Raw genomic sequence first — 133,212 nt, 5'->3', positions numbered from 1 at the left:
ACGAAATCGTAGTCGACTGCGCTATTCATTTCATCAAAACTACGGATCCCTTGCACAACGGGGACAAACGGAAACCATTTGCACCGGATCCGTCACCATTGAAATCAATGGTGATGCAAACGGAAACCTACGGTTTGCGTTCGTTTCAGTTTGGATTCCGTTCATGACGGAAAGCTCCGACGGAACCCATGAACGGAGTCCTGACGCAGATGTGAACGAAGCCTAACACAACTGCACAGCAAATACAGAGAAGACAGATTTTGGGTCTAATGCCCCTTTGAAGGGGTATTCACATCTTAGACGTTTATGGCATATCCAAGCATTGGAACTCACACCTATCTCAAGAACGGGAGTCCTCCAACCCTGCTTAGTGGGGCGGCCGCTGGTCACCGCATTCAGACGGAGACTCAGGCAAGGGAAAGTTGGTCAGAGTATGGGAACAGCAAAACGTGCTGTGTAACGCGGTCTCCGTAACGCTCATAGAAGTGAATGGGAGCTGCGCTTTTTACGTAACACAGTGGGCAACGCAGTTTCCGGAACTTGAGAGTTATGGAAACGGCATAGATCGCTATGGTTTCCATAACTTCTATGGGAGTTACAGAAAAAGAGTAGCACAGTGAGCTCTGCTTTTTCTGTACTCCCCGTCACCTCTACACGGAGTCTACGCCTCACCAGATAGGTGCGGGTCCTAAAGCTGGGACCTGAATCCATCAGACATTTATGGCATATCCTGTGAATATGCCATACATGTCTAAAATGGGAATAACCCCCTTAAATAATGTATGCTCTACAGAAGGAACAACCTACTAAAAATACATAATGTTTAACACCCAACTAATCTCACCTTTAAACTCTGCGTCACTTTCTTGCTCGTCACCGTGTTCTCCTATCGAATCCTTCAAGATGGGGCGATCATCATCCATTAAATCTACGGGACTTAAGTTTGAGGACTCATCTGGCAGCTCAAGGTCCATACTCTGTAATTCTTGCCAAAACTGTTTCATCTCCTCATTAATATTCAGTCCCTTATATTTAAGGGTTACAAAGGCAACAGGAATGCGGCACGAGTCCCTTTCTTGTATTTTACAAACCATTAACTCCAGCGTGTCTTCGGTAACTTTCTGGTAAAAATAATTTCTGCCTTCTGAAGTCCAGGTTCCTGCTTTCATATCATAATCCGCAAGGCAGCATGAAAACGCTTGGGGTGCAATTTTTACTAGGGGGTCAGGAAGTTGCTGAATTTGGTCTCGGCCAACAGAGTCTTCATTACCATAGTCAATAAACCTGACGGTCACCAGATCTGCCTCCATCTTGGTAACAATAGCCCTGTACCAGTTGTTATCCTCACTAAAGATGACATTGCAAGGGCTGCCGATCTTTAGGGAATCAAGAAATTCATCACTTTTGACGGACTGTTCTCCAGCCTCTTGGACTTGGATTGCTAAAGAGTCGATGTCCGCTGTCGACAGCTGACACCAGAAACATTCGGGGCTATCTGCGGAACTAGCATAGACTTGTACCGCTACTCCCGGTTGTGGAAAATTCCAGGTGAAGGACCCAACAGGAGAAGTGTCCTCCTCCTTCATCTTCATGACCATTTCACTTGCTTCCTTGAAGTTCTCTACTAAAGGTTCTTCAGATGCCGTCAGCAGGTCATTAATGCAGCCCAGCTTATCTTTAAGAATGACATCCCACTTAAGGCCGTCTTGTTTTAGAAACTCACAGTCTAGCTGAACGTCGCTTGTTCGTTTGGAAAACTCAGCCAACAACTGCTGCTGGTCGGGCGCGGACGATGAATTCTCAGGTCGATTTAACGAGCAATGAGCGCTCATTACCGGAACGGAGCGACACTTCTGTGGGAGACTGTAGTTCTTACAGTCAGAGATTACTGAAGTGTTCCCATAATCTATGTACTCCACACATAAACCTTGCTTGCTCTTCCCGGTCACTAGCCCCCGATAATGTTGTCCATCATCCGGAAAATAAGCACAAACAACGTTTCCCAACTGGATGTCTTCATCGGCAAGATACTCAAATGAACCCTTCTCTTTATTCAAAATGTCGGAGATCTCATCGAGTCTACTGTCCTCTGAGACCTGTACGTAAAAGTCAAAAACGGAGTTAGTGTGGGAAACGTACACAGGCTCTTTCATACCGGGAAGGATTTTTCTCTTGGGAATATCACTTATTGTCACGACTGGGCGTTTTGATGGAGACGGACGCTCAGCTGCCAATGTAGAGGATTGTCTTTGTGGCAAGGTCTTGCTTCCAGCTGGTTTGGGGTCTCGCCCACTAGGGTTACCTTGACATGAGCCATTGAGTGAAACTCTTTGGATAGTTTCCGTCTTTCTTTGGGAACTGAACTCTTGATACCGTGAATTGTAGACTTTGTTATCGGCTTTATGTTGAACGGTTGGAGTCTTTCGGTAACGCGGCTCTGGTGGTCCTTGACCCGTTTCTGAATGGCTGCGAGTATCAGAGTCTCTACTCTTAAAAGGTTTCGCTACAGAGACAGAGGTTTTTTTTTCTTGGTTGGTTGCGTTTTCGGGCAATTTCCTTGAATCATTTTGCTTGAGGCTCTTGGGCTGACCAGCTGCCAGATCTGATTTGTCTTTTGGAGTCCTCAAACCCAATTTTCGTTTAAGGGTTGCGTTAATTTGCCGGTTACCGTCGTACAGTTCTACTAATAACGTTCCATCTCCAGCTTTGGCAACAATCAGCGCCCTTAAGGCTTTATCTAGAACGGCATCTTCAAACCACGACACAACTTCACTTGGAATTTTAGACGGGATATCGGGCAAGGAACATTTTATTGCCTGCATCGGTAAAAGCAAAAGGTCATGTTCGCTAGACATAATGGGTAGAAGGTCATCTCTCGAAAGTTTTTCGGTATTGCCAAAATCGACAAAAAATACTTCGTTACTTCCGTTCTCAGACAGGATAAAGCCACGATACCACTGCCGGTCGCTGAATTTTGCCAGACACAGAGAACCAGAGTTGAGGGGCAATTTTACGTTTTGTTTTTTCGCTATAACTTTCGTGATCGTGGATGAAATCTTATCTAAGGTTTTAGCGCTTCTGGCCAGCTGTGCGTAAAACAATAAAGAAGAGTCAACGTGCATGACATAGATCTCCTCCTCACTCCCTATTTTAATGTCATGCATTGAATAGTAGTAGGAGTGAAGCTGCACAGATGGCGCCAGGGTTTTGTGACGCAGGTGTGTCGCGTAGCCTTTTTTTACCATGGTATTGCACACACTGGCAAATGGGGTATACAAATCCACGATATTAAATAGCTCTTTATCCACAAAGGCAGTTGCATAAACTATACAGTGGAATTCACTCCTTTTGGAGGCGTCCTGGACAAACTCCGAAAAAGCCTTGGTGGCGTTATTGTCCCAAAAAAATGGATTGGTCCCTGTTGGGGTAATGATGTTATAAAGACTACACTTAAAAGCCTGGGCCTTTAGGTGGAAGAATTCACCGTTTAAGACACGGAGATTTGCAACAGGGACAGTTTCTCGTTTCCCATAGTCCACATATAAGACTTCGACGGCAGATATTTTTGACAGGTTTACTGGCGCCTCGGTGATGAATGCTCTGTACCATATTCCTTTCCTGGGACTTTTTGCTAAGCAAGCAAGAGTACCACTAAGGTACGGACAATTGGTAGACGTGCAATGGCTCTGTATGGCATCCATCAAGGTGAAAAGAGCCGCTTTAGACCCGGCGTTTTGGCACCAAAAAACTCCAGGGTGGTCAACATGTGACACTGCTACTTCAATGGTTGTGCCGGGCTCAAATAACTGTTCTTCAAAGGGAGAGTACTGGAAGGTCTCTGTATCCTCTTCGCAGGGATACGCTGTTGGGGTCTCCGGTACTTTATCTGAAGCAGCCAGACTCAACGATGACTTGTCTAAATCTACACGTGCAATTTCTCCACCAGCGGATTCACTACTTACGGAAAAGAGTTCCTCAAACCTCGCATGTCCGGCCTTTGCCAGGATTTTTCCTACATTTTGATCTTCAATTCTCGATTGGTCCAGGACCTCTATGGTATACTCATCGTCATCTTTGGATACCACATGAATGACAAGCTTTTTATCAATCACGGCTACTTTAAAGGCAAGGATGGCTTCCTGACTCCAGGCGTCTTCTAAGGGGTACGTGTCGGCAATGTAGCATTTATTAGCCAACCCTGGAAGTTTCGTAAATTCCGCAGGCAGTTCCTTAATATTGTACCAGTCCACAGACTTCGATATGCCGCTATCCAGAAAGTATACCTGCACCTGCTTGTCGTGGACGGAGAGAACTTCAGCACGATAGTACAGATCTTGATACCTGGCACAGCAGAGTTGACCTGGTTTGGGCTTTGGAATGATACCCTCCAATTTTGAGCATTTGGAATACAGAGTTGTCATCCCGTCGATCATTTCTTTATGTTTTGCATCAAGCCTTTCTATCCGAACCCAAAAATTGAAAGGGTCGACGACAAATTCGACCACTGCGTCATAAAATTTGCCCGTCTTAAGCTCCACCGGAGGGAACTTGGAAATATAAGAACATTGCGGGGTCTGTTTTGAAGGAGACTTCGTCGCATCATCCTCTGTAACCGCAGGCAGGACTGACGGGATGGGCATTAAACCCTGGCACAACTTAGGGCTCTGTGACAGCATCCCAAAATATAAATTGAGGTTCGTGCTATCTTCAGCGAACAAGGTGATGACGTACAAATGTTCATATGAGTTGTAGTACTCGATCTTCACATTGACATGCCTTCCCAGCAAACTGCGGAGTTCGGCCACAGGTGTCGGGTCCCAGCCTAACCCTCCGTTGGAAACGCCGTACAAAGAGCAAGGGAACGTAATTACCGGCATGCGGAAGAAATCGTCAACCAGGTTTCGCAATCCGGTCAACGGAACGATATCTCTTCTTCCCCAGTCGACATGGACCACCATAGCCAGCTGTTTTTCTAGGAAGAAGTCCAGCAGCAACGAGCGGTACCACCGCCCATCCGAGCCGCAAGACGCACACGGCTGACCCAGAACTAAAGATGGCTGCAAGCCTTGCTCTCCGTAACCCTTCTGGACTTGGTAATAATGGTGCATGCTGTCCGAGAGCCTCTGAACTTCATGAGACAGGCTCCTTAGCTGGCAAAACAGGCGATTGGGGTCCGATACCTGGGTCACCACCACAGGCTCCATCACGCCAATCTGAAGACGAGGGTAGAAGTAGTCCATCTTCATAGCGCTATATGGCCGGCCAGGGTTAGCCATGTTGTTAGTAGGCGGTGGAGGAGCTGGGGAGCCTTCGGGGTGCCGCAACGGTTGTCCTATGCCGGCGGTCATATCGCATGTGGCGGCGGGGCAGGGAGGGGAGCTTCCGTTATATCTATAGGTCAGTCCCAGGTGGGCGGCCATGCTGTTTGCAGCTGGGGCGCTATTAGGGTGTCTGTAGGGCTGTATGCCGGCCATATTGTCAGCCAGGTCAGAAATAAAGTATTTGGACGAGATATCCACCAGGCTTTTGAACTATCTGCCGCTCCTACTCACAACCAGGAGGAGGTGCTGTCCTCTGCACGCCTCAGGGGAGAAAGGAAGAGCAAGAAGTTCCGCTGCTAATACGCAGCTGAGGAGAGGCAGCTGAAAGATGGCGCGCGGGACCTTCTCTTTATCGTCAGGGTCCTGGTATCCTCCCGCCCGCGCTCCCCCAGTCTTACCATACCGGAGACGCAGAGAACTACAAGACGCCGACGCTGACCATGAGGTATTCTGAAGCTCCGCCCTGACGTTAAGTTCCCAATGCGTGCGTTAAGCGAGGGAGGCTCAGTGAGATGACGTCACTGCGCGGCGACCGCACCCACAGTAGTGAGGGCAAAGTGTGGGCAAAACAGCGGCTATTGCCGGGATAGGGATCCAATGAGTGAGTGTGTTGGGTTGTGAGTGTGAGTGTGTGTGTGTGTGAGTAGTTTAGTTTTGTGGCTAGCTTTTATTTGCTTGCACTTATATATGAGAGGTACAGTGCAAACATGGGGGAAGCTGAGACCGACCATGCACTGCAGCGCCCCCTACAGGTGAAATCATGGCGGACCATGTAATGTATGGCCAAAGCAGGAACCCCTCTTTCGTAGGCTCTGTTCACATCTGCTCTCGTATTTCCGTCATAGGAACAGAGTACCGGAAGAAGCGGATCCGTCAAATGACAGATCCCAGCAGCGTCCGACGGAAACCATTGACTTTAATGAGTTCCGTCGATATTCAGTCATTCTGCCGGACAAAATAGCGCTCAATTTTGTTAAAGCTATGGCTACACGGCGACTTTGGCTGCGACACTCGTCACTGTGTCCTGCATCGCAGGTAATGAAAGTGGATATGGTCGCTTTGCAGCTCGCAAGCTGATGAGACTGCGACACGACCGTCACAAGCAGTCCAGCGGGTTTGGTTTCCTGCGACTCTGGTTTCGCGACCACATTGACTTTTGGGAAACAGTGGTCTTTGGTCGTGCGACCTGTATCGCGGTCAAAGTCGCCGTGTTGCCCTAGCCTTGCGGATCGTTCAATGTAGATGTGAACAAAGCTTAAACGACTATCTGCTCTGGCTATAAGAGGCGGGGCCTGAATGGGGTACCGCCCTCTATGGCGTTCATATATTAAGAAGAGCTGTCAATATGGGGAGTGGCCATTATATGTGGGCGGGGCGGTGCATTTTTTTTACTGCGCTCTTGACGTCTTACTGAGCACGATTCTTTACAGTAGTAAACTGTCCAATAACAGAGACATAAGGTCTCATGCGGACGGCCACGGAGTGTTATCCGCGGGCCGCCCGCAAATCACAGATCGTGCACACATTGATTTCAACGAGCCCGGAGCACAAATGTGGCCCGTAATAAGACATGTCCTTTTTGCGGTCTACCGGCCAGCGCACGGACCATGGAAACCACGGTTGTGTGCATGGGCCCATAGAAATCAATGGGTCCGCAATTCACTCGCAGATTTTCGATGAATTGCGGAAGCAAAATCACATTCGTGTGCAAGAGGCCTAAATGTGGTTAACAAAACACAAAATGTCCCAGCCGCTGCGTCTTCACAAATACCAGTCTTAGGGCTTATTCAGACGAACGCGATATACGTCCGTGCAACGAGCGTGATTTTCACGAGCCTCGCACGGACCTATATTAGTCTGTGGGGCCGTGCAGACTGTCCGTGAGTTTTACGCAGCGTGAGTCCGCTGCGTAAAAGTCACGACATGTCTGTTCTTTGTGCGTGTTTCGCGCATCACGCATCCATTGAAGTCAATGGGTGCGTGAAAACCACGCATGGCGCACGGAAGCACTTCCGTGGGACGCGCGTGATTCGCGCAACAACAGTGAAAAGGATGAATGAAAACAGAAAAGCACCACGTGCTTTTCGGTTTACAAACATCCAAACGGAGTGTCATTATGATGGCGGCTGCGCGAAAAGCACGCAGCCGCGCATCATATGGTGATGACACACGGAGCTGTTAAGTGACTTTTGTGCACGCAAAACGCAGCGTTTTTTGCGTGCGCAAAACGCACACGCTCGTGTGAATCCGGCCTTAAAGAAACACTCCAGAAAAAAGATACATCAGCCCACATTTACTAAGTATGGCATATTTTACGGCAGTCTAACGCTGGGTTCCTGTGGGTCGGATTTGCTGCGTAAAAGTATACGGCGTATCCAGCCTAGAACCAGCAGCGAATTCCACCTGAAAAACTGCACCATGCGGTGGTTGAGTATTTCAGGCGTAATGTCCGCAGCAGAAACCAGAGATTGAAAAAAGAAAAGTCTATACTGACCCGGGTCGTTGTCATGGTGACGCATCCCTCTGTTGTCCTTGCATTCATCCTCCCGGGATGACGCTGCAGTACATGTGACGGCTGCAGCCTGTGATTGATTGCAGTAGTCACATGGGATGAAACATCATCCCAGAAGGCCGCACTGCACGTTTTTTTGCAACGGAATTGCAGCGTTTTTGCAGTGTTTTTCACTCATGGCCATTGAGCGCCGCGGGCAAAAAACTGTGAGAAACGCTTTCTACCTCCTATTGATTTCAATGGGGGGTCAGAAGCGGAACCGCGACAAGAAGGAGCATGCCGCTTTTTTTTACTGCTAGTGGCTAAAAACCGCCACGGAAAAAAGACTCCGCCTCCCATTGAAATTAATAGGAGTCGGTTTCGGACGTATTTTGCTGCGGATTCCGAAGCAGTTTCCACGTTAAAGCGGCTCTGTCACCACATTATAAGTGGCCTATCTTTTACATAATGTGAACGGCGCTGTAATGTAGATTACAGCAGTGTTTTTATTTCGAAAAACGATCATTTTTTAGCAAGTTATGACCTATATTAGCTTTATGCTAATGACTTTCTTAATGGACAACTGGGCGTGTTTTACTATATGGCCAAGTGGGCGTTGCACAGAGGAGTCTATGACGCTGACCAATCAGTGACCAATCAGCGTCATACACTTCTCTCCATTCATTTACACAGCACATAGTGATATAGTTATATCGCTATGTGCAGCCTCATACACAAACACTAACGTTACTGACGTGTCCTGACAGTGAATATACATTACATCCAGCCAGGACGTGCTGTCTATTCAGAATCCTGACACTTCGCTAACGTTTGTGTGAGATTTACAGCAAGGCAAGCGTAATCTCGTTTTAAATTACAGTTGGAGACTACGCTTGCCTTGCTGTAAATCTCACACAAACGTAAACAAAGTGTCAGGGTATGTTCACACGACAGCGCAAAATACGTCTAAAATCACGGAGCTCTTTTCAGGAGAAAACAGCTCCTGAATTTCAGACGTTTTTGCATGTACTGGCGTTTTTCGCGGCGTCTATTACGGACTTAATTGGAGATGGTTTTCATTGGAGTCAATGAAAAACAGCTCCAAAAACGTCCCAAGAAGTGTCCTGCACTGTCTTTTGACAGCGACGCGTAAAATTACACCTCGTCTGCACAGAACATCGTAAGACCCATTGCAAGCAATGGGCAGATGTTTGCAGATGTATTGGAGCCGTCTTTCCAGGCGTAATTCGAGGCGTAAAACGCCTCCATTACGTCTGTAAATAGGTCGTGTGCACATACCCTCAGGATTGTGAATACACATCATGTCCTGGCTGGAGGTAATGTATATTCACGGTCAGGGCACTGCAGTAACGTTATAGTGTGTGTATGTGGCTGCACATAGTGATCTAGTAAGATCACTATGTGCTGTGTAAATGAATGGAGAGAAGTGTATGACGCTGATTGGTCACTGATTGGTCAGCGTCATACACTCCTCTGTACAACGCCCACTTGGCCAAAAAGTAAAACACGCCCAGTTGTCTATTAAGAAACTCATTAGCATAAATCTAAAATAGGTCATAACTCCGTCATAAATGATTGTTTTTCTAAATAAAAAACACTGCTGTAACCTACATTACAGCGCCGATCATATTATGTAGAAGATAGGCCACTTATAATGTGGTGACAGAGACTCTTTAAAATCAGCGTAAAAAAACTCTGTGTGAACTGGGCCTAAGCTTGGTTTTACACAAACAGATTCCTGCCACTAAACAATAAATAAGCATCGATCTGCATTTGTTTAGCTCCATTTACATGGAGCATTTATAGCACTGTATTCAACAATAATTTTTAATGCCGCATAAAAGACGTGACCAGCCGACAAACGAGTGTTTGCTCATTTGCCAGCTGATTGATGGGCCTTTTTACACGGGGTAATGATCGGGTACAAGCGTTCCTTTCCTCTGATCCACGACTTGTGTAATACGGCCTTAAAAGGGTTGTCCAGATTGGGGGCTGTTTTTTTTATACGGATGACGCGTTTTTTTTTTTAGCCATTCTTTTCATCAAATACAAAGACCACGGCAAAACACGCTTTTAACGAGCGCCACGTTTTTTTTTCTGCCTCCCACGTAATTCAACGGAAGGTCAGAGGCAGAAGCAGCTCCAAGATAGAGCATGCTGCTTGTTTTTCCCCTCAAGCGGTCAAAAGCCACAAAGAAAATGCCCCTTCCTCCTACTGAAATCAATGGGGAGCAGTTTGGAACGTTTTTTTTAGCGGATTTCAACGTAGTTTCTGAACTGACCCAAATTGTGTGCTACACTACCAAAAACCGCATCGCAACATTGCGATAAAAATGTGGCGTTTTTCAAAACTGCAATAAAAACACTGAAAAATAAAAAATTAATAAAAACTCCCTGTGAAAACCCAGCAAAAAAGACAGTTTGAACAAGAGCCCTGAACCTAAGGCCTCATTTACACGAGCGTGTGCGTTTTGCGCGCGCAAAAAACGCTGCGTTTTGCGCGCGCAAAAGGCACTTGGCAGCTCCGTGTGTCATCCGTGTATGATGCGCGGCTGCGTGATTTTCGCGCAGCCGCCATCATAGAGATGAGGCTAGTCGACGCCCGTCACTGTCCAAGGTGCTGAAAGAGCTAACTGATCGGCAGTAACTCTTTCAGCACCCTCGACAGTGAATGCCGAACACAATATACACCAACCTGTGAATAAAAAAAGACTTTCATACTTACCAAGAACTTCCTGCTTCCCCCAGTCCGGGCTCCCGGCCGTTGCCTTGGTGACGCGTCCCACTCTTGTCATCCGGCCCCACCTCCCAGGATGACGCCGCAGTCCATGAGACCGCTGCAGCCTGTGATTGGCTGCAGCCTGTGCTTGGCCTGTGATTGGCTGCAGCTGTCACTTGGACTTAACTGTCATCCCGGGAGGTCGGACCGGAGTTATCGGTAAGTCAGAAGTTTTTTTTTTTTTTACAGGTTCATGGATTTTCGGAGCGGAAGTCACTGTCCATGGTGCTGAACCAGTTTAACGCTTTCAGCACCGTGGACAGTGACTGTCTCCTGACGTCGCGTACCCGAACATTTTTTACCGGTTTCGGTCAAAACGAGTTTGGCCGAACCCGGTGAAGTTCGGTGCGCTCATCTCGAATTTGACACTCCGTTTGGATGTTTGTAACCAGAAAAGCACGTGGTGCTTTTCTGTTTACATTCAGGAGTTTGACAGCTCTTGCGTGATTTTCGCGCATGCAACGCAGGACCGTCAGTGTGGCATGCGTTGTTTTCACGCACCCATTGAAGTCAATGGGTGCGTGTTGCGTGAAAAACGCAAGAATATAGAACATGTCGTGAGTTTTACGCAACGCACTCACGCAGCGCAAAATTCACGCATCGTCTAAACAGCCCCATAGACTATTATAGGTGCGTACGACACGCGTGAAAAGCACGCGCGTCGCACGCGCGTATAATACGCTCGTGTAAATGAGGCCTAAGGCCTCATTTACACGAGCGTATGCATTTTGCGCGCGCAAAAAACGCTGCGTTTTGCGCGCGTATGCATGGCGTATGCACTGCGTATACGCAGCCTTGTTGCGTTTTAAACGCGCAAAAGGCATTTGACAGCTCCGTGTGTCATGATGCGCGGCTGCGTGATTTTCACGCAGCCGCCATCATAGAGATGAGGTAGTCGAGGCCCGTCACTGTCCAAGGTGCTGAAAGAGCTAACTGATCGGCAGTAACTCTTTCAGCACCCTCGACAGTGAATGCCAATCACAATATACACCAACCTGTGAAAATAAAAAGACTTTCATACTTACGAAGAACTTCCTGCTTCCCCCAGTCCGGGCTCCCGGCCGTTGCCTTGGTGACGCGTCCCTCTCTTGCCATCCGGCCCCACCTCCCAGGATGACGCCGCAGTCCATGAGACCGCTGCAGCCTGTGATTGGCTGCAGCCTGTGCTTGGCCTGTGATTGGCTGCAGCCTGTGCTTGGCCTGTGATTGGCTGCAGCCTGTGCTTGGCCTGTGATTGGCTGCAGCTGTCATTTGGACTGAACTGTCATCCCGGGAGGTCGGACCGGAGTTATCGGTAAGTCAGAACGTCTTTTTTTTTTTACAGGTTCATGGATTTTCGGAGCGGAAGTCACTGTCCATGGTGCTGAACCAGTTTAACGCTTTCAGCACCGTGGACAGTGACTGTCTCCTGACGTCGCGTACCCGAACATTTTTTACCGGTTTCGGTCAAAACGAGTTTGGCCGAACCCGGTGAAGTTCGGTGCGCTCATCTCGAATTTGACACTCCGTTTGGATGTTTGTAACCAGAAAAGCACGTGGTGCTTTTCTGTTTACATTCAGGAGTTTGACAGCTCTTGCATGATTTTCGCGCATGCAACGCAGGACCGTCAGTGTGGCATGCGTTGTTTTCACGCACCCATTGAAGTCAATGGGTGCGTGTTGCGTGAAAAACGCAAGAATATAGAACATGTCGTGAGTTTTACGCAACGCACTCACGCAGCGCAAAATTCACGCATCGTCTAAACAGCCCCATAGACTATTATAGGTGCGTACGACACGCGTGAAAAGCACGCGCGTCGCACGCGCGTATAATACGCTCGTGTAAATGAGGCCTAAATCTGGCTATAGACCGGACAATTTTCCCCCAGTCTGACTGGGTTTTCCAAAAATTCTTCAATAATGAGAATCTGGTTGTTAAAGGGCCATACACGGCAAAATACCTGCAATTATGGGAATGCGTTTCCAGGTGGAATATAATATTTGACACATTTTTAATCAATCAGAATCATTAACCATACACATAATAATCATCGGTAATGATCATATTTTAAAGGAGCAATCCGGTTTCCGCAAATTAAGGTTCTGCATTATATAATGAGAAGTTATAAAATTTTCCAATATAATTTCTGTATCAATTCATCACGCTTTTTAAGATCGTTGCTTACGGTCATTCAGTGGGAACCTTCATTTGTTTATTTTCCATGGAACTGTCCTGGTCATGAGCTGGACGCACAGCTGCACAGCTCGTTACAGTACAGTCATGAGAGCTGCGTCTTGTACCAAGCCGTGCACCTGTGTGTTCATCACATGACCAAGAGAGTTCTCTATGCACTGGAAGTAAACGATGAAGGGTCCCATTGAATGACAGCAAGCAGAGATCTTAAAACCGTGAGGAATTGATACAAAAAGTTTATAGGAAAATAAAGAATATCCTTTAGTTGTTGAAACCAGAATAACCCCTTTAACCCCTTAATGACCGGGCCATTTTGCACGTTAATGACCAAGGATTATTTTTTGTTTTTTCACGGTCGCATTCCAAGAGTCGTAACTGTTTTTGTATTCCGTCTATATAGCCGTATAAGGGCTTGTTTTTTGCGGGACGAGTTGTATTTTGTAATTGTACCATTTTTAGATGCTTATAATTTATTGATTAACTTTTATTAACTTTATTTTAGGAGTATTGAAAATAAGCAGCTATTCCAGCATTGATTTTCACGTTATAAATTTACGCCGTTTACTATGCAGCGTAAATAACATGTTAACTTTATTCTATGGGTTGGCACGATTACGGGGATACCAAACATGTAAAGGTTTTATATGTTTTTTCTACGTTTGCACAATAAAAAGCCTTTTAGAAAAAAAAATCTTGTTTTTGCATCGCCGCGTTCCAAGAGCCGTCATTTTTTTATTTTTCCGTCGATGTGGTCGTATGTGGGCTTGATTTTTGCGGGCCAATGTGTAGTTTTCATTAGTACTATTTTGGGGTACATAGGACTTATAGATTAATTTTTATTTCATTTTTTATGGGGGGGAATGGGAGAAAAGAGAGAATTTTGCCGTTGTTTTTTGCGGTTTTTTTGGACGCCGTTCATCCGGCGGTTTAATTAATGTGTTCATTTTATTGTTCAAGTTGTTACGATCGCGGGGATACCATATATGTGTATGTGTGATTTGTTTTGACACTTTTACTAAATAAAACCACATTTTATTTGATTTTCACTGTAATTATGTTTTTATTTTTTTTTCACCAACTTTATTTAACTGATTGACATTTTTTTTTTTAGTCCCACCAGAGGACTTCACTATGCGATGTGCTGATCGCATATATAATGCTTTGGTATACTTAGTATACCAAAGCATTATTGCCTGTCAGTGTAAAACTGACAGGCAACCTGTTAGGTCATGCCTCCGGCTTCGCCTAAGGCTGGGTTCACACGACCATGTTACGTCCGTAATGTACGGAACGTATTTCGGCCGGAAGATCCGGACCGAACACAGTGCAGGGAGCCGGGCTCCTAGCATCATAGTGATGTACGATGCTAGGAGTCCCTGCCTCTGCGTGGAACTACTGTCCTGTACTGAAAACATGATTACAGTACGGGACAGTTGTCCTGCAGCGAGGCAGGGACTCCTAGCATCGTACATCACTATGATGCTAGGAGCCCGGCTCCCTGCACTGTGTTCGGTCCGGGTCTTCCGGCCGAAATACGTTCCGTACTTTACGGACGTAACATGGTCGTGTGAACCCAGCCTAACAGGCAGATGCTGAAGGCAGACCTGGGGGTCTTTGTTGACCCCCCGCTGCCATGGAAACCCGACGGCGACCCGCGATTTCTTTGCGGGGGCGCTGATGAGGTGACAGAGGGAGCTCCATCCCTCTGTCAAACACATTAGATGCCGCTGTCACTATTGACAGTGGCATTTAATGGGTTAAACTGCCGGAATTGGAGCGCGCTTCGATTCCGGCAGTTGCAGCAGGAGCCAGGCTGTGTATAACAGCCGTGCTCCTGCCGCTGATCGCGTGGGTACAGTCTCAGTACCCGCACCATCACAGGACGGATATATCCGTCCTCCTGCGCGAACTAGCAGCTGCTGAGGACGGATATATCAGTCCTTCGGCGTTAAGAGGATCTTTCTCTAGTTTAGTAACGTCCTGTCTCCTAGCTAATCTAATAGGCGCTGTCACACTGATACCAGTGAAAATTGTGTCCCAAAAAGTTTTGAGCTTTTTTCAAAATATGCAAATGAGGCTATATTAGACAAGTGGGCGTCAACACCAGTGATTGTCCTGAGGTGGAGCCTCCTCACAGCCTCTGACGTTGTCCAATCAGCATGGAGCTGCTTCACACAATGTGAGAGACTGAGGCTGGAGGGAAGGGGGATCACTCCAAACAGCCATATCTCGGGCTGTGGACCACCTAGAACAGCGGTTCTGGTGGCATATGAAAGATGAGATTCTAATCTTTCACATGGCACCAGGAAAGCTGTGAAACAAGCGCAGATATCGCCAGTTAAAAACACATACGGGAATGGAAGCTGTATACTATAAGATCAAGCTGTGTTGCTGGGCAGGGGGAGAAGCTGTATTCTGATTGGACAGCGTCATACAGAAAACATTACACCACCCAGAGTGAAGAGTCACCTCCTATTTCGCTATTAGAGCCACATCAGCATATTTAGAAAGATGCTCATAACTTTGCAAATAATAAACGATTAAAACGATTTTGAAAAAAAAAAAAATCACACTGTAGTTATCAGCATCATAGCGCCTATTAGATTAGTTAGGAGATAGGAAATTAGTAAACTACTGACAGATCCTCTTTAAGGTGTACACTCATTCATCTCCAATAGACTACAATGGACAGTGCCTGCCCACGTACTGCCAACTTTCCTCGAGTCCTCTCAGGTATGTACGGTGGGAACCCTTCTCCCTATGATCACTACTTTATCTCACATCTCTCCAGTCCTGAGGCCTAAGGGCCCGTTCAGATGAGCGTGTCACCTCTGTGTGACAAGCGTTAAAACAACGGCCGTCACACACATGTATTTCAATGGAGCCGTTCACACAACCGTTATTTCAGCGGAGCATCTGAATGGTCCGTGAAAAAAATAGGACATGTCCTATTTTACTGCGTGTCTTGCATCTCTCCATAGACTGGTCCAGGGATCTCAAGCACGCGGGCCGCATGCAGCCCCTGGGGCTGTCATCTGTGGCCCGCGGGACACAGAGCCGCAAGTGCAGGCTCTGCTCCAGGACTCTGTAGAATCACCTGATATCGCTGTCCACATATGGACAGCGATGTCTGGGGCTTCCCCGGAGCCGGAGTCCCATGCAGAGCGCTAGTATAGGCTCTGCTCTGGGACTCTGTGGAATTCCCCGACATCACGGTCCATATATGGACAGTGTTGTCAGGGTCTTCCCCAGAGCGGAGTCCCGGGTAGATCGCTAGTGCACTCTGCTCCAGGACTCTGTGGAATCCCCGGACATTGCTGTCCATATATGAAAAAGTGTTGTCAGGGTCTTCCCCAGAGCGGAGTCCCGAGCAGAGTGCTAGTATATGCTCTGCTCCGGGACTCTGTGGAATCCCCTGACATCGCTGTCCACATATGAACAGTGATGTCAGGGGCTTCCCCAGAGCGGGAGTCCCAGTGATGGCAGGAGCAGATCTGGAATCCCAGGTAGAGTGCTAGAAGCGGCTCTGCTCCACGACTCCAGCTCTGGGCAAGCCCCTGACATCACTGTCCATATATGGACACTGATGTCAGTGGCTTCCCCAGAGTTCCGGCGCAGAGCCTATACTAGTGCTCTGCTCCGGGACACTGGCTCTAGGGTTGCCCGATATCACTTTCCTGTCCAGGAGCATCCCCTGATGTCACTGTGTATGGACAGTGACATCAGGGGCTCCAAAAGCAGAGGAATCCCCAGCCAAAGCGTCGGCAACAGTCTGGCTGGGGATTCTACTCCTAGAGGGAGCCCCAATGAAGCTATCCACTTGGGGTGTGTGTGGCAGCGTCTGCTGAGGGCACTGTGGCAGCATCTGCGGAGGGCACTGTGGCAGCGTCTGTAAGTGGGTGTGGCAGTATCTATAGGACGGCACTGTGGCATTATCTACAGACGGCACTGTGGCATTATCTACAGACGGCACTGTGGCAGTATCTACAGAGGGCTCTGTGGCACTATCTAAAAAGGGGCTGCCCAATCTTGACATGTGTGTCTGCCAACTGAGCCGTCGGACTGCATTTAGCGACGCATACTGGAAAACTGGATAGTTGAAATAAGCACGTGCAAATTTTAAGCCTAGCGGTATTATTATAGTAGTGTAGTATTATTATAATAATGTAATGTAGTATTATTATTATAGTAATATAGTGTTATAGTAGATCAAATAACTGATTAACAATAATTTTGTATTGTATCAAATTTGAAAGTAATGCGGCCCATCAACTTCCCATTTTTTCTGTATGTGGCCGAGTTATCCGGCCGAGTTTGAGACCCCTGCTCTAGTCTATGGGGGATCCGTGACAACCCATCCCCCACGGGTGAACCTCGGACTTGAAAAACGTCCGTTTTCCACGTCCGAGTTTGCCGGCGCTCGTCTGAATGTAGCCTAAGAGAGATGTTTACATACACATAGGTGTAAATGATACAAACAGCTATTCTTAGGCCCTGTTGTTCTTTTGGCCTCCGTCTGGCTGGTATACAAGTATGGAATAGTATAGTAGACTACGCTATACCATACAACGTGATCCTGCAGAAAAAGTATACCGTGCCATATACTATTTTTTAACACGGAAGCCTATGGGTAACGTATGCCACTGTATGGCATACGTCACAGGCATCCATTAAACGTATATGTCGGGAGCTTTTCATGACGTATTTGATAAACGGTTGCCATAATAGTCTATGGGTGACGGAAACCTGTGACGGATGCCTAACAGTGGCATCTGTTACCCATGGTATCGGCTTAACGTATACGTCATGTACAAGGTCATAAGAGTACAAAGATGTATCTGTTGAATGAATGCCATTATAGCCTATGGGTGACAGCATCCGTCAGTCTACAGTTAACGTATACGTCGGGAGCTTTTTGCAGTGTATACGTGAAACGCAGGCCAAAAAAGTTATGTGAACATAGCCTTATAACACAGCTGACCTTTTATAAACTGCGGACCTCAGGTTTATTGTCCCTTTTAAATTCCCATGTATATTTTTAGAAGGAAAAAAAACAAACACGAAAATCACACATGAGGTTTAAAGTAATATTTATGTCCAGATAAAACAATTGGAGATTTTTATATAAAAATAAATTTTAAATTGTGCAACAAATCAGAACTAGTACATTTTTGTATATTTTAGCTGTTTTTCGTGTGACCTGGTGCATGCTCGTACTCCAGCACGATTTCCGTCAGTGATTCACTCTTCATTCCTGCAATTAAAAACACAAACGTAGAAGTGAAAAATTATATAAAATGAAGTCATGTAACAATGTGAAAATCTTTAACTAGTATTCTAAATAACTTTACATTTCTGGATTTATTACCGAAGAAGGAGACCCTTTTACTGAACACTGTAAGAAGCATAAAAGCGGAGTAATTTTGCTTCGGTTTTTATTTTGATGTCCTTTTCTCCATTTATATACATAGCTCCTTTGAATATTCTTCTGGTTGCCCTTGGAAACAGACCACAACTTAGCTCCACCCCTGCTGTCATTTGTGTGACCTTACAACATAGTTCTAAGGCGTCATGCACACGGCAGAGCTGGGTACTAGAAGCGATGGCAAACAGCTTAGGCTCTGTTCACGTCACATTTGAGCCATGGAACACATTTAAATTTGGCGTTTGCGCCTGAAAAGCTCCAGGTGTATAACTCATATCCATAGGGCTCCATGGATAGGCTGAAAGTATGCCCTTTTAGACTCGGTCATGTAAGTCAGTATTTTTTTTTTCTGTAGTAGTAGTCTACGCTATTCTATGCATAGGCATGTTACAGACTATACCCCACTAGGTCATAGAAGTTGAACGGGTTAACTGACCTGAATAGCGTGGTCTTCCCGATTTCTGCACGGATTGTAATTTTTTTCATAGACCCCTCCCCATCACAGAGATATGGCCCACTGTTGTGTTGGCTCCCTCTATGCTAATTTGCGGTACTTCGCCAATTAGTTGGAGCTAGCTTCCCTGCCTCTGATGCTGACCAATCAGTGCGAGGCAGCTTGAGAGTAGTTCAGGCCCTGTTGGCTAACTACAGAAAATTATCATAGAGGGAGCCAACACAACAGTGGGCTATATTTCTGAAACGGGGTGGTCTAGAAAAAAACAGCACTGGAAATCAGCGAGACAGCGCCATTCAGGTCAGATAACTAGATTAACATATATGACAGTGACAGGTCCTCTTTAAGCCACCGGATGCCTATACAGTGGCATATGCCAGAGCCTTAATTCAGAGGCATACATCAGGCAATACTCCCGACGTGTACACCTGAAGGAAGGCTCAGACGCAATGTGAACAAAGCCATAGAGGATCCAAAATACACCAAAAGGGCACACATGCCATTTTTTCTATGGTTCTACAGAACTTCTGGGTTCCAAGCAATGGAAATCTGCACCAGCAGCGGGAAGACTTTGGGTACATGTGAATTTTTTTGCCGATTTTTCTGTAGCGAAAACTGCAGGTGTTACATTCACCCCTACTTGATTGTGAAGGGTAAAATCCGGTGTGAACATCAGTAATAGAATGGGTATGCTGTGGACTTTAATATAGGCAGCATGTTCTAAATTTTGTGTGGAAAATGTTCTGCAGCCTGTGGATTAGATTTGTTCAAACACGACTTCAAATTTTTCAGTAAACATCAGTCGGTCGTCAGCCATCACAAACGATCGTTCACTTAAAAGTTTTATATGATCATCCAAATTGTCGGAATCGGCCATTTCAGACTTTCATCTGAGGTCTATGGCCAGCTTTATTGGATAGAAGTGCCCAATTTCTTGTACTACCTTGACCACAAATTGGGCGAAAGAACTAGATGCGAAGAAGTAACCTGAGCTCGACAACGAACCTCGATTAGTCCTTCCTCCGAGCAAGATGGTGGCAGAGAACCATATACCCCTGTACGGCAGCTTAGATATTACAACTCCTTTTCCATTATACTCTACTACAGTTGTGATTTTTATGGCAAGTATCTTACTATGGATGTTATAGTGTAACCTTAGCCGTCTATTAAGATACGGAAAAATCGAAATATACATTTGTAGAAGATTTAGGACACTTCCAGCAGATTGACTTACCTCATAATGAATCTCAAAATGGACTCACTCCCACAAGTCTCCTGATCTGCTCATAAGTCAGCCAGAAAACCAGTGACCAGGGAGCCTGCAAAATGTACCAAGCAAAATACCAGGATATTAACGACAACGAAAGCGCAGGAACCTTTTACAGAATAAATCATCCAACTGCCTGAACAATCAAGGACATATTATGGGAATAGGTCATTGTATCAGAGTGCGAATGAAACACCCTCTGTTGTAATAAGTGGGGTGATGCCCGTTTAAGGCCCGCTTCACACGGCCTTGTCTGGTTCGTGAGATACGGACCACAGGTCAGTTGTATTTCCCGGAATGAATAGGGGCTATTAGCCTGTTTACAGCGTAGCCCCTCATGGTAACACGGCGCCCACCCCTTTTTTCCTCCTCTTTTCCTTAATTTCTTTTTTATGGTCATTGATTAAAGGTCATTTGGTTTAACCCTCTTTGTTCCCTATTTCTATTTGGTACTTACCTGTATAAGGTCAAGTTCAGGTCTGTGGCGGGAAAATCCGGTGTTTTCATTGGTTACCTTTGGTAAAACGGCGGGAATTTTGAATATATATTCCCAGGTTTTGGAGTGGTTTGCTGCCCGTCCGAGTTGGATGAAGAAGAGGATCATCAATCGCCTCGCCCCACTCCCTTTTATTGTCGCCCAGTTTATGGGTGGACAAGGTCATGAATTATTGGTATAATATTTATTGGTTTTTAATATTTATTAAAATATTTGGTATTTATTACAAGTTTAATATTTAGTTACTCTATTTATTATGTAACCCCTTAATAAATACCACGGCCATTCTAGTCCATCTGAATTGTCTCTTGGTCTTTAATTATTAGTTACGTTTTTAGTATGTGTGTTTTGAAGGTTGGGTGGCGCTTGAGTTACCATGAACACCATTCAGAGATCCGGATTCCTAGCATCATAGTCATCCATGATGCTGCGAGTCACTGCCTCCCTGAAGGAATACTGACCCTATTGAAAACAGGATTACAGTAGGGGACGGTAATGCCGTGTGGAGGCAGCGACTCCTAACATCATAGATAACGGACGCTAGGAGTCCAGCTCCCTGAACTGTGTTCGGTCCGGTAAAGTCTGTATCTCAGGGACCGCACACAGCCGTGTGTAGCAGGCCCAACCCATACTCTAAGCTGGCCATATATTAGGGATTTCAGATGGCAGTTTTCTGTACGACTTTTCGTTCATGTTTGGTCTTTGAAGGTTGTCATTCTGAACGTCAACTCAAATTAAAACGACAAATCGACGATTGATCGTTACACCTGACAACGAGCCAAAAAAATCCAACACGGCAGATCAAGTTTTCCACAGATATCGGTCTCCGGTCAGCATCTGCAATGTTTGTTTGTGTCACGAAAAGGCGTGGACAGTCGTCAGAAAATTGGTCGAAATTGACCTTTTCGGACATCCAAATTCCCTGATGTATGGCCAAATTAAAGAGGCTCTGTCACCAGATTATCAAATCCCTATCTCCTATTGAATGTGATCGGCGCTGCAATGTAGATAACAGCAAAGTTGTTTTTTTTGCCCAAGTGATGAGCAATTTTATATTTATGCAAATGAGCTTTTCAATGGACAACTGGGCATGTTTTCTCGCATTACCAACTGGGCATGTATTGTGTTTTTACCAACTGGGCGTTGTGAATAGAAGAGTATGACGCTGACAAATCAGCGTCATACACTTCTCATCGTTCCCACACAGCTTCTTTCACTAAAGACACGCAGCGTAACGTCACCCACAGGTCCTTCAACCTTGTCGTCGGACAAAGAAGATACATCGGCTGAAAGGCGTCCTAAAGGTTAATATGCTCGTCTCTAGGGAGTTTACTATGCTTACCTGCACATGGTGATGCTGCTGCAAATTCAACTGTACGCCTGGAGCTGATGTGTCTTCTCTCTTCCGACGCCAAGGTTGAAGGACCGGTGTGTGACGTCACGCTGTGTCTGCAGTGAAAGAAGCTGGCTGGGAATGATGACGTCACCCACAGGTCCTTCAACCTTGGCGTCGGAAGAGAGAAGACACCACAGCTCCAAGCGTACAGTTGAATTTGCAGCAGCATCACCATGTGCAGGTAAGCATAGTAAACTCCCTAGAGACGAGCATATTAACCTTTTGGACGCCTTTCAGCCAATGTATCTTCTTTGTCCGACGACAAGGTTAAAGGACCTGTGGGTGACGTCACACTGTGCGTCTTTAGTGAAAGAAACTGTGTGGGAACGATGAGAAGTGTATGATGCTGATTTGTCAGCGTCATTCACTTCTATTCACAACGCCCAGTTGGTAAAAACACAATACACGCCCAGTTGGTAATACGAGAAAACACGCCCAGTTGTCCATTGAAAAGCTCATTTGCATAAATATAAAATTGCTCATAACTTGGGCAAAAATTATCGTTTTAAAAAAAAACAAACAACTTTGCTGTTATCTACATTTCAGCGCCGATCACATTCAATAGGAGATAGGGATTTGATAATATGGTGACAGAGCCTCTTTAAAATACACTTCTGAACTATAGTCCCGCCCACAGTAAGCTGCTCAGCAGTGTAAACAATTGGGATGAGTGAGTAGTAGATAATAAGCATTGAATTTCTTAGGGTCCGATTAGACGGGCAGATATTCTTTCAAGAACGAGAGACGAGTGATGATTCAACGAGACGTTGGAGTTCGAAAGAGGATCTATTACACGCGACAATAATTGCTGACGATTTTCGCTGTTCAGTCGTTAATGCGATCGCTCCTCGCTCGCCCACACCTAGTCTCTGAACTGCTAACGAATGGAAGATTTCTGAGAAGACGAGGAGATGTGGTGTTGACAAACGTTAATCTTTCATTTAGGTAGATGTGGCCGATCCTTGGAAACCCAGCGATTTGTTGTTCGATCGTTGCACGCTATTACACGTGGAGATTATCACTTGCATTCGAACGATTATACAAAAATCTGCATGAAAATTGTTCAGTCTAATAGGGCCAAGTGCACAATTGATATGTACATCATAATAAAAAAATGTTTACATACATATATTCATGGAGAAACCTTTTTAATTCAGGTCCCTCAAGCAGCAGTTAGAACACACAGTGGTAATCTACATGCAATTACCATTCTCATCCATGTGGGAATGAAACCTTTATACAGGGACAGGAGGCCCTCGCCTCGCACAGCTTGTATAAAGCAATCGGTGGAAGAGTTGTACAATATCCCCCTGTAAAATATGGAGACAGCAGGTTACAGGGACACCGTATCCCAGCCACCCTCCCCACAAGCCTACTCAATAAAAAAATGCTTTTTAGGCCCCATTCATATAACGTTTTTGCCCTACGTTTAGCCTGTATGCCAGAAAAGCTCCCAGGTCCCAAAATGTATTCTATGGCAGAAAGAAGGTACTCACCGTCCATGCTTGTCTCTCGGCTGGTTCATTATCCTGGTCTTGATAACATCCGCCGGTGTCCCTAAAGTAGCAGCAACCAGTCCTGAACATATGCTGTTCAAAAGATGAACACTAGTGTCAGAGATTACACCTCCTACAATAGCCAATGTCTTCATAATACCTTTTTTAATTTATCGTTTTATTGCCAAATTTTTGACACACCAAGAAGAAATGGAAATTGAGCTTACGTAGTACTCCCATAATAAAATAAAAACTGCCTGCAATCCTCCTATATGGGTCATGTATAATGGTCATGTCATCCAGCCATAGACGTGTAACCAGAGGTGTCCTACCACTGGGACCTTCCCCAAACCTAAGAATGAGGGAGTCTAGTCTAGGTGGCCACGGTTCTTCCCCCAATGAGACAAATGGGAGAAACAAACAGCTAAACTGACTCAATTGGCCCATTTCTATATCTCCTGTCCATCTCAATTGAGACGGACCATGCCTCTGTTGCCATTTTTTGGCGGAGAACACAGACTGTGGTCCCGTCTATCTCAGAAGACCACTGGGGCTTACGTTGACACTATGTCTAATTGACATGACATAAAAAAACACTTATGTGGAAAAAGAGGACCCGTCACTAGGTCATATAAGTTGAACTGGTTAACTGACCTAAATAATGCTGCGTCCCTAAATCCAGTGCGGTTTTTGTTTTTTTCCTGGACCCCTCCATTCCACTGTTGTGTTGGCTCCCTATGTGCTAATTTGCTGTAGTGAGCCAACGGGGTGGAGCTAGCTTCCCTGTCTTTGATGCTGACCAATCAGTGCGAGGCAGCTTGAGGGTAGTCCACGGCCTGTTGGCTAACTATGGCAAATTCGCATATACAGAGCCAACAGAACAGTGGACCATATCTCAGGAAAGGAATACATGAATGATGACAAATACCAGATCGTGTTTATGCACTACAGGGATAGATTCAGTCCAGCATTTCTCGGCACAGTGAGAGCACTGTGGATGACCGCTAAGGAGTAGGGAGGGGGATGATCCAATGGGTAATCAGGTGACAGAATAAGCTACATGGGAACCAATATGGCTGCCAATGGTAGGTGTCAGATATCTTCTTCCTGTTTCAGAAACTGAAGCTAGAGACTGCACATAAACGGATTTAGAAGCACAGGTAAGTTTGCATTTGTGGCTGGGAGAACATTTTAATAATTGAAGGAGTTAATCCCATCAGAACAACCCCCTTGTATTTTGCCGCTTCCTCAGAGATAGGGTATGTTCACACCTAGTGTGAACACGGATTTCATTGCGGAAAATCTGCAGCCTGTTACAGTAGAAGCAGTGGATAAGATTTGAACAACGTTCATAAATTGACCTGAAGTGCATTTTCTTAATCCGCAGCATGTCAGTTTATGCTTCAGAACTGCTGCTTTTCTGTTGCGGGTTTTCCCTGTTGAATTCAATGGGAAGATAAACCCGCAACAAATAGCAAATGTTATTTTTGCAGCGGAAATCGCAACTCAGATAAAAGCAACCCTTTTTTGGGTAAAATTAATAAAAAAGTTAATACTTACAGCTCCAACGAGGCCGGCCTCCTGGGATGACATTTTATCCCATGTGACTGCTGCAGCCAATCACAGGCTGCAGCGTCATCCCAGGAGGCCAGCCTGGACAGAGAACACAAAAAAGCGTCAATTTGACAACGGTTACAGAGGCATATATAAACTTTTCCGCAGCGGAAATTCCGCCCGAAAAACTGCACCACAATTTGTTGCAATTCTTCGGACGGAATTCCCCATGGGTTCCTTTTATGCAGCGTATCCGCCCTGTGTGAACATGGCTATAAGCAGATTATAGGTTGCTGGGACCTCTGCTGATCAGGTATTTTAACTAAATCGTGCTGCTGGCACCTACAAAAATAGTACAGATGACCGAAATGAATGAGCGATGATGTCCTCCAGAGTGAAAGCCCCTTTTTGCAGCAGCCACCTGCTCTGGCTCATAGTGGAAGGGGGTCTATGCGAGGGACACCTCACTTTGATGTCCATATACCCTAATAAGACACCCTTTAATGTGGCTCGGCAGTATCGGTCATATTTGAATGTCGCTCATAAATAAGTTAGGACCCCTTCTGTACATAAAGCAGAGAAATTACCTAGAAATACTGTGACATAAACTGTTGTCCTTGAGGTTTGTGTTCCGAAGTAGAAAATGTTTGACAGTATCATAAGTGGTCAGATCTGAGGAAGAGGTAAAGAGGAAAACGTTATAATGACGGAATTCTTTTTCTACGGTTGATTAGAAAATTAAGCTTTTATAGGAGTTTTCCTACCATAGACATTGATGGGGACCCCTCCTTTTGGGAGGACAAGGGTCCTCCTTATCCTGGTCACCACATGAAGGCCGAAATTGGATGGAAAGGTGGCTGTAAACGTATGCGGCTCTCCCCATTCAAGTCTACGGGAGTTAGAGGTGATGGCTTCATCACGTGTGGAATGGGGGAACCCCCTGTTACCCATGGGTAGGGGCCCCAAGAGCAAACATGCCAAAAATATTTATGGTGAGAAAGCCATCCGAGGCGTTGCTTGTACACTCTAGAGCAGGGGTGGGCAAACTTTTTGACTCGCGGGCCACAATGGGTTCTAAAATTTGACAGAGGGGCCGGGCCAGGAGCATTTGGAGGGAGTGTTTGGGCCGGATATACTAAAGCATTAAATGTAGTGTGTGCAAACCTCATAGCACAGTAAGAACACTACAACCCAATTTATTAACTGTCTTTCAAATGTGAAAAATAGCCCTTATCAGTTAATAAATTTGTCTCAAGGAATATGCAAGATATGGCATTTACATACTATTTCGCAGATACTGGGAGGAGGAAATGTAAATAGATTAAAATAACATACGCACTGTGATTTATCAAGAAAAAAGTTCTGTTGACTCTGTAAATTAGCTGCCAACCTCTGAGCAGTAGCCGCCCGTTCTTGTGTTGACTGCTTGCTAGCATAGTTTGCATGCTTCGTGGCAAAGTGACGGCTGATATTGTACTCTTTGAAAACCGAAGGGCTTAATGGTGACGTGAAACGAAGTGAAAATTAAAGTGAAATAAAGAGAAATACGCGCCACATTAACCCCTTAATGACCGGGCCATTTTGCACGTTAATGACCAAGGATTATTTTTTGTTTTTTCATGGTCGCATTCCAAGAGTCGTAACTTTTTTTTTATTACGTCGACATCGCCGTATAAGGGCTTGTTTTTTGCGGGACGAGTTGTATTTTGTAATTGCACCATTTTTAGATGCTTACAATATATTGATTAACTTTTATTAACTTTATTTTAGGAGAGAATTGAAAATAAGCAGCTATTCCAGCATTAATTTTCACGTTATAAATTTATGCCCTTTACTATGCAGCATAAATAACATGTTACCTTTATTCTATGGGTCGGCACGATTACGAGGATACCAAATATGTAAAGGTTTTATATGTTTTCCTATGTTTGCACAATAAAAACCCTTTTAGAAAAAAATTACTTGTTTTTGCATCGCCGCGTTCCAAGAGCCGTCATTTTTTTATTTTTCCGTCGATGTGACCGTATGTGGGCTTGATTTTTGCGGGCCAATGCGTAGTTTTCATTAGTACTATTTTGGGGTACATAGGACTTATAGATTAACTTTTATTTTATTTTTTATGGGGGGAATGGGAGAAAAGAGAGAATTTTGCCGTTGTTTTTTGCGGGTTTTTTGGACGCCGTTCATCCAGCGGTTTCATTAATGTGTTCATTTTATTGGTCAAGTCGTTACGATCGCGGGGATACCATATATGTGTATGTGTTATTTGTTTTGACACTTTTACTGAATAAAACCACTTTTTGGGCAAAAAAAGTAGTTTTATTTGATTTTGACTAATTATTTTTTTTTTTTTCAACAAACTTTATTTAACTGATTGACATTTTTTTTTAAAGTCCCACCAGGGGACTTCACTATGCGATGTGCCGATCGCATATATAATGCTTTGGTATACTTAGTATACCAAAGCATTATTGCCTGTCAGTGTAAAACTGACAGGCAATCTATTAGGTCATGCCTCCGGCATCGCCAAACAGGCAGTTGCGGAAGACAGACCTGGGGGTCTTTGTTAGACCCCCGGCTGTCATGGAAACCCGACGGCGACCCGCGATTTGTTTGCGGGGGCGCCGATCGGGTGACAGAGGGAGCTCCCTCCCTCTGTCAAACACATTAGATGCCACTGTCACTATTGACAGCGGCATTTAATGGGTTAAACTGCCGGAATCGGAGCGCGCTTCGATTCCGGCAGTTGCAGCAGGAGCCAGGCTGTGTATAAGGCCTCATTTACACGAGCGTATTATACGCGCGTGCGACGCGCGTGCTTTTCACGCGTGTCGTACGCACCTATAATAGTCTATGGGGCTGTTTAGACGATGCGTGAATTTTGCGCTGCGTGAGTGCGTTGCGTAAAACTCACGACATGTTCTATATTCTTGCGTTTTTCACGCAACACGCACCCATTGACTTCAATGGGTGCGTGAAAACAACGCATGCCACACTGACGGTCCTGCGTTGCATGCGCGAAAATCACGCAAGAGCTGTCAAACTCCTGAATGTAAACAGAAAAGCACCACGTGCTTTTCTGGTTACAAACATCCAAACGGAGTGTCAAATTCGAGATGAGCGCACCGAACTTCACCGGGTTCGGCCAAACTCGTTTTGACCGAAACCGGTAAAAAATGTTCGGGTACGCGACGTCAGGAGACAGTCACTGTCCACGGTGCTGAAAGCGTTAAACTGGTTCAGCACCATGGACAGTGACTTCCGCTCCGAAAATCCATGAACCTGTAAAAAAAAAAAAAAGTTCTGACTTACCGATAACTCCGGTCCGACCTCCCGGGATGACAGTTAAGTCCAAGTGACAGCTGCAGCCAATCACAGGCCAAGCACAGGCTGCAGCCAATCACAGGCTGCAGCGGTCTCATGGACTGCGGCGTCATCCTGGGAGGTGGGGCCGGATGACAAGAGTGGGACGCGTCACCAAGGCAACGGCCGGGAGCCCGGACTGGGGGAAGCAGGAAGTTCTTGGTAAATATGAAAGTCTTTTTTTATTCACAGGTTGGTGTATATTGTGTTCGGCATTCACTGTCGAGGGTGCTGAAAGAGTTACTGCCGATCAGTTAGCTCTTTCAGCACCTTGGACAGTGACGGGCGTCGACTAGCCTCATCTCTATGATGGCGGCTGCGCGAAAATCACGCAGCCGCGCATCATACACGGATGACACACGGAGCTGCCAAGTGCCTTTTGCGCGCGCAAAACGCAGCGTTTTTTGCGCGCGCAAAACGCACACGCTCGTGTAAATGAGGCCTAACAGCCGTGCTCCTGCCGCTGATCGCGTGGGTACACTGGCAGTACCCGCGCCATCACAGGACGGATATATCCGTCCTCCTGCGCGAACTAGCAGCTGCTGAGGACGGATATATCCGTCCTTCGGCGTTAAGGACAACGGTCAATGTGTTTTGAGTGCGCCATCTATTGGGAAAACGTGGGCATTGCAGGGAAAGGGGAAAAAAAAAGGAGGTTTTTACTATGATTTGGACAAGTTCGGCGGGCCGGATTAAAAAGCCTAACGGGCCGTATGTGGCCCGCGGGCCGTAGTTTGCCCATGTCTGCTCTAGAGGATACTAATGTATATACATAAGTGCCCATGCTCAAAGTAGCCTGTATGAGCGAGCACAAAGGGACGGCATATGAACTAGCAATGCGACCTATGCAAAGCGCTTGTGGACTATTCGTGAGAACACTAGACCCATTGTTATTTCAGCACTACATACGTAAGTCTAGGGCACCCCTGTAACATAAGATGCAGATCTGCACTTATCAGTAGGTCAGTAGTAAATAATATTGGGTGCAGAACGTTCTTGCATTTGAAAACAATGTAGAGTACGCTGGGACTGAAGTCCTTGGTAGATCCTTGGGAAATGATAATGCTTATATTAGCAAAGTAGGTGAAGAAACCATCACGGTAATGGATATCCTGAAAAAAATGCGTATTACCTTTAAAATGATTGTATGGGATTGGAAACAGTGCCACTCTTGCCCTTAGGCTGTGTCTGGTATTGCAGCTTAGCCCCGTTTACAATCACATACAACTCCCGTTAAAGTAGTCCAAATATGCAGCCAGCCCTATAGTAACTTACGCCTATTTCTGGATTTCACATAGCAAACTTCCCCTACTCCACTCCACCACTAGAGAATACGCATCCAGGGTATAAAGTCATCATCATATATAAAGTTCTCCTCTACGTATATAATGATTTTCCTACAGATCCTTTGTGCTTTTATAGCATCTTTAGAATTTCCATTTACCTCCCATATTTACCAGTGCAGCTCTCTGAACATTTGGCACCCAACCTGCCCACAAGCCACGAATTCCTCCTTTGGACACAATGGTCACAAATGCGTGATAAACCCCTCGAACTCTGGAAATGGATATAAAATAAGATGGTCAGACAAAACAAACAGTTTAAGAGTCAAAATATTTATTTTATACCCATTAGCAGTTTGCTATGAAATTGTATACATCATCCCTAAAGAGCGGCTAAGAAACAACCACTATAAATATTCTGAAATCTATAGAATTGTACATAGGGGGCAGTATTATAGTAGTTATATTCTTGTATATAGGGGGCAGTATTATAGTAGTTATATTCTTGTGTATAGGGGGCAGTATTATAGTAGTTATATTCTTGTATATAGGGGGCAGTATTACAGTAGTTCTATTCTTGTACATAGGGGGCAGTATTATAGTAGTTCTATTGTTGTATATAGGGGTGTATTATAGTAGTTATATTCTTGTATATAGGGGCAGTATTATAGTAGTTATATTCTTGTATATAGGGAGCAGTATTATAGTAGTTATATTCTTGTACATAGGGCAGTATTATAGTAGTTATATTCTTGTATATAGGCGCAGTATTATAGTAGTTATATTCTTGTAAATAAGGGCCAGTATTATAGTAGTAATATTCTTGTATATAGGGGGCAGTATTATAGTAGTTATATTCTTGTATATAGAGGGCAGTATTATAGTAGTTATATTCTTGTATATAGGAGGCAGTATGATAGTAGTTATATTCTTGTATATAGGGGGCAGTATTATAGTAGTTATATTCTTGTATATAGAGGGCAGTATTATAGTAGTTATATTCTTGTATATAGGAGGCAGTATGATAGTAGTTATATTCTTGTATATAGGGGGCAGTATTATAGTAGTTATATTCTTGTATATAGAGGGCAGTATTATAGTAGTTATATTCTTGTATATAGGAGCAGTATTATGGTAGTTATATTCTTGTATATATGGGCAGTATTATAGTAGTTATATTCTTGTACATAGGGGTAGTATTATAGTAGTTATAGTCTTGTATATAGGGGCAGTATTATAGTAGTTATATTCTTGTATATAGGAGGCAGTATGATAGTAGTTATATTCTTGTATATAGGGGGCAGTATTATAGTAGTTATATTCTTGTATATAGAGGGCAGTATTATAGTAGTTATATTCTTGTATATAGGGGCAGTATTATAGTAGTTATATTCTTGTATATAGGGGCAGTATTATAGTAGTAATATTCTTGTATATAGAGGGCAGTATTATAGTAGTTATATTCTTGTATATAGAGGGCAGTATTATAGTAGTTATATTCTTGTATATAGGGACAGTATTATAGTGGTTATATTCTTGTATATAGGAGGCAGTATTATAGTAGTTATATTCTTGTATATAGGGGCAGTATTATAGTAGTTATATTCTTGTATGTAGGAGCAGTATTATAGTAGTTATATTCTTGTACATAGGAGGCAGTATTATAGTAGTTATATTCTTGTACATAGGAGGCAGTATTATAGTAGTTATATTCTTGTACATAGGAGGCAGTATTATAGTAGTTATATTCTTGTACATAGGGGGCAGTATTATAGTAGTTATATTCTTGTACATAGGAGGCAGTATTGTAGTAGTTATATTCTTGTACATAGGGGGCAGTATTATACAGCAACAGTTATATTCTTACTTATTGAGGCAAGCATTATATTATCTTGCCCATACGGCATCAGCAAAATGGGTTTGAATAATGACAAGCACTTCACTTCCCCCGCTCCAAGTAGACACTGTTTAAGTGGCTTCAGACAAAGCATTTAAAAACTTGTGTCCCTTTGGTCTATAAATAGCTCTATAGAAGAGAACTGAGGTGCAAAAACATAGCGGATGCCAATGTACATTCTGCAGGGAGGGATTCACTCAGCTGATCATGTGCATGTTACAAGCTAAATATTGTAATAAGCAAAACCGTACACTCCATGGGGAGAGACCATGCAGCAGCTATAGGGCTCTTGGATAGAGGGGTCCTGCCCTGCTTTCCCATTATATACAGGTTGGTAAGAACGTGTGCAGGGTTCCCCTTTCCAGAGGAACTACATTGTTAGTAAAAAGGTGTTCGGGTATTTGCCAGAGGGTCATAGACAGGACGTGGATCGGAAACAAATACTTGGCCCTTCTGTCCTAGATGGCAAAGATCGGCATCATCATGGAGGGACCCATTTTACTATGAGGCCTCCTCTCTTCTATGCATGTCCCTGGTAATAAAGTAGGGCTGCTTATCTGTCTTGTGATTGGCTATTAAGCTGCACATGACTAGTAGAGTGGACTCCTCTCTGTCTGGGACTCTTGAAAGCAGAAATTGCGTTGGCAGCAGAAAGAGGTCAGGACTCTTATCTCCCCTATTTAGCAACGTATAAACTGAAAATGCCATGGTCAGTAATCCAATAGGGGAAAAGCTAATACTAGTGAACGTCCGCACTCACCTGGGTGGTTTTCCTTCAAGTCTCCTCTTTCCCTCCATCTGCATCTGAACTTTTACCAGGTCTGTTGGACTAGCGAAAAACTGTCCGATAGCTCCGGCGCTCATTCCGCCCACCACAGCCTTCCTAAAATGCAAACCATTCAGAGTTCTAGGACAGATCTCTAGAAATCTTATAAATAAATCAGAAACTGAAGCGGTTGTCTCATGACGAAAACTCATTTTTAAAAAGAAGCCGCAACTATAGCTGATCTCACGACCATCGATCAGCGGTTATCACCCGAGGAAGCCACAGCGGTTATTGCAGGGTAAAAAGTCAAATTCTACATTCAAATAAAGAACTGTTCATATAATGCACAGACGCGCCAGGTCTACCAGAGCAGGAGCCACTTTTACAGAGTGGCCATCCGTTAGGGCACACAGAGGGGTGTCACAAGTGGGGGAGCCCCCTCTAGGACGTCCGTATGCCTAGTAGGGCATATGGACTGGGAAGGTGGTCCTGAGATACAGCTCTAGAATAGCATTGATAGACCAGAAAAAGTTGACCATGCTGATGGGCTTCTTTGGTAGAACAATATGGTCGTCTTTGCCGGTATGTAAGGGAGCTGCCCCAATCCATCCTGGCACTGATAGGCAAACACTGCAATTGCACGGAATACTCTTAAGAAAGTTTCCTTTTTAAAGTGATTACCGATCGTTGGACAAACCTTATCCATGTGAAAGGTCCCCGGACAGGAGTTAATTGTTGCAAGTTTTGCTGCCACTGGGGCCCCATGCACACGACAGCAAAAAACGGAGCCATTCACTTTCATTGAACACTGACACCTTTCCGTAGCACTACGGAAGGGTGTTAGTGCCGTGGAAATGTTCCGGGAATTATGGAAGATGTCCGTTCTTTCGCATTTTGCGGGCCGTGCTCCCATACTTTGTATGGGAGCACGGCCCGAAAATGCGGCTGTCAGTCAGCGGCCGGCCGTGCCCGCAATCGCGGGCCGCGATTGTGGCCACGGTCGTGTGCATGGGGCCTAACTCTTGCAATCAGCTGCTATGGGGGGGGGGGGCAGCTGGCTATTTTAGGATTACAACTAGACGGGCCCTACAGAGGGAGAGCTATTCCTTGCAGCAGCTTTCCGCTCTGGGAGGGGATGGAGGGGGTCTAGTGCAGGGGACACCCTTTACATCCATATGCCCTAATAGGATACAGCGCTGTGATTGGTAAACTGTAGAGGCCGCAGTTAGCTGATCAGTGGGGAGTCAGATTCCCACCGTTTTGATATGGATGGCCGATCCTAAGGATCGGCCATCAATAAAAAATGCCTGGATAACCCCTTTAATCGCCTGCTTGGTCTCCATAGTCCTGTTTCACTTTTGCAAAATGTTGTGGTTAACTAGCGGATCCGGACTGCAAACAGTCTCCTCTGTAGTCAGGTTCAGTAGTAGCTACCCTAAGGCTTCCACCACAGACTTAAAAGATATATTCAGAAATGTTTTTAGCGCTCCCTTTTTCAGATACCACAATTCCACTCATGTAAAGTAATATGACAACATTCAGTCTGCCTCAAGTCACCACTAGAGGGAGCCAACTGCATACTGTCTTATCAGAGCATGTAATACAGGGACGTCTGAATCTCTGTTCTGGTCCATAGAGGGTCTTGATAAGACTACCCCCTTATTGCCACCACACACAGTACGATTAATGCAGCTATTCAGTGGTTAATCAATGCTGCCACCCAACATTACAATTAATGCCGCCACCCACCTACAGTACAATTAATGTCAAAACCCACCCCAGAACAATTAAAACCGCCATACAATACAAATAAAGTATAAATAATCCACAGGAAATGTCATAAGTGTTTGAGCGGTCGGGGTATGACTGCGAACACCCCATTATTGTCTGAATGGGGGTCCATTCACACTTGTCAGGCATGTGCACAGCAATTCCCATTGAAGCCAATGAGTGGTGGAAACACAATGACTTCCCCATTAATACACGTGACAAAAGTGATGGCCTCTCCGTGAGGAGTAGAGAAATCCCGACTCAACACTGGGTGCCTGCCGTGCATCCCCTGGACCTGTGGCTCAAACTATGTACTGCAAACCTAGTACCACATTATGCAGTTAGCACCCCCTAGTGGTGTCTGCAGACAGCCAGAATTGTATCAGTAAACTCTCTTTGCATGAGATTTGAATCACCCCAACCGCTATAAAGATAGATTAACCCCTTCAGGAGCCTATTTTGGGCTTTTTACAAAGCTTTTTTTTCTTCTTTTTTTCGTCTTTCCACCGTCGCATTCCAAGAGCTACAACTTTTTTATTATTCTGACGTAGCTGTATATTATATTTGTGGGCAGAGATTTAAAAAAACAAAAACAAATAACAGATTCTATAACTATTAGGGTATGTGCACACACACTAATTACGTCCGTAATTGACGGACGTATTTCGGCCGCAAGTAGTGGACCGAACACAGTGCAGGGAGCCGGGCTCCTAGCATCATACTTATGTACGATGCTAGGAGTCCCTGCCTCTCCGTGGAACTACTGTCCCGTACTGAAAACACGATTACAGTACGGGACAGTTGTCCTGCAGCGAGGCAGGGACTCCTAGCATCGTACATAACTATAATGCTAGGAGCCCGGCCCCCTGCACTGTGTTCGGTCCGGGACTTGCGGCCGAAATACGTCCGTCAATTACGGACGTAATTAGTGTGTGTGCACATACCCTTATAGAAAAAAATATTTTGGGGGGGAGGTGGTAGCACTGTGTTCACACTGAGTTTTTTGCAGGAGGAAAATTCTGCCTCAAAATTCAGTTTGGGATTTTGAGGCAGATTTTGCCCTTCCTGCATTTCGTTTGCCGCAATTTTCGCCACATTTTTCGCCCGCGGCCATTGAGTGCTACGGGCAAAAAACTCAGCGAAATACGCTCTCTCTGCCTCCCATTGATGTCAATGGGAGGTCAGAGGCGTAAACGCGCGAAGATAGGGCATGTCGCTTCTTTCTCCCGCGAGGTGGCATTTACCGCTCGCGGGAGAAAACCGCCCCCGCCTCCCATTGAAATCAATGGGAGGCATTTTCGGCCGGTTTTTGCGGAGCGGTTTCCGCTCCAAAAAGCTCGTCAAAATACTCCGTGTGAACAGGGATTAGGAGAGCTTTTTTCTTTTGAGGGTTGAAGTTTTAATTGGCACCATTTTGAAGTACATACGATTTTTTGATCACTTTGTACTTTATTTTTTGGGTGGCGGGATGAATGAAAACCATCAATTCCACCATTTTTTGTGTTTTTTTTTTTTATAGCGTTCGCCGTGCAGTATAAATAAATAAATATTATTATACACATCAATACGAACACAGCGATACCCAGCCCCCTCCCAGATGTCGCAGTCGATATTGACAGCGACATTTAAGGATAAAACAGCTGGGATTGTAAGTCGCTCTGCAGGAGCGGTGCTGCGGTGGCGGTGGCCGCCATGCGGTGCTGCAACCGATAGAGTCGGGACCCACTTTAAAGAGGTCGCCGTGAAGTGGAAAGTGGGCTTATATACAATTTGATCAAAATGTTAACAAAGAACCTCCCGTTCATAAATTTTGACTAGCGGCTCAGATCAACGTATATATTGTGAATGTGCGTTCCATGTCTAGTCTCTCAATACTGGTAGTCGTAATATACGGTTGACACCCTCTTTGGATGGCGTGGGCACAGATGCAGAGCCTGCGCCATCCTCGTGATATAACTGTACGTCGAAGTGTGGGAAATTGCTTCAAAACTGCTCAGGGAAGATATATCAAAACTGGTGCAAGGAAAAATGAAGCCGTTGCCCATGGCAACCAATCAGATTGCTACTTTCATTTTCCAAAGGGTATCAGAAAAATGAGAGGTAGAATCTGATTAGTTGCCATGGGTAACTACTCGCCTCTTTCTTTGCACTAGTTTTGCTAGATCACCTACATTGGAGCTCATTTATCACAACGAACAGAAAAACTGGCCTTGTTGCCCATAGCAACCAATCATAGTGCAGCTTTCATTTTTCCTGAGAAGTGCAAGAAATTAAAGCAAGGTCCTGATTGGCTGTCATGGGAAACAAGGCCATTTTATATTGTTGGACAGTTGTGATAAATGAGGCCCATAATGTCCTCCCTTTTTTCCATTAGGTTTGCATATTTTTTGTGACTGGCGTAGAAACACAAGTGACCTGCCAACTAATATCTTATCAGGTGAAAATCAAATAAGCACATGAAAGTGAAAACGCAGACTCAGTGGAAATTTTTTATCCAACTCCGCACTTAATAAGTCTGCCGAAAAGCTGAACCTGGCCTGAAAATCCCCACAGCTAATTATTGACAGTTATAAAATTCTATACAAAGTCTAGAGAACCTTCAGGAAGAAAGAATAAAATAAAATGTTACCAAAACCTGCAGCCGTATCTTAGTTTTTTTGGTTTGTTTTTTAACCCCCTTAATGCTGCACGTGTTTTTAACCTGAAGGACCGAGCAATATTTTTAGTTACTATTCAGAATCCTGACCACTTCTGTAGCGACTACAGCACAGCGAGATCTCACTGTAAATGACTGTTTACAGCGTAATCTCGCGAGACTATGCCTGCTATAATTTATTACATCACTATGTGCAGCCTCATACACACACACTAACGTTACTGCAGTGTCCTGACAGTGAATATACATTACCTCCAGCCAGGATGGGATGTCTATTCAGAATCCTGACACTTCGCTAACGTTTGTGTGAGATTTACAGAAAGGCAAGCGTAATCTCGTTTTAAATGACAGTTTACAGCGTAATCTCACTAAATTACGCTTGCCTTGCTGTAAACCTCACACAAACGTAACTGAAGTGTCAGGATTCTGAATAGACATCCCGTCCTGGCTGGAGGTAATGTATATTCACTGTCAGGACACTGCAGTAACGTTAGTGTGTGTGTGTGTACATGGCTGCACATAGTGATCTAGCTAGATCACTATGTGCTGTGTAAATGAATGGAGAGAAGGGTATGACGCTGATTGGTCACTGATTGGTCAGCGTCATACACTCCTCTGTACAACGCCCACTTGGCCAAAAAGTAAAACACGCCCAGTTGTCCATTAACTCATTATCATAAAGCTAAAATAGGTCATAACTCCGTCAAAAATGATAGTTTTTCTAAATAAAAAAACAGTGCTGTAATCTACATTACAGCGCCGATCACATTATGTAAAAGATAGGCCACTTATAATGTGGTGACAGAGCCTCTTTAATGAAAGTTGTATAAATCTGTATGTAGTGAGCGCCCCCTAGTGGCAGCTGCATAGAACACTGTGACAGAAAGCAGATCAGTTCTGGGCCCCCCTCTCACCACAGGCCCTATAGCAGTCGTGTAGTCTATGGTAGGTACACCACTATATTCCTGCCAAATGAGCCTCACTAATAGTATACGTCATCATACAACATATCATATACAAATAAAAGAAACTGAAGAATAAGGGAAATATTTGCCCACTTACCATAGTGGAAAGGTTTCATTATCCCCTTTTCCAAGTGGCGAGTCTCGGAGCTGCTCATAAGCTACCATGCGGACTCCTGAGTACACTGTGTGATAGTCCAGATAAAAGCCACATTATTTACATAGCCTAAGAGAGTACCAGGGAGCAAGCATTTTTAAAAATAAAAGAAAGTATGTTGTCACGAGGACACACCATCACTTTCTGATCGGTGGGGTAAGGACCTCTGGGACCCCCACCGATCCCGAGAATGATGGGGCCGCAGCATTATTTTTTTTGCTCTGCGACTCCTTCAAGGTAGCGCTCCCAGGCCACCAACTGCGCAGGTAACTACAGCCGTCCTCATTTAAGGGAATGGGGCCGTGCTGCAGTTCCCTGCACAGCAAAGAACAGTGAAGTTTAGCGCTATGACCCCTTCATTCTCAAGATCGTGGGGTTTCCAGAGGTCGGATCCCACCAATCAGAAAGTCATGGCATATCCCTTTAAGAGATGGGAAATTTAATATTCGGTTATATGTATAAACTTAAAAAGCAAAGATATATACTTTTTTGGGTGTCCAGAAAACAAACACGAAATAATAAAAAACACCCACACCCCAAAAATAAGACAAATTACCATCCATACCAACCCATGGTCTTAGCACTGACCCCCAACACATTACAGAACTTCTACCCAAAAGAAACATATGAAGAGAATAGATCACCATCCACATCGATGTGCACACATATACACGTGACTGCCACTATTCAGGTCAGTTAGGATGTAGATATTGATGTGGATGGGGGTTTGGTCGTTTTTCACATTTTATATATTACTATGTTCCTTCCCTAGCAGCCGAGACGGGGGCATATGTATTTACCGTGTCATAAGACAAACAAGATATTTCATTTTACACAAACCCTGACAATGTACACATTAATATTATGCACATTTGTCGCAGAACCGCATTAAAAACGGAGCACGCCGCTTACACCATTCGTCTAACGCACCCGTCATCCTCCCCATACACTTCCTGTCCACCACTAACCATACAAGTAATGACGTATATTACCAATGTGGCGGTAGATGGCTGGCGTCGCTCCCTGCCAAAGCTTTAGCAGCCCTTCCTCCTGCACTATACCAAAGGCCGTGTGCACCATTCCCCTGTAGGGCCCCGCCGCTCCTTCTCCAAAACGCCCCAGTGCCGCTTCTCCTTGTATCTGTAGACGAGTTTTCGTGAGATCCAAAGGGAAAGTCACTGTTAATGAAGACAATATTACTGTAATAGGCGGAGACGGATCTAGTGTTTCCACTCAGAAACAGCGCCACTCTTGCCTATGGGTTGTATCTGGTATTGCAGTTCAGCCTTATTCCATACCGGACACAATTCAATATCAAACACAAACCAGGGGCAAAAATGTGGCACAGTTTTTTTTCATTCTAATCTCATACAACACTTCTAACAAGGTTACTATTTTTGGGTCACACTTCTCTGCTATTAACTCTCTCCGCCAGGGGTGTAAGGAGCCGGATCTGTAGCGATCAGCTGATCGCCGTGCAGGCCTCATTTGTAAGAGGGGTTGTCTTGATGAGACATCTCCTTTAATCATTGTATACAACTTTCTAATCTACTTTGTGTTTACTTTTCTCACCATTGTCAAGAATTCTGTCTGATGTCAGTGAATAGAAATGTTCATGTTTACATCCAGAGGCTAAAAACCCATACAGACCTAATTCTTGTCACAGCTGAGGTTTTGCTACGATTTCATCCAGTCTAGATAAACCTCTATGAGATAGATTTGCTGTCTGAATGTTTATCTCCTGTCCTGATAGTTTGTTAAAATGTATATCTGCTGTCCTGATAGTTTGTTACAATGTATCAGTGCAGGTAAAACATCAGTATGGTGCCCAGGAGATTTTGCTCGCTGAGAATTTTCTGGATTGGATAACATTGTAGAAATCACTGAGCCAATATTGTTTCCATTCATTGACAGCAAGCAGGAAAATGCTTATAGTAATCTGTATGGATATCTGAAGGTTCTCAGGACTGAAGATATGTAAGATAAAGTAGGGATCATGAAGGGGGTGGTAGAGATTTTTTTTGGGACAAGTGGAAAAAAATCGGACGTGGATTTGGCAGACAATCAGCGGCATAAATCCGAGGTCAACCCTCAGATTTCGGCCTCTGATTCGCCGATATTTTCACAAGGACCTGCGTCACAAAGTGACATAATCCACGTTCTTTTTCCGCAAAGCATTTTTTAATTCCTCCCTGTATAAACAATGGGGTGGTTTCCAATTAAAATCAATGGGACGCGGTTTGTAAATGATTTTCCCATGTATTTTGGCACGGAATATGCACCATTTCGGAGCCAAAATACGCTTAAAAAAAAAAAACTGACATGTGAACACGGCCCTAGGTTAAATATCGTAATGGCATTGAACCGCCGTGTAATGGAAATCGCTTGTGACTACCCTGGAAAAATTAAAATCATGTGACTCAAATTGCTGAGGCTCTCACATCATGTGACACACAGTATGCCCCGCCCCCTGCAAAAGACACAAGTAACATTCAAAACTTTACTAAAACTTTTACAGTTTACAAGTACTACAAATACCGGCATGCTCACTGAAAGGCGGCCATCGCAAATGCTGTGACCTGTAGTCCCACAAACTAGGAGTGTGAGTTACCAGTATCACTGTCACATACAAGGACACACACTGGATATACCTAGCTCGGCCACACTGGCTGCACAGGCGGACAGGACAAACTTGCTGAGCAGGGGCCATCTGTCCGGCAGAGCCCTGTCCTTAGGTGACATCCCCGAACACAGCCTGGTGCAAAGACCCTAAAACCACCCCTACATGGGGCCGTGACGTCACGTCTCCAGTAGTGAGCGCCGGGAAATGTAGTTTGGACCAGCTCCTCTGTGCATTGTACAAGATAGAAGACTCAGACTCTGCCCGGCTGTCAATTAATGTAACCCGCCCCAGAGCCGAGCCCCCACCTCTGATTGGCTGGTTGCAAGGAAAGCAGACGCTGGTTGGTTGTCATGGCTCTCACTGCGCTCTCCTGTCACTTTGTCGGTAATCACGCCTTCTCGGTGACGTCACTAGCTGCCAGCAGCTGGAATAGGTGCCAGTAAGGTGCCAGTAAGCTGCAGGATGCTGGAAGGGATTGTTGGGCTGTATCCAGTGTTCGGGCTTTTACTGGCCCTTCTGGCCGGACTGCTGGCTAGAAGCTTCCTCTCCAGAAGCAGGCAGAACCTTCCTGCACCCCCTTGTATCAGAGGGTGGATACCATGGTTGGGGGCTGCGCTACAGATGGGCAAATCCCCTCTGGAATTTATAGAACAAGCCAGAAAAAAGGTAAATGTCATTTCTGTTCAGTGCTTCTAAGGCTAGAGCATCAATCTACAACCTCTGCCTCTCCAGCTGTTGTGAAACTACAACTCCCAGCATGCTCTGATAACCTGCTGCTGTCTGTGAATGTTTGGAGTTGTAGTGTCACAGCAGCTGCAGGGACACAGGTTGCAGACCCCAGACCCATGCTGCACAACTTGAATAAGATGATGGAATTTCAATGAGATTACCCCCACTATTTAATGGAAATTACCCACAGCCATCGATTTAATTAATGGGGTGTAGTCACACACGGCAGATTTAGTTGCAGAAATTTTTGACGCTGAAAATCAGTTCTATTCACCTTAATGGGGTTGTTTCTGTAGCAGGTGTATGGATTTTCTGCACGTTCCAATGAATGCAACTGATTTTAGGGCGCAGAAATTTCTGCAAGGAATTCTGGCGCGTGTGACTGCAACAGTCGTACTCCAACAGAAGTGAATAGAAACCAAGTTGGTGAAGTGGCCAGTTTAATCTACATAGCAAATTGAGTAACATTGTACACATATTGCTGTGCTCACTTTGTTATAAGCCATAGCTGCATTAACAGTTCTGCATTCTTCAGAGCTGAAATCTCCAACAACCGCTGCTTGTTCAGTGTCTGTACCGAGCTTGCTCTTCTGATTTGTATTCTAGGAAGTATATTCTACTTTACTATACATTATTCTGAGTCCCATGTATTTTAGGGACCCATCTAAGTTATTAGGAGTGTATATAACTACAAGCTTGCTGACTGTTTCCAGCTACAATCAGCAGAATTGTGCATGCAGCGCTTAGCTATATTACAGGCTAAAACTAAGCATCAGAAAATATGTAGACTGTAATATGGTCTTCAAAGATGTCATATTTATTATAGGTGGGGGTCCCATGTGCCTCTAAATGCTCCTGTTCTCTTATTCTAATCAGTATTTCACTTGTTAGAGCAATAGTTTGATTCTTCCTTCTATAACTGAGAATTACATCACTGTCGGCCATATTGGAGGCTATGGAGAACGCTCTTTGGTCACCCACCTGCATACAACTATACACAGAAACTTTCCTGCTCTCCTCTTTTCTGTTTCCATTAGGGGGGATTCACACGAGCGTGTATTCGGTCCGTGCGGGGCGCGTGGTTTTCACGCGGCACGCATGGACCAATACAAGTCTATGGGGCAGTACAGACAGTCCGTGCTTTTTGCGCAGCGTTTGTCTGCTGCGCAAAAAGCGCGACAGGTTCAATAACTCTGCGTATTTCGCGCATCACGCACCCATTGAAGTCAATGGGTGCGTGAAAACCACGCATGCCGCACGGAAGCACTTCCGTGCGAACTGCGTGATTTGCGCACCAGCTGTCAAAAGGATGAATATAAACAGAAAAGCACCACGTGCTTTTCTGTTTCCGAACATCCAAACGGAGTGTCTTTGCGATGAGCAAAGCCGGACAAGCGAACCGAACTTCGCCGGGTTCGGCCGAACTCGTTTTGGCCGAACCCGCAAAAAAATTATCGGTACGCGACGTCAGGAGATAGTCACTGTCCATGGTGCTGAAAGAGTTAAACTGTTTCAGCACCATGGACAGTGACTTCCGATCCCAATATACATGAACCTGTAGAAAAAAAAACGACGTTCTGACTTACCGATAACTCCTGGCTTCTTCCTCCAGTCTGACCTCCCGGGATAACAATTCAGGCCAAGTGACAGCTCCAGCCAATCACAGGCCAAGCACAGGCTGCAGCGGTCACATGGACTGGCGCGTCATCCAGGGAGATGGGGCCCGATGTCAAGAGAGGCGCGTCACCAAGGACGCGTCACCAAGGACGCGTCACCAAGGCAACGGCCGGGAAGTTCTCGGTAAGTACGAACTTTTTCTTTTTTTCCAACAGGTTTTTCGATATTGTGTTCGGCATTCACTGTCGAGGGTGCTGAAAGAGTTACTGCCGATCAGTTAGCTCTTTCAGCACCTTGGACAGTGAAGGCCGTCGACTAGCCTCATCTCTATGATGGCGGCTGCGCGAAAATCACGCAGCCGCGCATCAGACACGGATGACACACGCAGCTGTCAAATGTTTTTTGCGCGCGCAAAACGCAGCGTTGTTTGCGCGCGCAAAAACGCAACGTCCGTCTGAATCTCCCCTTACTGTGAGTCTTGTGTATGTAACTCTAGTCACACCCCTGTGTCTACTCTATTTATTATACAAGAGGACAAGGATCAGATTCACCCACATTACAGCCCACTGACTGTATCTTATCTATAGATCTTTTATTGTGTACGTGTATTACAGGGTGATGAAACATCGGAGAGATTAAAAGGAATGTGTGGGGTTTGGGACCCCTGTTCTAGTGATCAGTGGGCCCCAGCGATCAGACGCTTATCACCTATCCTGTGGATAGGTGAGAATTGTCTATACTGGGAGTATCTCTTTAAACGGAATGCATTGCCTATATTTTTCTTTACTAATTAAAAGCAGATAGTAAAACATAATCTGTTTTTCTGATTGATTGTAGATTTTTTTTAAATTTTGTTTTCTGTACATAATGATGGGGCGCCATCTTGCCTTAGCAGCTGTTAACAGCATTAAGAAATATTCTTTACAGCAGCCACATGGACCATAGGAGGGGCCCATTGACTTCTATGGGAGAGTTTTCTATGTATTCTATGTCGCCTCTGCATGGGGGGGGGGGGGGGGGAGGGGGAGGGGGGGAGAGCTGTGTCCAGCACCTATTTTCTGAGTTATCTACCTCCAGCTTCATGATAGACCCGTTACCTGTCATTGTAATCCTGCCTGTGATGATACTGTGATGACTGCTGAGAAGTGATCTCTACAGAACAGGAATGGTCAGTCTATTATGAATGGTGGATCCTGTGTCATCTATATATAGGTGTTACCTGTCAGTGTAATCCTGCCTGTTATAATAATGAGGAGACTGCTAAGAAGTGATCTCTACAGAACAGGAAGGATCAGTCTATTATGAATAGTGGATCCTGTGTTCTCTGTATATAGAGGTGTTACCTGTCAGTGTAATCCTGCCTGTGATAATAATGAGATGACTGCTGAAAAGTGACTGCTAAGAAGTGATCTCTACAGGATAGGAAGGATCAGTTTATTATGAATGGTGGATCCTGTGTTAAATATATATATACAGTTAGGTCCAGAATTATTTGGACAGTGACACAATCTTCATGATTTGGGTTTTGCTGCCACCACATTGGATTTGTAATGAAACAACTGAGATACAATTGAAGTTTAGACTTTCAGGTTTGATTCAAGGGGTTGAACAAAAATATCCTGTGAAATGTTTAGAAATTGCCACAATTTTTCTACACAGCCGCCTCATTTCAGGGGCTCAAAAGTAATTGCACAATTAGCATTACCATAAATAAAATGTTAGTTTTTTTTAATACTTTGTAGAGAATCCTTTGCAGGCAATGACGGCCTGAAGTCTGGAACCCATGGACATCACCAGACGCTGGGTTTCCTCCTTGGTGATGCTTTGCTCGGACTTTTCTTTAGTGTCTTCAGTTGTTGTTTGTTTGTGGGTCTTTCTGCCTTAAGTTTTGTCTTAAGCAAGTGAAATCCAGCTCGATCGGGGTGAGATCTGGTGATTGACTCGGCCATTGCAGAATATTCCACTTCTTTGCCTTATAAACTCCTGGGTTGCTTACGCAGTATGTTTTGGGTCATTGTCCATCTGTTCTGTGAAGCGACGTCCAATCAACCTTGCTGTATTTTGTGGAATCTGAGCAGAAAGTAAATCCCTGAACACTTGAGAATTCATCCGGCTGCTTCTGTCTTCAGTCACATCATCAATAAGCACTAGTGACCCAGTGTCATTGGCAGCCATGCATGCCTATGCCATCACACTGCCCCCACCATGCCATCACACTGCCCCCACCATGCCATCACACTGCCTCCACCATGCCCTCACACTGCCTCCACCATGCCATCACACTGCCTCCACCATGCCATCACCCTGCCCCCACCATGCCATCACACTGCCTCCACCATGCCATCACACAGCCCCCACCATGCCATCACACTGCCTCCACCATGCCATCTCTCTGCCCCCACCATGCCATCACACTGCCTCCACCATGCCATCTCTCTGCCCCCACCATGCCATCACACTGCCTCCACCATGCCATCACACTGCCCCCACCATGCCATCACACTGCCTCCACCATGCCATCACACAGCCCCCACCATGCAATCACACTGCCTCCACCATGCCATCTCTCTGCCCCCACCATGCCATCACACTGCCTCCACCATGCCATCACACTGCCTCCACCATGCCATCACACTGCCTCCACCATGTTTTACAAAGGATGCAGCGTGCTTTGGATCATGAGCCGTTCCAAGCCTTCTCCATACTTTCTTCCTCCCATCATTCTGGTACAGGTTGATCTTAGTTTCATGCTGTTCCAGAACTGGGCGGCTTCTTTACATGTTGTTTGGCAAAGTGTAATCTGGCCTTTCTATTTTTGAGGCTGATTAATGGATCACAACTTGTGGTGGACCCACTGTATTTGCTCTCATGAAGTCTTCTCTTTATGGTAGACTTAGATACTGATGCACTTACTTCCAGGAGAGTGTTCTTCACTTGGGTAGATGTTGTGAAGGGGTTTTTCTTCACCATTGAAAGGATTCTTCGATCATCAACCACTGTTGTCTTCCGTGGACGTCCAGGCCTTTTGAAGTTGAGGAGATCACCAGTACGCTCTTTTTTTTTTTTTCAAGAATGTACCAAACTGTTGATTTGGCCATTCCTAACATTTGTGCTTCTCTCTGATGGGTTTCTTCTTTTTTTTCAGCCCAACGATGGTCTGTTTCACTTGCATTGAGAGCTCCTTTGACCTCATGTTGTGGGTTCACAGCAACAGCTTCCAAATGCAAATGTCACACCTGGAATCAACTCCAGACCTTTTACATGCTTAATTGATGATGGATTAACGAGGGAATAGCCCATGCAGCCCATTAAATAGCTTTTGTGATAATTATCCGATTACCTTTGGTCCCTTGAAAAAGAGGCAGCTACATATTAAAGAGCTGTAATTCCTAAACCCTTCCTCAAATTACGATGTGAGAGTCTGAGAGCTGAGAGACTGCACTTTATGCCCATATTCATTATATAACTGTATATTCGATATGTTTTGGTAAACAGCTAAAATGCCAAAACTTGTGTCACTGTCCAAATAATTCTGGACCTAACTGTATATAGGTGTTACCTGTCAGTGTAATCCTGCCTGTGATGATAATGAGATGACTGCTGAGAAGTGATCTCCACAGAACAGGAAGGATCAGTCTATTGTGAGGCTCAGTGGCCAGAGTGAAAGCAGCAAGATTTTAGGATTATTTTTTAATGTAGCTAATGACTTAGAAAATTAAAAATCAACAATTTTTTTCTAATTTAAATATGTTTGACCTAAAAATTTCAATAAGACAATAGGTTATTTTCTGCTTACACATTCTCTTTAATGGTGAATATTGGAGTTCTCTTAGATCTGTGGGACAAAACCACCTATAAAAGGTGCAATGCTATAAGGTCTCTAGGGAGTGGGTCCAGCTCAGGGTTTCCCCATTCTTCCTCCTCATGGGTGACTTCCTCTCTCCACTGACAGCACAACAATAGGATGAAACCAGCCTGATGGAGTTGCGACCCTTCGCTCCAACAAGGTCTGGGAACAGAGGGGTGAACAGTAATGGGGGATGATGACGTGGGGTGGTGGCATGAACTAACAAAATAATCCTGACCCCTGTCCTCTGTGTGCCCTTGGACCCATTGCTGCAGTTCTCCTTCTGTCACTAAAGTTTTATGAAGTTTTGTCCGAAGCTCCTAAAATAATGTGTATAATCTGATGTTCTTTGTCCAGCACGGTCCGGTCTTCACGGTGATGGCTGCTGGGAACAGACTTACCTTTGTGAGTGGAGATGAGGCAGTGTCTACGTTCTTCACGTCCAAACAGGTGGATTTCCAGCAAGCTGTACAGAAGCCGGTCCAGTACACAGGTAACCGCCGGAGTCATGGCACAGAAGGGAAATATTCTGAACGCGAAAGTCTAGTCGTGGAAATTCAAGGGGCTCCAGTTCCTTTTTCGTCAGATATTTGCACTTGACAGCAGCTTCTCCCAGCAATAGCAACTGATTTCCAGGGGGGCCAGGATGTGATTGGCGATTACTGTACCTCAATATCGGGGGAGTTGCTTTAGTAAAGGTGGTTATCCTGATGGGGCGGCTTTAAATCGACGTGAAATGTTGATTAACTCTGCAAAACGTAGCTTTTGGTATCTTGTTCTGATCTTTAATTACATCATGTCTCATTCACAATTCACATCTAAAGCTGCATTTAGAATTTCCAATGATGCACTGCAGCTGAGCAAACTTTTAAAGCAGTTGTCTCACCCAGGGCCGGCCTTAGGATAGATGGTGACCCGGGCGAAATTATATTTCGGCGCCCTACCCCCACCATAAAAAAAATGCCCCATAAAAAAGTATAATGCCATCCTCAGTATAATGCCCCTTTAGTGCCCCACACACAGTATATTGCCCCTTTAGTGACCCTCATACAGTATAATAACATTTAATAATATATTATAACCCCTTCAAGGACACAGTATTATGCCCCCTAAGTGCCACACACAGTATATTTCCCCCTGTAGTGCCCCTACACATTAGAATGTCCGCTTAGTGGCCTCCATACAGTATAATGCCCCCCACCCCTGGCTGCCACACACAGCCCCCCCCTGTAGATTGTGCCATACAGCCTCCCTGTAGACAGTGCCATAATCCCCCGCCTCTCCCTTGTAGACAGTGCCATAATCTCCCATCTCCTCCGTGTAGACAGTGCCATAATCCCCCACCTTCCCATGTAGACAGTGCCATACAGCCCCCCACCTCCCCCCATGTAGACAGTGCCCCCCAAACAAGTTTTTTTTTTTTTACTCACCTAGGCCCTGCTCCCACGACAAGCTGAGATGCTCCACAACGCCGACGACGGGATCCTTGCGTAGGCCAGCGTGATCCTGTAGCTTAGTACAGAGTTTCCCAACCTTTTCGGACTTGAGGCACCCCTGAAAAAAAAAAATTCCTCAGGGCACCCCTACCAAATATCGAGAAAGACAGAAAAAGACTAGAAACAAGCACTACACCCTTAGGGTATGTTCACACGCACTAATTACGGACGTAATTCGGGCGTTTTTGCCCCGAATTACGTCCGAAAAATGCGCCTCGATAGCGCTGACAAACATCTGCCCATTGAAAGCAATGGGCTGACATTTGTCTGTTCACACGAGGCGTATATTTACACATGCCGTTACGGCTGAAATTACGGGGATGTTTGCTCCTGAAAACATCCCCGTAATTTCAGCCGTTACGGACGCTGTCATGTGAACACCCGGCATGTGCAGGCGCTTGAACGCCGCGTCCATTACGGACGTAATTGGCGCTGCTTTTCATTGGAGTCAATGAATAACGGCTCCAATTACGCCCCAAGAAGTGAAAGGTCACTTCTTTGACGCAGGCGTCTATTTACGCGCCATCATTTGACAGCGGCGCGTAAATATACGCCTCGTGTGAACAGACAAACGTCAGCCCATTGCTTTCAATGGGCAGATGTTTGTCAGCGCTATCGAGGCGCTTTCTTCGGACGTAATTCGGGGCAAAAACGCCCGAATTACGTCCGTAATTAGTGCGTGTGAACATACCCTAAGGGTATGTTCACACAGCGTTTTTTGTAAGGCAGAAAAAATCTGCCTCAAAATTCCCTCAGGAATTTTGAGGCAGAATTTGAATTGAAAGCGTTATTTGACTTTTTTTTTGTGTTTTTTTTTTTAAGCCTTTGAAGCTATTTTCTGCCTCCTACTAATTTTAATTGGAGGTCAGGGGTGGAAACCACTTGAAGACCATCAGCCTCCCACTCACAGTAAAATGACCATCAGCCCCCAACTCACAGTAAAATGACCATCAACCCCTTAATCACAGTAAAATGATTATCAGCCCCCCACTCACAGTAAAATGACCATCAGCCCCCCACTCACAGTAAAATGACCATCAGCCCCCCAATCACAGTAAAATGACCATCAGCCCCCAACTCACAGTAAAATGACCATCAGCCCCCAACTCACAGTAAAATGACCATCAGCCCCCCAATCACAGTAAAATGATTATCAGCCCCCCACTCACAGTAATGACCATCAGCCCCCCCCCACTCACAATAAAATAAACATCAGCCCGCCACTCACGTAAAATAACCATCAGCCCCCAACTCACAGTAAAATGACCATCAGCCTCCCACTCACAGTAAAATGACCATCAGCCCCTTAATCACAGTAAAATGATTATCAGCCCCCCACTCACAGTAAAATGACCATCAGCCTCCCACTCACAGTAAAATGACCATCAACCCCTTAATCACAGTAAAATGATTATCAGCCCCCCACTCACAGTAAAATGACCATCAGCCCCCCACTCACAGTAAAATGACCATCAGCCCCCCAATCACAGTAAAATGACCATCAGCCCCCAACTCACAGTAAAATGACCATCAGCCCCCAACTCACAGTAAAATGACCATCAGCCCCCCAATCACAGTAAAATGATTATCAGCCCCCCACTCACAGTAATGACCATCAGCCCCCCCCACTCACAATAAAATAAACATCAGCCCGCCACTCACGTAAAATAACCATCAGCCCCCCACTCATAGTAAAATGACCATCAGCCCCCCACTCACAAAAAAATAATCATCAGCCTGCCACTCATAGTAAAATGACCATCAGCCCCCCACTCACACATGCCCACTGTAGATGGTGCCACACAGCCCCCTTGTAGATAGTGCCACACAGCCGCCTTGTAGATGGTGCCACACAGCCGCCTTGTAGATGGTGCCACACAGCCCCCTTGTAGATAGTGCCACACAGCCGCCTTGTAGGTAGTGCCACACAGCCCCCTTGTAGGTAGCACCCCCCCTTCCTGGAGATAGCACCATTGTAGCTCCCTGAAGGAGCAGAATCCGCCTGTGGCCGGGGATTCTGCTCCTGGACGGATCGCATGATGTCTCGGTCAATATATGGACAGGGGCTTCTCCTAGAGTGGAATCCCCGGTCACAGCGTCAGCAATGCTGTGGACGGGGATTCCGCTTCAGGAGTTGCCCCTGATGTCACTGTCCATATAGGGACTGGGACATCAAGCGCACCGTCCAGGAGCAGAGTCCCCGACCACAGGGGGATTCCGCTTCTTCAGGGAGCTACAGTGGCGCTAGTAGATAGTAGAGCAGGGAGATACCTCCCTGCTCTGCTATAGTGTTCAATAGTATCTGCGTCCTAAAGACGCAGATACTATTGAATGTGGCGTCGCTACCGCTGTAGCAGCCACAGCGGCTGCTAGAAGCGCCGCCGCCCTGTGCAAGGCGCAGGTCGCACACCCCTAAGGCCGGCCCTGGTCTCACCCTCAGCGAGCATCTGTTATCACTGGGGGAAGCTGCGGCCAACCACACATTTCCCCTGCAGCAGCTGGGGAATGGCTGTCCATGTAATACAAGGATTTACTATTACAGGTCAGCTCTCCATGGTACTTATTCAGGGTCTTAAGATGTGAGATTCTGCAGCCTAATAACTAACAGGGAACCTCTAGAAAGCTGCTTTGGATGTGACTGGAGTATAAGACATACTTTACCAGGAAAAAAAATAGTTTCTGTATTCAGCAGCACTGACAGATGTTCTCATGTTCTGGTTTAAAGCTTCTATTGAGAAGAAAAACTTTTTCAAGTCGCACAGTGCAATCCACGATATGTTGAAGTTGAGGCTATCACGGAACAGACTGAATCCGTACATCCCTCGTCTGTGCAAGGCGTTCAATTCACAACTGGGACAGCTGGAGTCACAGGGAACTGAGGATCTCTATGACCTGGTAAGGTAAGACATCCAACATAGGGATTATTAGGGTTAATATTGTTCAGAAGCTCCTCCCAGAAACAACATAACTTCGCCCTTATTAACAAAGCTCTGCCCCTTTAAGTGAAAACAGATGGGGACTATCCTGCCACTGTGGGTTTGTGCATCAAGCAATTTTAGTAAAATTGGCATGTGACGAGCTGCTATGTTAATATTATAGATTATAGATGATTCATATAATTTTTTCGAGATATAAAAGTTAACATTTTTGTAGTCACGGTATGAACTGTGCAGTCTGAAAAGCCATTCCATATAGAACTGTCCTTCAAACAGCTGGTCCAGGGATTGCTGCCACAAGAACTATAGCACTGATCCTGATCTTTTGTGAATAGAAGGCTAGAACTGCAGTAAAGACTGACACAAACATAGGCAGTCCAGGAGTAGGAGTCAGGGGGATGCACTGTATATCTGCATAACATGAGTAGATTTAAATGCCATTCGGGGTCTAAGAAAATCTGGATGACAACCACTATTCCAATGTAGTGGATGCCATTAGTGGTTGTGACCCAGTATGTGTTATCCATGTAGGACAATACAAAATGATCTTGTGCCTTACTGAATAGCGTCATGGTCCCAGATCAAAACCCAATCCAAGACCATATGTAAAGAGTTTTCTTTTGCCCCTAATGAAATATTCTATACTTTCCAAAATATACAGTAAAATTCCTTTAATCCGGCATTAATGGAACCTGATAGTTTGGATTATTGGAAGGTCATAGAAGCGGATGTATAAAAGTCACTGGCCAGGAAATCCGTCTGCTCAATCTTCTGGTCGTGTGAAACTTCACAATATGTTGTAATTCTGGACTGGAAACAAGTGCCGGATTATCAAACATTCTGGATGATCAGGTGCCAGATTAACCCTTTAAGCAATCTTTTTCGCTTTTTCATCATCTCATTCCTAGCCATATGAGGGCTTGTTTTTACAGGATGAGATTTAGTTTTTTAATTGGTACCATTATGGGGTACATGGGGCTTGTTAATTAAGTTTCAGATTTTTTTGGGCTGGGATGGAAAAAAAAAAACGATTCCGACACTGTTTCGGCATGCAAGTGCGTGATGGTGATGGCAAAAGACGACTGTATATGCTTCATCTAACAGGAAGAACTGACAGAAGGTACAGGCAGGACATTCATTAGAGCATGTTCACACTGGGCGGACGCGCTGCGTAAAAGCAAATTCCGGCCGAAAAAGCGCACCAAATTGTGGTGCAGTTTTTCGACAAGAAAGTCCACTGTGGAAAATTACACCTGAAAAGAAAAAAAGCTTCATATGTACGTAGCAATGGTGACGCCGCGTCCCTCCGCCGTCCTGCATCCCGGCCTCCTGGGATGACATTTCATCATATGTGACCACTGCAACCTGTGATTGGCTGCATCAGTCACATGGGATAAAGCGTCCTCCCAGGACAAAGAAGCAGAGAATTCTGGGTAAGTAATATTTTTTTTTTCTGAGTTGCGATTTTTGCAGCAAAATTGCAGCTTTTCCGTTGCAAAGAATGCAACAACGGCTATTTGTTTCGGGTTTTACCTCCCCATTGAATTAAATGGGGAAAACCGACCACAAAAAAGCAGCATTTACGCAAATACAATTGACTTAATGCGGATTAAAAAACGCACCGCAGGGCAATTTCTGAGCGTTTTTTCTGCTTATCATTTACGCGGCGGGTGGATCAGATTTGTTTTATCTCATCCACTCTGCTGCTACTGTATTATGCTGCCGATTTTTCGGCAACTAAATCCGTTGTGGAAAATCCACAGTATTTACGCTATGTGTGAACTTACTTTTATAGTAAGGGTATGTTCACACGCAGTGTTTTCAGGCGTTTTTCGGGGTATAAAAACATTGATAAACGCATGAAAAAAACGGAAGCTGTACCCCTCCAAACATCTTGCCATTGATTTCAATGGTGAAAAGGGCGTTTCGTTAAGACGGGGCATTTTTTTACGCGGCCGTTTGAAAAAGAGGCGCGTAAAAAATGCCCCATAAAAAGAAGGAGCATGTCACTTCTTGAGCCGTTTTTGGAGCCGTTTTTCATTGTGTAAATAGTAAAACAGTTTGAAAAACGGCTCCATGCCAACGTTTGATGCTTTAAAAACGGCTGAAAATCAGAGGCTGTTTTCCCTTGAAAGCAACTCCCTACTTTACAGCTGTTTTTACTTTGGCATGTGAACATAGTCTAAGCAGGGCAGTGTGGATTAAAGGGATTATCCATTCTTCTACGAATAAAGCATAATTATTGTATAACAAACATATACGTTTTGGGGGAGATTGAAAGGACTCTTGCAAAGGAAAAGTGGAGTAGTTGCCCATAGCAACCAATCAGATTGCTTCTTTCATTTTCAAAAGGGCCTCTGAAAAATGTGAGCTTGAACCTGATTGGTTGCTATGGGCAACTGCTCCACTTTTCCTTGAAACTCGTCTAGATAAATCTTGCGTTTTAATCCTCACCATTTTTAAGATTCCTGCTTGCTTTCAGTGGAAATGGTACATTCACTGGGGCAGATTTACTATTGTTGTTGCTCCAGAACTCTGGCCTATGTTGCCGCAATTTTTTGGGCAAAAATCAATTTAAACCGATTTATTATGGATTTGCACCAAAAAGAACAGATGTTTCCGCCTCATTAGACACTTCTACCAAAGTGTCTCAGAAAATGGGTGTGGCTCAGCTGAAAGGGGCGTGGTTTAAATGCACTGAAGTGCAACAAAAATTTGGCGCAAAAAAACTGAGTGAACTAAGCCAAGCAATAGCTGGTATAAGGAATAGAAAATTGTCTAACATGTCTAGAAAGATGCGCCAGATTGATCATACAGCTTGCGCCAATGTTTGCATTCAGAGATTGAAAGTCTATCATGACTTAGTCCAGGAGCGGCCGCACTGCCGCCCTGCAAGAATAAGGAGAGGCCGCCATGACAGGATAGGAGGGAGTGGGTAGGAAGGAGTTAAGAAAAATGCGTAGCAGTTGTTAGGGGAGTGGTTAGGAGGGGAGGAGGGAGTGTGTAGCGCGGCTTCCCGCTGTTTTCCTCAGTTCGAGGGAGACAGCGAGAGAAGCAACAGCAGCAGAAGTCTGCAGCGTCTTACCTGATCGCGATGACATCATTTGAGGGACTCGTGGAGCTGCTCCGGACGGCCGCTGAGTTCCAGGATGCAGGCTGGTTAGAGGCGGAGGTGACAAGATTAGTGGGGATGCCTGTGCCGCCGACAGCTGGGCTCACATCGCGCGGTGTCCGGGGTGGGGGGTGGGGCGGTTTCTTCCCTGTCGTCCCCTGTAGTGATGGATTTAGATCTGGGCAGCCCTCTGCTGCTCAGCCCCCCGGCTAGTGGAGGGATCATCCCTGATGCCGGTTCATCTGATGCCATGCCTGCTCGCAGGTCACGGCGTGCCCACCCTCCAGCGAGATTAAGCCCAGAAGAAGTCCCGCGGGCACGGCGCCGCAGGGGAAGCCCCTCCAGGGTCGCTGAAGGCCGGTCTCCAGGGAGAGCTGGATTCCTTCGGGGGCCCCGGCTTGGCAGAAATCCCCAGCCGCGGCAGTGCTTGGCGGTTAGGGGGGGTTGGCTCCTGGCTTCCTAAATAACCCCCCACCGTCTGGTGTGGTGCAGGAGACAGGGACGTCGGCAGCCCCGCCTGGTGATGCGCCAATCAGGGGGCTGGCTGCTTCTTGGCCTTCTTCAGGGGGGACGGTGAGTCCGGTGGGCCGTGGCGTACAGTCCGAAGTCTGGATTCCGCGGACCGGGCAGCAGGTGGCTGGCCCTCTCAGCATCAGGGCTTCCAGGGAGGTTGGCCCTTCGGGACAATCGGGTCAAGGATCTCCGTGCTCGCATTGTGTGTTTGGGCAGAGGTCGCAGATGGGGGTTGCGTTTCAAGAAGGAGCGGTTGAGGAGCCCCAGCGTGTTCAAGTTCGTCCGGCTGGCGGGATCACAGCGCCTGAGCAGCCAGGTAGGTGTTTCTCTTCTGCCTCTTTTCCTACTACTTACATGTTGGGGGTTGCGTCGGGCAATGCGGAAGTCGGCGTGTTTTCCGGGGTGAGTGGTAGTGGTTTCGCTGACCTAGTGGGTTGCTTGCGCGAGCTGGTCAACAAATTGGACGGGTCGCGGGCCCCGGTATCGGCGGGAGTGGCCCAGGTTGCGGTTTGGGGGGGTGGCGGCGCCGGCGGTGGTAGGGCAACCTCAAGATAGGGTGCCGGTAGGGAGATCCGTGGGGGCTGTGGCGGTGTCGGTGCAGACAGTTGGGGCTCAGGAGGGTGACAGGGTGCGGTTAGATGATAGAGCGCGGGGGGAGGTCTATGTGTGTTTTGACGGCCCGTTGGGGGCGCATTTGAAACAGGAGGTGCGCGAGCGCATTTGGAAGGATGAGTATGTGGAGATATGTTCTCTTCTTCCTTTGGCAAAATTAAATTTGGATAAAGGGAAAAGGGATGATAGTAAGAAAGAAGAGGAGGAACGTCGGCGGTATCGGCTCATTCCGCAAACGTTTGGGAACTGGCTGCAAGCTTTGGCGATATTGGCTAGCATTGTGGGGGAGAAGGCTCCGGAGCATTGTTCCGCTCTTTTTTGTTATATGGATGCAATCGGTGAGGCGCATCGGGTGTACGGCGGGGTGGCTTGGCTGCGGTATGATGAGCAATTTCGGCAGAGGAAGGCGGTGCGGCCCAGCATTAGATGGGACCAGAAAGACATCGCGTTGTGGTTAATGGTGACGGCTCTGGTTAAGCAGGTACAGTCCTTTCCAGGGAGCGGGGGGTCTGCAGGGCAGGTCGGCCTGTCCGGTCAGGGTTCTGGTCCCAAGCTCGGTTTTTGCTGGCAGTTTAACGACGGCCAATGTAAATTTGGGGCAACGTGCAAGTTCAAGCACATGTGTTCCCATTGCAGCGGGGCGTCCCATGGCCCGTCAAAATGTCTGCAAAAAGGGAAGTGGAACAGGGGGTACAGCTGGTCAAGGGGGTGATGCCGGTGAAGTTGGAAAAGATGGCCCCCTTTCTAAGTAGGTATTCCGGATAGGGCTGGGCGCAGTTGCTTGCAGATGGTTTTAGCATGGGTTTTGTGATTTCCCCCCCCCCTTATGTTGTTCCGGTCACTCGTCGGAATCTCCGGTCCGCTTATCAACACCCTAGGGTGGTGTCGGATAAGCTGCGTAAGGAAGTGACCTTGGGCCGCATGGCGGGACCTTTTGTGGAACCACCGGTGGTGGATCTTGTTGTTTCCCCGTTGGGTGGGGTGCCTAAGCGTGAGACAAACAAGTTTCCTTTGATACATGATCTTTCTTTTCCCCGGGGGGCTTCGGTGAATGATGGGATTGATCCGGTGTTGTGTTCAGTGGTGTACGCGTCGTTTGATAAGGCGGTAGTTTTGGTTCGGGAGGCGGGTGAAGGTGCCTTGTTAGCAAAAACAGATATTGAGGCAGCTTTGGGTTGTTTTTGGGAAGGGGAATTTTTTGTGGACCGTTGTTTGCCTATGGGTTGTTCCCTGTCATGCGCCTATTTTGAGGCTTTCAGTTCTTTTTTGGAATGGGTGATTCGGGAAGTCGCAGGTGTAAGGTCTGTCATTCATTACCTTGATGATTTTCTGTGTGTTGGCCCGGGTGGTTCAGGGTGTGCGTCAATGTTTTGTATGCTTTGCAAGGTGTCATGCCAGAGTTTGGAGTCCCGTTGGCTCCTGAAAAAACGGAGGGGCCGGTTACGGTTATTCATTTTTTAGGCATTGAAATTGACTCGGTTTTGATGGAATGCAGGCTCCCGGAGGACAAATTGACGGCTCTGCGGGTGGAGGTTCAGGCGTTGTCTCGACTTAAAAAGGTTACGTTACGCAGTTTACAGTCTGTCTTGGGGAAGTTGAACTTCGCGTGCCAGATACTGCCCATGGGCAGGGTTTTTAGTAGACGTTTGGCGGCGGCAACTGCGGGTGGGTTGGCACCGCATCATTTTGTGAGATTGTGCGGTGAGCATCGGGCCGACTTGGAAGTATGGCATCGGTTTTTGGCGCAATACAACGGTCGGTCTCTTTGGATGGCTGGGGCTTTTGATTCCGTGGACTTAGACTTGTTTACAGACGCCGCTGGAGGGGGGCGGTTATGGGGCCTATTGTGGGGGCCAGTGGTGTGCTGGGGGGTGGCCTGATAGTTGGGTTGAGCACGGTCTGACAAAAAACTTGGCCCTGCTCGAGCTATTTCCTATCGTGGTCGCTGTGACCATTTGGGGGGATAGGCTCAGGGACAAGAAGATCTTTTTTCACTGCGATAACATGGGGGTGGTTTCGGCTATTAATAATATCTCGGCGTCGTCTTCTCCGGTGGTTCAACTGTTTCGGCATTTAGTGCTAGTTTGTTTGTCATTGAATGCTTGGATGGTGGCGGTGCATGTGCCAGGGGTTGACAATTGTGTTGCTGATGCCCTTTCTTGCTTGCAGTGGGATCGTTTTTGTCAGCTGGTGCCGGCAGCAGATCGGATCGGCAAGTTGTGCCCGGATCATCTATGGGATTTGGTTTCTCTGCAGCAGAAGCGTTGATTGAGCGATCTTTGGCGAGTTCTACGTGGGCAGCTTATCGGGCTGGCTTGGCTCAATGGGAGTGTTAGTTGGGAGCACTAGGTGACGTCCGGTCTGACCGGGACAGATTAGTGGCCCTGTTTTATTGGCTGGGGGACGCGTATGAATCGGGTGTGTCAGTGTCCAAAGTGAACAAGTTTGTGTCTGCGGTGGCGTTCGGTCTGAAGTTGAATGGAGTCTCGGATGTGACTAAGGAATTTTTAGCGGTGCTAGCTTTGAAAGGGATTCGAAGGGGAAGAGTGTCGGTTGATAGGCGGAGGCCAGTTTCGTTCTGGATTCTTTGCTTGTTGGGTACGGTGGAGGGGGTGTGTAGTTCGGGCTTCGAAGTCCGATTGTTTTGCTTGGCTTTTTCGTTAGCCTTTTTTGGGGCTTTTAGAGTAGGTGAATTGGTCTCGCCGAGTGTGTCGCGTGCAGGAGGCATATGTAAGGATGATGTAGAGATGTTTGCTGATAGGGTGGAGATCGTGCTGCGCAGGTCAAAAACTGACCCGACAGGCAGGGGTAGGCAGATAGTGTTGTTTGCTATTGAGGGTTCGGTGATGTGTCCAGTACATTGCGTTTCTGCCTTGGGTGTACAGGTGGGGTTACCGAGGGTTCCGTTATTGCGACACGAGGATGGGTCCTTTTTATCTAGGTTCCAGTTTGGTGCGGTGTTTAAGCACTGTTTGCTGGCAATCGGGATACGGGCGACTGATTATTCTTCCCATTCTTTTCGGATTGGCGCGGCGACTGAAGCGGTGAGATGGGGGTTGGATGAGGCAGGGGTTAGGCGTATTGGGAGATGGGAGTCTAACCGTTTCCGCTCTTACGTTCGGCCTCAGCTGCTGTAAGTCTGTTCAAATATGGCTGGGGTGTACGTTATGCCTGTGTCTGATGGAGTGTGAATGGGATTGGTAAGCGGTGTGTGTTTTTTCTTTTTACAGGTTCACGCCCTTGTCTGGTTTGGATCTTGGGGCACTCCTTTATGTATTGGGGCGCACTGAGGGTGGACGTTCGCCCTGATGGCCGCCAACTGAGGATTCCGCGGGATGATGCTGTCCTGCATTGGTTATGTTTTAGAGGGATGGTTTGATCTAGGGTGTTGCAGGAATTTCAAGTTTATACACAGCTAGATCGGGTTCCCGAGATTTTAGTGTTACATGTTGGGGGGAACGATTTAGGTGTGCGCCCTTTTCGCGAGTTAGTTAGGGACATTAAGCACGATTTGTTGTGCTTATGGGCGTTACACCCGAGACTTATTATAGTTTGGTCGGATATTGTGCCCAGAAGGACATGGCGTTTGGCCCAATCTGTGGAGAGGCTGAATAAGGCCAGGATAAAGGTTAATAGGGCGGTGTCGGCATTTGTGGCGAAAAATGGAGGTGTGGTGGTCAGGCACAGGGACCTGGAATCGGGTGTGGAGTGTTACTGGAGACAGGATGGGGTGCATTTGAATGAGGTGGGGATGGATTTGTGGAGTTTGGCCCTGGCAGACGGGATTGAAAGAGGGATGTTGGTGTGGAGGAGCTCAAGGGCTTGAGGTGGTCAAGGCCCATTTCGCAGTGGCGGGGGGAGTCCTTGAGGTTGGTCAGTAAAACTGGTGGGGGGGGGGGTCGCATCAGGGGTATGCTTCTTAGGGTGTTACCCCTTTGAAGCGCTTTATGAGCAAAGCCATCTGCAGAAGTGAGCGGTGCCTTCGAGCTGGGTTACGGCTGGAGGTAAAAGCAAGTGGTGGTGGCAGATGGCTATTTTTTCTAATTGGCGGTAACCTCAAGGGCTTCCCCTGGTCATGTTATTGATGTTATTTATATTGACCCTGTTAAGGGTTTGTTATGTGTATTTCGGAAGAATTCCAATTTTGGGGAATTCTTGGTTATTTAATGTTTGGTTATAAAATTTTATTTTCATAAAATTTGTATTAATAAACGGCTGCTGTGGCCATTAAAATCCAACCTTGGTGTCATGTGTTTATTCCTAAAAGGGTAAGGAAGTTTTATGGATCACTCGACTCTACTTATCCAAGTCATGCTCTTACAGCTGAATGCTGGCCAGTATCAGCCTGGAGTCCAGGACAGAAGAGAAAGATATGTGAAGGTCATATAGGATTGGATGCCAGATGAAAGGAATTTCATGAGACCGGTTAAGGGTCCATTCAGACTCTGCAGTTGAGGTGCGGTTAAAACCGCATCGAAAACCTCATCTAAAAAACACCTGCATTTTTACAGCTATTTAGTGTTCAGTGCGTTTCTGATGCGGTTGCCATATTTACCACAACGACAGAGAAAAATGCACCAAATCGCTGTAAAGAAATTTCAGATGCAATTTTTCATGCGGTTTTAACCGCACCTCAACCGCAGTGTCTGAATGGACCCTAAGGGAGGATTTACACGAGCGTGTGCGTTTTGCTCGCGCAAAAGGTACTTGACAGCTCCATGTGTCATGATCATATGGTGCGCGGCTGCGTGATTTTCGCGCAGCCGCCATCATTATGACACTCTGCACGTGGTGCTTTTCTGTTTGCAATCATAGTTTGCCTGCTGTTGCGCGAATCACGCACGTCCCACGGAGGTGCCTCCGTGTGGCATGCGTGACTTTCACGCACCCATTGACTTCAATGGGTGCGTGATGCGTGAAAAACGCAGAAATATAGGACCTGTCGTGAGTTTTACGCAGCGGACTAACGCTGCGCAAAAATCACTGATAGTCTGCACGGCCCCATAGACTAACATAGGTCCGTGCAACCTGCGTGAAAAGCACGCGCGTTGCACGGACTTATTACACGTTCGTGTAAATCAGCCCTAAGGGAGATTCCATCTAAAGTTTATGGCACGGTGCAAGCTCTAAGCTGTAGAGAGGTGTAATATGGCACCTGTAGAAGTAATAAGGTGCCTCACGTTTCATTTGTGCGATGTTCCATCTGATGCTTTATTAGGTGAGTTCACAAGTCACGGATTTGTCGCATTGCAAAGGTTAAAACCCACTTTGAAAATCTGAACCAAATCCGCGATGTGTGAACTCAACCTTATGGTGCCACATGAAGCTACCATCATTATGGGATCTGCCATTGAAGTCCCCTTGGATTTTAATAGCGAGTGGGTCTCCGTCCTAATCTCACATATTGAGCGGGCGTGTATTATATTGAATGGTAGTTACAGAACAATGGAGAGGGATTGCGCATGTATGACCCCCCCCCCCTCTAAGGAAAAAGAGGAATATGTTATAATATCTCCAGACTTCTCCTTTATGGAGGCTTCTAATCTAATATGTTGGTTACCTAATAATCTTTTTCTCACCTGTGGTTTGTACAGTCCTCCTTACTGTAATGAAAATCAGGTGTTGGTGAAAACAAACTGCTGCAGTGTAAAGCATGGGGGGACTTGAGCTGCAGTCTGAGCCTCTGATATATAGAAGTGGAGTTCAGAGTCCAAAGACGTTACAAAAAGAACAGAGACCGGCACAGGAGACCAAGAACCAAAATGCGAGAAATGGGGAACATTTACCAATATGGGGGGCTGGAAGAACCTTGGTCTGGGATTTTGAGATAATGGGATACCCCTTTAAACTATTCCTTCAATACTTCACAGTGACTTACTGTATATAATTCTCTTGTCAGACATGTCATGTATCCAGTCGTGGTGGACAACTTTTTTGGAAAAGGGATGTGTCCTACTAGTAGAGATAAGATAAAAGAATTTGAGGAGCATTTCCGGAGGTTCGATGAAGGCTTTGAGTATGGATCACAGATACCAGAGTGGTTTCTAAGGTAAGTGATTCCACAACCCAAGACATATTATAACTGGTAACTGGCTTAATATACGTATAGAGGCATTGCGCAGAGTATATGATAATTGTAAGCTCCTGTGGTCAAGACTCTCTCAATGGGAACTACTTATAATTTATGTTTCTTAAAGATACACTTGGTTTATTCTGCCCTGTATGTAACAACGTTGCGCACGGACAGCCAAAGATGCAACAAAGAGGTGGGGACCTTTTAATAAATTTGTCACATCTTACTCCAACTTGTTTCCTATTAAGGCTGGCGTATGGAAGGCCAATCTTTATAAATTTCCGCTTTGCTGTAAAATACTAATGTCCTACCTGATGTTTTTAGCTTTTAATCTCTAAGTATAATAGATTAGGCATTGCATTGATTTTAGTATAAAAGAGGAGCCACAAAAAGGGGAGGAGACAACCGGGGCTATGCATCTCCATGAAGCCTGGGTGACTCTGTGACTAAATTACAATTTCATAGTGGCTAAAAATGGTTGCTGTAACTTAGCTGCTTCCAGGACTTGGCTATTAGAGGAAGAAGAGATCAGGAGCATAACTGGAAGACATAGGAATAAAATTGAGGTCTCAGAGACAGGACGAGAAGAGGGAGCAGCACAGCCAGGTTCTGATTTTGGAGCATAGATATGATTTTATGTTACTGTCAGCCCCTGACAGAGTCCAGAGTCCTCTGTGCTGTAATATTATGGATAGGAGCACAAAGGGCGATCACTTGTAGTGATACTTTGTACTTTTCTATTTAGATAGTGATAGCCTGGCTGATACAAGGCTTATTGTACAGATAATATTAGCACTCAGTGCTGATTGTCACCAAAGATGTAAATATGGCCGTATAATAATAAATCAGAAGTTCGAGCAATATCATGTTGTGTCAGACATTTTTCCAACATGATCTTCCACCACAGTCACCGATTGGTGTCGGGTATGCTGCAGAGGACGTAGGGCAGGGTCAAGGAGAAGAGTAGATGCAGAGGTCCGGATATCCAAGGGTCAATACCAGGATGGCAGACAGAAAGGGGCAGAGGTAACAAGAATGAGGCCTCGTGCACACGGCCGTCATTTTTACCCACTATTACGGATCCGTAATTGCGGATAAAATACTGACCCATTAATTTCTATTGACCACGGACACCTTCTCGTGTATATATATATATATATGCAGGTGTGTGTCCGGCCCGTAGAAATGACCCGCAAAAATAGGACATGTCCTATTTTTTGCATTTAGGCCTCATGCACACGAACGTGTAGTATTTATGGTCAGTAAATACTGCACGGACGGGCCACGGAGTGTCACCCGCATTTGCGGACCGTGCTCACAGTAATAAGTATAGGAGCACGGTCCATAAATGCAAAAAATAGGACATGTCCTTTGTTTTGTGGGCCATTTCTACGACCCAGACACACACCCATAAATATACGGGAAGGTGTCCGTGGCCGATAGAAATGAATGCGTCAGTATTTTATCCGCAATTATGGATCCGTAATTGCGGATAAAAATTACGGCCGTGTGCATGAGGCCTAAGTCCTAGTCCGGAAACTAGTCTATACACAGATAAGCATCAGGGAACCAGGAGTAAAGACAGAAGGGCATGGCAGGAGCGTGGTCATAACCGAGAACGCATAATACACGACAAAAACACACTAACCTGAGGTCCAGGCATTGTCCAGAAGGCAATGTCCCTGTATATATGTCAGTAGACAGGGACTTAAAGGGAATGTGTTGCCAGCAAAAAATTTTTTTTTTTTTTTTAGTTAAACAATTAGTGTGTAGGTGATTAAACATTGTTCTAATTTTTTTTATTTTTTTCACGAGTCAGGAAATATTATAAATTAGATTCTAATTTATAATATTTCCCAGTGCTGGTCACTAGATGGAGCAATTCCCAAAATTGCAGCATTGCATGTGGTAAAGCAACCACATTGCTTTATGCTGCAAAATTGGAAAAAATCCCTCGCTCTAGTGAGCTCTGAGAATCCCCCCCTCCTTTATCCTGGCTAGTGCCGGGAGAAACGAGGGGATTGAACGGTCAAACCTCCTACACTGTGTGTCGCCATTTTTTGAGCTAACACACAGTGTAGAAGGTTTACATACAGTAGTAAACACACACTGAAACACGAACATACATAGAAAACACTTACCTGCTCCTGCCGCCGCCGCTCCCTCCGGTCCGTCCGCTCCGTCTGCTGCCGCTGCTCCAAGTGCACAAGTCCAGAAGCCGCGACCGGAAGTAGTAATCTTACTGTCCGGCCGCGACTTCCGGTCTACAGGAAATTGGCGCCGGACGGCGCTCAGTTCAACTTGGACTGTGTGGGAGCGGCGCATGCGCCGTTCCCACACAGACGGCGAACACCATAGTGGATGGAACGGGCCCCGTTCGCATTCACTATGGGACTGTAGCTGCCGTATTCCATGTCTGTATGTGTCGTTAATCGACACATACAGAAATGGAAAAAAATTGGCAGCCCCCATAGGGAAGAAAAAGTACAAAAAAATAAAAAAAAGTAACACACAAACACACAAATAAATATAAACGTTTTTTTTATAAAACACTAACATCAAACTGATATAAAAGATTTTTTTTTGGCGACACTATTCCTTTAAGTGGGCTACTACTGTTGTCATCATGACCCGACATTGCCAAGTACAGAGTTCCTGAGATAGCTGCTGGAGGGCAACAGAGTGGCACCAAAACCCAATGGAAGGAGTCAGCCGGAAGTGGAGAGCAGGAGCGCAATGCTGGACCACAGGGTGGTAACATGACGGTACAAGGGTGACAAGGGCCCACACAAACACCCTCCTATCTAATAAATATACAACGACACAATTAAAATTGGAAGGTGCTTGTCACAGCTTTATTAGATGTTTTCTTTTACAGAACCTGAAAATATTTAAAAACAAGTATAAACATACCGTATATGTCGGCGTATAAGACGACTGGGCGTATAAGACGACCCCCAACTTTTACCCTTAAAATATAGAATTTAAGATATACTCACCATTTCGTGCAGGAGCGCTTCACTATGGCCATCGGCGGCAGGACCCAGGACTCTCTGTCTCTTTGAACTCGCGCATGCGCAGATAGGCTGCTTCATCGCGCGAGATCTGAGAGGCAGGGAATGTGCAAAAACATTGTTGTCCGCGCCATTACTGAATGTGTGTATTTTATGTATTGAGACTTATTTTAATGTTTATTGTAAAAAAGGTGAAGGTGTATTTTTTTTTACAATTTAACAATACTTTGTTTTTACTTTATTTTTAAACTTTAATGTACTGACATATATCAGATATGTGCCAGTACATTAACCTGTGGACGGATAATACACAGGCAGTTGTTAGGACATACTTGGGTATGTCCTAACAACATGAAATATGGTAAGACAGCCCTGGGGTCCGTCAATAGACCCTGGGCTGTCTGCCCATATATGGTATGGCCCTCGGTCGCGTCACAGGAATTCCCTGTGACGCGATCCAGGGGCATCCCCCCTTCTCACATTCCCCTGAATGCTGCAGTCAGCTGTGATCGCAGCATTCAGGGGAAGAACGGCGGAGATGAGCGGTTTCTCTGATCTCCGCCGTTATAGAGCGGGGCTGCGGCTGTGTAATACAGCCATTGCCCCGCTCCTGACAGGAAGTGCGCGCGCGGTCAGCATGAGGTGATGCGGCCGGCGCTGCACTAATGAGCGGCAGTTCAGGCACTGAAGACAGAACATGGGGGTGTTTTGTAGCGCGCCCGCCATGTTCTGTCTCCAGTGCCGCCGCTCATTAGTGCAGCGCTGGCCGCATTGCATCATCCTGACCCCGCGAACTTATGACTCAGGAGCGGGGCTGTGGCTGAATTACACAGCCGCAGCCGCGCTCCCATACATTCATGTGTATTATACTGAGCTGTGCGGCTGCAATGTGCATCCCTAATGTAGACAATATCCGGCATATAAGACGACCCCACACTTTTGAAATTTTTTTAAGGGTGTAAAAAGTCGTCTTGTACGCCGATATATACGGTAATTAACATATTAACATTATGTTGGCTAAGTCCTTGACAACCTCCAAAACATAAATAAAGCAATACCCTTAAACCACTAGCTGTGACCATATAAGCCACAGTGGCGTCACCACGGGTATGCTAAAGCACCACGCTTCCCAGGGTCTGCCCCTTAGAGAAGCCCAAATCCATCGCTTTAAAATAAAACCAATATATGGTGTCAAAGACAGCAATATATATAAAAACATAAATACCGTTGCAAGGACCCGCCTACACCAAGAAGCAAAGTAAGGGTATGTTCACACGAGGGCGTCCGTTACGGCTGAAATTACGGGGATGTTTCAGCCTGAAAACATCCCCGTAATTTCAGCCGTACCGGCATGTGCAGGCGCTTGAACGCCGCGTCCATTACGGCCGTAATTAGCGCTGCTATTCATTGGAGTCAATGAATAACGGCTCCAATTACGGCCAAAGAAGTGACAGGTCACTTCTTTGACGCGGGCATCTATTTACGCGCCGTCATTTGACAGCGGCGCGTAAATATACGCCTCGTGTGAACAGACAAACGTCTGCCCATTGCTTTCAATGGGCAGATGTTTGTCAGCGCTATTGAGGCGCTATTTTCGGACGTAATTCGGGGCAAAAACGCCCGAATTACGTCCGTAAATAGGCCGTGTGAACATACCCTTAGGCCTCATGCACATGACCGTAGCCATGTGCACGACCATGATTTTCGGGTCAGCCGGGGGCGGTGTGTCACCCGCAAGCCGCCCGCAAATCACGGGCCGTGCGCATGGCCGCGGCCATTATTTGCTTTGAGCCTGGACCGCAGAACACGGACGTAATAAGACATGCCCGTTTTTTCTGCGGTCCGGGCTCCTGGGCCATGCACGGACCGTGGAAAGCACGTTCGTGTGCATGGCTCCATAGGAATGAATGGGGCCGCAATTCTCCGGTGGATTTTTGGGGGAATTGCGGCCGCAAAAGCACTCTTTGGCTAATATGACAGATCAAAATATACACCGGACTCCTAGTTATACGTCCGGTGTAATCATAAGAAGAGCGCTCCCCCCAACTCTCTCCGCCCTCCTCACAGTGATTGGCGCCTGATGTTGCAGCCATACTCACATCTGTCTCCTCTTCCTATTAACCTACAGAACTTTGAAGATGAGCAGATAGAAGAGAGTAACCAGTGGCATACATAGAAAAGAGGGGGGTCCCATAGCAAAGATTAAAATGCTCCCCCCATTTAGGTGCCACTTTTTTCCCATTCAAAAGAGCCTCTAAGACCTTTTCATGACCCTTGGGACAATTTCCTACCCCCTCTGGTGAGGAGACTCCTGCACAGGTTCTTTCCACCCTGTAACAAATAGTATAGGACTAACCAGAACTAGGTCCCTCTCTCCAAGGGCCCCATAACAGTCGCATGGTCTGTTTCTATGGAATGTACGCCCCTTAGGCTGGATTCACACGAGCACATTAACGTCCGTAATGGACGGACGTATTTCGGCCGGAAGTCCCAGACCGAACTCTGTGCAGGGAGCCGGGCTCCTAGCATCATAGTTATGTACGATGCTAGGAGTACCTGCCTCTCCGTGGAACTACTGTCCCGTACTGAAAACATGATTACAGTACGGGACAGTTGTCCTGCAGCGAGGCAGGGACTCCTAGCGTCTTACATAACTATGATGCTAGGAGCCCGGCTCCCTGCACTGAGTTCGGTCCGGGACTTCCGGCCGAAATACGTCCGTCCATTACGGACGTTAATGTGCTCGTGTGAACCCAGCCTGAGAGTAACGCATAACTGCGGGATCAGACTACAGAGTTTGCATAGGAGCTGCATATACAAAACATTAGGACATTTTTATTCAAGGGTTTTCGCAAAGTTGCTTCCTTTAAAAAATGAATAAATAAATAGATGCATTAGAGCAATAGTAATACAAAAATGGTTGTAAAAGTATACAGATGTAGCCAAGTTGATCTTGATTCTGGTAACTTGCTGCAGCATGATATCACGCAACAAAAGCCATTGAAAAAGTCATTGAATAAGTCAAGTTAAAGTTTCTTGCCAATGTGTATTTAATGAGTTAAAAGTCAAGATAAAGATGGCTACATCTGTACATACCCCTTAAAGCGGCAACATGCCAGGGCTTGACTGTCAGCATAAGTACTTCAGTTTATTTAATCCCGCATGATTCTGTCCTTCTGCCTTGCTCGTCCTTATTATTCAGTGGTTTAATCAGTGTACGCTGGTCCCAGCACAGTACAATATACAGTAATCCTATATATATTATGAGCTTAAGAGGATTTTCTGTCTTGCAGAGATTGGTCCCAGTCCAAGCAGTGGCTGCTGAACTTATTGAAAGACGTTGTAGCTGAAGCCGAAAAAAATAAACCGTCTGATGACAGCAGTAAGGTAGGAAACCGGGCAGGTACGTTTACCTGCCCTGGGGTCAAAGGGGGCACCACCACCACTATGGGCATGTTTTATAGAGAAGCGCCATACTGCGTATTTCTACACAACACCATCTTGTTCAAAGATAAAGCATGGAGAAGATGAAACCAAGACATTGTGCCTGGCATTGAGGGACATTGTGGCTGACATGGGGGGCATTGTGGCTAATATGGGGGGCATTGTCACTGGCATTAAGGGACATTGTGACTGCAACTAGGAAGTGGGCTCTAAGCCTTGAATTAGTGGATATTATGTCTGGCATTGGCGGACATTGTGGTTGGAAGTGGGGGGCATTTTGAATGACTCTGGGGGCTTTGTGGCTGAGGCGGGCATTATGACTGGCATTGGGGAATATTGTGGCTGGTAATAGAGACCAATGTCATTATGCCTAGCATTGAAGGACACTGGCTGGTTATGGGCTACACTGTGGCTGGTAATGGGGAGGGGGCATTGTGGTTGGCAGTGCGGAGGATTATGGCTAATTTATGGGGGCAATTTTTTATCTGCCACTGTATGCGTGGGTGGGTGTACAACATTAAGCAGAATTATCAGAACTTTCTTGTGTATATGTACAGGATATACGGATAGACCACAATATCCTGATTGTTGTGGATTATGCAGAATCAGATTTACATGTCTAGTGGGGATCCTCGAATTCAGAAAATTAAAGGGCTTTTCCATGGATACGACACACTTTTAAATAAACCCAAAATGTTAATATAATAAACCTGTCAATATATAAACCTTTAGGATTCCCCACTGTTTCCCACCATCTCTTAGTGTCATGACGTGTCATCCGCAGAGATGTTACCATACGCTCACATGACATGTTGTGCCTATGGACAACACGTTATCACGTAGGCCTGTAAATATAGATGCATCGGGGGAACAGTAAGGAATCCTAATAATCCAAACTTACCTGACTATCAGAAAATTCTATACCTGACTATCAGACAATGTGTAATCCCAGATTTTTCTTTCATGAATAAGTTGTTGGTATGTTTTTCTTATTTTTGCAGACCTTATTGCATCATCTGTTGGATACTCTCAATGGCAATTCCACCTACAACAACAGCTTATTACTGCTGTGGGCATCACAGGCAAATGCCAACCCGGTAAGTAACCAGTACTCCGATTATTTTATTTTTAGTTTTTATTGAGATTTTTCACAAAATAAATAGTACAAGGAGTTCTCAATATAAAAGAAGGAAGCAGTGAAAGTCAAACATGGAAATAGACCCCTGACTAAAGGCGAGAGCCACAGCAGGTTGGTGGGAGAGATTCCCATATAATACAATAAACAGAAACGATTCATGAAGGAAGATGGCCAAAGTCCAACACTGAAATGGTTTACAAGTGTCCAAGGCAAGCGGCCTACTCAGCCTATGCCTTTATTGCTGCAGATTGACACTGGCCACTATTATTATCAGAGTTAACCCAGTAATTTTGCTTTTTTCAACATCTCTTTTTTTCGGAAATCTGCTCGCGGGAAAAAACGTCTCCGCCTCCCATTGAAATCAATGGAAGGCATTTTCGGACGTTTTTTCCGACGCGGTTTCCGCGTCAAAAAACGTTTTAAAAAACTCTGTGTGAACTGGGCCTTAGGCTCAATGCATATGATGCGTATTACGTGTGGTTTTTGCCACTCGGAATTGCGTGTGGCAAATCCACAGCGTAATACAGTACCAGCATAGTCAATGTGATTCCAGGAAATCTCATGTACACGCTGCGGTATTTTTCGGGACGGAAATTGATCTTCGGTGCGTCTTGAGGAATCTGCAGCATGTCAATTTATGTTGCGTTTCCGCTTGCGAATTGTATCTGCCTAGCGCTGTGGAAAATCTCACCAAAACCCGCAGCATGAAAGCGCACCGAAAAACACACATTTAGTGCGGTTTTTGCCTGCGAATTTCCTGCGTATGGCTGCGGATTTGGTGTGTATTTTCCGCAGGAAAAGACGCAACGTGTGCATGTAGCCTTTCCCTCCGAATAAAAATGCCCTTGCGTCAAAGCTTAGGGAGGCCATTCTGTGCCCTGGTGTCTGCCTAGGCATCAGCTCAAGCATCCCCCAGGGCTCCAAGCTAAGGTGTCTCCCCCAGAATGGTGCATCCGAGCCTCCTAGGACCATCACCACATAAGGACACTACACACATGAAAAGTGATGCAAAATTACGACCTGCCATTTGAATTATAAAAATTCTTCATATTCTACCAAGCCAGAAGGTCCGGGCAGAAGTGAGTGCATGCAAAAGTGAAGGTAAAGAGGACCTGTGACTAGGTCATATAAGTTGAACTGGTTTACGGACCTCAATTGCACTGTCTTCCTGATTCCAGGGCTGGTTTTCTTAGACCCCTCCGCTCCAGAGATATAACCCACTGTTGTGTTGGCTCCCTCTATAGTAATTTGCTGTAGTTAGCCAACAGGGCCTGAACTACTCTCAAGCTGCCTTGCGCTGATTGATCATCATCAGAGGCAGGGATGCTAGCTCCACCCCGTTGGCTAACTACAGAAAATTAGCATAGAAGGAGCCAACACAACAGTGGGCCATATCTCTGGAAAAGGTCCTCTGTAAGTACATGTAAACCCCCTGACATTTCAGATACCCCTTCTGAGGGAATTCAGCACCCTGGGCTTATAAAATACTTATAGAACCAAGAGAGAAAGAATGGGCGCTGGGAACCAAGGAAATATCGAAAATACAAAAATACTTTATTCACATAATTAATTTATACAATGATAAAAGAATCCATACACCAACAATAAAAACATGGATGCTCAGCTGAAAGATTAGTCTAAATATGCACAAATAGTGCATGGAAAATATAGGGGTCTAACAAGATAGAGATGGTACAGGATATGTATACTATGATATTAAGGTAGGGTCAGCCTAGATCCATAAGTAGGGTATCACAGAAGCAAAGAAATTTATGTAATAGGTGTCATAAACACAAAAATTAGCAGCTAACAATCATTTCAAATTATCACTAGTATAATAATCATGACATGAAGATCTGTGTGCCATATATCTAGTGTGCTGCGAAACCACCAAGGATAAAGGAATAGATTCCACAAAAAATTAGAATATAGTATAAAGATTTATACCCATTATCAAGAGACCGAGTGACTGCAACTGAGCTCCACCCCAACGCGCGTTTCGGCGTTAATGCCTTCGTCTGGGACCCCCTTATCCTTGGTGGTTTCGCAGCACACTAGATATATGGCACACAGATCTTCATGTCATGATTATTATACTAGTGATAATTTGAAATAATTGTTAGCTGCTAATTTTTGTGTTTATGACACCTATTACATAAATTTCTTTGCTTCTGTGATACCCTACTTATGGATCTAGGCTGACCCTACCTTAATATCATAGTATACATATCCTGTACCATCTCTATCTTGTTAGACCCCTATATTTTCCATGCACTATTTGTGCATATTTAGACTAATCTTTCAGCTGAGCATCCATGTTTTTATTGTTGGTGTATGGATTCTTTTATCATTGTATAAATTAATTATGTGAATAAAGTATTTTTGTATTTTCGATATTTCCTTGGTTCCCAGCGTCCATTCTTTCTCTCTTGGTTCTATATGTATTGTAGTGATGCTGTATGGGTTTTACACCCCTGAATCAGCCCATTTAAAGTTCAGATAAATTTTTCCTTTATACGGTCTTTAATGGGATATACTGATTCATGTTGCTATTTTCGATTATTGTTATAAAATACTTAGCCCAGGGCCTCCATTCTGTGGCTGCTGATCACCTACTAGGGCAAACTTTGAACCCCTGGTGTACACCAAGCACTACCTACCACTGTGTATAGATCAAGTCCGCACACATTTAGGTCATTTGATCTTCAGTGTTATTGTATTATATAGATTTTTTTTATTATTTTCTTTTTATGTTAAAGTATCTATCTTTTGTTTTTTTTTCCTTGGAAGACATTAGCGCTTGTATATGTCTAACATGCACCATGGTTGTCACCACTTCTCACCAACTACTTAGAACGACCAGGTCGTATGTGTGTGTGTGTGTGTATATATATATATATATATATATATATATAATTCTGTATATCCATTGACATAATGATTATTTTCACCTCTTTGTTGGGCAGATAACATTTTGGGCCCTTGCATTTATGATCTCGGAGCCGGATGTTTACCAGAAAGCCATGAGTGAGATCACGTCGGTGTTTGGTAAAGCAGGTGACTTGTTTTTACTAGTTTTTATTTGTTGCATTTAAAACTAATATCCCCTTCTTCTCAGCATTAGGTAGGTAGGAAATGTCCAGTAACCTCTACCAGATGGTGTAACATGCTCTTACCCCCAAACAGCAGAGCGCCCCATTCCACACCTATCTCGTCCATGTCCTATTCAGCAAAAGATAAAGACCGGCTGTCCTTCCAAATCACCTCTGTAGCGAAGAGGAGCATTTTCTGTAATGAAAGTCTCATTATTTTGTAAGCCTATCCCTCCCAAGGCCACCGCAGGGGAAATGTCTAGCTGGGTGAAGCAATAAAACATCATTGCTCGAAGACCCAGACCACTCTCAGGCCGCCCCTGCTTAGTACCCTACGCTATGTGTGTACAAAGTGACACCACCAGCAGGATAGTGAGTACAGCTCTGGAGTATAATACAGGATGTAACTCAGGATCAGTACAGGATAAGTAATGTATTGTGTGTACACAGTGACTCCACCAGCAGAATAGTGAGTGTAGCTCTGGAGTATAATACAGGATATAACTCAGGATCAGTACAGGATAAGTAATGTAATGTATGTATGTATGCAGTGACTCCACCATCAGAATAGTGAGGGCAGCTCTGGAGTATAATACAGGATGTAACTCAGGATCAGTACAGGATAAGTAATGTAATGTATGTACACAGTGACTCCACCAGCAGAATAGTGAGTGCAGCTCTGGAGTATAATACAGGACATAACTGAGGATCAGTACAGGATAAGTAATGTAATGTATGTACAGTGACTCCACCAGCAGAATAGTGAGTGCAGCTCTGGAGTATAATACAGGACATAACTGAGTATCAGTACAGGATAAGTAATGTAATGTATGTACAGTGACTCCACCAGCAGAATAGTGAGTGCAGCTCTGGAGTATAATACAGGACATAACTGAGGATCAGTACAGGATAAGTAATGTAATGCATGTACACAGTGACTCCACCAGCAGAATAGTGAGTGCAGCTCTGGAGTATAATACAGGATGTAACTCAGGATATGTACAGGATAAGTAATGTAAGTACACAGTGCAGATTTTATCTTTGTGTAAAATGATGTTCAAAGATGACATACTCTTTAAAAAGGTTTTCCAGGCATAAATGAAGTTATGGCTCCAAAATAGGAAAATAAAAAAACATTTCAATATATTTATTGTATGAATTCTTCTCTCCAGTGTCGTCGCTCCCCGTCTGCATCTTCCTGTACGGAATTATATATGACACATACTGACAACACGTCCCCTGACTGTTTCGACCGACCGTTTTGTCATTGATCAATTAGCTGTAATGGACAGGCGACATGTCTGCTTGGGTGACACATCATCACATACTGTAGAAGGAAGGTGGAAGGGAGAGACACTGCTTTAACAAAGAAAAATGTATGTGGTGACTATAACTAGCAGGAGCATAGCTCAGGGCGCATGTGCCCAGAAAGCTGGGTGAAAGCCTAGCCTTGATTATGACAATATACTCATCACAGGGATTGTTCTTCGTTCTTCAAGCATTTCCACTGTTCACCAGCAGGTGGCAGTGACGGTTTTCAGGATCTATACATTTTCCTTGTATATGGCTATCAGTATAATTAGTCTTTGCGGAATGTTAAACATGGCATTGAAATTCCTTTTTATCACCGCAGATTTTAGGCTGCATGTAGGAGAACAATTGCGCTATTTGATAAGGGAAGGGAATCCAAAATACTACTTGATGCAGTTAGGAAAATATTTCTACATGTGTTACATGGAATTCGTCATGACCGGCCTAAGTAGAGTCCTGTGCTGATTGACCCTGTTAACCTTTTATTCCCCTTTCCCTTCCCATAAAGACACGTGACAACCGAGGTTGGATGTGAAATGGCCACAGCAGCCGTTTATTAATTGACATTATTTTTAATGCAATTTAATCCGAAACATTCGGATAACTCCCTTAGGAATTCGACCAGAGAATTCCTCCTATAATTCCATGACCCAACATGGGTCAGAATCATAAATAACAATCAACATTATTAACACTTAACAGAGCAGGGGAAGTCCTTGAAGCCCTTTTAACACCGGATTTCCTTTAAGTTAGCCATCTGCAAACCACCACCAACTCTTTACCTCCAGCCGTAAACCAGCTCGGAGGCACCGCTAACCTCTGCAGATGGCTCCAACCACCAGAAGACCACTTCAAAGGGATAACACCCGATGAAGTCTTCAAATGATATACCTTCCACCAGAAGACCACTTCAAAGGGATAACACCCGATGAAGCCTTCAAGTGATATACCTTCCACCAGAAGACCACTTCAAAGGGATAACACCCTATGAAGTCTTCAAATGATCTACCGTTTTGGGGGACGCATACCCCCGATGCGACCCCCCCCCCCCACCATTTTGTACTGACCAACCTCAAGGACTCCCCCCGCCAGCTGCCATGACACCCGGACCTGCTCAAAAGAAATAAAAGAAAACACAAGTTACATAAGCATACCTCAAAAGCACGATAAAATAGACAAACCCACACCAATCCAGATCCCCAAAATTTCCACCTAATTCAGGGCGGGAGGGTGGGAGCTGATTATTTTACTTGCTGCTCCTCCCGCTGCTTCCGGCTCAATGCCGAAAACAGCGGGAAGAACAGAAACACCCCCGGCTCCTCCCCGCTCCATCTCCTCCCTCTCCCTGCCTCAACTAACCCTCTCTTCCCCTATTGGCTGTCCCTCCTATGGCAGTCATGGAGGCTTCCCGTTAAGCCCTCCGTGCTGCCGTCCAGCCTCTTCTTTATATGTAGCGTGTTATTTATAACTTCTGAGGTGAAATCACAGGGACACATCACCAGACGGAGGTGGACAAATAGTCATTGGCGTAACTATAGAGGATGCAGAAGTAGTAGTCGCACCCGGGGCTTCGTAAATGTGGGGCTCCAAAGGCCCCTCTGCCACAAATGGTACATGGTAGATGGGCACTCTTAAAGATTTTGCATTGGGACCCAGGAGCTGTACGCCTCATTGTCACGTTGGGTTCGTGGACCCACTGGGCTGTACCGCCTTGGCGGTATGGCAGCTGGCCAACAGGGCGCAGGTCAAAGTCTATAGTTCGTATAGGGTACCTGTGGCAGCTCAGACAGTAGCATGGCAGGTTTGGCTGGGACTAGGCAGCGGGTAGACGTCAGGTGTGGAGTAGCAGGACAGGCGTAGAATACAGTACAGCACGATACAGCACAGCACGGCACTTGACCAGGATAGCACAGGATACAGGAAACACTGGGAACTGGAAAACACTGGGAGACCATTTGCATAGACAAACTAGGAAACGACAAACAACGCTCAGGCATAAAAGCAAGGGGCTGGGCCCCTCTTATAGTCCAGGGCACTCTTGGGCTGATTAACAAATAAAGTCTGGTGCGCGCGCTGCCCCTTTAAGAGCGGGCACGAGCGTGCGTGCGCTCCCTACGGGACCCGGCTGAGGTGAGTGGAAGTGAGCGCTGGCGTCTCCTGAGGAGACTGGGGCCAGCACTCACAGACCCATGGCTGCGGCCGTCAGGGGAGGGTGAACCTGACGGCCCGCAGCCACGGACATGACAGTATCCCCCCTCTTACGCACCCTCTTCTTGGGGCCAGAGTGAGAGAGAAACTTCTTCAGAAGAGTAGGAGCATTGAGGTTCTCCTTTGGCTCCCAGGACCTCTCTTCAGGACCAAACCCCCTCCAATCCACCAAATAAAAAGTCTTTCCTCTCACTCTCTTGGTGTCCAAGATCTACTTAACTTTGAAGGTGTCTGAAGGGCCGCTGGAGGCAACCGCAGGGCAAGGAGTGTTGGTAAGCGGTTCAGAACCAATGGTTTCAGGAGAGAGACATGGAAGGAGTTGGGGATCCTGAGGGTAGGAGGCAGCCGAAGCTTGTAGGCAACAGGGTTGACCCGCTGCAGGATCTCGAAGGGTGCTAGGAACCAGGGAGCAAATTTGTACGACGGCACCCTCAGACGAATATTCCTGGAGGACAGCCAGACCTTCGTGCCAGGAAGAAACAGAGGAGGTTCTCTTCTCCTTGTGTCCGCCTTCCGTTTCATGCGGTCGACCGCCAGCAGGATGGAGGATCGAGATCTGCAGAAAGTCCCTAAAAGCCGTACAGGCATCGGGAGAGGAATTCATGGGTGTTGTCCATAGACAATGAAGAACGGTGTATTCCTTGTGGACTCGCTGGTGTGATTATTGTAAGAGAATTCAGCCCACGGGAGCAACTGCACCCAGTCATCATGCTGCTTGGAGATGAAGTGGCGTAAGTAGTTCTCCAAGATCTGATTGATCCTCTCGATCTGACCATTGGACTGAGGATGGTAGGCCGAGGAAAAGTCCAACTTTACACCTAGGAGTCCGTAGAGGGCTCTCCAGAACTTTGGGGTGAACTGAACCCCCCGATCAGACACAATATGCTGTGGCAAGCCGTGCAGGCGGAAGATGTGTTGGATGAACAGCTTGGCCAGTAGAGGAACAGAAGGAAGACCGGTCAGAGGAACAAAGTGGGCCATCTTCGAAAATCGATCCACCACCACCCAGACAGTACTGCATCCAGCAGAGAGAGGCAGGTCAGTAATAAAGTCCAAAGATATATGCTGCCAGGGAGCATCGGGCACAGGCAATGGCTAGAGCCGGCCAGCAGGTCCGGAGTGAGCGACCTTGTTAGCTGCACACACTGAGCAGGAGGAAACAAAGTCCAAAATGTCCTTGGGCAGCGTGGCTCATCAGAAATGACGGGCAATCAGATCTCGGGTCTTATGGGTCCCCGCGTGACCTGCCAGTCTAGAAGAGTGTCCCCAGCGGAGCATTCTCCCTCGGTCAGCCAGGCGCACAAAAGTCCTCCCTGGAGGAATGTCCCCAACTTGCAGGGGATTGACAGAGACAATGCAAGATGGATCAATAATGTTCTGTGGAATTTCCATGGTGTCTTCTGTCTCAAAAGACCTGGACAAGGCATCGGCCCACACATTCTTGTCGGCCGGGTGACAATGGAGCTCAAACTGGAACCTAGTAAAGAACAGTGACCACCTGGCCTGACGAGGATTCAGCCGTTGGGCCGTCTGGAGATAGGTGAGGTTTTTGTGGTCTGTAAAAATCAGGATGGGATAAGGTGCGCCCCCTAGTAGAAGTCTCCACTCCTCCAGGGCCAATTTGATGGCCAGTAACTGCCGATCCACAATCGAGTAGTTGCGTTCTGCGGAAGAGAAGAGCTTAGAGAAATATCCACATACCATAGACTTGCCCTTGGAACTTCTCAGGAACAGGAGTGCACCAGCACCGACAGAGGAGGTGTCCACCCCCAACGAGAACTGTGGAGAAACATCCTGAATGATGGAGGATAGAGGCTGATGTGAAGGCACTCTTCAGGCTATTGAATGCGGACTCTGCCTCAGGAGTCCACACCTTGGCGTTCATGCCCTTCTTAGTGAGGTTAGAGATAGGAGATGTCAGTGAGGAGAAGTTTGGAATAAACTGTCTGTAAAAATTAGCGAATCCCAGAAAGCGCTGTATGGCCCTCAAGCCTTGAGGGCGTGGCCATTCCAGAACGGACTTGACATTTTCGGGATCCATCTTGAGACAATGTAGCCCAGGAAGGGTAGAGCATCCTTTTCAAACACGCCCTTCTCCAACTTGGCGTACAGACAATTCTCTCTTAACAGCACAAAAACTTGACGGACATGTCTCTGAGTCACAGGATCTGGAGAAAAAATCAAGATATCATCAAGATAGACCACAACACAAACATAGAGGAGGTCACAGAAAATGTAATTAACGAACTCCTGGAAGACCGCGGGAGCATTACACAGGCCGAAGGGCATTACTAGGTACTCATAGTGTCAATCACAGGTGTTAAATGCAGTCTTCCATTCATCACCCTGGCGAATCCGGATTAGGTTGTAAGCCCCATGCAGGTCTAGTTTTGAAAAAATCATGGCACCACGTATACGATCAAACAATTCAGAGATCAGTGGCAACGGATACTTCTTTTTCACCGTGATTTGGTTGAGACCCCGGTAGTCAATACAAGGACGCAGGGAGCCGTCCTTTATTTTGACGAAGAAGAACCCGGCTCCTGCTGGGGACGAAGACTTCCGTATGAAGCCCCTCTCCAAGTTCTCTTTAACATAGGCGGACATGGACAGAGTCTCTGGCAAGGAGAGAGGATATATCCTACCACGGGGAAGGGATGCACCAGGGATCAGCTCGATAGGACAGTCATACACTCGGTGTGGGGGCAGTGTCTCCGCCTTCCTTTTGCTGAAGACGTCCGAAAATGCAGCATAATGACCATTCAATCCTGCCAATGACCGAGGCAGAGGAGGCTGGACTGCACGAATCTGCACCAGGCATCGGCTGTGACACTCGGGACCCCACTGCGGGACCTCTCCAGTGTTCCAGTCCAGGACTGGGGCATTTAGTCTGAGCCAAGGCAGGCCCAGCAGCACGGGGTTAACGGCCTTGGAATGAGACATAGAAAGATAGAAGTTCGGAGTGGATAGCCCCTACTTGGGGCCTCAGCTGCTTGGTCACAGCTATAACTGGGTCTGGTAGAGGTAGTCCATTTACCGATGCAACCATCAACGGTCTCTCCAGAGGGGTAGTGGGTAATTGAAGAAGGTCCACCAGGTCTCTACAAATGAAATTAGCAGCGGATTCAGAGTCTAGATATGCAGAGACCTGATGCGTTTTCTCATCGGATACACTATGGTCACGGGTATGGACAACTTAGACGGGAGTCCTTCTTTGCCCAAGGTTGTCTCTCCTACCAACCCTAGGTTTTAGGGCTTTTGGGGACACAGATGCACAAGATGGCCTCCGAGGCCGCAATAAAGATAGAGTCCCGAAGTGCGTCTGCGTTGTCTCTCCTGGGTAGATAGCTTATATTGGTCCATCCTCACAGACTCCTTAGGAGGATTGGCATCTGAGGACGGCAGGGGTTGCTGCAAAGTAGGGGCCAGACTAGGAAGACCTCCCTCCCGACTAACCTCGTGGAGCCGTTCTCGGAGCCTTCTATCAATCCGGGCAGCCAGAAGAATGAGGTCATCCACGGTAGATGGCAGGTCTCAAGCGGCAAGTTCGTCCTTAATTTTAGGAGACAGTCCATGCCAGAATGTAGCTACCAGGGCCTCATTATTCCACAACAGTTTTCCCGTCAGGATGCGGAAGTGGATGGTGTACCCGCCCACAGAGATGTCTCCTTGGCGTAGGTTCAGCAAGGAAGCCGCTGCAGAGGAGACTCGTCCAGGCTCCTCAAACACTGTGCGAAATGTCCAGAGGAACCCCTAGAAGGCACGGGTCTCTGGATCCTGTCTCTTCCAGATAGGATTTGCCCATGCAAGGGCCTTCCCAGTGAGAAGAAAGATGATGAAAGCGACCCTTGCGCCATCAGACGAGAATGTCCTTGAATACAGGCTGAAGTGGATCTGGCACTGGTTCAAGAATCCACGACAGGTAGGTCAGCTATATAAACAGATGGAGCGGGCTGCACAGGCGGGTACTGAAGTGATAATGGGAGATTTTAATTTCCTGGATATTAATTGGTGTCATGGTTCGGCTTCAACTGCAAAGGGGAGACATTTCCTCAACCTGTTGCAGGAAAATTTTATGGGCCAGTTTGTGGAAGACCCGACTAGAGGTGAAGCTCTGTTGGATCTGGTCATTTCTAATAATGCAGATCTTGTTGGGAACGTCAATGTTCGTGAAAACCTCGGTAACAGTGATCACAATATAGTTACATTTTACCTATACTGTAAAAAACAAACGCAGGCTGGGAGAGCAAAAACATTTAATTTTAAGAAAGCCAATTTCCCCAGGATGAGGGCGGCAATTCAGGATATGGACTGGGAAGAACTAATGTCAAATAATGGGACAAATGATAAATGGGAGATTTTCAAATCTACTCTGGGTAATTATAGTGCAAAATTTATTCCTATAGGTAACAAGTATAAACGACTAAGACTAAATCCCACATGGCTTACACCTCCTGTGAAAGGGGCAATACATGACCAAAAAAGGGCATTTAAAAAATACAAATCTGAGGGTACATCTGTAGCCTTTGTAAAATATAAAGAGCTTAATAAAATCTGTAAAAATGTAATAAAATTAGCAAAAATACAAAATGAAAGGCAGGTGGCCAAGGATAGTAAAACAAATCCCAAAAAATTCTTCAAGTATATAAATGCTAAAAAGCCAAGGTCTGAACATGTAGGACCCCTAGATAATGGTAATGGGGAGTTGGTCACAGGGGATCAAGAGAAGGCAGAGTTACTAAATGGGTTCTTTAGCTCTGTATATACAACAGTAGAAAGAGCAGCTGATATAGCCGGTGCCAGTGCTGTTAATATATCAGTTGATATACTGAATTGGATGAATGTAGATATGGTCCAAGCTAAATTTAATAAAATAAATGTGCACAAGGCCCCGGGACCAGATGGGTTACACCCTAGAGTTCTTAAGGAGCTTAGTTCCGTTATTTCGGTCCCCCTCTTCATATTATTTAGAGATTCTCTAGTGACTGGAATAGTGCCAAGGGACTGGCGCAGGACAAATGTGGTGCCTATTTTCAAAAAGAGCTCTAGGTCTTCCCCGGGTAATTATAGACCAGTAGGCTCCACATCCATCGTGGGGAAAATGTTTGAGGGGCTATTGAGGGACTATATACAGAATTATGTGACAAAAAATAGTATTATAAGTGACAGCCAGCACGGTTTTACTAAGGACAGAAGTTGTCAAACTAACCTGATCTGTTTTTATGAAGAGGTGAGCAGAAGCCTAGACAGAGGGGCCGCTGTGGATTTAGTGTTTTTGGACTTTGCAAAGGCATTTGACACTGTCCCCCATAGACGTCTAATGGGTAAATTAAGGACTATAGAAAGGATGCCCTGGTGTTGGAAAAAATACAAAGAGCAACGAAGCTAATTAGGGGCATGGAGAATCTAAGTTATGAGGAAAGATTAAAAGAATTAAACCTATTTAGCCTTGAAAAAAGACGACTAAGGGGGGACATGATTAATTTATACAAATATATGAATGGCACATACAAAAAATATGGTGAAATCCTGTTCCATGTAAAACCCCCTCAAAAAACAAGGGGGCACTCCCTCCGTCTGGAGAAAAAAAGGTTCAACATGCAGAGGCGACAAGCCTTCTTTACTGTAAGAGCGGTGAATCTATGGAATAGCCTACCGCAGGAGCTGGTCACAGCAGGGACAGTAGATGGCTTTAAAAAAGGGTTAGATAATTTCCTAGAACAAAAAAGTATTAGCTCCTATGTGTAGAAATTTGTCCCTTCCCTTTTCCCGTCCCTTGGTTGAACTTGATGGACATGTGTCTTTTTTCAGCCATACTAACTATGTCAGGAAGTGGCAAAGAAAAACGAGGATCAACGCTGCCAGGAGGTGTAGTCAGAGGATCAGTACTGCCAGGAGGTGTAGTAGGAGGAACGGCAGCTCGTGCTTCCTGCCGACGAGCGAGAATGTTCAAGGCCTGGAGGAGTTGGTCATGTCGAGACCAGAGGTCCAGCATATCCGTCCGAATCTCTTGTGACGTCATCTTGGTCTTGGATCAACCAGCGGGGTCCATGGCCTGAGCTAACTGTCACGTTGGGTTCGTGGACCCACTGGGCCGTACCGCCTTGGCGGTATGGCAGCTGGCCAACAGGGCGCAGGTCAAAGTCTATAGTTCGTATAGGGTACCTGTGGCAGCTCGGACAGTAGCAAGGCAGGCTTGGCTGGGACTAGGCAGCGGGTAGACGTCAGGCGTGGAGTAGCAGGACAGGCATAGAATACAGCACAGCACTACTACAGCACAGCACGGCACTTGACCAGCATATCACGGGATACAGGATACACTGGGAACTGGAAAACACTGGGAGACCATTTGCATAGACAAACTAGGAAATTACAAACAACGCTCAGGCATAGAAGCAAGGGGCTGGGCCCCTCTTATAGTCCAGGGCACTCATGGGTTGATTAACCATTAAAGTCTGGTGCGCGCACTGCCCCTTTAAGAGTGGAAGTGAGCGCTGGGGTCAGCGCTCGCAGACCCATGGCTGCGGCTGTCAGGTGGAGAGTGGACCTGACGGCCCGCAGCCACGGACATGACACTCATTAACCACTTCATGACCAGGGTATTGCCCCCTTCCCTTTTTACTAGCAGTGTTCTCATCAAGACGGACGTTTTTTAATTTAAAACTAGCCTGGTAATCACCGCATCTTTGCCTTCAAAATCCCTCAGCAATCAGTGATTACCAGGGGAAGATGCGGATGGCCATACAATTCCCCTGCAGTGGCCACTACAGGGGAATTATAGTACTACATGCCAGCTTTAAATAAATGCTGACCATGTTCTGCATTAGTAGTTGGCAACAGTCTGGATTCTCATGGGATTCTCCCGCAAACTGGACCACGAAGTGGGTGGAGTTTATGCTAATTTTTCTTCAAAGGGGGGGTATTTCTTAGCCGTTTTTATCTACTACTGAGGCCTGAGGCACCAATCTTACATCTCACTCATATTGTTAGTGAAATGAAGTCTGATGAATATTTGTACTTTCGTCTCTTTTAGGAGGTAAACAACCATTGAATATAACAGAAGTAGAACTGGCGAAATTTCCATACATTAAATCCTGTATCCTCGAGGCCATACGGCTGAGGTCGCCAGGAGCCATTACCAGGAAAGTCCTCCAACCCTTAAAAGTTTATGTATGTAATTACTTTAAGCCAATGCAAAAAAACAAAAAACATATTTTTATATTGATCAGAAATCATGTATTGTGTGACCCGAGCCTCATGTTCCACCTGGTCTCTTAGTTATAAGTTATATTTTCTTCTGGCACCGCTGGGTGACAACCAATATGACCACTGTTGAGAATCCCACATGAGTTGTCACCCAATTGTCCTACTAAAGGGAGTGCCACTGTCCCTAATGGCCTGGGCAACTGGAGCTCTCACCCCGGCAACTTTCTGGGTACCTTACGGCATAATTATTTGAGCACTATATAGTAAATCATTTAGGAAGGAGCATCAATATAAAGTACCGTACAGGGCACCAATGACTGTAGGTGTAATAGCTCCTGTGTAAACAAGTAGCAATATTGGTTGTCACCCATCTTTACCAGACCTCTGAATGACTGAATGTATCACTCGAGCATAGTTGCTGTCATTTTTTTTCCCCCAGGGACACAGGGTGTAGCTTATGTGGTGGGTGTGTCGAATGGGGGCGTGGTTTATCTGCTGGGTGTGGATAATGGGGCGTGGCTTCCGTACCAGAATTCTGCATACAAGTAAACTTACAAAAATGTTTTTGGCTGACAACTACTATGGTGGCCAGTATCTCTCTCTGGTTATCTGGTTGCATACAGGCAGGTGATGTCTCACTTTATCACTGGGGCTAGGTGATATGTGCGGACCACTACTGGTAGTGTAAAAACTAGCGTAGATAGTGCCACACTCGGTGCCCTATGTAGATGGTGCTCCACACTGCCCCCAGTACATAGTGCCACACACTGCTTCCTGTAAATAGTGCCACATAGCCACCTGTAGAAAGTGCCACACGCACACGGCACCCTGTAGATAGTGGCACACACCCCCTTGTAGCTAGTGCCATCCACAGCCCCCTCTTTAGCTAGTGTCACCCACACAGCCCCCTGTAGCTAGTGTCACCCACACAGCCCCCTGTAGATAGTGCCACACTCCCCCTTTTATACATAGTACCACACTCCCCCTGTAGGCTGTGCCCAGGTACTACCCAAACAAATAAAAAACCTTATACTCACCTAGCACCATCCGCGCCAAGAACGAAGCTCCACAGCCTCCTCAGTCCTGCAGCCTACTAGGCACTGAGAGGGGATCATTGCAGCGCGATCCAGTGACGTCATCCCACCTTCATGCGCCGTGATCCTGTCCCTGCATCTTATAGGCTGTAGGCCTAACATGGCCTGTAGCCTAGTGAATGGCAGAGCAGGGTGCAAATCATTTCCTGCTCTGCCATAGGACGCAGATACAATTGAATAGTCGCCAATTACTGGGACACAGTCCAGGACCGTAATTTGCCAGGATTGTCTCTGTAACTTCAGGACAGTCCCGGCAAATTCTGGACTGTTGGCAACTATGCTGGAGAATCAGTCATTGTTGAAGCTGTAATAGCGACCATATTAGCTGTCCTGCCATGTGTGTCTATGTAACTTTGCTGTCTTCTGTCCATTCAGGATCATGAGGTCCCTGCCGGCGACCTGTTGATGTTATCTCCATACTGGCTTCACCGGAACCCAAAACACTTTCCGGAACCGCAGATGTTTAGACCAGTAAGTTCCTGCATTGGGTCATACTGCAAGGGACCTCTATGTTTGGATCATTCACACAAGCGTGAATCTCGTCTGTGTGCTGTGCGGGGAAACAACGCACAGCACACGACCCTATTGATTTCAATGGGGCCGTTCACACATGCGTACGTTTTCACGCAGCGACTGTCCGTTGCGTGGAATTCATTGCATGTCCTATATTGCTGCGTTTTCACGCACCCAGCTGCCCACATCCGTGTGCTGTCCGTGTTTTACGCATCAATTACATTGAAAAAAAAAGTGCTGCCGAAAAACACATGCCACACGCAAAGCACTGATTTAAGAGCGCAACGCACACGGACAAATTTACACACGTTTTTTACACGCGGAAATCTGTCACGCTCGTGTGAATGTAGCCTAAGACGTCCTTAAAGGGGAACTCCAGCAAAATCTGGACAGTGCGCGATCTCTTATACTCCAATTAAGGAAGTTTAAGCGCATAAATATATGATGTCCATCCACCTCGTGACAGATGCACTTTATTTAATTTTCATTGCATCCCTCCTCACACATTTACTTTCAGTTAGAATTTTTATTTTTTTTTCAAGCAAAACTTTGATTTCCCCTTTAAATATTCTGCATTAAAGCAATAACTATTATTATTCTAGCGAAATACAGTTCTGATTATTTACTTAAAGCCTCATTGGAAAAAATAATATTTTCTTCCCACAGGAACGTTGGAAAAAGGCAAATTTAGAGAAGAATGTTTTCCTAGATGGTTTTGTAGCCTTTGGCGGAGGAAAGTTCCAGTGCCCGGGAAGGTCAGTGATACAGCATGGCTGTGTTTATCCTCTGGCACAAGCAATGGTGGCTCAGTTCAGACTCCTCTGTACAATGCAGCGCTGGAGGGTTACACGCATTGCTAATCGGGACAAGCTGTAAATGTGTCTCGTCTGTGCTTGTTTTACTAGAGGCAATATTTAAAGGGCAAGCAGTCTCAGTGCGTATTTGCAGAAGCAATGGTACAGTAAAGTGGTAAAAACAGCTGAAACCCTTTTTTTTTATTCTGATGGTGACTCCCAGCATGCCTCAGGGTGCAGCTCAGATTTCATTATTTCTTTACCCTTGAAAGGAGCTACAGTTCTCTTTGTCGCTCCCTGATAAGTAATGCACTTACTATGAGGAGTGGGGGAAGGGAAGTGACAACACCTCTGAGCACATTTCTGGCTCTAAAAGTGGTTGTCTGACGTCAGTGCTGCTCCATCTGCCTGTCTATTAAGTGTCAAACCATACCAGCCTGCAAACAGAATGAAGCTTAACACTCTTCGTTCATACATAACTTAAAGAAGCAGTCAATTTTCAGATTCCAGCAGTATTTACCGGTCCAGCGTCTAGTTTCTGGATCGGCAGGAAGCACTCCCTCTAACGTCGTAATGCCGATTTACATTGCCCACCCGTTCCTACAAGTCCAGTGATCCCCTTGTCATCGGCACGAAAAAGGAGGCGTGTTAAGCATGGAGAAGATTCTCCTGGTACCGACATACGCTTATGAGATGGCGCGGTGACGTCTGTACAGGGAGAGTTTGAGTCAATCACCGTAAAAGGCGGCGTAAAGTGTGTGACATACATTCGTAGGGAGCAGGATGTGGGTTATGCAGTGAGATGGGGACCCCTTCCAGAACAGAGAAACCAGGAAGGTGTAGAGGTTCACTGTGGTATCACTTGAGCCAATGGAAGGCAAAAAATATAGCAATTTTCACAAACAAAGGAAAAAGAAATAAAGGTAATAACCACGTCATATTTTGGCAAAATAGATTTATAATAAAAAGGAAAAAAAGGAGTGCTTCTCTAAAGAAGACATGTCAGCTCTCCTGTGTGGTGTAGTATAGAGGATCTGTCAGCTCTCCAGTGTGGTGTAGCATAGAGGAGCTGTCAGCTCTCCTGTGTGGTGTAGTATAGAGGATCTGTCAGTTCTCATGTGTGGTGTAGTATAGAGGAGCTGTCAGCTCTCCTGTGTGGTGTAGTATAGCGGATATGTCCGCTCTCCTGTGTGATGTAGTATAGAGGACCTGTCAGTTCTCCTGTGTGGTGTAGTATAGAGGACATGTCAGCTCTCCTGTGTGGTGTAGTATAAAGGATATGTCAGCTCTCCTGTGTGGTGTAGTATAGAGGAGCTGTCAGCTCCCCTTTGTGGTATAGTATAGAGGATCTGTCAGCTCTCCTGTGTGGTGTAGTATAGAGGATCTGTCAGTGCTCCTGTGTGGTGTAGTGTAGAGGAGCTGTCGGCTCTCCTGTGTGGTGTAGTGTAGAGGAGCTGTCGGCTCTCCTGTGTGATGTAGTATAAAGGATCTGTCAGCTCTCCTGTGTGGTGTGGTATAGAGGATCTGTCAGTTCTCCTGTGTGGTGTAGTACAGAGGATCTGTCAGTGCTCCTGTGTGGTGTAGTGTAGAGGATCTTTCGGTTCTCCTGTGTGGTGTAGTATAGAGGAGCTGTTTGTTCTCCTGTGTGGTGTAGTATAGAGGAGCTGTCAGATCTCCTGTGTGGTGTAGTATAGAGGATCTGTCAGCTCTCCTATATGGTGTAGTATAGACGAGCTGTCAGCTCTTCTGTGTGGTGTAGTATAGAGGATATGTCAGCTCTTCTGTGTGGTGTAGTATAGAGGACCTGTCAGGTATCCTGTGTGGTGTAGTATAGAGGAGCTGTCAGCTCTCCTGTGTGGTATAGTATAGAGGACCTGCCAGTTCTCCTGTGTGGTGTAGTATAGAGGATCTGTCAGCTCTCCTGTGTGGTGTAGTATGTAGGATCTGTCAGCTCCCCTGTGTGGTGTAGTATAGAGGATCTGTCAGCTCTCCAGTGTGGTGTAGCATAGAGGAGCTGTCAGCTCTCCTGTGTGGTGTAGTATAGAGGATCTGTCAGTTCTCATGTGTGGTGTAGTATAGAGGAGCTGTCAGCTCTCCTGTGTGGTGTAGTATAGCGGATATGTCCGCTCTCCTGTGTGATGTAGTATAGAGGACCTGTCAGTTCTCCTGTGTGGTGTAGTATAGAGGACATGTCAGCTCTCCTGTGTGGTGTAGTATAAAGGATATGTCAGCTCTCCTGTGTGGTGTAGTATAGAGGAGCTGTCAGCTCCCCTTTGTGGTATAGTATAGAGGATCTGTCAGCTCTCCTGTGTGGTGTAGTATAGAGGATCTGTCAGTGCTCCTGTGTGGTGTAGTGTAGAGGAGCTGTCGGCTCTCCTGTGTGGTGTATTGTAGAGGAGCTGTCGGCTCTCCTGTGTGATGTAGTATAAAGGATCTGTCAGCTCTCCTGTGTGGTGTGGTATAGAGGATCTGTCAGTTCTCCTGTGTGGTGTAGTACAGAGGATCTGTCAGTGCTCCTGTGTGGTGTAGTGTAGAGGATCTTTCGGTTCTCCTGTGTGGTGTAGTATAGAGGAGCTGTTTGTTCTCCTGTGTGGTGTAGTATAGAGGAGCTGTCAGATCTCCTGTGTGGTGTAGTATAGAGGATCTGTCAGCTCTCCTATATGGTGTAGTATAGACGAGCTGTCAGCTCTTCTGTGTGGTGTAGTATAGAGGATATGTCAGCTCTTCTGTGTGGTGTAGTATAGAGGAGCTGTCAGGTATCCTGTGTGGTGTAGTATAGAGGAGCTGTCAGCTCTCCTGTGTGGTATAGTATAGAGGACCTGCCAGTTCTCCTGTGTGGTGTAGTATAGAGGATCTGTCAGCTCTCCTGTGTGGTGTAGTATGTAGGATCTGTCAGCTCCCCTGTGTGGTGTAGTATAGAGGAGCTGTCAGTTCTCCTGTGTGGTGTAGTGTAGAGGATCTGTCAGCTCTCCTGTGTGGTGTAGTATAGAGGATCTGTCAGCTCTCCTGTGTGGTGTAGTATGTAGGATCTGTCAGCTCCCCTGTGTGGTGTAGTATAGAGGAGCTGTCAGTTCTCCTGTGTGGTGTAGTGTAGAGGATCTGTCAGCTCTCCTGTGTGGTGTAGTATAGAGGAGCTGTCAGCTCTCATGTGTGGTGTAGTATAGAGGAGCGGTCAGCTCTCCTGTGTGGTGTGGTATAGAGGAGCTGTCAGCTCTCCTGTGTGGTGTAGTATACAGGAGCTGTCATTTCTCCTGTATGGTGTAGTATAGAGGATCTGTCAGCTCTCCTGTGTGGTGTAGTATAGAAGAGCTGTCAGTTCTCCTGTGTGGTGTAGTATAGAGGATCTGTCAGTTCTCATGTGTGGTGTAGTATAGAGGAGCTGTCAGCTCTCCTGTGTGGTGTAGTATAGAGGATCTGTCAGCTCTCCTGTGTGGTGTAGTATAGAGGATCTGTCAGTGCTCCTGTGTGGTGTAGTGTAGAGGAGCTGTCGGCTCTCCTGTGTGGTGTAGTATAGAGGAGCTGTCAGCTCTCCTGTGTGGTGTAGTATAGAGGAGCGGTCAGCTCTCCTGTGTGGTGTGGTATAGAGGAGCTGTCAGCTCTCCTGTGTGGTGTAGTATAGAGGAGCTGTCATTTCTCCTGTATGGTGTAGTATAGAGGATCTGTCAGTTCTCATGTGTGGTGTAGTATAGAGGAGCTGTCAGCTCTCCTGTGTGGTGTAGTATAGCGGATATGTCCGCTCTCCTGTGTGATGTAGTATAGAGGACATGTCAGCTCTCCTGTGTGGTGTAGTATAGAGGACCTGTCAGTTCTCCTGTGTGGTGTAGTATAGAGGACATGTCAGCTCTCCTGTTTGGTGTAGTATAGAGGACCTGTCAGCTCTCCTGTGTGGTGTAGTATAGAGGATCTGTCAGCTCTCCTGTGTGGTGTAGTATAGAGGATCTGTCAGTGCTCCTGTGTGGTGTAGTGTAGAGGAGCTGTTGGCTCTCCTGTGTGGTGTAGTGTAGAGGAGCTGTCGGCTCTCCTGTGTGATGTAGTATAAAGGATCTGTCCGCTCTCCTGTGTGGTGTGGTATAGAGGATCTGTCAGTTCTCCTGTGTGGTGTAGTACAGAGGATCTGTCAGTGCTCCTGTGTGGTGTAGTGTAGAGGATCTTTCCGTTCTCCTGTGTGGTGTAGTATAGAGGAGCTGTTTGTTCTCCTGTGTGGTGTAGTATAGAGGAGCTGTCAAGTTCTCCTGTGTGGTGTGGTATAGAGGATCTGTCAGCTCTCCTGTGTGGTGTAGTATAGAGGATCTGTCAGCTCTCCTGTGTGGTGTAGTATAGAGGATCTGTCAGCTCTCCTGTGTGGTGTAGTATAGAGGATCTGTCCGTTCTCCTGTGTGTTGTAGTATAGAGGATCTGTCAGCTCCCCTGTGTGGTGTAGTATAGAGGATCTGTTAGCTCCCCTGTGTGGTGTAGTATAGAGGATCTGTCAGTTCTCCTGTGTGGTGTAGTATAGAGGATCTATCAGCTCTCCTGTGTGGTGTAGTATAGAGGAGCTGTCAGCTCTCCTGTGTGGTGTAGTATAGAGGAGCTGTCAGTTCTCCTGTGTGGTGTAGTATAGAGGAGCTGTCAGTTCTCCTGTGTGGTGTAGTATAGAGGAGCTGTCAGCTCTCCTGTGTGGTGTAGTATAGAGGAGCTGTCAGCTCTCCTGTGTGGTGTAGTATAAAGGAGCGGTCAGTTCTCCTGTGTGGTGTAGTATAGAGAACCTGTCAGCTCTCCTGTGTGGTGTAGTATAGAGGAGCTGTCAGCTCTCCTGTGTGGTGTAGTATAGAGGAGCTGTCAGCTCTCCTGTGTGGTGTAGTATAGAGGAGCGGTCAGTTCTCCTGTGTGGTGTAGTATAGAGAACCTGTCAGGTCTCCTGTGTGGTGTAGTATAGAGGACCTGCCAGTTCTCATGTGTGGTGTTGTATAGAGGATCTGTCAGTTCTCCTGTGTGGTGTAGTATAGAGGAGCTGTCAGCTCCCCTGTGTGGTGTAGTATAGAGGATCTGTTAGCTCTCCTGTGTGGTGTAGTATAGAGGATCTGTCAGCTCCCCTGTGTGGTGTAGTATAGAGGATCTGTTAGCTCTCCTGTGTGGTGTAGTATAGAGGATCTGTCAGTTCTCCTGTGTGGTGTAGTATAGAGGATCTGTCAGCTCTCCTGTGTGGTGTAGTATAGAGGAGCTGTCAGCTCTCCTGTGTGGTGTAGTATAGAGGATCTGTCAGCTCTCCTGTGTGGTGTAGTATAGAGGAGCTGTCAGTTCTCCTGTGTGGTGTAGTATAGAGGAGCTGTCAGCTCTCCTGTGTGGTGTAGTATAGAGGAGCGGTCAGTTCTCCTGTGTGGTGTAGTATAGAGAACCTGTCAGCTCTCCTGTGTGGTGTAGTATAGAGGAGCTGTCAGCTCTCCTGTGTGGTGTAGTATAGAGGAGCTGTCAGCTCTCCTGTGTGGTGTAGTATAGAGGAGCGGTCAGTTCTCCTGTGTGGTGTAGTATAGAGGATCTGTCAGGTCTCCTGTGTGGTGTAGTATAGAGGACCTGCCAGTTCTCATGTGTGGTGTAGTATAGAGGATCTGTCAGTTCTCCTGTGTGGTGTAGTATAGAGGAGCTGTCAGCTCTCCGGACATCCCTGATTTAGGAAATACTTGTATTACTTATAAAATAAAGAAAACCATACCATTTTGCCTAGATATAACTTTTCCTTATGAAAGGAACCCGTGAAACCCAGCCTTAGGAAAGAAGGGCATACACTTGATTGGTTACTGTATTGTTTTACTTTGATATGTTTTTTTATTACTGTTACGGGAGTCATTCACGTGTTTTCCCCTTTTAATTGTTATTGTGGTTCGGTGTTTTGTTGCATTGCTTGCTCACTACTTGTGTTGGTGAGACATCCTGTCATCAGGTTATTTATACCTCATAGTCCGGCCCTGATGTTGCTTTTAAAAAATAAGAAGAGCACTTAGCGTGTGAAAGCCACAACGCCCCTTATCTGTATAGCTGCTGGCTGAAAGACACAATACAACTTTTCCGATGTCTGACTGGCGCCAGGTCAGAATTCATGTCTCTCTTCCTAATACTTGTATTATTATTATTATTTCACCTTATTCCATTTTCCTCTTAATTTGTAACATCTCCCAAAACCTATAAATCCACTATTGTTGTGTACATTTAGTTTTTACTTTTTGATCAGGAACTCTTGAAATGAGTCATCTAACCTTGATCACCAGTCTGTTTTTTCATGAAAAAAACTTGTGAAGCTTTTGCAGCCTATAAAGGGATTATACAGGTTTTAAAATTAATAGCCTATCCTTAGGATAGGCCATCAATATTAGATCGGTGGTGGTCCGACTCTCGGCGCTCCCACCAATCAGCTATTTGAACGAGCCGCGAGTCGGACCCCCACTAAGAATCGTACCCCCACTGATCTATTACCGATGGCCCATTCTAAGGATAGGCCATCAATTTTAAAAACCCGGATAACCCCTTTAACTTGTCAATGGTCCTGACCTGTAACAACAACTGGTGGGTGATGTTTAGGGTCTCTATTACTCAACTCTCCTTGCTTGCTCTCTTCCTGCTGCTTCGTATGTTTCCGCTAGCTGCATTGTGCCACTGTGGCGACCAGTGTTTTCCCATGACGCCCCCAAACATTCACTGTCCGAGTGTTTTGTCCCCTTTGCCTGCCACTTGTCCTGACTTTTTGTTTTCTTGGATGTCCTGGCTCTGACTCTTCGTAACGTTTTTGGTACTGTACCTGAGTTTCTACCTGGTCGTGACCTCTCGGCTGCTGACTTCCGACCCCAAACTTTTGTCTGCATTGGTGACCTTTCATCTGCTCCCCAAAACCAATACCATTACCACCTGACCTTCGCCTTGACCTCCGGCTTTACTTTGACTTAGACATCTGGTTTTATTAGTGCAGTTGCCACCAATAATAGACTATTCTGGCAAGACTACAACAATGACCATACCATACGTCAAGGGTGAAGTCAAGGACTCCCTTGGATGCCGCCCAAATTATCCTGTGTCAATCCATAATCTAGACGAGTATCCACTAGCTGCCTGCATAACAAGATTTTGGTTAGAATTCTATCACAAAAGACTTTGGTAGAAAATTTAGTTCCTTTACTTTAGCAATTAAAGGAGTTGTAGCCTCCCTTCCCCCACACAAGTGAAGGAGAATCGAGTTCTCCAACTTGGGACAGAAGGCTCATACATGGGGGTGTAGCTTTAGGAGATGCAGAGATATCAGTCACACATTGGCCATGGTGCTTGAGGATGGCCCAAAGGCCCCTTTGCAATATCTCTCCCTACCTTGGCACTGGACACAGGGGCAAAAGTGGGGCAAGAGGTTGTAATTGATGGGAAAGTCCATCATTTGGCAATGCATTAGGGATCTTGTACAAAGTTCATGTAGGTTATTTTTTGAAAATATTTTGGAAAATTATACACAGGTCACTCTAATTATTATAATTGTGATCTTGTTTACATAACTTAACTTTTCTGCAGAACAATGAATGAGTTAATCCCGAACTGAAATCTCTTCCATTTTTCACATAGTCTATTTTTGGCTGAGGCTTGGGATCATTGGGTCTCCAGGGAATCAAGCAGACAGTATCAGACCCATGTTTATCATCTCATGCAGTGGACACTGCGCCATGCAGTTCAGAGATCTTAAGTCTTTAAAAGACCACTCCGTGACCACATGACCTCCTGAAGCTCCACCCCATTGTCAACTCTATCTGCCTGTTAAGTGGTGTCAGGAAAAATTTCAATGATTCTGATGCAATTCTTCACTTTATGTCACTAGCTCTGTCAGCCACTACTCGGGAATAACACCTATTTCTCACTTCCCTTAGTGATATCACCATTTCTGTCTTTCAGAAGTGATGTCATTCATCTAGTATGTCACTAGTGCCATCTTCCTTTTAATGTCATTAGTTCTCTCAGTGATATTACTAGTTGCATTCTTACCGTGATGACGCTATTTCTGTATTATTTTGATGATTATCAATGATGTCACTACTTCAATCATCCATCTGTGATTTCACCAGTTCATTCACCACTCAGCAATGTCAATAATTCTGTCTTAACTCAGTGATGTCACTGGTTTTGTCTTTTCCCAGCTATGTCCTAATATTGCCTTAGTGATGTCATATTTCAGTAATGTCACTTATTTAGTCACTACTTAAAGATTTCACAAATTCTGTGTTTTCTCAATGATGTCTTTCGTTTTAGCGATGTCAGCTGTTCTGGCTTCCCTCAGTAATATCCTCTTTTTATGTTGTTATTAGTTCAATTACTACTTAGTGATGTCAGTGGTTCTGTCTTATCTTATTAAAGTCACTAGTTACATTTTCCCTCAGTGATGGAATATGTCTGTAATGGCTTAGTCGCAGCTTAGTGATGTCACAAGTCCTGTCTTCTCTCTGTGATGTCACTGGTTCTGTTCTGATTCTCTTATTGAAGTCACTAGTTTCATCTTCCCTCAGTGATTTCATAATGTTGGGATTTCACAGTCATTATTTAGTGATGTCACAAGTCCTCTTCTCTCTCGGTAATTACACTAATTCTGTCTCCTCTATGTCATGTCACTAATTTTGTCTATTACTGCATCTGCCTTCTCATTGTGATGTCTCTGGTTTTGTCTTCTCTCAATGATGTCAAAAGTTCTGCCTTTTCTTTTTGATATCACTCATTCTGTATTCTCTCTGTGAAGTCACTGGTTCTGTCTTCTCTGTGATGTGCCTTGTTCTGCCTTCTCTTTGTGATGTCACTAGTACTGTCTTCTTCTCCCTGTGATATCACTATTTCTGTCTTCTCTCTGTGATATCACTCGTTCTGCGTTCTCTCTGTGAAGTCACTGGTTCTGTCTTCTCTGTGATGTGCCTTGTTCTGACTTCTCTTTGTGATGTCACTAGTACTGTCTTCTCCCTATTATATCACTGTTTCTGTCTTCTCTCTGTGATGTCACTTGTTCTGTATTCTCTCTGTGAAGTCACTCGATCTTCTTTCTGAGATTTCACTAGTTCTGTCTCCTTCCTGTAATCTCTTTAGTTCTATCTTTTTCTCGAATGTCACTAGGTTTATATTTTCCACTGTGGTGTCACTAGTACTTCCTTCTTGATTGCCATCCCTGTAGGTCTTCTTCTCCAAATGAACAGGTTGAGATCCCTATGCTGGTTCTTCACACACATCTTGTACATGCCTTAAAGGGTTTGATCGCTTAAAAAAAACCCCTTCAGTAATGCATTGTAAACATTATTCTAGTAAACTTGCTAATATGTCTTATACGAAGTTCTGCGCTGTTTTCCTGCATTCTTAATCCACGTTCCTTGTTATGACAGCTGTATCTTCCGGGCGCCTGCCCCTGCTGTCCATAATATGACCGCAGATGGAGAAGCATATGGCCAGACACATCACTCTGCATCCCCTATTGCAACACACTGCGTCCAGGAAAATAGCGTGGGCGCAGTGTGTTACTAATACTAAACTGTATCTAAAATTCTTTATTCCCATATTCGGTCAATTGTTGAGTTTGAACAGCCCTTTCTTATTTTGGAGGTCCCAATATTCAGAAGCTGGTAGTCCTACTGTGGGATCCAAAATGTTTATGCTGGTTCTCCTAGCATTGGTACTACGGATGAAATGGTGCCCATTTGAATCAGCCAATACGAGTGTCAATGCTGCTCTGAGCTTTACGGAACAGAGTAGGATCTATAGGTGGGGAATTCGTTTCTTTACATACTTTATGTCTTTGTTGGGTCCCATTGACACCGGGTTATAGGACTTGTTCTATATTTGATTGTTTGAGTCTTAGGCTGGCTTCACACGACCATGTTACGTCCGTAATGGACGGAACGTATTTCGGCCGGAAGTCCCGGACAGAACACACTGCAGGGAGCCGGGCTCCTTGCATCATAGTTATGTACGATGCTAGGAGTCCCTGCCTCTCCATGGAACTACTGTCCCGTACTGAAAACATGATTACAGTACAGGACAGTTGTCCTGCAGCGAGGCAGGGACTCTTAGCGTCGTACATAACTATGATGCTAGGAGCCCGGCTCCCTGCAGTGTGTTCGGTCCGGGACTTCCGGCCGAAATACGTTCCGTCCATTACGGACCGAACATGCTCGTGTGAATCCAGCCTTACACATAAAACATTGTCTCAATAGCTGATATCTGGATACTTGTTTTATTCAGGTGGTTTGCACTGATGGAAATCCAAATGCTGCTTGTTCTGATGCTGTACAAGTATGAATTCCAACTCTTGGATCCTGTTCCCAAACAGGTACTTGGTCAATTTATTTATAATTCACAGCTGTTCTTAAAGGCTATGTAAACCTTTGAAAGGCAACTTTTTTTTAAAATAAATAATAACAAAAAGGTCAATCAGTATGTTTGGTGCAACTTTATAATTTGTTTTTATTAAAAATTATTTTTACTTTTTGAGATACAGCTGCTTTGTATCCTGTATAAAGAGCAGCTGTATCTTTCGCTAAGACCTGAATCCGTCAGTCCCGTGGACCTGACCGGTTCAGTGTCAGCGATCCACGCAGGATCCACCTGTAATCTACCACATCATTGTTATGAACTTAGATGTGATCGGTAAAGGTATGTGCACACACAAACTCAAAAACGTCTGAAAATACGGAGCAAGGGAAAACAGCTCCTGATTTTCAGGCGTTTTTTAATCAAACTCACGTTTTTAGCTTTTTTACAGCCGTTTTTGGAGCTGTTTTTCTATAGAGTCAATGAAAAACGGCTCCAAAAACGTCCCAAGAAGTGACATGCACTTCTTTTTCGCGGGCGTCTTTTTATGTGCCGTTTTCGGAAAACGAGGTGTAAAAAAACGCCCCGTCTGAACAGAACGCAGTATTTCCCATTGAAATCAATGGGCAGATGTTTGGAGGCGTTCTGCTTCCGATCTTTCAGACGTTTTTCAAGACATTTACGGCCCGAAAAACGTCTGAAAACACTCCGTGTGCACATACCCTAATGGCTCGATCCTGCAAGTCAGAGACACGCAGGACCCGTAGACACTAAGGCTGGTTTCACACAGAGTTTTTTTTACGAGTTTTTTGACGTGGAAACCGCGCCGCAAAACTTGTCAAAAACCAGCCGAAAATGCCTCCCATTGATGTCAATGGGAGGCGTAGGTGTCTTTTTCCCGCGAGCGGTAAAACCGTATCGCGGGAGAAAGAAGGGACATGCCTCTGACCTCCCATTGACATCAATGGTAGGCAGAGAAAGTGTATTTCGCTGAGTTTTATGCCTATGGCGCTTAATGGCTGCGGGCGAAAAACGCTGCGAAAATCGAGGAAACTTCCAAACGGAATTTTGAGGCAGAATTTCCGCCTGCAAAAAACTCTGTGTGAACCCGGCCTAAACCTGTCAGACCTGACGGGAACAGGATTTAGCGCTAGATACAGCTGCTCTGTATAGAGAATACAAAGCAGCTGTACCTCAAAAAGTAAAAATAATTATTAATAAAAACGATTTATAAAGTTGCACCAAACACACTGACTGACCTGTTTATTAAAAACAAAAAAATGCCTTTCAAAGGTTTACATAGATTTTAATGCTTATGCATCCTCAGCCTCACCAGAGGAAAAAAAATCTTCTTGACATACCAGATCTATTCAGAAGTATTTGCTTTAATAATCAGCAGCTGCCACGGGATAAGGAGCTATGGAAATATTGATGTCAGCGAGACTCAGCGACATCTGCTCGACCCTCTTGACACTAGTGATAATTGCCCCTCTATCATCTGAGACGGTTATAGAGGGCCGATGGGGCCCGCTGCGGAACACTTTTTCAGAAAAACATTTTCTATTCTTTTTGATAAGATTTATTTTTTCCTAAAATAACAGGAAATGTAAGTATCGTCTTTTCTAATGTCCTATGTGGCCGCTTATGAGCTATTTTGGGCTCCTGCTCAGGAAAGAGATGTCGGGTGACCACCAATAATGGCAGCCATTGCTGTGCCCACAGGTCATGTAGTTGATCTTTTTTTATAACGCAATCATCAATTTATGGATTTATAGTTCGTTCACACTTGGCATGGGATGGGAAAAACCTCTAGTTAATAACGCAAATTAGCCACGGTTTAATTTCACCTTTTATTACCGCTCAGGATTTTTTTTTACATGCTTCCTATTTCCCCGAATATCGTCTATGAGAGAAAAATGTGGCACAAAAAAGTGGCCTGTAAGGCAAATCTCACGACTTTCAAACAGTAAAGCGTAAACGACATGTTGCTAGGGTAAAGTGGAACCGCTGCCAATAGCAACCAATCAGGTTTTTGCTTTCATTTTCCAAAAGGCCTATGAAAAGAGCTGGTTGCTATTGGCAACTGCTCCACTTTTCCCTTGTGCCAGTTTTGATAAATCTCCACCAATAAGACGTTATTTATAAAACGTATCCATATAAGGGTGAAAATGTTGTAAACCTGCGCCGTTTTTATAAAGGATCTGGTAGCCGTTTTTTATAAAGCTTTTGGTCGCCGTTTTTTGCATGGTTTCCTCAGTTTGCGGTTTAATTTGTCACAAGCGCGTGACATGTTTTAACGCGCAAGCAATATTTTCTACGCAATAAAAAATAATGCATCGGGCAGCCTAGGTCACACCTGATGTACGATGTAGATGCGTCATTATATTTATTTTGTAAATGATCTGCCAGGCACAGCTTCTGTGTCAACGCCCATAGGTAATCAGTCTGCACCTGCTTCTATGTCTGGGAGACTGACTCCATCTTCCACCACCCAGGATGGCAGACTTAGGAGTGGGAGAGCCTATCACAGCCTGGCCAGATGGAGCTAGCTGCCGCCCTTTGTCTATTTATACCTTCATTTCCTGCTTCTCCTTTGCCTGTGATTCTGCTTGTTTCCTGGCCCTGCTGCAGCTTCTTGAACTATTTGACCCTGCTTCATATTGACCCTGGCTTACTGACTACTCTCCTGCTCTGCGTTTGGTACCTCGTACACTCCTGGTTTGACTCGGCTCGTTCACCACTCTTGTTGCTCACGGTGTTGCCGTGGGCAACTACCCAATTTCCCTTAGCTCTGTGTACCCTTGTCTGTTTTTCTGTCGTGCACTTACTGAGCGTAGGGACCGTCGCCCAGTTGTACCCCGTCGCCTAGGGCGGGTCGTTGCAAGTAGGCAGGGACTGAGTGGCGGGTAGATTAGGGCTCACTTGTCTGTTTCCCTACCCCCATCATTACATATTTGTTTGACTTTTCAGCTTTAAGCGAGAACGCTTCAACCTATAGAGCTAAATTTTCTTATGTGTCATATCTAATTGCGCACATTTATAAAAAGCGTAACTCCTCAACAATGTACGCGTTAGGTGGCTGACATTGCCAACACAAAATGCCTCAAAAATCTGTCTCAAGAAATCCTCAAAAACCGTCAGAATTATAAAAACCGCCTCCAAAACACCCTTACACTTCTCCATATGTACAACACTGTGACATTTGTAGCGGAAGATCACAGTATTAGGCTTTGTTCACACGCTTACTAAAAAACGGCTGAAAATACGAAACTGTTTTCAAGGGAAAATAGCTCCTGATTTTCAGACATTTTTTAAGCAAACTAGCGTTTTTCGTTGCGGTCATTTTTGGAGCTGTTCTTCTATAGAGTCAATAAAAAACGGCAGTTTTTACGTAACGTTTTTTGAAAATGAGGCGTAAAAAAACACCCCGTTGGCACAGAACGCCGTATTTCCCATTGAAATGGGAAGTTGTTTGTATGCGTTATGCTTCCGATTTAACAGAAGATTTAAGGGCCAAAAAACGGCTGAAAATAGGTCGTGTGAACATACCCTTAGGGCTTATTCAGACGAACGTAAAATACGTCCGTGCAACGCGCGTGATTTTCACGCACGTCGCACGGACCTATGTTAGCCGATGGGGCAGTGCAGACAGTCAGTGATTTTTGCGCAGCGTGAGTCCGCTGCGTAAAAGTCATGACATGTCCTATATTTGTGTGTTTTTAGAGCATCACGCACCCATTGAAGTCAATGGGTGCGTGAAAATCACGCGCAGCACACAGAAGCACTTCCGTGTGACACGGGTGATTCGCGCAACAGCAGTAAAAAGTATGAATGAAAACAGAAAAGCACCACGTGCTACAAACATACAAACAGAGTGTCATAATGATGGCGGCTGCGCGAAAATCACGCAGCCATGCATCATATTCGGCTGACACACGGAGCTGTTAAGTGCCTTTTGCGCGTGCAAAACGTACACGCTCCTGATATTCAGACGTTTTTGTAGCAACTCGCGTATTTTGCGGCCGTTTTTGGAGCTGTTTTTAAATTGAGTCAATGAAAAACGGTTCCAAAAACGTCCCAATAAATGACATGCACTTTTTACGCGCGTATTTTGAAAACGACGCGTAAAATTACGCCTCGTGGGAACAGAACATCGTAAATCCCATTGCAAGCAAAAGGCAGATGTTTGGAGGTGTAATGGTGCCATTTTTTTCAGGCGTAATTCAAGGCGTAAACGGCCCGAATTACGTCTTAAAACAGTGCATACCCTCAGAGTTCACAAGTGGCGTAAACACTCCGGATTTTCCACAATGGATTTCACTGCAGAAAATCCGCAGCGTATTATAGTAGCAGCAGAGTGGATGAGATTTGAACAAACCTTAACCACAAGCTGTGGGAAAAATCTGCCGAAAAAACTTTCATAAACCCAGTGCAGTTTTTTAATCCGCAGCAGGTCAATTTACAGTGAAGGAAATAAGTATTTGATCCCTTGCTGATTTTGTAAGTTTGCCCACTGTCAAAGACATGAACAGTCTAGAATTTTTAGGCTAGGATAATTTTACCAGTGAGAGATAGATTATATAAAAAAACAGAAAATCACATAGTCAAAATTATATATATTTATTTGCATTGTGCACAGAGAAATAAGTATTTGATCCCCTTCCAACCATTAAGAGTTCAGCCTCCTCCAGACCAGTTACACGCTCCAAATCAACTTGGTGCCTGCATTATAGACAGCTCTTACATGGTCACCTGTATAAAAGACTCCTGTCCACAGACTCAATTAATCAGTCTGACTCTAACCTCTACAACATGGGCAAGACCAAAGAGCTTTCTAAGGATGTCAGGGACAAGATCATAGACCTGCACAAGGCTGGAATGGGCTACAAAACCATAAGTAAGACGCTGGGTGAGAAGGAGACAACTGTTGGTGCAATAGTAAGAAAATGTAAGACATACAAAATGACTGTCAATCGACATCGATCTGGGGCTCCATGCAAAATCTCACCTCGTGGGGTATCCTTGATCCTGAGGAAGGTGAGAGCTCAGCTGAAAACTACACGGGGGGAACTTGTTAATGATCTCAAGGCAGCTGGGACCACAGTCACCAAGAAAACCATTGGTAACACATTACGCCGTAATGGACTAAAATCCTGCAGTTCCCGCAAGGTCCCCCTGCTCAAGAAGGCACATGTACAGGCCCATCTGAAGTTTGCAAATGAACATCTGGATGATTCTGAGAGTGATTGGGAGAAGGTGCTGTGGTCAGATGAGACTAAAATTGAGCTCTTTGGCATTAACTCAACTCGCCGTGTTTGGAGGAACAGAAATGCTGCCTATGACCCAAAGAACACCGTCCCCACTGTCAAGCATGGAGGTGGAAACATTATGTTTTGGGGGTGTTTCTCTGCTAAGGGCACAGGACTACTTCACCGCATCAATGGGAGAATGGATGGAGCCATGTACCGTCAAATCCTGAGTGACAACCTCCTTCCCTCCACCAGGACATTAAAAATGGCTCGTGGCTGGGTCTTCCAGCACGACAATGACCCGAAACATACAGCCAAGGCAACAAAGGAGTGGCTCAAAAAGAAGCACAGTAAGGTCATGGAGTGGCCTAGCCAGTCTCCAGACCTTAATCCCATCGAAAACTTATGGAGGGAGCTGAAGATTTGAGTTGCCAAGCGACAGCCTCGAAATCTTAATTATTTACAGATGATCTGCAAAGAGGAGTGGGCCAAAATTCCATCTAACATGTGTGCAAACCTCATCATCAACTACAAAAAACATCTGACTGCTGTGCCTGCCAACAAGGGTTTTACCACCAAGTGTTGTCTTGTTTGCCAAAGGGATCAAATACTTATTTCTCTGTGCACAATGCAAATAAATATATATAATTTTGACTATGTGATTTTCTGTTTTTTTTTTTAAATATAATCTATATCTCACTGGTAAAATTAACCTAGCCTAAAAATTCTAGACTGTTCATGACTTTGACAGGGGGCAAACTTACAAAATCAGCAAGGGATCAAATGCTTATTTCCTTCACTGTATATGCAGCGAATTGCAGTTTTTCTGTTGCAGGTTTTCCCCATTGAATTCAGTGGGAGGTAAAACTTGCAACAAATGCCAAATTTAGCGTTTTTTGTTTTTTTTTGCGGTGGAAAATGAATAAAAAAAGTTTATACTTACAGCCCGGCTGTTGTCATAGCGACGCTTTCTTCTGTTCTTCTTCCTGGGATAACGTTTTATCCCATGTGACTGCTGCAGCCAATCACAGGCTGCAGCGGTCACATGGGCTGCATCGTCATCCCAGGAGGTCGGCCAGGACGGGAACAGAAGAATGCATTGCTATGACAACGGAGACCGTTTTATGTATAAACTTTTTTTTTTTCAGCCACTGTTTTCCGCAGTGGAGATTTTGTCCGAAAAACGACACCACAATTTGGTGCGGTTTTTCGGCCGGAATTCCCTGCGGGTTCCAGGATGGATATACTGTGTACTTTTATGCAGCGTATCCGCCCTGTGTGAACATGGCCCTAGCGGTGAAGGGGAAACCTCCGGCCACTTCCAACAGCTGATCGGCTGAGAATAGGCCATCAATTTTCTGTCAGCGGACAACCACTTTAATGGAAACTCCAAATACAATTTTGTTCTTGTATATAACGGTATTATCCTATACATTTTCCAAAAAATAGCGCCATACAGTATGTATAGTTCTCCCAATATTAAGAGTGCCCCTAGAAACAGTGGCATGCAGTGCCTAAAAAGTAAGTCATAGACAGTGCCCCCCAAACCTTGTGCACGCAGTATAGTCATATACTTAGAAAACAAGAAAATATTATATATTTTATTTTAGAAATGCAATATAGGTTGTCACCCAGCTTTCCCAGGCTCCTGAATGCCAAGTTATGCAGTAAAAACAAAATCCCTTTACTGCATGTTGCCTTTTAAAGACCTGGGCAAGCAGAGTGACCACCTCAGTAATAGTGGCCATATTGGTTGTCACCCAACTTTCCCAGAAACCGTTGTTACTAAGGAACTGGCGAATAAAAATTTTAAGTACGTGACGACCCAAATATTTTTTCGATTAGAGGTGTTGCTCGCTGTAAGCTTCTTCTTAATGGACCACCTCCTCTTTGTTTTCACCAGTTAATCGAGCCCCTTGGCACCAAGGATTACGTGGCATCTCGTTAACTTAATCAATCCAGTGCCACAGTGGAAAGTCCGGGTCACAGCAGTGTGATGTGACGCCGACCATTGCCTGACATATTTCTCATTGTTGTCGCATGAATCAGAGATTGAAAGGGGAAAATGAGTGTTGATAGCTGTGTATGCGCTGGATTCGGTCCACCCCGCTGAAGGAATGATGACCTTGAGCGGTATTGCTAACATTTGCGTATCATATAACATTATGTACGGGACAAGATGCCGACTGGCTGGAGATCGCAGACATAAGGGTCATTTACTTATGCAGCTTCATCATTTCATTCGTAGGTCGCAGTTATTTTTTCCTGGAAAGCACCTATTAGATTTACAATTTCTAACAAAAGGGTCTTGTTGCTAAGATGGTTCATTTAAAGGGCTACTACACCTAATATAACAGACGTGTAATTATGCAAACTTAGGACCTGTTCACATCAGCGTCTGGCCTCCCTTGGCATACCATTGATTTCAATGGTAATACTTCCGTTGCAGTTTGTTTCCGTTTTTTTTTCCTGGAAACAATAGCGTAGTCGTATGGAACGGAAACAAACAGTAACCAACTGCAACGGAAGCATTACCGTTGAAATCAATGGTATGCAAACGGAAGCTAAGGTTTCGGTTCGGCTTTCCGTTGGACGGAAAGGTCGAACGGAACCGATGAACGGAACCCGACGCTGATGTGAACATAGCTCTAGGTAGTATTCAACTTAACAATGCTTTTAACCCCTTAAGGACCAAGCCAATTTGGGCTACAGGACTGACAGAATTTGTTCGTTTTTGCCTCCTCACATTCTGTGAGCCATAACTTTTTTTTATTTTTAAGGCTACGCAGCTATTTGAGGCCTCCTTTTTGCAGGATAAGGCCTCGTTTACACGTGCGTGATATACGTGTGCGTGCTTTTCACGCGTGTCGTACGCACCTATATTAGTCTATGGGGGCATGCAGACAGTCCGTGAGCTTTGCTCAGCGTGTGTTAGGGATCTGCCAGGTACTTCATCTAGCTATACTCCTGGGATTAATCAATCCACACCTGAGGCCAGACCTGTTCGACTGACACCATCTCCCACCAACCAGGGTGGCAGGCTCAGGAGTGGGAGAGCCTATCGGCCTGGTCTCTCGGAGTTAGCTCCGCCCCCTGCCCTTTATTACCTGCCCTGTGCTCTCCCTCAGTGCTTGTAATTCTTTTGGATTCCTGGCCCCACTGCTGCTTGCTCCAGCCTGCTTCTGCCGTGCTTCTGCCTTGCTGCAGTTCTACTTTGCTTGCCCTGGCTTGCTTCTGTCTCCGTGCCCGCTCGGGTGTACTCACTTCGTCCTGGTCCTGACTGTTCGTTCGCCGCCCCGTTTCCTCGTGGCGTTCCGTGGCTACTGCCCCTTCCCTTGCGTGTTCCCCGTTTGTCTTCCAGTGCACTTAGCCAGCGTAGGGACCGCCGCCCAGTTGTACCTCGTCGCCTAGGGCGGGTCGTTGCAAGTAGGCAGGGACAGGGCGGTGGGTAGATTAGGGCTCACTTTCCCTTCACCTCCTTCCTGCCATTACATAATTACAAGCCCTTACCTAGTCTACCCTTTCTCCTACGCTGACGCTATCATGGACCCCCTTGAGAACCTGACCCAGCAGATGCAGGGCCTCTCCCTACAGGTCCAGGCCCTGGCCCAAAGGGTCAATCAGGGTGACGCTGCTTTAGTAGTACCCCTCACCTCACCTCTAGAACCCGACCTCAAGTTACCTGACCGGTTTTCAGGGGACCGTAAGACGTTTCTCTCCTTCCGGGAGAGTTGCAGACTGTATTTCCGCCTAAAGCCCCACTCCTCAGGTTCCGAGAACCAGCGGGTGGGTATCATCATATCCCGACTCCAGGAAGGGCCCCAAGAGTGGGCCTTCTCCTTGGCTCCTGACGCCCCTGAACTTTCCTCTGTTGATCGTTTTTTCTCTGCCCTCGGACTCATTTACGACGAGACTGACAGGACTGCTTTAGCCGAGAGTCAGCTGGTGACCTTACGTCAGGGTAGGAGACCGGTTGAGGAATACTGTTCTGATTTTAGGAAGTGGTGCGTAGCTTCTCAGTGGAACGATCCGGCCCTAAGGTGCCAGTTTAGGTTAGGATTATCTGACGCCCTGAAGGATCTGCTGGTTAGCTACCCCTCGCCTGACTCCCTTGACCAGGTTATGGCCCTAGCAGTACGACTTGACCGACGTCTCAGGGAACGTCAGCTTGAACGCTTCAGTGTGCTCCCCTCTGACTTTTCTGCGATTCCCCCCGAGGTCCCGTCTCCTCGCCCCTCCACGGAGGACTCGGAGGTACCTATGCAACTCGGGGCCTCCATGTCCCCTCGACAACGTAGGGAGTTTCGCAGAATGAATGGTCTCTGCTTCTACTGTGGGGACGACAAGCATCTACTGAACACCTGTCCCAGGCGCAAGAATAAGAAGCCGGAAAACTTCCGCGCCTAAGTGATCATCGGGGAGGTCACTTGGGCGCACAGGTATTTCCCGTTAATGTGAAACGCAATAAAATTTTGCTTCCCTTTCAGGTCTCGTTTGCTGGCCGGTCTGCCACGGGCAGTGCTTTCGTGGATTCTGGCTCATCTGCTAATATCATGTCTGTGGAATTTGCTATGTCTCTAAAGATGCCTTGTATTGATTTACCTTTTCCTATCCCTGTAGTAGGTATCGACTCCACTCCTCTTGCTAATGGTTATTTTACTCAGCATACTCCTGTTTTTGAACTCCTGGTTGGCTCCATGCATTTGGAGCAGTGCTCTGTACTGGTGATGCAGGGATTATCGTCTGATCTGGTATTAGGTCTTCCCTGGTTGCAGTTGCATAATCCCACGTTTGATTGGAATACTGGGGATCTCACCAAATGGGGTAATGAATGTCTTATGTCATGTCTTTCTGTTAACTCTATTTCTCCCCGGGAGGAGGTAAACACGCTTCCTGAGTTTGTTCAGGACTTCGCCGATGTGTTTTCCAAGGAGGCCTCTGAGGTGTTGCCCCCCCATAGAGATTACGATTGCGCCATCGATTTGGTGCCTGGTGCCAAGCTTCCTAAGGGTAGGATATTTAATCTTTCATGTCCTGAACGTGAAGCGATGAGGGTATATATCCAAGAATGCCTGGCCAAGGGTTTCATTCGCCCCTCGACTTCTCCTGTAGGTGCTGGCTTCTTCTTCGTGGGGAAGAAGGATGGTGGTCTTAGGCCGTGCATTGATTATCGTAACCTGAATAAGGTCACCGTAAGGAACGAGTACCCACTTCCTTTGATTCCGGATCTTTTTAATCAGGTTCAGGGAGCCCAGTGGTTTTCTAAGTTCGATCTACGGGGGGCATATAACCTTATCCGCATCAAAGAGGGGGATGAGTGGAAAACTGCGTTCAACACACCCGAGGGTCATTTCGAATACCTGGTCATGCCCTTTGGGTTGTGTAATGCCCCTGCTGTCTTCCAGAATTTTATTAATGAAATCCTGAGAGATTACATGGGGATATTTCTTGTTGTGTACCTTGATGACATACTGGTGTTTTCCAAGGACTGGTCCTCCCACGTGGAGCATGTCAGGAAGGTGCTCCAGGTCCTTCGGGAGAATAATCTGTTTGCTAAGACTGAAAAATGTGTCTTTGGGGTACAGGAGATACCATTTTTAGGGCAAATCCTCACTCCTCATGAATTCCGCATGGACCCTGCCAAGGTTCAAGCTGTGGCGGAATGGGTCCAACCTGCCTCCCTTAAGGCGTTACAGTGTTTTTTAGGGTTCGCCAACTATTACAGGAGATTTATTGCCAACTTCTCGGTCGTCGCTAAGCCTCTTACGGACCTCACCCGCAAGGGTGCCGATGTCCTCCATTGGCCCCCTGAGGCCGTCCAGACCTTTGAGACTCTCAAGAAGTGCTTTATCTCGGCCCCCGTGCTGATTCAGCCCAACCAAGAGGAGCCATTTATTGTGGAGGTTGACGCTTCCGAGGTGGGAGTGGGGGCCGTCTTGTCCCAGGGTACCAGCTCCCTCACCCATCTCCGCCCCTGTGCTTACTTCTCTAGGAAGTTTTCGCCCACGGAGAGTAATTATGATATTGGCAACCGCGAACTTCTAGCCATTAAATGGGCGTTTGAGGAGTGGCGGCACTTCCTGGAGGGGGCCAGACACCAGGTAACGGTCCTTACGGATCACAAGAATCTGGTTTTCCTAGAATCGGCCCGGAGGCTTAATCCTAGACAAGCTCGGTGGGCACTATTCTTTACCAGATTTAATTTCTTGGTTACCTATAGGGCTGGGTCCAAGAATATTAAGGCTGACGCTCTGTCACGTATTTTCATGGCCAATCCTCCTTCCGAGAAGGATCCCGCTTGTATTTTACCCCCTGGTATAATCGTCTCTGCCACGGATTCTGATTTAGCTTCTGATATCGCGGCTGATCAGGGTGCAGCTCCCGGGAACGTCCCTGGGGACAAACTGTTTGTTCCCCTGCAATACCGGCTGAGGGTACTCAGGGAAAACCATGACTCCGCTCTATCTGGTCATCCTGGCATCTTGGGCACCAAACACCTCATTACCAGAAACTATTGGTGGCCTGGGTTGCCTAAAGATGTTAGGGCTTACGTCGCCGCTTGTGAGGTTTGCGCTAGGTCCAAAACCCCTAGGTCCCGACCTGCGGGCCTACTACGTTCCTTGCCCATTCCCCAGAGACCTTGGACCCATATCTCCATGGATTTTATCACCGATTTGCCTCCATCTCAGGGCAAGTCGGTGGTGTGGGTGGTAGTCGACCGCTTCAGCAAGATGTGCCACTTTGTGCCCCTTAAGAAGCTATCTAACGCCAAGACGTTAGCTTCTTTGTTCGTGAAACACATCCTGCGTCTCCATGGGGCCCCAGTCAATATCGTTTCTGACAGAGGGGTACAATTTGTTTCCTTATTTTGGAGAGCTTTTTGTAAAAAGTTGGAGATTGATCTGTCCTTCTCCTCCGCCTTCCATCCCGAAACTAATGGCCAAACGGAAAGGACCAACCAATCCCTGGAACAATATTTAAGGTGTTTCATCTCGGACTGTCAATTCGATTGGGTCTCATTCCTTCCCCTTGCTGAATTTTCCCTGAATAACCGGGTCAGTAACTAGTCAGGGGTCTCCCCGTTTTTCTGTAATTTCGGGTTTAACCCAAGGTTCTCCTCCGTCTCCCCTGGTTGTTCCAATAATCCTGAGGTAGAGGAGGTTCATCGGGAACTGTGCACTGTCTGGGCCCAGGTTCAGAAGAACCTAGAGGCGTCCCAGAGCGCACAAAAGATTCAGGCGGATAGTAGACGTTCTGCTAACCCCCGGTTTGTCGTCGGGGATTTGGTCTGGTTGTCGTCCAGGAACTTGCGCCTTAAGGTCCCGTCCAGGAAGTTTGCTCCCCGATTCATTGGACCTTATAAGATCATTGAAGGCCTCAACCCTGTATCCTTCCGTCTGGAGCTCCCCCCATCCTTTCGCATACATGACGTCTTCCATGCCTCCCTCCTTAAACGCTGCTCCCCGTCCTGGTCCCCCTCGAGGATACCTCCTGTTCCCGTTCTCACCCCTGAGGGGGTGGAATTCGAGGTGGCCAAGATTATGGACAGTAGGATGGTCCAGGGCTCCCTCCAGTACCTGGTCCATTGGAAAGGATACGGGCCGGAGGAGAGGACTTGGGTACCTGCCCGTGATGTTCACGCTGGGGTATTGATCAGGAGGTTCCACCTCCTCTTCCCCACTAAACCGGGTCCCCTTAGTAAGGGTCCGGTGGCCCCTCATAAAAGGGGGAGTACTGTTAGGGATCTGCCAGGTACTTCATCTAGCTATACTCCTGGGATTAATCAATCCACACCTGAGGCCAGACCTGTTCGACTGACACCATCTCCCACCAACCAGGGTGGCAGGCTCAGGAGTGGGAGAGCCTATCGCGGCCTGGTCTCTCGGAGTTAGCTCCGCCCCCTGCCCTTTATTACCTGCCCTGTGCTCTCCCTCAGTGCTTGTAATTCTTTTGGATTCCTGGCCCCACTGCTGCTTGCTCCAGCCTGCTTCTGCCGTGCTTCTGCCTTGCTGCAGTTCTGCTTTGCTTGCCCTGGCTTGCTTCTGTCTCCGTGCCCGCTCGGGTGTACTCACTTCGTCCTGGTCCTGACTGTTCGTTCGCCGCCCCGTTTCCTCGTGGCGTTCCGTGGCTACTGCCCCTTCCCTTGCGTGTTCCCCGTTTGTCTTCCAGTGCACTTAGCCAGCGTAGGGACCGCCGCCCAGTTGTACCTCGTCGCCTAGGGCGGGTCGTTGCAAGTAGGCAGGGACAGGGCGGTGGGTAGATTAGGGCTCACTTTCCCTTCACCTCCTTCCTGCCATTACAGCGTGAGTCCGCTGAAAAAACCTCACGACATGTCCTATATTTGTGCGCTGTTCACGCATCTCGCACCCATTGAAGTCAATGAGTGCGTGAAAACCACGCGTGCCGCACGGAAGCACTTCCGTGCGAACTGCGTGATTCGCGCAACAGCTGTCAAACTCTGAATGTAAACAGAAAAGCACCACGTGCTTTTCTGTTTACAAACATCCAAACGGAGTGTCATAATGATGACGGGTGCGCGAAAATCTCGCAGCCGCGCATCATACACTGATGACACACGGAGCTGTTAAGTGCCTTTTGCGCACGCAAAACGTAGCGTTTTTTGCGTGCCCAAAACGCACACGCTCGTGTAAACCAGGCCTAAGTCATATATTTTTTTTAGGCATAGTGGCTATAGATATAGGGTAGCATTTAATTTATATGATTTTTATGTTTTATTTTGTTTTTTTACGGTGTTCACTGTTAAAACAATAGCGGGCATAACTTTATCATACGGGTCAAGACAATATATAATAAGAATATGTTTAATATGTTTTTGTAACTGATTAAATCAAATTAATTTATTTTTTGAATAGTTTTTTGTACCTTTTTGCGTTGAGGTTTGATTTTTTTTTAGTTGTCTATTGTAGTTACATTTTTTTTATTTTTTTCTAGTCCTAATAGGGATCATTTTTACATTTATTTTTTAAACAATACTGTCATATGTCTATAGTAGTGTCTGTGCCTGTAAAATGCACCGGCATCTCTTAGGGCATACCTAAATGCCCTAACCGATACTATTTCTAGACAGCCCTGGGGGCCTTTATTAGGCCCAGGGCTGTCACAATTTCCCAGTCAACCACGGTTATCGCGTTGCCGGGACTTACAGGAACAGGACTAAGGGGACCACCTCCCTTTGTCTGCTCTGTATTCAGCACTGATCGCAATGCTTTAGGGTTTAAACGCTGTCTAGTGCAGGAGTGTGGCTGTCAATCACAGCCCCTAATCCCGCTCCTGATCGCCGGGTTAAAGGATGTGGCCACCTCTGCATGCCATACACACACATATATATATATATATATATATATATATATATATATATATATATGTATGTATATATATATATACATGTATGTGTTCTAAATAAAAAGTTGTCACTTTGCAAATACATTACATTACTTATCCTGTATTAATCCTGATTTACAGCCTGTATTATACTCCAGAGCTGTATTCACAATTCTGTTGATTGTCTTCGGAAACAGTCAACAACTTTTTTAACAGACGCAACAGCTTAGCAAGACACCTATATTGCAGGAGAAAGTTAGTTTTTCCTACCTCAAATTAACTACATCGGCTGGTGTAAAGACAACTCTTCCCAGAATGCAAATCACCAGAGAAGGCTCTTTGCAGAAATCTTACAAGCAGGGAATGCTGGAAGATTTCGGCACTAAATGTGGCAGGATTGGAAGTGCCGCTCTGGAATATAGTAAAGTATATGATGTAACTCAGGATCAGTACAATATACCTATGCAGCTTAATTCTAAATGTAAGTAACATCCAAAGGTGAGTCTATTCTGGAGCTCTGTGCAGGGCTAGCCCTGGGTTCCCCATGATCAGCTGTTATCAGAATAGGGTCCCAGCAGCAGGACGATCAGCTAATCATTGTCGAATCATGTGCCATGTAAATGGGATTGTCCAAAGTGCACACGCACTTTATAAACTCTTTGTAGCTAGCAGAAATGTGATAGCCCATCCTGCCGAGGACTGCATAGTAAGGCAATGTGGGCCCTATTCTGAGCCCGTTCAGGACTCTACTCTATTAGGCCCCTTGCACACGACCGTAAAAATTGACCGTAATTACGGACCCATTCAGTTCTATTGGCCGCGGACACCTTTCCTTACCTTACCGCAAAAGATAGGACATGTCCTATCTTGTGCTTTTTACGGGCCGTGCTCCCATACTTTGTATGGTAGCACGGGTCGAAAATGCGTGCGGCTGTCCCCAGCTGTCGGCGGCCAGCCGTACCCGCAATCGCAGCCTGTGATTACGGGCACCGCCGTGTGCATGAAGCCTTAGCCAGTGCAGAGAAAATCTACAAAGAGTGTCTCTCACTCTGGAAGACCCAACATGTCCAGACATTACAAAGACAGACCATTGATTTCAATAGTAACAGTGTAATACTTAATTTCCCCTGTGGTGGTGCTGCAGAGAAATTGAACACTTGCTGCCAGGTTTCCCACAGATAACAGCTGAATCTTGGGAGCCCAAGCAACAGGTTTCCATGTGATCAATATTTCGTCAGGGGATCCTTCTAACAAAAAAAGATTGTCCAAAATACCTTTAATTTATCAACATGGTTCCTCAAACACTAGGTTAACAGATTTACTGAATGCAGAGGTGTAAAAGCTCCTGGAGCATAATGCAAAATCTGTAACAGGGCCTTCCAAATGTCTTGTGCCATATACTGTATAATACTGGTGTCTTCTTGTGTGGCAGGGGAACCATTGGGCCCCCTCAGGCACCAGGGCCGAGAGCGACTGCTACCTTCGCACCCCTATAGCTACGGCCCTGTCTGTATATACAAAATATATATATATATATATATTCCTGTGGTGCTTGGCCTGTTTAAAGCGATACAATATTTCCTTATTTACCTGTTAGGTGGGTAATGTTTGATTGCAGGCCATAGACTGAGTACAATAGCAATGTTGCTTCACAATGGGAACTCCAGCCATGAAAGTTTCAGGGCCATGAAACCGCAGCCGCCTTCTCGAGTTCCTTAGACTATTTCTTTAATGAGAAAACAGAATTGACAGCTAGTAGGAAAACAAATACTGTACATTCGGAAATGAGCTCTGTGCTGGGGCTGCCTGGTTGGATTTCAGACAGGCAGATCACCGGGTTCGTCTCTGTCTTGGTCGCCCCGGCAGCCGAATGTCTCTGTTCTCAACGTTCCCGAGGTACATTTGTACAGGGCCTGATCTCCTTATTGTGTTCTGTCTTCATGGTCTGTTTTTATTCAACCTTGGCTTGAAATAGGCTAAATCACAAATCAGATGATGGAAATGATGGCAGCAGCAGAAGAGGAGTGTTCTGATCTTGGGGAAAGCAGTGACCTGTCTACTTAAGTGATTTTGTTAGTGAGGATAGGGTTAAAAGTGACATTGGAAGGGTCATGGTGTTAAGAGAGGCAATGCAAACATGTGTGTGGTTAAAGATTGAGGTTTAGATAGTGGGAGGAGAACAATCCCCCAGCAGCACAGATTATTTCAGAAGAGTGTGCTGATCTTGGCAGAGGCAGTGACCTGTCCACTCGTGATGATTTAGTGAGGTCAGGATTGTATGTGACAGGCACAGTGTCATGATGTGAGGAGAAGAATAAAGATACTTAGGAAGACACAGATAAAAGGAAGAAGCAGGATTATCCAGCAGAACTAAGTAGCAAGGAACCAGAGGTGTGCCACTCATCATGCCCATGTCACACTCACAGGGACGCTGAGTTATTGGGGTTTGTGTGTCATGCTACTCATAATGGAGAGATGGTGGTCACCTTAAGTCATAGGCATTAAAGTTACAGTCAGCCTGTCAGAAGAGCTTATATACCTGTGTCCCCATGACAACTCTGGAAACTCAGAGCTATCATTAGAACACTTGGCTTTATAAATAAACATTAAAATATGGTACTTAATTTGTCACGTGCACAAGAAAACAATTCTAACTAGTGGGCGGTAACTTCAACTGAATGCATTTTGGGGCTTGATCTGGGGACTAAATTAAATTTGGTGTCTGGTCTGAAGCCTAAATTAATTTTGGGGTCCGGTCTGGCATATAAATTAAGTTAGGGGGTCTGAATTCATTTATGGGTCTGGTCTGGTTGTCTAAGTTCATTTATTGGTCTAAAAGTTTGCTGTAAGGCTCAGCTTTAATCCTTATTTGCATCCACAGGCACTATTATTTTGATATTATTATTTTGATTTGGGAGCATTAGGCAGCACTCTAGGTAGAGTAATCAGGGCATCCTGGGGCAGTGCAGGATGACAGTCTTAAAGGATGATGGTTTTATGTTGCTATAGAGACTAGGGGATGGTTGCAGAATTGAGGGGCCAAAGATGTTTCGGCAACAGAAGTCAGGAGAGGTCATCATGGCGGTCTGGGCCGGACGGAGAAGACATGGAAAGCGATCGACTACAATCGGAGAAGATGTCACCTGTGAGTCACTAAGTTCACTTGTATGGTCTGTGATCTATGCCTGTGTAAAACTTGTATCTGACCACTGTATTATTAAATGATTTATTTATGGTTTGGCGGTAAGATTCAGTTACATTTTAGTGGTGTTATTGGTTTTTGTATATATTTTTTAATATGTCACAGTATGGTGGTATTATTCAGTCACTAAATAGTTGTAACATTTGGTCATGATATGGTGCTATTAATCACACACTGTATAGTGGTATTATTGGTCATGAAAAGGCGGGTATTATTCTATAGTCATTATATGGTGGTACTATTTAGTAGTCCACTGTATGGCGGTATTAATCAGTCACTAAATGATGGTAATAGTCATGAAATGGTGGTATTAATCAGTCACTATATGGCGGTGTTATTTAGTCACTGTATGGCGGTATTATTGGTCATTATATGGTGTTATTATTAATTTGTCAGTGTATGTATACATTATTTGGTTCTTTTAGAGCTAGTTCACACAAAGTATTTTGGCACTGTTTTTGACGCAGAAACTGCGTCGGAAACAGCGCAAAAAAATATGCGAAATCGACTCCCATTGATTTCAGAAAGAGAAGTTTTCGCTGCGTTTTTTACCCACGGCGCCCAATGGCCGTGGCAAACGCAGCAAATGTTCTGCCAGCAGCTCAAAATCTGGCTTAAAATTCCTGAAGGAATTTTGAGGCAGATTTTTCCCCCTGTAAAAAAACTCTGTGTGCACAGGGCCTTATAGTGGTATTATTCAGTCACTGTATGTATGTATGTATGTATTATTATTATAATTATTATTATTATATGAAGATTAGTGTTTGAGAAGAGCCAGCTATTTGGTGCTGAGTCTAATGCGGAGCAAACATTTATGGATACGATTTCCACAATACAGAACATGACTTTAGAGGAGTAGAGTCCCCTCTACTGAACACTCATTTAGCCTTGTTCCCCGCCACTCTTCAAGGATGAAAAGCGGAGAATGTTTAGTAAAGGCGATTCCCTCTTTTCCAGATGAATTCCAGAAAGATGTTGTTTGTGTCAGCAAAAGTGGCGAATATAATTTATTAAATGTAGTTACAAAAGCTAGTGTAATAATAACTGCAGTGGTAAATCACCTCTATTGTCTAAATTGGGGCGTATTTGGTGTCAGTGATGAGGATAGCGTGAGCTAGAAATACCGTCCTGAATAGGCTCCATTACATTGCTCATGACTTCTATTGCCAAAGGGCCCAAATCTCAGTGACATCCCAATTAGAGCTGTTCAGATCAAAATAATTGATTATTGAAGAAAGAAAAAACAAAACGAAGAATATTTAAAGGATTTTTCTACATTAAGGCAAATGCAAAATACTATTCAGCAGATAGGAACTCAGCGACAAACTCTATATATAGTAACAGAAACACAGCTGAGACATAACATGCTCATAAATCATAATGTGTAATGCCTCACCGTAATAACACATGGCAGCAAACTATCCAAGAAGGTGTTTATGGCAGGACAAGGTGATGAAAGAAAACACCAATCTCATCTACACGACCTTGTTGGACTTCCCATTGCATAACCATGGGCGTTAATGTGAAGCTAGGCCTATAACAGCCTCCATTTTTCTGGGAAGGCTTTCCACAAGATTTTGGAGTGAGTGGTAGTTTGTCCTATTTGCCAAAACCGCATTTGTGAGGTCAGACACTGACATTGGATGAGAAGTTCTGGCTCCCAAGATGTTGGATGGACTTGAGGTCCGGGCTCTGTGCAGCCACTCGAGTTTCTTTACACCAAACTCCTCACCTCATGTTTTTATGGACCTCGCAATCTACGCAGGGGCAAAGTCATGGTGGAAGAGGAAAGAGCAAAACCCAAAACTGTCATCACAAAATTGGAGGCTGCAATTTTCCAAAATGTCTTTCTATGATGTAGTATTTACACTCGATTCCAGTGACAACGTGCTTTACACCACCCCAGCTGACGCTTGGCATTGTGCATGGTGATCTTAGGCCTGTGAGCAGCGACCATGGAAACCCGTCACTTCGAAGCAGTGTGGATCTCTGTAGTGAGTGATACAACAGAGGATAGGTCATTTTTGACAGTGCCATGTGTAAAGTCACTGAGCTCTTCTGTACAACCCATTCTACAACCAATGTTTAATATATATTGCATGGCTGTGTGCTTGGGTTTATGAAACCTTTTTGCAATGCGTTTGGCTGAAACACCTTGACTCAACATTTAGGAGGGGTGTCCACATACTTTTGACCATATAGTGCATGCACCGATTAGCCATTACATTAAAGCCACTTGCCTATTATTGTGTAAACCAATTATGCCACCAAAACTCCTGTAAGTTGTGAGGTGCGACCTCCATGGATCAGACTTGTTTTTCCAGCACATCCCACAGATGATCGATCAGATTAAGATCTGGGGAATTTGGAGGCCAAGTCAACACCTTGAACTCTGTCATGTTCCTCAGACCATTCCTGAACAAATTTTGCAGTATGGCATGGGCATTGTCCTGGTGAAAGGGTGCACTGCCATTAGAGAATACTGTTGCCATGAAGGGGTGTTCTTGGTCTGGAACAATGTTTAGGTAGGTGGTACGTGTCAAATTAACATCCACATGAATGTCAGGACCCGAAGGTTTCTTAGCAGAATATTGTCCAGATCATCACACTGCCTCCACCGGCTTGTCTTCTTCCCATAGTGCATCCTGGTGCCATCTCTTCCCCAGGTAAGCGATGCACATGCATCCAAATATCCACATGATGTAAAAGAAAACGTAATTCATCGGACCAGGCCACCTTCTTCTATTGCCCCATGGTCTCATTTTTCTGCTCAAGTGGCTCTTTCAGTGGTGGAAATTACCATGCTCTGCGTGCTCTGACATCTTTCCATCATAGCCAGCACTAACTTTTATTAGCAATTTGTGCTGCAGTAGCTCTCCTGTGGGATCGGACCAGACAGGCTAGCCTTTGCTCCCCACACGCATCAATGAGCCTTGTGCGCCGATGACCATATCGCCGGTTCAGTGGTTGTCCTTCATTGGAGAACTTTTGGTAGATAGTAACCATAGCATACTGCGAACACCCCACAAGACCTGCCGTTTTGAAGATGCTCTAACCCAGTCGCTCAGATCCTTACACTTGCCCATTTTTCCAGCTTCCAACACATGAACTTCAAGAACTGACTGTTTACTTGCTGCCTAATATATCCCACCCCTTGTCAGGCGATATTGTGACAACATAACCAATGTTCTTCACTTCACCTGTCATATCGGTGTATATGGATTTGCATATTCTGCAATAATGTTGATTACGTCCTCTCCAAGACCTAAAATGATAGTTTGTGTGATCCTTTAAATATCTTAACACATGACTGAGGATGCCATTGATGGGATCAGTGAACCAAGACCCCACTGATGTCTAGAACAAAGGGGCAGAAGTGCTCTATCAGCTTCTCCCAGAGATTTTTGTGATGGCTGAGGTTTCTCAAAATAAGGTTCCTCATGCCCACCCCCCATATATACAGAACATGTGCACGTGTCAGTTTCAAAGTCCTCTCTACACAAGGTTGTTGTGTGCTGGAGTTTAGATTCACTATTGTCTTAGTGTTCCATTATTGTGTCATAGCCCGGACCCTCCTGAGGATCCTCTGGTGGGTCAGTCTGACCCTGTACATGGTCTTACTGGGAAATGAGTAGAGAACATCAACAATGAAAAGCTATTGAGTAGGGTATAATATGGCCTGAAAAAGATGAAACAAATATATGGTTAACAAATCCAATCTGGTCGCTGTGATTTTCTTTGGAGCTAAAAATGTGGTAAAAATATGTTTTTTCTTAAAGAAATTTTTCAAAATGACACAGAAAATGTAAGCAATAAAGTAAAAAAAGTTAGTATGAACCATTACAATATCGCCTTCTATCTACAGTCTTTGCTAGGCTTTCCTTCTCCGGGCCAAATATTCAGTTTTATGCCCTAGCCCTGTATCTAAACACCCTGGCCAAGGCAAAATGGGTTGTTAATGCCCCCCATAGCGCCCGCTACACTCCTGCACCTATCAGTCCTAAAAATGTCCACCTAGATTTGAATATCTAGAAATAGAGTTTTGTTTTTTCTCATTAAAGCCAAGCTCATTATGTTTTGTTTAATAAATCCCAAAAATATAATTAATGAAGAAATCCCGTCTAGATTCCCTATAATACGAATATCGGAGTATGAACAAGCATGAACAGATTGTTCGCCGCTCAACAAATAACAACACGCGCTTCCTGCATCGTACATCGTATTCCCTCGCCTCGACTTTTGTGTCCTTTTCCGAGAACAGATGTAAAGAAAAAATGTCCGTGCATCTGGTGGCTTTTGAGAGAAGCCAAGATCTTTTGGCAATTTAGCACCAGCAGATTAGTGATCTCCGTATGGAGGGAGATAAAGAGATGAACAATGGATTCAATGATTATTACGTTCTGTTCAGTTCATGTAACTTCTTCATTGCTCTTGTAGACCTCGGAGAAATAACACAATCTGGTGCCAACAGGGTGAACGTTGGAGGAGTACATGGGGACTGGCATGCTAATCAGATGTGTTTAAGTCAAATATAATGCAATTGAAGTCTTTATATCTGACATATAGTAAAGAGATGGAAAGCTTGTAAGGAGCTCCATGGTGAAAAGTTAAAGGAGTTTTTTTTCCATTATGGCAAAAACATGCAATTCTGAACCTATCAAGGCAGGGCAACGGGCCATATGACCTTTCACAAGCCAATAAATGTCCATTCATAGATAGATTAGATTAGATTGATAAAACTTTATTTTGTTTTTCACAACTCCCAATTTACAAAATAGATAATGAAACAAGGACATCATTACCATTTCAAAAACATAAATAAGGGCCGGTTCACATCAGCATTCGCTTTCCGTCCAGGGGCTCCGTCGGAGGTTTCCGTTGGGTGCACCCCTCAACGGAAAGTAAAACGGAAACCTTAGCTTCCGTTTGCATCACCATTGATATCAATGGTGATGGAAACATTGCTAATGGTTTACGTTTGTCACCATTCTGGCAGGTTTCAATTTTTGCGATGGAATCAATAGCGCAGTCGACTGCGGGCGCCACCTTAAATAATCAAATATCCAATTTGACACTCCTCTGTTAATGTGCATGCTCTCCATTTTTTATTTCTCATCAGTTCAGCTCTTATAAGATTAAAAGCACTAGAAAAATAAAAATACATTACTCTAATTACCTCCCCATTCAGTTCTAAAAAAAAAGTACGCCCTATGTAACAAATATAACACTGCATCCTCGACTCCAATTCTTTCTTAGTTTATAGGCAAACTGCAAAGGATCCACGTATTTTACTACAGCCGATTTAAAGTACACAAACATCAGCCTATCAAAGGCCTTCATAATGTGAGAGGTTCAGACCACCGGGCGATAATTGTTTACTAGCGACTGTTTCACAACCTTTGGTATAGGAACTATGCAAGCTGTTTTCCACACCTTCGGTACTATTTGTTGAGTTAAAGGGGTTTTCCCATCAGAGAAATATATGACATATCCACAGGATATGTCATAAATGTCAGATAGATTCGGGTCCCACCTCTGGGACCCGCACCTATCTCTAGAACGGGGCCCTCTAATCCCCGCTCTAGCTTTTTGTGCTCACGCTGCCTCTTGGCTACTTACCGATTAAATGGTCGGGAGTTACGGAAGCAGCGTAATTCGCTGAGCTAAGCTTTTTCCGTAACTCCCATCAAATTAAATAAAAAGTAGTTACGGAAACAGAGTAGCTCGAATGCTATGTTGCTTCCGTAACTGCCATTCACAATTGTGGGAGTTATGGAAACAGCTTAGCTCAGCGAGTTACGCTGTTTCCGTAACTCCTAACCATGTAATCAGTAAGTGGCCGGGAGTCAGCGTGAGCATAAAAAGCTAGAGCGGGGATTAGGGGGCCCCCGTTCTAGAGAGGTGGGACCCGAATCTATCTGACATTTATGACATATCCTGTGGATATGTCATAAATGTCCTTCATGGGAAAGCCCCTTTAAACTCAGATCTTCCAATGAGCCACGTAGTGCATCAGCACAAATTCTCACAACTTTGGTACTGATCTCATCCGGTCTTGATGCTTTCCTTACATTTAATTTTTTTTAACTGATCTCTTACAGCCTCCTTTGTTACCACAAAACACCTTCCCTTGTAACTTTCCTCCTCTGTTGTGTATTCCACATCCTCCCATTCAGCCATTATCCCAGCTCCCTCCACTATTTCGGTCAAATTAGAAAATCTATTGAAATAGTAATTTAATTAATTTTCTTTCCCTTCATTCTCATCAATAACCCTTGGTCGCGTCCTTATAGTTTTCATTCCCAACCAAACCTCCCCTACATTGTTTTGTGCAAGTTTCAATTCCAATTTCCGTCTATATGCCTCCTTACTTTCCCCTATTTTGCACTATCCTAATCTCCTCACCATCCCTGTGTCTATAGGCCTTTATCTTCCTGTTTAATAAAGGCCCTTTTACACTGGGCGATTATCAAGCGGACAAGTTTAGATAGAACGCTCGTTCCCGAAAATTGCCCTGTGTAAACAGGGCAGCGATCAGCAGATGAACGAGAAAACACTCGATCATCCGCTGATCGTATAGTTTTAAAAAACTTAAATATTATCGTTGTTGGCAGCGCATCTCCCTGTGTAAGCAGAGAGACGCGCTGCCGACATAATAATGTATGGGGACGAGCGATCGGAGTAATGACAGCTCGTTCCCATACATAGCTCTTTGTGACAGGAGCAGACGAGCGCCGATCAACGAGCTGTCTCGTTGATCGGCACTCGTTGCACTGGCAGAAATGGGCCTGTGTAATAGGGCTTTAACTCTTTTTAAGATCTTTTCCCACCCACAGTTTGTTGTTTATAGCGTCATTGATAATGATCGGTGTATGCTGGAAAAACAAAATGAAAACTGGAACGGAATTTATTATTTTCTACATTTTTGCTGAAATACAAACTAATATAAATGAAACGCTAATGTATAAGTGCCGATGATGGTACTACATAAAGTACAACTCATCCCACGGAAAACAAAATCTCAAAAGGAAAACGTTATGAGCGCGGGATACAAAGTGCAAAAATAAAAAAATTGTTCAGGTCCTCAAGCCCAAATTGGCCTGGTCCTCAAGGTGTTAAAGATTTTTTGCTTTGGACAAAGACTTTTTGTTTGAAAGGTCCTCTGGAATAAAGATGAAGACAGAGTGTTGGGACCAGATGGACCTGACAGCAAGTGTTCAGTTTCCCTGTAGCACCACCACAGAAAAAAAAAATATATATATAAAAAAATAAAGTATTACATGTTGGTCATTGAAGTCAATAGGCTATCTATGTAACGCATGGTCCCTCCAAGTCCTCCAGTAAGAGGACCTTCTTTGTGACCGCTCTACACTTCGACAGAATGATTGAGGTTATGAATCAATAACTCCCCTTTACGGATTACGTAATGGAGTGAACCCTTTTAATGATCATATATGTATATATATCCGGGTGTCATAATCATCCTCTTCTGCTCTATTATCAGATTGATTTTTGCTCATAAAAAGAGTGATTCCAATAAAAGAAGTACGTTAGAAAATGTAAATAAAATTTGCTGTTGTATAAGCATATGGGGTATATGGGCAGGAGTCTGTTTTTCTTTCCCAGTGACAATATTATAATTTTTTTGCGTCTTTTTTTTTTCCTCCACAATGTCCTGTCTTCCGTATTTGACACGTTCATGATTTCTTTGATTGTGTCCTTAAATCTTGTGATCTTGTCGCCCTCTTCAGAGGTGTAGCTTCTCGCTCCTGGGCCGCAATGCAAAGTCAGGCCTCTCCATTTATCATGTGGTATATATATATAATACTGGTGTCTTCATATGTGGCAGAGGGACCTTTGGGCCCCTTCAGACACCAGGACCTGTGTGTGATTTCTACCTTTGCACCCCCTATAGCTACACCCCTAGCCCTCTTCTTCTATTCCTTTAAACTCCTCCATACATAATTGTATTTTCCAATGAGCAGGGGTTTCTCATTATATGTCCAGATCCATTCTTCTCCATATAATTTTCAGTCTTCTGCTAAAGTTTCCATCAATGCCAAGGCATAAATGCTTTTTCTGTTCCTCTACTTTATTGCTCAGGTTTCACATCCATCCAAAGCCACACAAATACCCGGAAAATTCTGACCTTCGGGTTCCTTCACGGTCAAGGTGGCATCGCTATGTATAGCTGATATTTGCACTTTGTAATGTTTTGCAGAGTAATCTACACTTGGTAGGAACTCAACAACCAGATGGACCTTGTCGTGTACAGTTTAAACAAAGGGAATGAAGAGAGAACGTAATAAAAGGTAACTGTTAGTACCATCTGTTTAAAGAGCATTACGGACGAAATTTAGAGGGCTTTTCCGGGTTTGGAAAACTCAATAGCAGGTAGTCCTCTCTAACTAGAGCAGAGAGCAACTACAAAGAGAGTCTCTCTGGATGACCTGGCACTTCCGTTAATGACATGAACGGCCTATTGGTCTTAGTGGGAATGGTGTAATACTTCATTTCCCCTTTGGTGGCGCTGCAGGTAAACTGACCTCTTGCTGCCAAGTTCACCCACACACAACAGCTATTCGTTGGGGTCCCAGAAGCTGGAAACCATGTGATCAGCTTTTCATTGGAGAACCTTTCTAACAAAAAGGGTTTGTTCAAAGTGGGCCAATCCTTTCGAGAAACAATTCACCTAAAAAATACATTTTTCATTTCAATCCACTTTCTAGCCGCAAATTAACCCTTTTTGATGGGGTACTGTTTTACTTATAGTTGTTTCCCACTGTAGACATTTATGGCATGTTGACTGATGCGTTAGGGTCAAGTTTGATCGACGGGGGTCCCACTGCCAGTTCACTGTTTCCGGCACCATGTAAACCCTTTATTAATCTATGGGAAATTAGCCTTTCTGTATACAGTGCTGTACACTAATGTAAGTCCTTGTCCATTAAATATTAGGGCTGACCTATAATTGTATGATAACCAATGTACTTTGTTTGTCTTCTCTTTAGGTCTCCGTTGAAAAGTCGGGTCAAAAAAGACTGTCCCCTAGAGAATTAGTTTTAATTTGTATAAGTAATAATTTAATAATTAATTTTTAATTGATATATCAGATAAAATGGTCTCTTTATTATAATGAAGTAATAAACTATTTTACTAAATCTCTTTTTTTACATACGTAATGCTGCTCATTTAACTGGCGGAGGCCTCAGGGCATTTGCCCCATATAATCTGGCCCTGTGAGCCAGTCAGAAGTATGGTGCTTTCATAGAGCAATCACACTTTAATGTATACATTTTCCATCTAAAAATGTTGTGCAACTAACAAACATTTTTATTTCAAGGGCATGACCACACGTGGCGGATTTCCTCCGCAACTGTCCGCATCAATGCCGCACAGAATCTGCGTTGCAGATTCTGCTGCGGATCTGCACAAAATGTGCAGTAAATTGATGCGGACTAGCTGCTGCGGACTGCGGGAAAAGTGCTTCCCTTCTCCCTATCAGTGCAGGATAGAGAGAAGGGACAGCACTTTCCCTAGTGAAAGTAAAATAATTTCATACTTACCGGCCGTTGTCTTGGTGACGCGTCCCTCTTTCGGCATTCAGCCCGACCTCCCTGGATGACGCGCCAGTCCATGTGACCGCTGCAGCCTGTGCTTGGCCTGTGATTGGCTGCAGCCGTCACTTAGACTGAAACGTCATCCTGGGAGGCCGGACTGGAGACAGAAGCAGGGAGTTCTCGGTAAGTATGAACTTATATTTTTTTACAGGTTGCTGTATATTGTGATCGGTAGTCACTATCCAGGGTGCAGAAACAGTTACTGCCGATCGCTTAACTCTTTCAGCACCCTGGACAGTGACTATTTACAGACGTCTCCTAGCAACGCTCCCGTCATTACGGGAGCCCCATTGACTTCCTCAGTCTGGCTGTAGACCTAGAAATACATAGGTCCAGCCAGAATGAAGAAATGTCATGGCAAAAAAGCAAGACGCATCCGCAGCACACATAACATGTGCATGACAGCTGCGGACTTCATTGCGGAACTTAGAATCTCCATTGAAGTCAATGGAGAAATTCTGCCATGAGTCCGCCACTGCTCCGCAACAGACAGAGCATGCTGCGGACACCAAATTCCGCTCCGCAGCCTATGCTCCGCAGCGGAATTTTACGCCTCGTCTAAACGAACACTGCTAAATTAAAGTGTAAGTCAATGGACAAACGGCTCCGCTGCGGATTAACGCTGCGGAGTGTCCGCAGCGGAATTTAAGTGAAATTCCGCCACGTGTGAACCCAGCCTAAAGAGGAAAAGATGCTGAAATGATTCTGAAATCTCTGGCACAACCTATTAGACAGAGCACCATTAAAGTGTAGCTAAACATTCGATAAGCTTCTGACATGTCATAGTGACATGTCAGAAGTTTGGATTGGTGGGGGTCCGAGCACTGAGACCCCCACCAATCGCTAGAACGAAGCTGCTGAAGAGCTCGTTTGAGCGCTCAGCTGCTTAGTTTCTGTTCGGCTTTTTCTGGAAATAAATGTATCGGCGGACGGGCTCATAGACTTTCTATTGAGTCTATTTTTCCGGAAAAAGCTGAACAAACACGAAGCAGCTAAGCGCTCACACGAGCACTTCAGCTGCTTAGTTCTAGCGATTGGTGGGGGTCCCAGTGCTCTGATCCTCACCAATCCAAACTTCTGACATATCACTATGACATGTCAGAAGTTTGTTGAACGTTTAGCTACACTTTAAGGAGCGCTTCATCTGGAGGTGGGGCTGCTCTTTGTAGCGAGGGACCCTTTTCTGTTACATCTTTATACCTTAATCAGGCATATACAGTGAAGGAAATAAGTATTTGATCCCTTGCTGATTTTGTAAGTTTGCCCACTGTCAAAGACATGAACAGTCTAGAATTTTTAGGCTAGGTTAATTTTACCAGTGAGAGATAGATTATATTAAAAAAAAAAACTGAGAATCACATTGTCAAAATTATATATATTTATTTGCATTGTGCACAGAGAAATAAGTATTTGATCCCTTTGACAAACAAGACTTAATACTTGGTGGCAAAACCCTTGCACAGCAGTCAGACGTTTTTTGTAGTTGATGATGAGGTTTGCACACATGTTAGATGGAATTTTGGCCCACTCCTCTTTGCAGATCATCTGTAAATCATTAAGATTTCGAGGCTGTCGCTTGGCAACTCGGATCTTCAGCTCCCTCCATAAGTTTTCGATGGGATTAAGGTCTGGAGACTGGCTAGGCCACTCCATGACCTTAATGTGCTTCTTTTTGAGCCACTCCTTTGTTGCCTTGGCTGTATGTTTCGGGTCATTGTCGTGCTGGAAGACCCAGCCACGAGCAATTTTTAATGTCCTGGTGGAGGGAAGGAGGTTGTCACTCAGGATTTGACGGTACATGGCTCCATCCATTCTCCCATTGATGCGGTGAAGTAGTTCTGTGCCCTTAGCATAGAAACACCCCCAAAACATAATGTTTCCACCTCCATGCTTGACAGTGGGGACGGTGTTCTTTGGGTCATAGGCAGCATTTCTCTTCCTCCAAACACGGCGAGTTGAGTTAATGCCAAAGAGCTCAATTTTAGTTTCATCTGACCACAGCACCTTCTCCCAATCACTCTCAGAATCATCCAGATGTTACATAGTTACATAGTTACATAGTTTGTACGGTTGAAAAAAGAAACATGTCCATCAAGTTCAACCAAGGGATGGGAAAGGGGAAGTAAAAAATTTCTACACATAGCAGTTAATATTTTTTTGTTCTAGGAAATTATCTAAGCCTTTTTTAAAGCCATCTACTGTCCCTGCTGCGACCAGCTCCTGCGGTAGGCTATTCCATAGATTCACAGTTCTCACAGTAAAGAAGGCTTGTCGCCTCTGCAGGTTGAACCTTTTTTTCTCCAGACGGAGGGAGTGCCCCCTTGTTTTTTGGGGGGGTTTTACATGGAACAGGATTTCACCATATTTTTTGTATGTGCCATTCATATATTTATATAAGTTAATCATGTCCCCCCTTAGTCGTCTTTTCTCAAGGCTAAATAGGTTTAGTTCTTTTAATCTTTCCTCATAACTTAGATTCTCCATGCCCCTTATTAGCTTCGTTGCTCTTCTTTGTATTTTTTCCAACTCCAGGGCATCCTTTCTATGAACTGGAGCCCAGAACTGGACTGCATATTCTAGATGAGGCCTCACTAATGCTTTGTAAAGTGGTAATATTACATCCCTGTCCCGTGAGTCCATGCCTCTTTTGATACACGACAATATTTTGCTGGCCTTTGAAGCAGCTGATTGACACTGCATGCTGAAATTTAGTTTATGATTTACAAGTACACCCATTTGCAAACTTCAGACGGGCCTGTACATGTGCCTTCTTGAGCAGGGGGACCTTGTGGGCACTGCAGGATTTTAATCCATTACGGCGTAATGTGTTACCAATGGTTTTCTTGGTGACTGTGGTCCCAGCTGCCTTGAGATCATTAACAAGTTCCCCCCCGTGTAGTTTTCGGCTGAGCTCTCACCTTCCTCAGGATCAAGGATACCCCACGAGGGGAGATTTTGCATGGAGCCCCAGATCTATGTCGATTGACAGTCATTTTGTATGTCTTCCATTTTCTTACTATTGCACCAACAGTTGTCTCCTTCTCACCCAGCGTCTTACTTATGGTTTTGTAGCCCATTCCAGCCTTGTGCAGGTCTATGATCTTGTCCCTGACATCCTTAGAAAGCTCTTTGGTCTTGCCCATGTTGTAGAGGTTAGAGTCAGACTGATTAATTGAGTCTGTGGACAGGAGTCTTTTATACAGGCGACCATGTAAGAGCTGTCTTTAATGCAGGCACCAAGTTGATTTGGAGCGTGTAACTGGTCTGGAGGAGGCTGAACTCTTAATGGTTGGTAGGGGATCAAATACTCATTTCTCTGTGCACAATGCAAATAAATATATATAATTTTGACTATGTGATTTTCAGTTTTTTTTTAATATAATCTATCTCTCACTGGTAAAATTAACCTAGCCTAAAAATTCTAGACTGTTCATGTCTTTGACAGTGGGCAAATTTACAAAATCAGCAAGGGATCAAATACTTATTTCCTTCACTGTATATGAGGGTTTTCTAAAGCGGACAACCCCTTTACCACCTGTCACACTAAAATCTAAAAAAACCATGGCAAAATTGTCACATTTTTGTCTTATGTAAATATAGTAACTCAGGTTTCTTTAGTGCATATTAACCCCTTAATGATGTAGCTGATTTTGGCCTCAACTCCTTTCGTAATCGTACGTTGCTGTTTGCAGGTTGTTCATGTGAACTTCTGTGCTATTATGACACAGTGATGGTGTAAGCACAGGAGCTGGACCTGTATTATAATGGCCAGGATCGGAGATCACAGCAATAGCAACCACAGCACCTAGGGAGTCTTCCAAAAGGAGGGGAATTCCCTCTGTTATCCCATTGTCGACACTTGACACGATCGTGGGTACCGCTAGGTTACCATGAAAGCCAAGGGCCTAGCAAAGATCCCCATGTCTGCCTTTATTACATATACTGTATATTAGGCCATGCCTGACAGTTAATAATGATTTGGAATTCTTAGTATCCCAAAGCACTATATACATGATCCCAGATTTAAATCCCCCAGTAGGGAATAAAAATAAAACCCTTATTTACACTAAGAATTATACCATAAAAAACATGTAGTCGCGCGTCTTGGAGAGGAGAGCTTCACCAGATGGTATAGGGCCTGTTGTTCGTGCAGTGCTGAGTTGCCAGGGGGGGGGGGGCAGGAGCCGCTTAGGCCTGCTGAAAGCCGAGTTGCCTACTGCGTATGTCGTATTTGAAAATGAGCTAACTCGACCCCGTCAACTAGTGTGAAAAGTTTGCGTTCACTAAGACTGTATTAAAGGGGTTTTCCAGTGCTACAAAATTTTTGTTCTAATACTCTGCGCCAAAATTGATTAAACTTCCTAATATACATTCTGTCAGAAATCGGAACGCATTCGTTCCCATTTACCCCAGCTGTGGCCGGCCAGAAGTTCTGCTTTTGATCATATTGTTTTTTCTTCGACAAGCGCTCGCGCACGAGCGTTATTATGCAGACAAACCTGTGTCGATACCTCACTGAATATCGACATAGGTCTGTCATCGAAGCATAAGCAGAGAATGAATGGCATGGGCATTGAGGGGGCTGTGGACCAATAGGCATACCTCCCAACTTTCAAGTATTACAAAGAGGGACAACTTTTTTTTCTTTTAAAACACGCTTCTAATCCCACCCAATCCCCGCCCATACGCACCCGATTCGGTCCACATAGTATCATGCTCCCATAGTGCCTCCCACACAGTATAATACCAAATAGCTGCCTCATCACAGTATAATGCCCTCTAGCTGCCACCATACAGTATAATGCTCCCATAGCTGCCACCATACAGTATAATACCCCATAGATGCACCCATACCGTATAATGCCCCATAGATGCACCCATACAGTATAAAGCCAACACAGATGCCCCCATACAGTATAATGCCCACACATATTCTCCCATGCAGTATAATGCCCAAACAAATTCCCCCATACAGCATAATTCCCCCATACAGTATAATGCCCCCTTAGCTGCCCCTAGTTTCAGTGCCCTTGTAGATAGTGACACAGTGCCCATGTAGGTAGTGCCACAGTATATTGCCCTCTTGCTGCCACCATACAGTATAATGCCTCATACAGTACAAGGCCAACACAAATGCCCCCATACAGTATAATGCCCACATAGATTCCCCCATGATGTATAATGCCCACACAGATGCCCCCATGCAGTATAATTCCTAATAGCTGCCCCATGCGGCATAATGCCCCCATAGCTGCCCATACAGTAAAATGCCCATACAGATGCCCCCATACAGTATAATGCCGCCATATCTGCCCCATACAGTATAATGCCTCATAACTGCCCCATACAGCATAATGCCCACATAGCTGCCCCATACAGTATAATGCCCCCCTAGCTGCCCTTATACAGTATAATAGCCCCAAAGCTGCCCCTAGTGCCAGTGCCCATATATAAAGTGCCAGTACCCTCTCGATAGTGCCACAGTGCCCATGTAGATAGTGCCCTTTTATAGTGCCACAGTTTCCATGTTGATAGTGCCACCCCCCCTGTAGATAGAGCTACCCCCACCCTGTAGATATCGCCATTGGGACTCCCTCTAGGAGCGAAATCCCCAGCCAGAGCTTAGGCTGGGGATTCCGCTCCTAGAGGGAAGCCCTGATGTCACTGTCCATATATGGACAGTGACGTCAGTGGCTACTCCTTGAGTGAATCCCCGTTGCCGACTCTGGCCGGGGATTCCGCTCCAGGAGGAGCCACTGATGTTAATGTCCATATATGGACAGTGATCTCAGGGGTTTCCCCGGCCAGATCATCGGCAAGGAGTAGCCACTAATTCTGAAGTAGGGAACTATCAGCTCCCTGCTTCAGAATTAGTTCAGAGTGGAGGGAGCTCCTCCGCTCGCCGAAGACTTCCTGGACATAGCACTACTTTAAGCGCTGTGCTCGGGCAAGCCCTTGACAGTACTGTTCATATCTGGACAGTGACGTCAGTAGCTAATTTTTGAGCGGAATCCTCGTTGCCGACTCTGGCCGGGGATTCCGCTCATATATGGACAGTACCATCAAGGGCTTCCCCGAGCACAGCGCTTAAAGTAGCGCTGTCTCTGGGGAGTCTTCGGTGAGCGGAGGAGCTCCCTCTGCTCCTCCGCTATGAACTAATTCTGAAGCAGGGAGCAGAATTAGTTTGACAGCGGGACATACCCCCTTGCCGCCCGGGACAGTGGGACACCGCCCGGAATCCGGGACTGTCCTGCTGAATCCGGGACGGTTGGGAGGTATGAATAGGAAGCCTCAAACCCGGGACTTCTGACGTAAACCCGGGTTTGAAACTTCCTATTGGTCCACAGCCTCAATGCCCGCGCCGTTCATTCTTTGCTTATGCTTCAATGCCGGCATAATTTTCTTCAAGTTCATGCTATTTCTCAATGTTCGTGCACTGCTCGCCCCAATATTTTCTTCGGGGCGGGCAGTGCACGAGCACTGAGGAATACCATGAACTTGAAGAAAATTGTGCCGGTATTGAAGCATAAGCACAGAATAAACGGTGCGGGCATTAAGGAAGCTGTGGACCAATAGGAAGCTTCGAACCAGGGACTTCTGACGTACACCCAAGTTTGAGGCTTCCTATTGGTCCACAGCCTCCTCAATGTTCGCCCCATTCAATTCTTTGCTCAAAGCCTCAATACCCATCCCATTTTGTTCGTGTTAATGAAATTCCTCACTGCTAGTGCGCTGGCTGCCCCGAAAATTAAGTGTCACTGGAAACCCCTTTAAGGAAATGTGTAATTTTGAAAAAATTCTGCCTTTCCAAGAGAAGTCAATTTCAGGTAAAAATTTGATTGCTGTATGACCAGTGTCTGCGAAACACTGGTAAAAGGGGCCAGAAAGTTTCTCCTGTTGTGGACTACTGTAGTTGCTAGGTTTCTCTAACCATCCCCGTGTGTGACCCGGGCCCATTACTGGCGGGTTTACAATATTTATTTCCTTCCCCCCCAAAAATAAATGTAATGAAAAAAATCAATAAGTTCTATGTAAGACTGGCAGCAGGGACAAGCCCAAAGAAACAAACCCTTCCAAGGCCATTGACCCGCTATACAAATAAATAATAGATAAAATACAAACAAATATAATTGTAGGTAAAGTGGGGGTAGGCCACAGCTTTATTAAATAAATCAAATGCCTATGGAGAACCATGGTTAACAAGAATACAGCACGGGATACAGGATACAGGTAACAGGGCACGGGAAACCACAGGAACGGGATAACATTAAGGGACCATTTGCAAGACTGACATGGGATAAACTAACAATGCTCAGGCAAGGATCAGAAGGTCAGGACAATTTTTATAGTCCAGGGAATCATGGGCATTTGATGATGATTCCATTTGTGTGCGCTCTGGCCCGTTAAGGCCGGGCACGAGCATGCGCACGCACCCTACGGGACACAGCGGACCGGAGCGGAAGTGAGCGCTGGCGTCCCCTGGGTAGGAGATGTGAGCCAGCACTCACAGATCCATGGCTGCGTCCGTCGGGGGGTGAGTAAACCCGACGGTCCACGGCAATGGACGCTACACCGGTCCACCACCACTCAGACCGTGTTGCATCCTCCAGAGGAAGGGAGGTCTGTGACAAAGTCCATTGCTATATGCTGCCAGGGCAGAGGTTGGAGCAGACCTGCAGGCTAGCAGTGAGCAACTTTGTTGGAAGCACACACAGTGCAGGACGAGACAAATTCCACAATATCTTTGTCAGCGTGGGCCCCAAGAAATGATGGGCAATCAGATCTCGGGTTTTATGAGCACCAGCGTAACCCAGCCAGTTTGGAGCTGTGCCCCCAGCGAAGGATTCTCCTCCTGTTTGCCATCCGCACAAAAGTCCTCCCCGGAGGGATGTCTCTAACTTGCAGAGGATTAACAGAAAAAATACAGGACGGATCAATAGTACTTTGCGGAGACTCCACGGTGTCCTCTGTTTCGAATGACCGGGTCAGGGCATAGGCCCTGACATTTTTATCAGTAGGACGGTAGTGGAGCACAAACTGGAACCTGGTGAAGACCAGTGACCACCTGGCTTGACAGGGGTTCAGCCGTTGGGCCGACTGGGGATAGGTGAGGTTCTTGTGGTCGGTAAATATCAGGATGGGGTGAGCTGCGCCTTCTAGTAGATGTCTCCACTCCTCCAGAGCCATTTTGATGGCCAGTAACTCCCGATCCCCAACAGAGTAATTGCGCTCTGGAGGAGAAAAAAGTCTAGAATAATAGCCATATACCACTGCCTTCACTTTGTAACCTCACTGGAAGAGAAGTGCACCTGCATCAACAGAGGAGGCATCCACCTCCAACGAAAACTGTCGAGATACATCAGGATGATGGAGGGTCGAGGCTGACGTGAAGGCACTCTTAAGGCTATTGAAAGCAGACTCTGCCTCTGGAGTCCACACCTTGGCGTTAATACCTTTTTTGGTGAGGTTAAAGATGGGAGCTGTCAGTGAAGAGAAGTTTGGGATAAACTCACGGTAGAAGTTGGTGAATCCCAAAAAACGCTGTATGGACCTCAGGCCTTGAGGACGTGGCCATTCCAGGACGGACTTTACCTTCTCAGGATCCATCTTGAGGCCTTCTCAAAAACGCACTTCTCCAGCTTGGCATACAGACGATTCTCTCTTAAACGCAACACTACTTGACGGACATGCCTCCGATGAGTCGTCAGATCTGGAGAGAAAATTGGAATATTATCATGATAGACCACAACACAGACATAGAGAAGATCTCGGAAGATATCATTGACGAATTCCTGGAAGACCGTGGGAGTGTTACACAGACCGAAGGGCATCACCAGGTATTCGTAGTGCCCGTCTCGAGTGTTAAACGCCGTCTTCCACTCGTCACCTTGACGGATTCGGATTAAATTGTAAGCCCCACCCAGGTCTAATTTAGGAAAAATCTTGGCTCCTCGTATGCAGTCAAATAGTTCAGAAATTAGTGGTAACGGATATTTGTTCTTGACTGTGATTTGATTGAGACCACGGTAGGGCCGAAGAGATCCATATTTATTCTTGACAAATAGAGGATTTTTGTATTAAACCCTTCTCCAGATTCTCCTTGATATAGGCCGACATAGACTGAGTCTCCGGCAAGGATAGAGGGTATACCCGTTCACGGGGAGGGGATGCATTTGGAACCAGTTCAATGGGGCAGTCATAAGCCTGGTTAGGAGGATGCATCTCAGCCTCCTTGCTCAAGACATCCACAAACTGAGAGAAATTAGGGGGTAATCCTGCCAATGACTGAGGCAGAGGAAGCTGGACAGGATGCATCTGTAACAGACAGCGGCTGCGACATTTGGAGCCCCATTAGAGAAACTCTCCGAGAATTCCAGTCCAGGACTGGGGCATGTAGTCGGAGCCAAGGCTTGCCGAGTAGGACAGGATTGACGTCTTTAGGCAAAACAAGAAAATAAATTCGTTCAGAATGAAGGGCTCCACTTGGAGCTTCAGCGACTTAGTTTCAAATACGATCGGGTCGGGCAGAGGCAGTCCATTTACTGACGCAACAGCCAAAAATGTCTCCAGAGGGACTGTGGGCAACTGGAGAAGATCCACTAGGTGTTTTTGGATGAAGTTTGCTGAGGACCCTGAGTCCAGATAGGCAGAGACCCGGTGCGTCTTTTTACCAGACACTATGGTCACGGGAATGGACAGTTTAGAGGAGAACTTTCTATTTTGCGCAGTTCCGCTTTGGGTTGTCTCTCCAACCAATCCTAGGCATTGGAGTTTATTTGGCTTCTGAGGGCACAAACGCACAACATGGCCTCCGAGGCCGCAATAGAGACAAAGTCCCGAAGTGCGTCTGCGGTGTTTCTCCAGGGCAGACAGTTTGATCCGGTCCACCTGCATGGGCTCCTCTGGTGTAACAACTGGTGAGGGCAACAGGGATTGCTGGAAGGTAAGAGCCAGCTTAGGGAATCTTCTCTCCCGGCGAACCTCTTGGGATCGCTCCTGGATCCTCATGTCAATCTGGGTGGCTAGAAGAATGAGGTCATCCAGGGTAGGTGGCAGATCACGACAGATCACGACAAGCTCGTCTTTAATTTTAGAAGACTGTCCCTACCAGAATGTAGCCACCAAGGCCTCGTTGTTCCAGGACAGCTCTGCCGCCAGGGTGCAGAACTGAATGGTGTACTCACCCACGGAGGTGTCCCTCTGGCGCAGAATCAGATGAGATGCAGCTGATGAGGAGACTCGTCCAGGTTCCACAAATACCGTGTGAAAAGCCTGTAGGAAACACTTGGAAATCATGGTCCCTGATATTCCAAGATAGGATTCGCCCATGCTAGATGATTATTTTCATGTGTGTGCGTTGGCCCTTTAAGGCCTGGCACAAGTGTGCATGCGCACCCTACGGGACACAGCAGA

At 45.6% G+C, this 133,212-nt stretch overlaps 3 protein-coding genes across 7 annotated transcripts in view; 1 reads left to right on the top strand and 2 right to left on the bottom strand.

Annotated features, from left to right (window-relative positions):
- TDRD6 (tudor domain containing 6) overlaps window positions 1-5,888 on the bottom strand; it is an 81,591-nt gene extending 75,703 nt beyond the window's left edge. For 3 of the 4 annotated variants that reach the window (XM_075860956.1, XM_075860957.1, XM_075860958.1), the window contains exon 1: window positions 845-5,888. In XM_075860956.1, coding sequence (XP_075717071.1) covers window positions 845-5,474 — 4,630 coding nt within the window. In that variant the 5' untranslated portion in view covers window positions 5,475-5,888. The remainder of the gene's footprint in view (window positions 1-844) is intronic. The other variant, XM_075860959.1, reaches the window with a different exon arrangement.
- An 11,970-nt stretch (window positions 5,889-17,858) lies between these two features.
- Window positions 17,859-40,696, bottom strand: SLC25A27 (solute carrier family 25 member 27). 2 transcript variants are annotated; one of them, XM_075860954.1, is made up of 10 exons: window positions 40,379-40,694; window positions 38,720-38,905; window positions 37,671-37,755; window positions 32,177-32,299; window positions 29,681-29,793; window positions 25,461-25,545; window positions 23,320-23,412; window positions 23,031-23,133; window positions 19,899-19,983; window positions 17,859-18,039 (listed from the first exon to the last, which is right to left on the bottom strand). In XM_075860954.1, exons 1-9 carry the CDS (start codon window positions 40,467-40,469, stop codon window positions 19,912-19,914), a joined length of 951 nt encoding a protein of 316 aa, XP_075717069.1. In that variant the 5' UTR covers window positions 40,470-40,694; the 3' UTR covers window positions 17,859-18,039; window positions 19,899-19,911. The 2 variants fall into 2 exon arrangements, 1 of the variants encoding a protein (XP_075717069.1); XR_012883059.1 differs by lacking the exon at window positions 23,031-23,133 and having other exon boundaries at window positions 40,379-40,696.
- A 79-nt stretch (window positions 40,697-40,775) lies between these two features.
- On the top strand, window positions 40,776-122,340 carry CYP39A1 (cytochrome P450 family 39 subfamily A member 1). Its single transcript, XM_075860955.1, has 13 exons — window positions 40,776-41,016; window positions 46,901-47,036; window positions 50,765-50,939; window positions 61,112-61,261; window positions 67,593-67,686; window positions 68,745-68,840; window positions 71,848-71,938; window positions 82,526-82,662; window positions 84,168-84,263; window positions 84,972-85,060; window positions 95,318-95,405; window positions 121,401-121,491; window positions 122,191-122,340. The coding sequence occupies exons 1-12, from the start codon at window positions 40,813-40,815 to the stop codon at window positions 121,470-121,472; spliced, it is 1,428 nt and encodes a 475-aa protein (XP_075717070.1). The 5' UTR covers window positions 40,776-40,812; the 3' UTR covers window positions 121,473-121,491; window positions 122,191-122,340.
- Window positions 122,341-133,212: the final 10,872 nt, after the last annotated feature.

This window comes from Rhinoderma darwinii, chromosome 4 (assembly GCF_050947455.1).
Source record: "Rhinoderma darwinii isolate aRhiDar2 chromosome 4, aRhiDar2.hap1, whole genome shotgun sequence".
Classification (NCBI taxonomy): Eukaryota; Metazoa; Chordata; class Amphibia; order Anura; family Rhinodermatidae; genus Rhinoderma; species Rhinoderma darwinii.
Note: the sequence above shows the minus strand (reverse complement) of the source record. Positions and strands in the feature narration are given on the sequence as shown.

What these genes read in the sequence shown, in the direction of transcription:
- SLC25A27 (XM_075860954.1), bottom strand. Translation starts at nt 40,469, where the DNA reads ATGTCACCTAAGGACAGGGCTCTGCCGGACAGATGGCCCCTGCTCAGC. An exon ending in AATGAAACCTTTCCACTATG is followed by an intron (nt 32,300 to 37,670) that starts GTAAGTGGGCAA and finishes TTTGCATTTTAG; the next exon opens with GAAGGCTGTGGTGGGCGGAA. An exon ending in CTTGAAGGAAAACCACCCAG is followed by an intron (nt 29,794 to 32,176) that starts GTGAGTGCGGAC and finishes ATCCATTTCCAG; the next exon opens with AGTTCGAGGGGTTTATCACG.
- CYP39A1 (XM_075860955.1), top strand. Translation starts at nt 40,813, where the DNA reads ATGCTGGAAGGGATTGTTGGGCTGTATCCAGTGTTCGGGCTTTTACTG. An exon ending in GTCGGTGTTTGGTAAAGCAG is followed by an intron (nt 71,939 to 82,525) that starts GTGACTTGTTTT and finishes CGTCTCTTTTAG; the next exon opens with GAGGTAAACAACCATTGAAT. An exon ending in TGGATCCTGTTCCCAAACAG is followed by an intron (nt 95,406 to 121,400) that starts GTACTTGGTCAA and finishes AATGTTTTGCAG; the next exon opens with AGTAATCTACACTTGGTAGG.